General features: G+C 45.7%; 1 protein-coding gene across 1 annotated transcript; it reads left to right on the top strand.

Moving 5' to 3' along the window:
* Window positions 1-61,183: 61,183 nt before the first annotated feature.
* Window positions 61,184-131,232, top strand: LOC139268723 (regulator of G-protein signaling 5-like). Its single transcript, XM_070887348.1, has 5 exons — window positions 61,184-61,315; window positions 90,025-90,135; window positions 114,277-114,338; window positions 126,489-126,655; window positions 127,369-131,232. The coding sequence occupies exons 1-5, from the start codon at window positions 61,272-61,274 to the stop codon at window positions 127,528-127,530; spliced, it is 546 nt and encodes a 181-aa protein (XP_070743449.1). The 5' UTR covers window positions 61,184-61,271; the 3' UTR covers window positions 127,531-131,232.
* Window positions 131,233-144,179: the final 12,947 nt, after the last annotated feature.

The following is a 144,179-nucleotide window of genomic DNA, read 5'->3' as shown; positions in this document are numbered from 1 at the left end:
AGAGGGCCTGCAGTATGATCGGAAAAGAAACGTTAGTGTGTGTTTACGGGGTAAAGAGAATGCTTCAATATTTGTTCGGGCTCAAATTTAAATTGGAAACCGACCATAAGCCACTTATATCCCTTTTTTCTGAAAGCAAGGGATACATTCGAATGCATCGGCCCGCATCCAGAGATGGGCGCTCACATTGTCCGCATACAACTACGCCATCCGCTACAGGCCAGGCACAGAAAACTGTGCCGATGCTCTTCGTAGGCTGCCATTGCCCAACACAGGGGTGGAGATGGCACAGCCAGCAGATTTAGTTATGGTATTGAAAGCTTTCGAGAGTGAGCAATCACCTGTTACTGCCCGACAGATTAGAACCTGGACAAGCCAGGACCCCTTACTGTCCTTAGTAAAACACTTTGTGCTCCACGGGAGTTGGTCTAGTGTCCCGTTAGAGATGTAGGAAGAAATAAAGCCGTATCAGTGGCGCAAAGATGAAATGTCTATACAGGCAGACTGCCTCCTTTGGTGCCAAAAAAGGGCAGGGACACCTTCATTAGTGATCTCCACGGCACCCACCCAGGCATCGTAATGATGAAAGCGATAGCCAGATCCCACGTGTGGATGCAGACTTGGAGTCTGCGTGCACAAATGTAATACATGTTCACAATTAAGCAATGCACCCAGGGAGGCGCCACTAGGTTTATGGTCCTGGCGCTCCAAACCATGGTCCAGAGTCCGTGTCGGCTATGCAGGCCCATTCCTGGGAAAAATGTTCTTAATGGTTGTAGATGTCGGCAAGCACGTCCGCTGCCACCATTGAAAGCCTACGGGTCATGTTTGCCACGCACGGCCTGCCTGATGCCCTTGTAAGTGACAATGGGCCATGCTTTACCAGTGCCAAGTTCAAGGAGTTTAGGACCTGCAATGGGATCAAACATGTCACATCTGCCCCGTTTAAACCAGTGTCCAATGGTCAGGCAGAACAAGCAGTTCAAACTATCAAGCAGAGCTTGAAAAGGGTAACTGAAGGCTCACTGCAGACTCACTTATCCCGAGTCCTGCTTAGTTACCGCACAAGACCCCACTCGCTCACTGCGGTTCCTCCCGCTGAACTGCTCATGAGAAGGGCATTTAAAACAAGGCTCTCGTTAGTCCACCCTGATCTACACGAACAGGTAGAGTGCAGGCGGCTTCAACGGAATACATATCATGATCGCGCAAATGTGTGACGCGAAATTGAGATAAATGTATTTGTGTTGAACTATGAACAAGGTCCCAAGTGGCTTCCTGGCACTGTTTTGGCCAAAGAGGGGAGTAGGGTGTTTGTGGTCAAATTCTCAAATGGACTCACCTGCAGGAAACACTTGACCCAAACCAAACTCAGTTTTACGGACTATCCAGAACAACCCACAATAGACTCTACCTTTTTCGACCCTGCAACACACACGCAAGTGGCAACCGACCCAGCAGTTGACCACAAAGCAGAACCCATCAACCACAGCAGCCCAGCAGGACTCACCACCCCCAGCAATCCAGCAAGGCCAGCTGCACAGCAGCCCAGTGAGGGCCCAACAAATGACTCACCAAAACCAGCATTTGCACTGAGACGATCAACCAGGGAAAGGAAGACCCCAGATCGACTCATATTGTAAATAGTTACACTATTGACTTTGGGGGGGGTGGGGGAGGGGGGAGTGTTGCTATGTATGTAAACCTGTAAATACCATGTCTAACTACCAGAGGGCTTATCCCCTGGAGTCCCAAGGGATCCCACAATCCCTTGTGAGCACCTGTATATAAGGAGGCCTCACAGGCTGGAAAGGCACTCTGAGATCTGTAATAAAGGACTACGGTCACACCTTACTTTGAGCTTGCAGTATCTAGTCTGACTCTTTATTCAAGACATATCAGATATAAGCTAGGACTTTTTAAAAAAGATTTATTTCATTTGTTTCTGGGATGAGGGCATTGTTGGCAAGGCCAACATTTCTTGCCCATCTGTAATTGCCCTTGAGAAGGTGGTGGTGAGCCGCCCTCGTGAACTGCTGTAGTCTCTACCACAGTGCTGCTAGGGAGGAAGTTCCAGGATTTTGACCCAGCGACGATAAAGGAATGGCAATATATTTCCAATTCAGGATGATGTGTGACTTGGAGGAGAACTTGGAGGTGATGGTGTTCCCATGCGCCTGCTGCCCTTGTCCTTCTAGGAGGTAGAGATCGCGGGTTTGGGAGGTGCTGCCGAAGAAGCCTTGGCGAGTTGCTACAGTGCATCTTGTAGATGGTAACACTGCAGCCACGTTGTGCTGATGGTGGATGGAGTGAATGTTTAATGTGGAGGATGGGGTGCCAATCAACCAGGCTGCTATGTCCTTGATAGTATCGAGCTTTTTGAGTGCTGTTGAAGCTGCACTCAACAAGTGGAGTGTATTCCAGCAGTGCTTTGTAGATAGTGGAAAGGCTTTGGGGAGTCAGGAGGTGAGACACCCACTACAAAATACCCAGCCTCTGACCTGTTGTCCAAGTATTTATGTGGCTGGTCTAGTTAAGTTTCTGGCCAAAGATTGCCCCCAAGATGTTGATGGTGGGGGAGTTGGCGATGGTAATGCCGTTGAAGGGGCCAAGGTAGCTGATCTCCGGGATCGTGTGGATAAACTGATGAAAGGTGAGTGTCAAGATACTGAAGTAGGTTTACATATTGGAACTAATGATATTATGGATAGAAGATCATTTGTTTTGCAGGATTCTTACAAAAGCTTCATTGATGCCCTTCAGCAAAGGAGTGCAAGGGTAGTAGTCTCCGGGCTATTACCAGTCATGTCCAGATTGATGAAGAGGAACAGCTGAAATGTGGGATTCAATATCTGGCTTCGGGACCTCTGCAAAATGAAGCTTCACTTCATCGATAATTGGGAGGTGTTCACTGGACAAGCTAAGTTGTTTAGGAGGGACGGCCTCCATCTTAACTTCGTGGAAGCAAAAGGCTGGCAGAGGGTGTTGAGCATGCTTTCAGAAAGCATTTAAACTAATTCAGAACGGGGATAGTGTAGATAAGTTCAATGTAAGGCTTACTGCACGTGGTAACTACATAGATGCTGAGCAGGAAGATGTACCAGGTAGGAAGCAAATAAGAATAACTTTAAGAAATTAGATGGGAGACCTTTAAATTGCTTTTTTGTAAATGCAAGGCGTGTTAGAAGCAAATTGTTAGAATTGCAATCCTATGCTATGTTGGAGAATTTAGACATATTGGAGCCAAATTTCACCCCCGCCCGAAACGGGTCACACCTACTAATCCTAGTATTTTCTCTGCCGGGTCGGATGATCGTGCCTTTTTCATGAAATTCAAGTCTTTGTCGTTTTTTTTGAAGCAGACCAGAAGTGGGGCGGTAAGCAGCAGATTGCCAACAAGAGGGGTGGAAATGGAGGCGGGACGGAGTCACCGCCACTGTCATTCATCAGCAGAGCGATGATGACGTCATGATGCATGTGCGTCACCACGTCTCTCCCCTTCAATTAAAGGGGAGAGCCGCTGCGAACACTGCGAACATTTTAGTTAGGTCCACTGGGCCACCAGGCACCCAAGAAGGGGTCTGGCCGAACCCGGGGGCATACTTGGCTGGCCAATCTGGAAGTCGGCCGGCAAAAAAAATAATATGGCGGCCGCGGCAGTGGGCCCTCGCCTTTAATGGCCGCCGCGCAGCCCAGTCCTACACACAGACAACAAGATGCGCGAACAGAAAAAGCTGTCAGGGGCACCGCTCGGCGGATGGTTGATTTTTGAAGCTGAATTTGGCTGGAGGTGCGGGAGATTGGTGGTGTGCCCTTTGATGGCTCACTTAGGACCGGTCAGCAGCAGCGGGGCAGAAGTGGGAACAGCCGGAAAATCCACTGTGAGTTTCGCTAGCAGCGGCCATTTGCCCGGAAATCGGCAGCCCCTGGAGTCCCCTGCTTGGCTGTCGTTTTCTGGCGGTAAGAGACCTTTTTGGGAGACTGAATTTCGGCCCCATATTGTATTTCTGAGACATGGCTAGATGACAATGATGGCACAGAAATTCACCGAAAGGGCTACAAGAGTTTCAGAAAGGATAGGGGAGGTGGGGGTGCTATTTTTATCAGTGAGAATCTAATAGCTAGAGAGAGACTTGATATTGCCTCATCAGGCTCAGCTGAAGCTATCTGGGTTCAAGTGGACCAAGCTCATGGGCAGGGATTAATTATCGGTAACTCCTATAGGCCCCCAGGTCAGACATTTGAACGTGATGAGTTATTATGGAACCAGATCACTGATGCTTTTAATATAAAATGCCACCTTTGTTTGGTGGAGGATTTTAATTTTCCTGGCATTCAGTGGCACGATGTTTTACCTGCTGTAGTGGTGGGAAGTGCAGCTGAAACATTTATTGAAAATACAAGACTGCTTCCTGACTCAACATGTTAATTATGTAACTAGGGAAAATCATCTATTGGATTTGGTGTTTAGTAGTGAACCTGACCTCGTATCAGGCATCCATGTGGGGGAACATCTGGGCAACAGGGATCACAACATTATACATTTCCAATCGGCTAGTTAAAATAAAAGTACTGAGAACGTGCACCTTATACCGGATTTCAAAAGAGCAAACTTCTCCAAAATGGCAAATGATTTGGAACAGGTAAATTGGCTAAACCTCCTCGGTGATAATGTGACCGATGTTGAATATAAATGGAAAGTTTTTAAGAATAAGATTAAAAATGTGGAAAACAAACATATACCCAAAATCAAAAGCAGCAATATGGTAGGAAAAAGCCAAGGTGGCTGACTTGGTATGTACAAAGACAAATAAGATGTAAACAGAAAAGTTTCTATAAATTAAAGAAATGTAACACTCAAATAAATAGATTGAATACAAAGAACAATTAAAGAAAGTGTAGTATATGTAAGCACTCTAATAATGACTCCACGAGGTAAGGGTATAGTACTTGAACTGTAGCGAACTTAGTACTTTATTGCAGCTCCTAGAGTGAGGACACCAAGAGGTGAGCTCCCTTTTATACTTGGTTACCTGCAGTGTATAGGTGATCCTTAGGTCTCCAGCAGCAGCACCCTCTGGTGGTACAGATATGGTGTATACAGGGTGAAGGTACATTCAGTGGTCTAGTGTTACAGTACATACATTAACATGCATACACGGCAGAAAGCTGAGGCTGCTTTTAGATCAGCAAAAAGGATAATAGAAACATAGAAACATAGAAAATAGGTGCAGGAGCAGGCCATTCAGCCCTTCTAGCCTGCACCGCCATTCAATGAGTTCATGGCTGAACATGAAACTTCAGTACCCACTTCCTGCTTTCACGCCATACCCCTTGATCCCCCGAGTAGTAAGGACTTCATCTAACTCCCTTTTGAATATATTTAGTGAATTGGCCTCAACTACTTCCTGTGGTAGAGAATTCCACAGGTTCACCACTCTCTGGGTGAAGAAGTTTCTCCTTATCTCGGTCCTAAATGGCTTACCCCTTATCCTTAGACTGTGACCCCTGGTTCTGGACTTTCCCAACATTGGGAACATTCTTCCTGCATCCAACCTGTCCAAACCCGTCAGAATTTTAAACGTTTCTATGAGGTCCCCTCTCACTCTTCTGAACTCCAGTGAATACAAGCCCAGTTGATCCAGTCTTTCTTGATAGGTCAGTCCCACCATCCCGGGAATCAGTCTGGTGAATCTTCGCTGCACTCCCTCAATAGCAAGAATGTCCTTCCTCAAGTTAGGAGACCAAAACTGTACACAATACTCCAGGTGTGGCCTCACCAAGGCCCTGTACAACTGTAGCAACACCTCCCTGCCCCTGTACTCAAATCCCCTCGCTATGAAGGCCAACATGCCATTTGCTTTCTTAACCGCCTGCTGTACCTGCATGCCAACCTTCAATGACTGATGTACCATGACACCCAGGTCTCGTTGCACCTTCCCTTTTCCTAATCTGTCACCATTCAGATAATAGTCTGTCTCTCTGTTTTTACCACCAAAGTGGATAACCTCACATTTATCCACATTATACTTCATCTGCCACGCATTTGCCCACTCACCTAACCTATCCAAGTCATTCTGTAGCCTCATAGCATCCTCCTCGCAGCTCACACTGCCACCCAACTTAGTGTCATCTGCAAATTTGGAGATACTACATTTAATCCCCTCGTCTAAATCATTAATGTACAATGTAAACAGCTGGGGCCCCAGCACAGAACCCTGCGGTACCCCACTAGTCACTGCCTGCCATTCTGAAAAGTACCCATTTACTCCTACTCTTTGCTTCCTGTCTGACAACCAGTTCTCAATCCACGTCAGCACACTACCCCCAATCCATTGTGCTTTAACTTTGCACATTAATCTCCTGTGTGGGACCTTGTCGAAAGCCTTCTGAAAGTCCAAATATACCACATCAACTGGTACTCCTTTTCCACTTTATTGGAAACATCCTCAAAAAATTCCAGAAGATTTGTCAAGCATGATCTCCCTTTCACAAATCCATGCTGACTTGGACCTATCATGTCACCATTTTCCAAATGCGCTGCTATGACATCCTTAATAATTGATTCCATCATTTTACCCACTACTGAGGTCAGGCTGACCGGTCTATAATTCCCTGTTTTCTCTCTCCCTCCTTTTTTAAAAAGTGGGCTTACATTGGCTACCCTCCACTCGATAGGAACTGATCCAGAGTCAATAGAATGTTGGAAAATGACTGTCAATGCATCCGTTATTTCCAAGGCCACCTCCTTAAGTACTCTGGGATGCAGTCCATCAGGCCCTGGGGATTTATCGGCCTTCAATCCCATCAATTTCCCCAACACAATTTCCCGACTAATAAAGATTTCCCTCAGTTCCTCCTCCTTAATAGACCCTCTGACCACTTTTATATCCGGAAGGTTGTTTGTGTCCTCCTTAGTGAATACTGAACCTAAGTACTTGTTCAATTGGTCTGCCATTTCTTTGTTCCCCGTTATGACTTCCCCTGATTCTGACTGCAGGGGACCTACGTTTGTCTTTACTAACCTTTTTCTCTTTACATACCTATAGAAACTTTTGCAATCCGCCTTAATGTTCCCTGCAAGCTTCTTCTCGTACTCCATTTTCCCTGCCCTAATCAAACCCTTTGTCCTCCTCTGCTGAGTTCTAAATTTCTCCCAGTCCCCAGGTTCGCTGCTATTTCTGGCCAATTTGTATGCCATTTCCTTGGCTTTAATACTATCCCTGATTTCCCTAGATAGCCACGGTTGAGCCACCTTCCCTTTTTTATTTTTACGCCAGACAGGAATGTACATTTGTTGTAATTCATCCATGCGGTCTCTAAATGTCTGCCATTGCCCATCCACAGTCAACCCCTTAAGTATCATTAGCCAATCTATCTTAGCCAATTCATGCCTCATACCTTCAAAGTTACCCTTCTTTAAGTTCTGGACCATGGTCTCTGAATTAACTGTTTCATTCTCCATCCTAATGCAGAATTCCACCATATTATGGTCACTCTTCCCCAAGGGGCCTCGCACAATGAGATTGCTAATTAATCCTCTCTCATTACACAACACCCAGTCTAAGATGGCCTCCCCCCTAGTTGTTCCTCGACATATTGGTCTAGAAAACCATCCCTTATGCATTCCAGGAAATCCTCCTCCACCGTATTGCTTCCAGTTTGGCTAGCCCAATCTATGTGCATATTAAAGTCACCCATTATAACTGCTGCACCTTTATTGCATGCACTCCTAATTTCCTGTTTGATGCCCTCCCCAACATCACTACTACTGTTTGGAGGTCTGTACACAACTCCCACTAACGATTTTTACCCTTTAGTGTTCTGCAGCTCTACCCATATAGATTCCACATCATCCAAGCTAATGTCTTTCCTAACTATTGCATTAATCTCCTCTTTAACCAGCAATGCAACCCCACCTCCTTTTCCTTTTATTCTATCCTTCCTGAATGTTTAATACCCCTGGATGTTGAGTTCCCAGCCCTGATCATCCTGGAGCCACGTCTCCGTAATCCCAATCACATCATATTTGTTAACATCTATTTGCACAGTTAATTCATCCACCTTATTGCGGATACTCCTTGCATTAAGACACAAAGCCTTCAGGCTTGCTTTTTTAACACCCTTTGTCCTTCTAGAATTTTGCTGTACAGTGGCCCTTTTTGTTCTTTGCCTTGGGTTTCTCTGCCCTCCACTTTTCCTCATCTCCTTTCTGTGTTTGCTTTTGCCTCATTTTTGTCTCCCTCTGTCTCCCTGCATAGGTTCCCATCCCCCTGCAATATTAGTTTAACTCCTCCCCAACAGCACTAGCAAACACTCCCCCTAGGACATTGGTTCCGGATCTGCCCAGGTGCAGACTGTCCGGTTTGTACTGGTCCCACCTCCCCCAGAACCGGTTCCAATGCCCCAAGAATTTGAATCCCTCCCTGCTGCACCACTGCTCAAGCCATGTATTCATCTGCGCTATCCTGCGATTCCTACTCTGACTAGCACGTGGCACTGGTAGCAATCCCGAGATTACTACTTTTGAGGTCCTACTTTTTAATTTAGCTCCTAGCTCCTTAAATTCTTTTCGTAGGACCTCATCCCTTTTTTTACCTATGTCATTGGTACCAATGTGCACCACGACAACTGGCTGTTCTCCCTCCCATTTCAGAATGTCCTGCACCCGCTCCGAGACATCCTTGACCCTTGCACCAGGGAGGCAACATACCATCCTGGAGTCTCGGTTGCGTCCGCAGAAACGCCTATCTATTCCCCTCACCATCGAATCCCCTATCACTATCGCACTCCCACTCTTTTTCCTGCCCTCCTTTGCAGCAGAGCCACCTACGGTGCCATGAACTTGGCTGCTGCTGCCCTCCCCTGATGAGTCATCCTCCCCAACAGTACTCAAAGCAGTGTATCTGTTTTGCAGGGGGATGACCACAGGGGACCCCTGCACTATCTTTCTTGCACTGCTCTTCCTGCTGGTCTTCCATTCCCTATCTGGCTGTGGACCCTTCTCCTGCGGTAAGACCAACTCACTACACGTGATACTCACGTCATTCTCAGCATCGTGGATGCTCCAGAGTGAATCCACCCTCAGCTCCAATTCCGCAACGCGAACCGTCAAGAGCTCGAAGCGGATACACTTCTCACACACGTAGCGCCCAGGGACACCGGAAGTGTCCCCGAGTTCCCACATGGTACAGGAGGAGCATATCACATGGCCGAGCTCTCTTGCCATGTCTTAACCTTAGATACCCTTAAATTGGCAATAACAATGTTGCAGTTCACTTACTGATATAAAAAAGAAAGGAAAAGCTACTCACCAATCACCAGCCAATCACTTACCACATTGGCTGTGACGTCACTTTTTGATTACTTTCTACTTCTATTTTGCTTTCTCTCCCGCTGTAGCTGCACCGGTAAGCCTTTTATAGGCCGCTCCCCTCTCACCAACTGCCGCTGGCTCTCGATCTCCCGCTGGGCTTTTGATAGGTCGCTCCCCTCTCACCAACTGCCGCTGGCTCTCGATCTCCCGCTGGGCCTTTTATAGGTCGCTCCCCTCTCACCAACTGCCGCTGGCTCTCGATCTCCCGCTGGGCCTTTTATAGGTCGCTCCCCTCTCACCAACTGCCGCTGGCTCTCGATCTCCCGCTGGGCCTTTTATAGGTCGCTCCCCTCTCACCAACTGCCGCTGGCTCTCGATCTCCCGCTGGGCTTTTGATAGGTCGCTCCCCTCTCACCAACTGCCGCTGGCTCTCGATCTCCCGCTGGGCCTTTTATAGGTCGCTCCCCTCTCACCAACTGCCGCTGGCTCTCGATCTCCCGCTGGGCCTTTTATAGGTCGCTCCCCTCTCACCAACTGCCGCTGGCTCTCGATCTCCCGCTGGGCCTTTTATAGGTCGCTCCCCTCTCACCAACTGCCGCTGGCTCTCGATCTCCCGCTGGGCTTTTGACAGGTCGCTCCCCTCTCACCAACTTTATGTGTTTCTGTTCCTCAGCCTCCGGCCACGCTCCCTTCGCTTGCTTTCCGCCATTTTGATTTTTCCTTCACCTAATGGTACAAAGGATCATAGACAACTGTGGCAGTAATGGGAAGAGCTTTTTTATTTATGTGAAGAGTCAGAGAACTATCAAAGACTGTATTGGGCCACTGAAGGGTGTTCAAGGACAGGTTACAAATGACTCACTGAGTATGGCGGAAATAGTAAATGAATACTTTACATCAGTATTCACCCTTGAAGATAATGCACAAATATTAGAATTTAATAATACTAGTTTTATCAGTAACATTAACATAGATAAGCATATTGTTTCAGTAAGAATTAAGAAATAGATAGAGCAGCAGGGCCGGGTGATATCCACCCGAAGGTCCTCCGGGAGATGGGACGTGGGCTATGCGAGCCCCTGGCCTGTATTTCTAATAGCTCACTGCACTCTGGAATGGTTCCTACAGATCAGAATGAGGCTAATGTAGTCCCCATTTTTAAAAAAGGTGACAAGGCAGACCCGGGTAACTATAGGCCCATCAGTTTAACATCAGTAATAGGTAAGATGCTTGAAAGAATCATAAGGGATGCAATATATGAATACTTGGATAGGAGGGACATATTAGAGACCCAACATGGCTCCATAAAAAAAGAGGTCATGTCTCACAAATCTAATTGTATTTTTTGAAGAAGTTGCAAAGTTGGTGGACGAGGGAAGCCCAGTAGACATTGATTTCCCAAAAGTTTTTGACAAGGTACCGCACAAGAAGCTTCTCTATAAGATCGGAGCCTCTGGTATTAGTGGAAATATAGATAGCTGAATACAGAACTGGCTGGCAGGACGCAAACAAAGAGTAGTTATAGATGGATTTAGATCTGTTTGGAGACCGGTCACCAGTGGTGTTCCGTAGGGATCAGTATTGGGACCGTTGTTTTTTACTATTTTTATTAATGATCTGGATTCAGGGGTTGGTGGCACAACTTGCAAATTTGCAGATGATACGATGATCTGTGCGAGTGCTGGAACTGTAGAAGAGGTTCAAGACTGGAAAATGATGTATAACCTAGATAAGTGTAGTGTTATGCATGTGGGCAGGGCAAATGCTCAACATTCATACACCCTCCAGGGAAAGGCATTAAAGATAGTGGAGATAGAAAGAGATTTGGGCATTCTAGTGCATACATCCTTAAAGGTACACAAGCAATGTCGTGCAGTGATAGCTGGAGCAAATAGGGTGTTGGGATGTATCCATAGGACAATGGAGTATAAGACAAGGCGTACTGTTTTGTTCTTGTTCAAGACTTTAGTCAGGCTGCACTTGGAATACTGTGTCTAGTTTTGGTCTCCTCACATGGTGGGTGATATTGAGGCTCTGGAGAGGGTGCAGAAAAAGACCAGTCGACTAATTCCAAGTCTAAAGCATCTTATTTATCAAGATAGGTTAAAAGAGTTGTGACTCTTTACCTTAGAGCAGTGTAGACTTAGGGGGGATATGATTGAGGTTTTTAAGATAATGAAGGGAATAGACAGTGTTCCAGCTGACCATTTATTTAAATTAAATAGGTTAGGCAGGACCCGGAGGCATAATAGGCTAGATCTAGGTTAGATGTCAGGAGCTGGTTCTTTTCATCGAGAATAGTAGACCTCTGGAACAAGCTGCCCTTTCATGTGGTGGATGCAGACTCACTGAATTCCTTCAAGCAAAAGCTGGATTTGTTTCTGGCTGCGGTGGAGATGAACTCTTACTAGGTAGGTACTGCAGGGAATTTAATGGCCAGAGTGATCTCCTGGACTAGTTAGATTGCCTAGATGGGTCAGAGAGAATTTTCCCAGATTTTTTTCCCCCAAATTGGCCTGGGATTTTATCTGTTTTTTGCCTCCCCCAGGAGATCACATGGTTTCGGGTGGGGTGGAGTGTATACGTTGTGATACACAAGGTATCGCATTGTGTGGGACAGGTTCAATGGATCAGATGGTCCTTACCTGTCTGTCATTCTTCGTATGTTCATATATTCGTAAGTCAATAGGCAGGGGTTAGACTCTTTCTTGTTGGAAATAGTCATTGCCTAACACTTGTGTGGCGCGAATGTTACTTGCCACTTATCAGTCCAAGCCTGAATGTCGTTCAGGTCTTGATGGTGTTGAGCTGCTTGAGTGTTGTTGGAGCTGCACACATCCCGGTAAGTGAAGAGTATTCCATCACACTCTTGACTTGTGCCTTGTAGATGGTGGAAAGACTTTGGGGACTCAGGAGGTGAATCACCCGCTGAAGAATACCCAGCCTCTGACCTGCTCTTGTATTTATGTGGCAGGTCCAGTTAAGTATCTGGTCAATGTTGACCCCCAGGATAGTGGGGGTTTCGGCGATGGTATTGACGTTGAATATCAAGGGGAGGTAGCAGTGATCACCGCACAGTCATTATGGAGACGAAGTCCTGTCTTCACACTGAGGACACTCTTCATCGTGTTGTGTGGCACTATCACTGTGCTAAATGGGATAGATTCAGAACAGATCTATCAGCTCAAAACTGGACATCCATGAGGCGCTGTGAACCATCAGCAGTAGAATTGTATTCCACCACAATTTGTAACATCATGGCGTGGCATATCCCTCATTCTGCCATTATCAACCAAGGGCCTAACCCTGCTTTTCTGAGTAGTGCAGAAGAGCATGTCAGGAGCAGCACCAGTCCTACATAAAAATGAGGTGCCAACCTGGGGAAGCTGCAACACAGGACTACATGCATGTTAAACAGCAGAAGCAGCATGCTACAGACATAGCTAAGCGTTCCCACAATCAACAGACCTGATCAAAGCTCTGCAATCCAGCCGCATCCAATCGTGAATGGGTGGTGGACAATTAAACAACTAAGAGGAGTAGAAGGCTCCATGAATATTCTCATCCTTAGGGATGGCGAAGCCCAGCACGCAAGCGCAAAATACAAGGCTGAAGCAATTGCATCCGTCGTCTGCTAGAAGTGCCGAGTGGATGATTCATATCGGCTTCCTCTGAGGTCCCCATCATCGCAGAAGTCAATCTTCAGCCAATTCGGTTCACTCCACGTGATATCAAGAAATAGCTGAGCGCACTGGATACAGCAAAGGCTATAGGCCCCGACAACATTCCGGCTATCGTGCTGACGACTTGTGCTCCAGCACTACCTGCGCCTCTCGCCAAGCTGTTCCAGTACATCTACAACACTGGCAACTACCTGACAATGTGGAAAACTGCCCAGGAATGTCCTGTCCATAAAAACCAAGAAAAATCCAATCTGGCCAATTACTGCCACATCAGTATACTCTCAATCACCAGCAAAGTGATGGAAGGTGTCATCAACAGTGTTATCAAGCAACACCAATAACCTGCTCACCGATGCTCAGTTTGGGTTCCGCCAGGACCCCTCGGCTCCAGACCTCAGTACAGCCTCGGTCCAAACATGAAATTGCAGAGGTGAGGTGAGAGTGTCTGCCCTTGACATCAAGGCGGCATTTGACTGAATGTGGCATCAAGGAGCCCTAGTAAAATTGAAGGCAATGGGAATCAGGGGGAAAACGTTCCACTGGGTGAAGTCATATTTAGCACAAAGGAAGAAAGGTTGTGGTTGTTGGAGGTCAATTATCTCAGCCCCAGAACATTGCTGCAGGACATCCTCAGGGCAGTATCCTAGGCTCAACCATCTTCACCTGCTTCATCAATGACCCTCCCTCCATCATGTCAGAAGTGGGGATGTTCGCTGATGATTGCGCAGTGTTCAGTTTCATTCGCAACTCCTCAGATAATGAACCAGTCCATGCCCGCATGCAGCAAGACCTGGACTACATTCAGACTTGTGCTGATAAGTGGCAAGTAACAAGAAAGATGCATCTATGACAGGTAGATTGGTGAGGACGAGGTCAAGTAGGTTTTTCCCTCATGTTGGTTCTCTCACCACCTGCCGCAGGTCCAGTCTGGCAGCTATGTCCTTCAGGACTTGACCTGTTCGGTCAGTAGTGATGCTACCGAGCCACTCTTGGTGATGAACATTGAAGTCTCACACCCAGAGTACATTCTGTGTCCTTGCTTCTCTTATTGCTTCTTCCAAGTGGTGTTCAACATGGAGGAATACTGATTCATTAGCTGAGGGAGGGCAGTAGGTGGTAATCAGTTGGAGGTTTCCTTGCTCATGCTTGACCTGAAGCCATGAGGCTTCATGGGTTCCAGAGACAATGTTGAGGACTCCCAGGGCCATTCCCTCATGACTGTATACCACTGTGCCACCACCTCGGGTGGGTCTGTCCTGCTGGTGGGACAGGACATACCCAGGGATGGTGATGGAAGAGTTTGGGACATTGGCTGAAGGGTATGATTCTGTGAGTAGGACTATGTCAGGCTGTTGCTTGACTAGTCTGTGGGACAACTCTCCCAATTTTGGCACAAGTCCCCAGATGTTAGTGAGGAGGACTTTGCAGGGTTGACTGGGCTGGGTGTGCTGCTGTCGTGTCTCAAGCCGGCGCCGAGATCGATGCAGGTGGTCCATCCGCTTTTATTCTTATTATAGGTTGGACCTCCCTTATCCGGTACCACCCCTCGTCCGGCATGATTCCAGCGGCCGGGAGCACATGCGCAGAACGCGGTCGACCTCCATCCCGACTTTGGGGCCCGCCGACACTCGGCCCGCTGGGGCTCGTAGACACTCGGCCTGCTGAGGCCGCTCCGACACTCGGCCCGCTGGGCCCACTGCAACACTCAGCCTGCTGGGGCCGCTCCGACATTCGGCCCGCTGGGGCTCGTGGACACTCGGCCTGCTGAGGCCGCTCCGACACTCGGCCTGCTGAGGCCGCTCCGACACTCAGCCCGCTGGGGCCGCTCCGACACTCGGCCCGCTGGGCCCACTGCAACACTCAGCCTGTTGGGGCCGCTCCGACACTCGGCCCGCTGGGGCTCGTGGACACTCGGCCCGCTGTGGCCGCTCCGACACTCGGCCCGCTGGGGCTCGTGGACACTCGGCCTGCTGAGGCCGCTCCGACACTCGGCTTGCTGAGGCCGCTCCGACACTCAGCCCGCTGGGGCCACTCCGACACTCGGCCCGCTGGGGCTCGTGGACACTCGGCCTGCTGAGGCCGCTCCGACACTCGGCCCGCTGGGGCTCGTGGACACTCGGCCCGCTGGGGCCGCTCCGACACTCAGCCCGCTGGGGCCACTCCGACACTCGGCCCGCTGGGGCTCGTAGACACTCGGCTTGCTGAGGCCGCTCCGACACTCAGCCCGCTGGGGCCACTCCGACACTCGGCCCGCTGGGGCTCGTAGACACTCGGCCCGCTGGGCCCACTGCAACACTCAGCCTGCTGGGGCCGCTCCAACATTCAGCCCGCTGGGGCTCGTAGACACTTGGCCCGATGGGGCCGCTCCGACACTCGGCCCGCTGGGGCCGCTCCGACACTCGGCCCGCTGGGGCCACGCCGACACTCAGCCCGCTGGGGCCACGCCGACACTCAGCCCGCTGGGGCCACGCCGACACTCAGCCCGCTGGGGCCACGCCGACACTCAGCCCGCTGGGGCCGCCGACACTCAGCCCGCTGGGGCCGCCGACACTCAGCCCGCTGGGGCCACGCCGACACTCAGCCCGCTGGGGCCGCCGACACTCAGCCCGCTGGGGCCACGCCGACACTCAGCCCGCTGGGGCCGCCGACACTCAGCCCGCTGGGGCCACGCCGACACTCAGCCCGCTGGGGCCGCCGACACTCAGCCCGCTGGGGCCACGCCGACACTCAGCCCGCTGGGGCCACGCCGACACTCAGCCCGCTGGGGCCACGCCGACACTCAGCCCGCTGGGGCCACGCCGACACTCAGCCCGCTGGGGCCGCTGACACTCAGCCCGCTGGGGCCACACCGACACTCAGCCCGCTGGGGCCGCCGACACTCGGCCCGCTGGGGCCACTCGGTCCGCTGGGGCCGCTCCGACACTCGGTCCGCTGGGGCCGCCGACACTCGGCCCGCTGGGGCCGCTCCGACACTCGGTCCGCTGGGGCCGCCGACACTCGGCCCGCTGGGGCCGCTCCAACACTCGGCCCGCTGAGGGCCCGCCGACACTTCGGGCCTGCCCAGGGCGCCGACCTACTCCCCTTCACTCCCTGACCTTGGGCCGCTGACCTCCCCTCATCCAGCAAAATCCCTTATTCGGCACAGGCCAGGTCCCAAGGGAGCCGGATAAGGGAGGTTCAACCTGTGTTCTGTCTCGCAGTGGTTTTTTACAATTGAGTGGCTTCTAGGCCATTTCAGAGGGCAGTTAAGAGTCAACCACATTGCTGTGGGACTGGAATCACATTTAGGCCAGACAGGGTAAGGACGGCAGATTTCCTTCCCCAAAGAACATCAGTGAACCAGATGGGTTTTTACGACAATCTGATAGTTTCATTGGGCCCAAGTTTCAAGCCGCGCCTAGAACGGCGCAGTCCCGACCTGGACGCCCGTTTTTCGCGCCACAAAGTGCACCTAAAAAAACCCTCCAGATTCTCCACCTCCCTGCAGGTCCTCTGGCCCTCGGCGCAGCGCAGCAGGAGCTGTAGGGGGCGAAGCCAGGTCTCTGCGCTGAAAACAGTGCAGGGACCTCTGCACATGCGCGCGACAGTGGGCGCGCAAGTGCAGTAGCTCCAGGCGCCTGAAACTGTGTGGGAGGGGCCCGAAGCACGCAGCACCTAGCCCTGGCCGAATGGCCTCACTGGGGCTGCGTGAATAAGGCTCCTCCCACGGCCAGCTCCTGCTTCCTCCCGACCCGACTCGACTCCCGCTCCCCGCCTCCGGACCGGACCCGACACCCGCTCCCTCCTCCCCCCCCCGCCCCCAGACCGGACCTGACACCTGCTCCCCCCCCCCCTCCCCGCCTCCAGTCCCGACACCCACTCCCCTCCCCCCCCCCACCCCCGGACCGGACCCGACACCCACTCCCCCAACCCCCCCGCCCCCGGACCGGACCCGACACCCGCTCCCCCCCCCGCCCCCGGACCGGACCCGACACCTGCTCGCCCCCCCCCCTTGCCCCCGGACCGGACCCGACCTGACCTCCCTCCCCCTGACCTGACCTCCCTCTCTCTCCCTCCCCCCGACCCGAACCGAACCGATCTCCCTCCCACCACCCCCCCGACCCGACCCAACGCCACCTACCTGTAAATTTGGTGCTGGGGACGGGCCCTGCCCGAAGTCTCGGGCCCGGCCCGTTCAGCCTCCCTCCCCCTTCTCCTTCCCCCCCACCCCCCCCCAATCTCCTTCCCCCCCACCCCCCCAATCTCCTTCCCCCCCAATCTCCTTCCCCTCCCCAATCTCCTTCCCCCCAATCTCCTTCTCCCCCCATCTCCTTTCCCCCCCATCTCCTTTCTCCCCCTTCTCCCCTTTATCTCCTTCTCCCCCCTCCCCCCTTCTCACCCCCTCCCCCTTCTCCCCATCCCTCCCCCTTCTCCTCATCCCTCCCCCTTCTCCCCCTCCCCCTTCTCCCCCATCCCTTCCCCTTCCCTCCCCTTCCCTCCCTCTGCTCCCCCCCCTCTCTCCCTCTACCTCCCTCCTCCCCCTCCCCTCGCTGTCAGAAACACAGACACTGACAGACAGAGAATGAGAGACACACAGACAGACAGAGAGATAGAGACACTGACAGAGACACACTGAGGAGGGCATCCCAGCACGCTGTTGGAGGGCTCCCGGTGCTGCAGTCGGTAAGTTGAAAATGTTTTATTTATTGATGTTTTTTTTAAATTATTTCTTATTAATTTTTTTTGATTGATTTATTGGTTGATTTATTGATGTATTTATCATTTATTATTGATGATGGCTCTTTATTTGTAAAACTGAAGTGTTTAATGTTTGTAAACTTCCCTTTAAACACGCCCCCTCCCCACCATTCCCTACGCCTGATTTGTAACCTACGCCTGATTTTCTAAAGTGTAGACAAGGTTTTTTCGAGCGTACAAAAATCTTCACTTACTCCATTCTAAGTTAGTTTGGAGTAAGTTTTCACTGACAAAACTTTGAAAACAGGTGTAAGTGGCCGGACACGCCCCCTTTTGAAAAAAAATTCTGTTCCAAAGTGAAACTGTTCTAACTGACTAGAACTGGAGCAAACTAAATTCCGATTTCTAAGATACTCCGTTCTACACCAGTTGCTCCTAAAAATCAGGAGCAAATCATGTGGAAACTTGGGGCCATTGCCACCATTACTGACACTACCTGTTTAATTCCAGATTAATTTAACTGTTAAATCCCACTCTTGCCATGGTGGGATTGTGAACTCATGTCTCTAAATAATTAATCCAGGCTTCCGGATTACTCATCCAGTAACATAACCACTAAACTACCATTCCTGCACAAATATAAATGGGAGCGACAATTGGAAGAGCGATAGAAGAAAGGGAAGTCTGGACAAGCAGAAGTTTATAAAATGTATTATCTTAAACTCAAATGTTGTTGCGCGTGTTTATTTTTTGTATGTTTTAGTTAATATTATAATAATAAAGCCAGTTACAATAATAAAGCAAGTCCAAAGAATTAGTAGTTTATTTTTATGGTACAAGGATTTGTTCCAGCACCACACAGTGACCTGAACTTATCTGAAGAAACATTGTCTGGCCCCAGTCTCGGTGCTAATTTCCCTCGAGACATTCAGGTCCTGATTTTATCGCAGAGCAGGATTGATCCGTGCGTGGGCCTGAGGCGAGCTCGAAGCTCGCATGTTGAGGCCTAGAGAAATTTTAACCCCTGGGCCTCATTTTAATTTTTCTGGTGTAAATTACTGCATGGCCAACGGGTGGGCCTGGGAATTCGGTAGGCTGGATGCTGCCGTCAGGGACCTGCAGGAATGGTCCCTGGTAGTCAGGTAAGTGATAATCAGTGGGTGGGGGCAAGTGTGGGACAAAGGAGGCTCAAGGTTTCCTTCTGGGGTCTGGATTAGCACTCCTGCTACTGAAGAAACTAAAAGATGACTTACTTTGCTGGGCCTTTTCTGGATCCAGTTCTTGGCAGGTGTTACCTGACTGGGAAGCCACCACAGCTTCCTCACTCTTCTCTGGTTAAAACAGCAATTCGGGCCTGATGACCATCATATTTAAAGAGCCCCTACTAAGGTTGGTGTCCTTGCCATCTGCAATTTTAAATTGCAGTTAAACAGATGAGGATTTAATTATTTAATCATTGTAATTATGAATTGATGATCCAACCAAAGTGTTTAAAATGTTAAAAGGATTTGCTAGGGCAGACACAGATAAACTATTTCCTCTGTATGGTGGAATCATGGATGAGGGGACTGTAGTGTATATGATAACTGTTAGACTGAGTACTGTTTAACTCCAAGAGGTATAACCTTGGCTCTGCTTTATTAAGGCCTGATTCTTTATCAGACCATAAATTTTTGGACCGCAAACCGTGAGGAACACCGCCCGGCGCAGATCTGCGTCGCCGAAATCCTCCATTTTGTTGGCCACGAAGAATGGCTCAAACGGCTCACAAAGTCTGCCTAATCTTCTTCCACGAATCGCTCCAACAATCCAATTGTGCTCATTTTTGCATGCAAAGGTTCTTGTTGCCTCTTGCCAAATGTAGTGTATGCGATAACTGTTGGACTGAATACTGTTTAACTCCAAGAGGTATAACCTTGGCTCTGCTTTATTAAGGCCCAAAGTGACTAATATACAAAATAGCTGACCTTTTATACTTGGGCTGCACATACGTGCGGCAGCCCAATGACCTCCAACAGTGACGCCATCTACTTGTGGCTAGTGATCCCAAAAGTACATACATGATAGGGACATAATCTTAAAATTGGAGCTCGGCCATTTAGGAGGGAAATCCCCCAAAGGGCTGTAGATGCTGGAACAATTGGAGGTTTCAAGACTGAGATAGATAGATTTTAATTAAGTAAGGGTATCGAGGGATATGGACCTAAGGTGGGTAAATGGAGGTGAGATACAGACCAGCCATGTCAAAGTGAATGGCAGAGCAGACTCGCGGAGTGTGAGGTCTTCCTGCACTGGATGGTGGACCATGGCACCACAGTTCTCATCATTACATGGTTGGCTATCTCCTGACACATGGTACGGGAGGTGTACGGTAAGGGTGTTCCTGTCACTTTGGGGGTAGTAGGATTTCCAGCCTGGAAATTATGGTACAATCCCGAAGAGACTGTGTCGATCCAGGCGTGATTGTGCGCACTATGGCCGATGTCGCAGAGGAAGCTCAGACTGCTCTCATGCAGTTTCTGCTTGGTGCCATCAAAACTCAGACTGCTCTCATGCAGTCTCAGCTTCAAGCTCTGACTGCTGCCATTGTGGTTGGGTTCGCAAGTGTCGATCAGAGTTTGCAGGGTGTCGCAGTATCCCAGCAACCTGTGCTCCCACATATTGCTCGGGATGCTGAGGCACTGCCCCGGGGAGTGGCAGTGGGTCAGTGGAGCAGAAACTGCTGTCCTCTTTCAAGATGAGAGCATTCCTGCTCCCACCACTGCCACTCTGCCATTGCCCTTGCCACTGCCTGTCAACCAGCCCAAACTGCATGCTGCCCAGGCCGAAATGGTGCAGTCTACAGCCGGGCCTTCCAGGCCCAGAGCTGCTCGAGATCGTCCTGCAAGGCCAGCTGAAGTCTTCCGCACGGAAATTCAGCAACATTCCATCATCCCTGCTGCAGCCACTGAGGGCACTTCACAGAAGCACTAGAGTAAGAAAAGGCCCATGAACGACAGGCATTAAGGGGTTTCACATGGGAGAATAGTTAATTTTTTGCTGTAAATATATGTGCACACATTTTTGATGAATTTATTAATGTTGGTTGGAATCTTTTGTGGTGTCTCTCATTTCAACTTTGTGTCCAGGAGGATGCTGTGATATTCCATGACACAGGGATGGTATGACGGAGATGTAATGAGCAAGGAGAATCTGGGATTTCATTCATGGAAAACGGAGTCTGAAGAGCCATTCACAGACAGCCTGATGGAACGGAGATTTGCTGCCTGCCTCCTCCCTCCCTCCTCTTTCTCTTCCTCTTGCTCCTCGTCCTCCTCCTCCTCTCCCTCTTGGTCCTCCTGAGTTGGCAAGGGCTGCGCCCCCATGATGGCCAAGTTGTAGAGCATGCAGCAGACCACCCTCTCAGCCGAGTACTGGAGGGCTCCTCCCGAGCGGTCAAAGCAGTGGAACTGTTGCTTTAGTAGCCCGATAGTCTGCTCAATGATATTCCTGGTGGAAGCATGCTCTCATTATAGTAATGCTGGGCACAAGTGGATAGCTCATAGCCTTTGTTTCCGAGCAGCCACCCTCGAGTTTGCTGTGGTGTCTGAAAGATTGCTGGCACACCGAACTGATGCAGGATGAAGGCATCGTGGCTTCTGCCAGGACAGCGGGCATTGACATTGAGGAATCCCTGGGCGTTGTCGTACATCAACTGCTTATTAAATGAGTGGTAGCCTTTGCGGTTATGGAAGATCTCAGGATTGTTATGCAGTGCCCGCAAAGCCACGTATGTGCAGTCAATGACATGGGGAAGCCCACTATCCTGGCCAAGACACATGCACGCTCATCCTGCTTCTCTCTGCTCAGAGAGAAGACAACGTAGTCCTAGTGTAGAGAGCCTCAGTGACCTACCGGCTGCAGTGATGGATGGCGAACTGTGACATGTCAGCTATGTTTCCTGTTGCAGTCTGGAATCCGCTGACAAAGAAATTGAGGGCCGCAGTGACCTTGACTGCCACTGGGAGAGCCGTGGTCACTCTCAGGCTGCAAGTTTGGTTGCAGGAGGTGGCAGAGTTCTGCGACAATCTTCTTGGTGAAGTGTAGTCATCTAATACACAGCTCCTTGTTTAATTGGATAAGAGAAGTGCTCTCGGAAGACCCGAGGTGGGTAAGGCTTCCTGTTGAGGGCAATCCTGGCCCTCCTCCTCCTCCCACTGTGCGGATCTTCTTGGCTTCTTTGTTGCCTCTGCTCTATCCGCCGAAGATCCCAGAGCATGAGAGTGACTGCCAGTACAGCCCGCATGACTGTGAGCAAGTGTTGTGAGCAGAAGCCTTAAAAAAATAATGAAGATATTCTACACTCGCAACAACACTCCCTGTTATCTTAGAACCTTGAAAGAAGTTGATAAAGCTGCTGGAGTTGCAGAATGTAGCACAGAACCAGTCAAACTGCATAAACAGGTGTACGTGATTGCTGACAATCCCTTTAAATACCGCTGCTGGAGTCTCCTCCCTGCTTCTCAATGCTTGCTCAGCTTGTCGTTGTTAAGGCATGCCGATAAGTGCAGCGGCAAAATCCAACGTAGCAGATTGGGTGTCAAGTGAGCATTGCACACTCACTGGTGTTATGATCTGCTTAATTTCAATCTTTTCAGAGAACGCTTCTATCGGCAGCGCTGCTAGGCTGGCCACACCAAAATGGTGGCCGCCGTGGGACCCGCCGCCAACTGACGAAAGAGCGGCAGCCGCCATTTTTTCACACAATTATGGCAGAAATGGGTGGTGTTAAACACCCCAATTTCTAGGCCCATATTCCTAATTACACTTTATAGTAGTCATACTAGTGGGTCAGCTGTGGCTCAGTGGGTAGCACACTTGCCTCTGAGTTAGAAAGTTGTCAGTTCAATCCCAATCCAGAAACTTAAGTACATAAATCTAGGATGACACTCCAGTGCAGTGCTGAGGGAGTGCTGCACTGACGGAGGTGCCATCTTTCAGATGAGATGTTAAATTAAGACCCTATCTGCCCTCTCAGGTGGATGTAAAAGATCCCATAGGACTATTTCGAAGAAGAGCGAGGTGTTATCCCTGGTGTCCTGGCCAATATTTATCCCCTCAATCAACATAACATGTTTCCCATATTACAACAGTGATTACACTCCAAAAGTATTTCATTGGCTGTAAAGCGCTTTGAGATATCCGATGGTTGTGAAAGGCGCTATATGAATGCAAGTCTTTCTTTTCCTGTAAACCAAGGCCATTGATTGTCATATTTTGTAAAGACTAACTGCCACAGAGAAAGTGCTGGCAGTTTGTGTTTCTCATTGAGTTTCCCTAGCATCATTATTCATTTCAAAAATGTGTCTGGTGAACCAAAACCTCAACATGCTCTTGAACGGAAAACATCAACATTGTGGAATGCATCTTATCTGGCGATTATGGTGTGTGGTTAAAAATAAACTAACTTAATGTGATGTGTGTGGAGAAATATCTTTACCTAATTAAGTATCACTATTACAAGCAGCACTGAAACTTTATGTGAAACCAAGAAATAGCTGAAAAATAGATGCTTGAAGTATTATCAATAAGTATAAACAGGAGCTGTAGTGCACAGAATGATTGGCAAAGTTGGCACTTACATGATTTCACCTTACTTTATGGAAGGAATTTGTGGGTCAATTTACAAAAACAACAGGCCAGGCAGATTAGATGTGTACCATTAATGTTTGAGTATATATATGTGTGTTGTGCATGTATAGACTCATGTGAGGGCAGAGAGAGAGATGTGTACAGGAAGAATCACTATCTGCCTTATTTTCACTATTGTCAGGGCTGTCTTCAATACAAGAAAGAAAGAAAGACTTACATTTATATAGCATCATTCATGACCGGATATCCCAAAGTGCTTTACAGACAATAAAGTGCTTTTTGAAGTATAATCACAGTTGTAATATGGTAAATGCAGCAAGGTTGGCACAGCAAGCTCCCACAAACAGATAATCCGTTTTAGTGATGTTAATTGAGGTATAAATATTGGCCAGAACACTGAGGATAATTCATGTGCTTTTACATCTATCTGAGAGCAGGGACTTTGGTTTTAACATCTCATCCAAATGACTGCACTGCACCTCTGACAGAGCAGTACTCCCTCAATACTGCACTGGAGTGTCAGCCTAGATTTTTATATTCAACTATGGGGAGTGGGACTTGAACCCGCAATCTTCTAACCCAGAAGCAAGAGTGCTACCACTGAGCCACAGCTAATACGATACAGACTGCTTGAACTGTATAACCACTGTATGCAAAATTGGTACCACAGCACATAAAAATCATTCAACCACAAAATAAGCAGAGAGCCAATTAGTGAGGTTCCAAGAAATACAAGGTTGCTGTGCACACTCATAGGAAATAGTGACATAAATAGAAAAGAAAGGAACATTGTACTGCCAATCTGGCAATGCTATATGCACCACTAGCAAGAAAAAAATCAATAAAACTAATAAAATACAAGGCGCATATTCCTAACCCTTAAAAAGAGACTACTACTGCAAGTTCAAGCTATTGGGCCAGATGTTGCTGAAATGGGCTTCACGCAGCCTGTCCCGTTAGGTAGACTTGTTCATGCACGTTTAGGTTTTAAAATGTTTTGCCTACAAAGTTGCTGAAAGTGCAAGTTGATAACGGCTCAGCAAGGGAAACAGGGTATCTGGGACCTTGGTCAACAATGAGACAAACCGTGTATCTCCTTAACCAATGAGATTATAGGATTGCGATATAAGCAGAGGAAGGACTGCGAAGGAGGGTGAATTAGAGTGAGTGAATTCAATGTCAAATCAGGTACAGAAAGATAAATAAAGAGATGGAAAGAAATATTAGATTAAGAGAGACGGAAAAAAGACAGAAATGAAAAGTAAGAGTTTCTTTTTAAACTTGCCATTTTTTAAATCTCCTAAAACAATTCACTACCTGAAGGAATGAGACTCCACACTTATAATTGTTCACTTTCTGGGCAAGCGAGTTTGATTGATTGGCTATATTCAACATTTATCATATCATTAAAAGGGTACTTACGCCACTAATTACTAGATTTAACTTCTGTGGTGAGTTTAATGGGCAATTAATGTGCAAATGGAGCAACTTGCTGAAAATCCCAGGGAGGTTGAGGGGGATGCTGTTTGGCGATTTGTAATTCATGGGGTATCTCTCCCTCACTACAAATTGCTGGCCAATTTGTGCATTAATAATGAATACTGTGCCTTTCAGATGCCATTTGATTGTTTTTAGCAAAGTCTGGCCCATTGTAACTAATGAGGGATATATGCAAACAATAAATATTGCTGAGCAGATTAGTCTTCACAGTTGCAATGAGCTGGTTTCTTCTGAATCCCTTGCGTAAGGAAACAAAGGCCGGAATTTTCATCACCTCGTGGGTCAGGTGCGGGTGGTCGTTGTGGTGGGTCAAAACCGCATTCTTCTTATCAAGGCACTCCTCTGAGCGACTTTCCGTTAATGGCGCCTATTAAGGTAGGCCTGCATGTTTCCCGACCCTATTAGATGGTGCGGGTATGATGACATCATCGATGACTCATTTCCAAGAGGATATTTATAACAGCCTTGGCCACATTGCATTTAAAGATTCATCTAGGAGTGTGCAGGGAGGATATATCACCATCTGGTTATTGCTCAGCCTTGCAGAGATGGCTTCATAAAGACAGAGGGCTGCACCCAGGTTTTCAGCTGACTCCCTACATATTCTTGTGGAGGGAGTCAGAGCACACAGCGAGGTCCTCTTCCCTGTTGATGGGCGCAAGAGACCGACCCAGGAGACAAAAAGAGCCTGGCTCCAAATTGCAGAGGACGTCAACAGCAGGTATGTGGTCAGGAGGACCTGGATACAGTACCGGAGGCGCTTCAATGATCTCATGAGATCAGGAAAGGTGACACTCAACTTCATCCTGCTGTACCTCTCATCACATCCCCATCACTCTGCCTTTCCAAGCCTACTCCTGCACATCATTACTCACACCAACATACACTGCACACCCATCCATCCCTCTCTCTGTATCTACATACTCACATCCTCCTCTGACTAACCACCCCTTACACTTACCCCTCATCCTAATTCAATTATACCAAGTAACACCATACAAGGAGGCCATTTGGCATTGGCACAGCATTTCCTCATCGTCACCATCTCCAGAGCTAACCCACACATTCTTTATACTCGTCATCACTCTCACTCAAACTTCTCTTCTTTCCCTCCTAGCAGGAGAAACGAGCACATAAACGAGAGAACCGGAGGTGGCCCTCCATCCTTCACCACTTTAACTGCAGCAGAGGAGGTAGCCCTGCAGGTGTCAGGAGTCGTAGAGCTGCTGGCGGTGGGAGACGGAGAGAGGAGCAGCTCCCAGCAACCTGGTGACAGAATTACATCTCATACAGCCACATAGCAGACGGCAGTCACTCATATGTGGACTGGTGTGAGCAGCCAGTGAATGTTCATCATGTGCATAATGGTATTCTTAATATAACATTTCAAAATCATCTCTTTACTCTCTCACAGGTCCATCAATAGCACGCCCACCCCCACCTCCACTGTCCAGGGGAGAAAGATGACTCCTCAGAGCAGCCTTCAGCCTCTGAGGGAGCACCATCACCAGATTTATGTGCACCCAACACCAGTGCAAATAGGCATGCCTAGGTGAATCGTGTCTCACAAGTGAGCAAGAGGAGTGTAAAGTCCTGACCCTGCAGTACAGACTTACACGAGGCACATGCTGAAGTCAAGGTTACTCAGGACCTGCACCTTTATTTCACAGCTCTCGAGTGCCACACTTGCCTGAGACATGCCTTTATATACCTGTGTGGAACAGGTATGCAGTGTCTGCTGCAAGTGCACCCCTGGTGGTAAAGTATGCTTGTGGTTACAGGTCATATCTAGTTACAGTCATGTATAGCATGGTAAGATACAGTTATATACAGTAGTGTGAGTTACATGACATCACCCTTCCCCAAGGTCTTATTGTCTTTATAGATTCAGTCCCTCAGGTGGTCTATGCTCTCGCATGGAGCGTCTTAGTTGTGGTTCAGTTGTTTGCCTTGGTGCCTGTTTTTCTTTCAGTGTGATTGCTGGTATCGCTCCTGGGCAGTCTGTTGAAACTGCCCTTTCCTCAGGTTGTTCCCTCTGTCTGTCCACCAGGTGTGTTGTGAGTTCCACATTGTAATCTGCCTCTGGTTCCGCAGTGTTGTTGGTGAATCTACTTTTTACTTGGTCTACATGCCTCTGGAAGGTTTGGCCATTGTCCATTTGTACAACCAGTAGCCTGTTTCCTTCCTTGCCTGTTACTGTCCCTGCAAGCCATTTGGGACCCTGCCATAGTTTAGCACAAACACTTTATCCCCTATCTCATTCCACCTCCCCCTTGAATTTCGGTCATGGTACTCAGTTAGCTTCCGGCGCTTTGCCTCAACAATTTCATGCATGTCTGGGAGGATTAATGAGAGCCTAGTCTATAAGGTCCGTTTCATCAATAGTTGCGCAGGGGGAACCCCAGTCAACGAATGCGGACGAGATCGGTATGCCAGCAGCAGTCGCGACAGGCGGCTCTGCAGCGTGGGACCTTGGATTTTAAGCATGCCTTGTTTAACTATTTGCACTGCTCACACCACCTGGCCATTGGAGGTCAGCTTGAACAGTGCCATCTTAACATGATTTATGCCGTGGTCAGCTATAAAATCTTGAAATTCTGTGCTGGTGAAGCACGGACCATTATCATTGACCAATATGTCAGGAATTCCGTGTGTTGCAAACATGGTTCTAAGGCTCTCCATAGTGGTGGAGGTGGTGCTCGAATTTAAAATGATGCACTCGATCCACTTTGAAAATGCATCGACGACTACGAGGAACATTTTTCCCATGAATGGGCCCGCATAGTCTACATGCACCCGCGACCACAGTTTGGTGGGCCAGGAGCTTAGGGGGGCCTCCCTGGGGGCATTACTGAGTTGGGCACAATGGTGCAACGCCGGACGCAGAGCTCCAAGTCAGCGTCAATGCCAGGCCACCAGACGTGGGATCTGGCTATGGTCTTCATAAGGACGATCCCCGGGTGCTCGCGGTGGAGCTCCCGGACAAACGCCTCTCTGCCTCGCAAGGGCGTAACTACTCGGCTGCCCCACATCAGGCAGTCTGCCTGTAGTGATAGTTCATGCATGCGTCTATGGAAAGGTTTGACCTCCTCGGGGCAGGCATCACGAGCCTCTGCCCAATCATCGGTTAGGACACATCTTTTTACTAAGGATAATGTGGGGTCGCGGGTCGTCCAGGCTCTGATTTGGCGAGCCGTCATGGGCGAACCTGTAGATTCAAAGGCAATGATTGCTATGACCATCTCACAGTCCTGTTCGTCGGACCCTTCCATGGTCGCCAGGGGTAGCCTGCTAAGCGCGTCGGCACAGTTGTCTGTGCCTGGTCTGTGCCTTATTGTGTGGTTGTAAGACTACACGCTGAGGTGTTGGTGTTTATTGCCTTGCACCCAGAAAGCAGGGACGTGAGGGGTTTGTGGTCGGTTTCTAATGCGAACTTGGCCCCGAAAAGGTATTGGTACATCTTTTTGACACCGTACACGCTCCGCCCGCGAAAGTGACCTGGAGGCATAAGCAATGGGTTGTAATTTACTCGCATCATTGACATGCTGTAAAACGCACCCAACCCCGTACAATGACGCATCACATGTAAGAACTAACTTTTTACCTGGGTCAAAAAAGGCTAAAACACTGTTGGAACATAGAAGGTTGCGTGCCTTATTGAAGGCGCGTTCTTGGGCGTCCCCCCAAAACCAATCGCACCCCTTTCTGAGTAGCACGTGGAGAGGCTCCAGCAGCGTGCTCAAGTTCTGCATAAAGTTCCCAAAGTAATTGAGTAGCCCGAAAAGGCGCGCAGTTCCAAGACATTCCGGGGCCTGGGTGCCAGATGAATTGCTTCAGTTTTGGATTCTGTTGGGCGGATTCCATCAGTGGCAATCCTTCTGCCCAAAAATTCAACCTCGGGCGCGAGAAACAGACACTTGGATTTCTTAACTCTTAGGCCTACCCAATCCAATCAACTTTGTACTTCCTCCAAATTGCGGAGATGGGAGTCGGTGTCCCTGCCCGTGATGAGTATTTCATCTTGAAACACAACTGTCCCCGGGATGAACTTGAGCAGACTCTTCATGTTGCGCTGGAATATAGCATCGATTGTACATAAAAAAGCCTCGATGTGTGTTGATGGTGGTGTGTAGTTTAGACTCTTCGTTCAGTTCTTGCGTCATATACGCAGATGTGAGATCTAGTTTCGAGAAAAGTTTTCCTCCAGCCAACGTGACAAATAGGTCCTCCACTCTGGGCAGCGGGTATTGGTCCTGTCGGGAGACTCTGTTTATGGTAGACTTGTAATCCCCACAGATTCGTACGGATCCATCAGGTTTCATGACGGGGACGATGGGACTTGCCCAGTCGCTAAATTCCATGGGTGAGATAATGCCTTCCCACAGAAGCCGGTCCAGTTCGTGTTCAATCTTGTGATGGACCAGTCTGGCATCCTGTGTGACGTAGATTTTAACTTTAGCCCCTTTGAAGGTGTCCACACCTGGCTGAAAGAGATGTTCAAAACGACTTAGAACTGTTGAGCAGGAGGTCTGTTCCTCTGACGACATGGCGTGAACATCATCCCATTTCCAATTTAGTTTTGCCAGCTAGCTTCTCCCCAAGAGTGCTGGGAGATCTCCGGTGACAATCCACAGGGGAAGTCTGTTCACCGTCCCTTTGTGTGTGACTGAGAGAATGGCGCTGCCAAGGACTGGGACGATTTCTTTGGTATAGGTCCTTAGTTTAGTGTCGATCCTTGTGAGTTTTGGTCTGTTGCTTTTGTGCGGCCACAGCTGTTCAAATTGTTGGACGCTCATCAGAGATTGACTAGCTCCTGTGTCCAGTTCCATGTTGACGGGTATCCCGTTGAGTAGGATCCTCATCATTATTGAAGGCGTCTTGTTGTAATAACAGTGGACATTGATCGTGTTGACCCGCTGTACCCCGGCGTCCCGGGCACTGTCCCCACCGTCTTCTGGTCCGCTTTCCGACCCTTCCGATTCGTATGCCAGCCGAGCTGCTGTTTTTCTGCACATGCGAGCCAGATGCCCTGTATAGTTGCAGTTTCTGCAAACAGCATGCTGAAATCGACACCTACTTGTTGAGTGCCGTCCCCCACATCTCCAGCACAGACCGCTTCCATTGTTTCCAAAGGATGAGCTGCGTCTGGCTGATCTCTCTTGAGCTTCTCTCAGTTTGTAGTTGATTGCTCGCATTGTGGGTTGATGAGGTGTGAACGGCCATACCCGCAGTATAGATCAACCTAATTTCTTCTTCTCCTGCCAAGAATGTCTGTGCGACCAATGCTGCTGCCTCTAGGGTCAAGTTCTTGGTCTCTATAAGCTTTCAGAATATGCCTGTGTGGCCTATTCCTTCAATAAAAAAGTCTCTCAGTACTTCTCTCCTTAGTTCATCGGAGAACTCACATAAACTAACCAGCCTCCGAAGTTCCGCCACAAAGTCGGGTATGCTCTGGCCCACACAGCGTCTGTAGTTGTAGAACCTGTGTCTGGCCATGTGTAGACTGCTCGCTGGCTTCAGGTGGTCTGTCACCAGTGTGCTCAACTCATCAAACGACTTGCTTGCTGGTTTCTTGGGTGCCAACAGGTCCTTCATTAAGGCGTATGTTTTCGAGCCACAGCTGGTCAAGAGATGGGCTCTTCTCTTGTCTGCCTTATCGTCGCCCAACCAGTCTTTGGTTGCAAAGCTTTGCTGGAGCCTTTCTATAAAGTCCTCCCAATTGTCTCCAGCATTGTATTTCTCATCTGAGCTGTTGGTAGCCGTTCTGTGGATTATGTGATCCCGTAACTCGTTGCCACTGTAAAGTCCTGACCCTGCAGTACAGACTTAAACAAGGCACATGCTGAAGTCAAGGTCACTCAGGACCTGCACCTTTATTTCACAGCTCTCGAGTGCCACACTTGCCTGAGACCTGCCTTTATATACCTGTGTGGAACAGTTATGCAGTGTCTCCTGCAAGTGCACCCGTGGTGGTAAAGTATGCTTGTGGTTACAGGTTATATCTAGTTACAGTCATGTATAGCATGGTAAGATACAGTTATATACAGTAGTGTGACAAGGAGATGGTGGAGTGGTGGAAACAGGGCCAGCAGTGTAGACTCCTCGCCAGAGGGCGCAGGATGCTCCCTGCTCTGCTCAGCTGCATGCAGACACTGAGCCTCGGGGGCCATCCAAAAAGAGGGTGATCCTGGAGGTGCAGGAAGAAGTGTAGGGGGCTCTGACAGGTTTTGCGAGCGTGATGCCTGCAAATGTGCAGGGAGTGGAGGAGTCCATTTCCAACATGAGCAGCATCATGTCGCAGGCGATGGTGACTATAGATTCTTCCATGGAAAGGATGGTCACCTGCAGGTGGGGTCATCAGAGGCTCCAAAACACAGAGGACGTCAGCCAAACATGTTTATGCAGGAAAGTGAGCAGCCTGCCTCTAACATGCTGTTATTGTAGAATAGATGGCTATCTATGGAAGATAGATGACTATCTATAGAGGATAGATGGCTATCTATGGAGCATAGATGGCAGAGGCTCATAGACGTCCTGCCTAGGGGGGGATATCAGTGTAGATGTGGGTCTTCATGGCTCCACTGCTGTGCAGCAAGCAGCTCTCCAGCTCCTTGCTAGCAGGGAAGTGCAGGTGGTCCATGAGAGGGATGATGATGAGAGGGGAAATGAAAGGGGGGGCTCCTCTCAAAGCGCTCACACTTGTTCCCCGTTGCCACCCCCTCAGTCAGAGCGCCAGATGCCTCCGTGGATTGCGATGGCCGAGTCTGCTCCTGCACAGTCACAGGACGAGCAGACTTTGGCAGGGCCATCAGTGGCTCCAAAATGCAGAGGATGTGTTTATGCAGTCGCAGCAGGGAAGTGAGCAGCCTGCCTCTACCATTGGTGAAGCCACAGGGGTTGCACCTCGTAGAAGCACGCATAAAAAAAAAATGACACAGAAGTAGATGCACAAGGGTAAGCACGTGGGTGTTTTAAAAAGTGCTTTTGTTGAGGTTATCTGCAGCAATGGAAGTCAGTGTGAAAGGAATGGATTAGTCATTGTAAGTATACTTTATGGTGGTGTTTGTGTGTGTGGGGGGAGGGGTGGGGGGCGTGGGGTTGGTTGTGCGGTGCCTGGCATAGCATGCGGCAGACATATGGGTTTCATGCAGGGGGTTAAGTAAATCTGGGCATGATGAGGCCATCCCTGGCCTCCCGGGCAGCAATGTGCTCCAGTGCTGGTGCGGTGCCATCTCCACCTCAGCTTTCCCCTTCTCTGAAGATGCTGTGGGCCTAAAGCCTTGCTCCTCAAGCTGCGCTAATCCATGTTACTGTGCTATGTTGTGCAGGGTGCAGCAGACCACGATGATTCTGGAGACCCTGGCTGGTGCGTACTGAAGGGCTCCTCCAGATCTGTCAAGGCATCTGAGGCGCATTTTCAGCATACATATTGTTTGCTCGATAACACATCTGGTGGACATGTGGCTTTCATTATATTTCTCCTTGGCCTCAGTACTTGGTCTCCTTAAGGGTATCATAAGCTATGTCTTCAGTAGATAGCCCTTGTCTCCAAGCAGTCAGCCAGAAAGTCTGTTTGGAGGAGCAAAGAGCTGAGGGAAGGTGGACTGACGCGGGATGTAAGTGTCATTTCAGCTGCCTGGGAATTTGACGCACACATGCATGGTGATCTTCCCGTAGTTGCCGACCAGCTGCAGATTGAGAGAGTGGCAGCCTTTGTGGTTCACAAACACTCCTGGGTGATGTGGGGGTGCCTTAATGGCCACATGACATCCAGCACCCGTGGGAAGCCAGCCAGTGCGGCAAATCCAAGCGCCCGCTCAGTAGCTCTGGCTTCTTTAGTAGCAAAGTTGATAGAATTGGCTGACTTGTGAAACATGGCATTGATGACCTGTGTGATGCATCCATGGACAACTGTCTACGAGATGCTGCAAATGTCTGTTGCAGATCCTTGAAAGGAGCCTGAGGCAAAGATGTTGAGGGCCGGTGACTTTGACTGGTAAGACGCATCCATCAGGTCCTCCAGGCAGCAGGTCTTGTTCCAAGAAGCTGAAAATGTCTGCAACAACCTAGCGCAATAGCGTGAGTCTCCTGAAGGACCACTGCTCAGTCATGTTGAGGAAGCTCATCCTCTGCCTGCATACCCTGCACTGATGCCTTCTGTCCTATGGAACATCAGGTCATTGAGGAGAAGGTTGTTGGTGTTGTTGCTGCTGGTGTGCCTGTGCTGCTGGTGTTGGGCCTCAGCCTTGTCCGATTCTCGGGACCAACATGAGACAGTATAAAAGGCACCAATGCTGATATAATAGATGGCAGGTCAAGTAGAGATCAGAGTAGCAATCTGTCAGTGGTGCGATAGTTAGTAGCAATGAGGTGAGAATGGCTTCCGAAGTTGCAGAGAAGACTTTCAAATTCTAGACTCCTAAATCTGTGCTCATAATGCACTCAACAAGAGCCTTTCCCTTAGACAAGTAAGCAGGTGTTATGTGGGGGTACTTATTGTGCTTTCCATGCTCTCCATGAATTACCTTGCTCAATGGCCACTGAGCTTCCAGCTCAGGTTCACAGACGTGGTTCCCGAGCTGCGTGATTCCCGTGGTCATCCAGTGAAATTCAAAAGGTCTGGTTAAAATTCTTGTTGCAGGTCTGACAACAAGGTATTAATGAGCTAAATTAAAGCATCTGCCTCTGCCGTTCGGGTCCATGCTGTCATGTATCTTACATTATTATATATAACTGTATCCTAACATGCTATACCTGACTGTAATAAGATATGACCTGTAACCACCAGCATATCTTACCACCAGGGGTGCACTTGCAAGAGACAGGTATATAAGGACAGGTCTCAGGCAAGTGCAGCATTCGAGAGCTGTGAAATAAAGGTGCATGTCCAGAGTGACCTTGACTTCACTACATGCCTCGTGTGAATCTGTACTGAGGGGACAGGACGTTACAGTGGCGACGAGTTACGGGATTACAGAATCCACAGAATGACGAACAATGGATCAGATGAAAAGTACAATGCGGGAGACAATTGGGAGGGCTTTATAGAAAGGCTCCAGCAAAGTTTTGTAACCAAAGACTGGTTAGGCGACAATAAGGCAGACAAGAGAAGAGCCCATCTCTTGACCAGCTGTGGCTCGAAAACATACGCTTTAATGAAGGATCTGTTGGTACCTGAGAAACCAGCAAGCAAGTCATTTGAAGAATTGAGCACACTGGTAAGAGACCACCTGAAGCCAGCGAGCAGCCTACACATGGCCAGACATAGGTTCTACAACTACAGACGCTGTGTGGGCCAGAGCATACCCGACTTCGTGGCGGAACTTCGGAGGTTGGCTAGTTTATATGAGTTCTCCGATGAAATGAGGAGAGAAATGCTGAGAGACTTTTTCATTGAAGGAATAGGCCACACAGGCATATTCCGAAAGCTCATAGAGACCAAGAACCTGACCTTAGAGGCAGCATCACTGGTTGCACAGACATTCTTGGGAGGGGAAGAAGAAACGAGGTTGATTTACAATGCAGGTACGACAACTAACGAAATATCAGAACAAGAAGTTAACAGCACTAAACAAGCTGCTACCCCCACACACAGACAAAACCGGGAGAACAGGTTCTCGACAGCAGGCAGAAGTCATCAGGGGCCACAGGAACGGCCGTTCACACCTCATCAACCACAATGTGAGCAATCAACTACAAACTGAGAGAAGCTCAAGAGAGATCAGCCAGACGCAGCTCATTCTTTGGGAACACTTAAAAGAATAGAACAGGTCTGTGCTGGAGGTGTGGGGGTGGGCACTCATCAAGGGGATGTCGATTTCAGCAGGCTGTTTGCAGAAATTGTGAATATACAGGGCATTTGGCCCGCATGTGCAAAAAAACGGCAGCTTGGCTGGTAAAAGAATCGCATGGGTCGGAAAGCGGACCAGAAGATGGTGGGGACAGTACCCGGGACACCATAATTTGGAGGAAGTACTAAAGCGGTTGGATCGGGTAGGCCCACGAGTCAAGTGCCTGTTTCTCGCACCCAAGGTTGAATTTTTGGGCAGAAGGATTTCCGCTGATGGAATCCGCCCAACAGAGTCCAAAACAGAAGCAATTCGCCTGGCACCCAGGCCCCGGAATGTCTCAGAACTGCGCACCTTTCTTGGGCTACTCAATTACTTTGGGAACTTTATGCAGAACTCAAGCACGCTGCTGGAGCCTCTCCATGTGCTACTCAGGAAGGGGTGTGATTGGTTTTGGGGGGACGCCCAGGAACGCGCCTTCAATAAGGCACGCAACCTTCTGTGTTCCAACAGTGTTTTGACTTTCTTTGATCCAGGTAAAAAGCTAGTTCTCACATGCGATGTGTCAGCATATGGGGTCGGGTGCGTTTTGTAACATGTCAATAGTGCGGGCAAATTACAACCCATAGCTTATGCCTCCAGGTCACTTTCGCGGGCGGAGTGCGGGTACGGAATGGTAGAGAAGGAGGCGCTCACGTGCGTGTATGGTGCCAAAAAGATGCACCAATACCTTTTCGGGGCCAAGTTCGCGTTAGAAACTGACCACAAGCCCCTCACATCCCTCCTATCCAAGAGCAAGGCAATAAACTCCAAAGCCGCGGTGCGAATTCAACGGTGTGCGCTCATGCTGGCGTCCTACGACTATACCATAAGGCACAGACCAGGCACAGACAACTGTGCCGATGCGCTCAGCAGGCTACCTCTGGCAACCACGGAAGGGTCTGACGAACAGGACTGTGAGATAGTCATGGCAATCAATGCCTTTGAGTCCACAGGTTCGCCCATGGCGGCTCGCCAAATCAGAGCCTGGACGGCCAGCGACCCCACGTTATCCTTAGTAAAAAGATGTGTCCTAACCGGTGACTGGGCAGAGGCTCGCGATGCCTGCCCCGAGGAATTAAAACCCTTTCACAGGCACATGCATGAGCTATCACCACAAGCTGACTGCCTGATGTGGGGCAGCCGAGTAGTCATGCCTCTGCGAGGCAGAGAGGCATTTGTCCGGGAGCTCCACCGTGAGCATCCGGTGATCGTTCTCATGAAGGCCATAGCCAGATCCCACGTCTGGTGGCCTGGTATTGATGCGGACTTGGAGCTCTGCATCCGAAGGTGCACCATTTGTGCCCAAATCAGCAATGCCCCCAGGGAGGCTCCACTGAGCCCCTGGCCCTAGCCTACCAAAGCGTGGTCGCGAGTGCACGTAGACTATGCGGGCCCATTCATGGGCAAAATATTCCTCGTAGTTGTAGATGCATTTTCAAAGTGGATCGAATGCACCATTTTAAACTTGAGCACAACCTCCGCCACTGTGGAGTGCCTCGCAACCATGTTTGAAACGCACGGAATCCCTGACATATTGGTCAGTGACAATGGTCCGTGCTTCACCAGCGCAGAATTCCAAGTCTTCATAATTGACCACGGCATAAATCACGTCAAGACGGCACCGTTCAAGCTGGCCTCCAATGGCCAGGCGGAGAGAGCAGTACAAATCATTAAACAAGGCATGCTTAAAATCCAAGGTCCCATGCTGCAGGGTCGCCTGTCGCGACTGCTGCTGGCATACAGATCTCGTCCGCACTCACTGACTGGGATTCCCCCCGCGCAACTGTTGATGAAAAGGACTTTAAAAACAAGGCTCTCATTAATCCTCCCATACATGCATGAAATCGTTGAGGCAAAGCGCCGTAAGCTGACTGAGTACCATGATAGAAATTCGAGGGGGAGATGGAATGAGATAGGGGACAAAGTGTTTGTACTAAACTGTGGCAGGGGTCCCAAATGGCTTGCAGGGACAGTAACGGGCAAGGAAGGAAACAGACCACTGGTAGTACAAATGGACAATGGCAAAACCTGCCGGAGGCATGTAGACCAAGTCAAAAGCAGATTTACCAACAACACTGCGGAACCAGAGGCAGACTACAATGTGGAACTCGCACCACACCTGGTGGACAGACAGAGGGAACAACCTGAGGAAAGGGCAATCCCAACAGACAGCCCAGGCGAGTCAACAACAATCACACCAATCGAAACAGACAGCCCAGGTGAGATACCAGCAACCACACCCAAAGAAAAACAGACACCAAGGCAAACAACTGAAGCACAACGAGAGCGTAGACCATCTGAGAGACTGAACCTATAAAGACAATAAGACCTTGGGGGAGCGTGATGTCATGTATCTTACATTATTATATATAACTGTATCCTAACATGCTATACATGACTGTAATAAGATATGACCTGTAACCACCAGCATACTCTACCACCAGGGGTGCAATTGCAAGAGACAGGTATATAAGGACAGGTCTCAGGCAAGTGCAACATTCCAGAGCTGTGAAATAAAGGTGCAGGTCCAGAGTGACCTTGACTTCACTACATACCTCGTGTGAATCTGTACTGAGGGGACGCTGGCAAACGCACCCGAGTTAAAGGCGCGAGGAGGTGGGATGATGGCGTGTTTCCGATGCGCTCCCATTTTTTGCGACTTTTACTCCTAACCCGCTTCCAATCCAGCACGCACGGCAGTGGGAAAATTCCGGCCTCAGTCTCTTTAGTCAGAGAATGTTATGTACAACATATAGATCAAATACATTAGCAGCAAAATCATCCTTAGTATCAGTAAAACCATAAAATCATGGGGGATATTTTTACCTGCCGGCCCGTTGGGAGCAAGGGAGTACGATAGCATGTGGGAAGCTCGGAAGTTAGTGCAGGGCATCTGTCGGACATCTGGACATCAGCAGAGTCTCGGCGTGCTTGGCCATCGGAGATGGGCAGATGGGCCCCCCAGCTACATGGTGACAGAATTAAATATCACACTGCCACATGGCATAAAACACTCACTCATGTTGTCTTGATGACAGCAGCAAGTGAAATATGATCATGTGTCTAATGATCACTTAAAATGTTCTTTATTATCTTTAATTTCCACCTGGCCTTTAAGCGTCCCACAGGAGGTGGTCCAGGTGGACGGTGATGACTCCTCAGAGGAAGTCACTCATTCTGAGAGTGCACCATCACAGGTCTTCCGCGGACCATGCACCAGCTTCGCTGAGACTGATAAGGAAGTTAGTTGGGTTTTCACCCGGTGACTTACTCATCACAAATGAGCAAAGGCCGATGGTATAAGCAAGGACAGCAGTGGAGAGTCTGTGTCAGAGGCCACAGGATGCTCCAGGCTCTGCTCAGCCGGAAGCAGATGCTGAGCCTCGGGGGCCATCGATGAAGAAGATACTGCTAGACCAGCAGCAGAGAATGTGCGATGTACTGGCAGCCGTTCCAGCCAAACTGTGCACGCCTGCAGCGAGATTGGAGGCATCTGTCTCAAGCATCAGTGGCATATTGTCGCAGGCCTTTTCTATAATGTCTTCGTCCATGGAAAGAATGGCCACCTGCATAGAGCATCAAATACGGCAATCACATGAGTGCATGCAGGCCTTCTTGGCTTGCACACTATGAATGCCACCTTAAATAGGATAGATGATAGCCTAACCTTGGCCGTTCAGCACCCCACTAATCTGCAGGAAAATGTTCTCCAGCACATTGCCAGCAGGGAGGTGCTGCTGGACCATGAGAGGGATGATGGTGAAAGGGGACACGGAAGTTGGGGCTCTGCTCAAAACGCTTCTACTTCTCACCCATTGCTCCCCCTCCCCTCCCTCAGTCAGAGCCCACATGCTGCCACGTGCTCCAATGGCCGAGTCTGCCCCTGCACAGGTGCAGGTGAAGCAGTCTTTGTTGGAGCCCTTCAGACGCCAAAACCCAGACGAGAGCATCTCCGCAGTCAGAGCAGGGTCCTGAGCAGCCTGCCTCTACCTCTGCTGGGACCACAGGGGTTGCACCACTTTAAAGCGCTAGGAAGAGGAAGAGGAAAATTTTTTCGTTGCACAAGGGTATGCACATGGGTATTAAACCTCTATTTAATTTTTGAGCCACATAAATATTATTTGTTTACACCACTTTCCCGTGTTGCCCATTTTTGGCTGCTGCCTGGAAAGTGGCCTTTGTGATGAATGGTAAGACAAGAATTAACACCAATCAGTGGGGACATTGGAAGGGATGGCTAACTGTTTTCAGGACTGTTTAACGTTGAGGGAGGTGGGGGGGAAGTGGCTTTTTCATGTGGCTCCCAGACGGGTGCACTGGTGGAACCTAATTGAACCTTGCCATTATGAGACATGCCGGGCATCCTGGGCAGCAATGTGTGCTACTGCTGGATCATTGGCTGCATCATGTTCCTCCTGATGTGGCTCGGTGTCAAATTTTGTAGTACAGGTATCGTGGTTATATTACTGGACTAGTAATCCAGAGACCTGGACTAATGATCCAGAGACGTAAGTTCAAATCCATTTAATTAAATAAATCTGGAATAAAAAGCTAGTGCCAGTAATGGTGACCGTGGAACTGGATGGCGACGGGATTGTTATTAAAACCCATCTGGTTCACTAATGTCCGTTAGAAAATGAAATCTGCCATCCTTACATGGTCTGGTTTATATGTGACTCCAGACCCACAGCAACGTGCTTCAATCTTAATGCCCTCTGAAATGGCAGACCACCATCATCTTCTCAAGAGCAATTAGAGATGGGCAATAAATGCTGGCCTGGTCAGCGACACCCACATCTCAGGAACGAATAAAAAAATGTTTTTTATGCTTTAGTTCTGGGAATAAGCATTAGTGCATTAATTTGTCTTGTAGAATCCACCATTATGATAGCATTGTAAATAACCTGCTTAAGTTCTTCTCTTCATCTGCGATTCATGTAAATTGAAGTACCATGAAAACATTTACTTGATGATCTGGACTAAAAATATTGGCTCGTTCGAAAAGCTTAAAAGGTTCTGACCACATATAAGAAAGACTTGGATTTATATAGCAACTTGCGTGACCTCAGGACATCCCAAAGCGCTTTACAATGCCATTTCATATCTCCCACCTGCATTCCTGTGTGTTTAGTTTGTGGGTGTGTACAGGTTGCACTGCTGCTGTTTCAGATAGTTTTACATGTTTACATAGAAGCCTCTTGTTGCAGCTTGGGCTTTTTGTCTGGTTGGAACTTCTCATGCCTGCCACATTACTAGAAGCTAGAAAAGATGTGAACTGGATGACACAAGTTACACACCAATACATTGACTGCTATGACAGCACACAGGACATGCTGCCACTTCAAACTAGCTGCAAATATCCCTGATTATGAGGTACCTTTTTTTTGTCTCAGACTATGACAGATCGCTGTTTAACTAGATACTATACAAATACTTTGGTTCTGTCTTCACTAAGGAAGACAGGAAATTGTGTTCAGGAAATTGATGGGATTGAAGGTCAATAAATCCCTAGGGCCTGAGAGTCTGCATCCCAGAGTACTTAAGGAAGTGGCCCTAGAAATAGTGGATGTATTGGTGGTCATTTTCCAACATTATATAGACTCTGGATCAGTTCCTATGGACTGGAGGGTAGCTAAAGTAAACACAATTTTTAAAAAAGGAGGGAGAGAGAAAATAGGGAATTATAGACCGGTTAGCCTGACATCGGTAGTGGGGAAAATGTTGGAATCAATTATTAAAGATGTAATAGCAGCGCAATTGGAAAGCAGTGACAGGATCGGTCCAAGTCAACATGGATTTATGAAAGGGAAATCATGCTTGACAAATCTTCTAGAATTTTTTGAGGATGTAACTAGTAGAGTGGACAAGGGAGAACTAGTAGAGTGGACAAGGGAGAACCAGTTGATGTGGTGTATTTGGACTTTCAAAAGGCTTTTGACAAGGTCCCACACAAGAGATCAGTGTGCAAAATTAAAGCACATGGTATTGGGGGTAATGTATTGACGTGGATAGAGAAGTGGTTGGCAGACAGGAAGCAAAGAGTAGGAATAAACGGGTCCTTTTCAGAATGGCAGGCAGTGACTAGTGGGGTACCACAAGGTTCAGTGCTGGGACCTCAGCTATTTACAATATACATTAATGATTTAGACGAAGGAATTGAATGTAATATCTCCAAGTTTGCAGATGACACTAAGCTGGGTGGCAGTGTGAGCTGTGAGGAGGACGCTAAGAGGCTGAAGGGTGACTTGCAGGTTAGGTGAGTGGGCAAATGCATGGCAGATGCAGGATAATGTAGTTAAACAGGAAGGCAGAATATTATCTGAATGGTGACAGATTAGGAAAAGGGGAGGTGCAACGAAACCTGGGTGTCATGGTACCATCAGTCATTGAAAGTTGGCATGCAGGTACAGCAGGCGGTGAAGAAGGCAAATGGTATGTTGGCCTTCATAGCGAGAGGTTTTGAGTATAGGAGCAGGGAGGTCTTACTGCAGTTGTACAGGGCCTTGGTGAGGCCACACCTTGAATATTGTGTACATTTTTGGTCTCCTAATCTGAGGAAGGACATTCTTGCTATTGAGGGAGTGCAGCGAAGGTTCACCAGACTGATTTCCGGGATGGCAGGACTGAAATATGAAGAAAGACTGGAACGACTAGGCTTATATTCACTGGAATTTAGAAGAATGAGAGGGGATCTCATAGAAACATATAACATTCTGATGGGATTGGACAGGTTAGATGCAGGAAGAATGTTCCCGATGTTGGGGAAGTCCAAAACCAGGGGTCATAGTCTAAGGATAAGGGGTAAGCCATTTAGGACCGAGATGAGGAGAAACTTCTTCACTCAGAAAATTGTAAACCTGTGGAATTCTCTACCACAGAAAGTTGTTGAGGCCAGTTCGTTATATATATTCAAAAGGGAGTTAGATGTGGCCCTTATGGCTAAAGGGATCAAGAAGTATAGAGAGAAAGCAGGAATGGGATACTGAAGTTGCATGATCAGCCATGATCATATTGAATGGTGGTGCAGGCTCGAAGGGCTGAATGGTCTCCTCCTGCACCTATTTTCTATGTTCCTATGTTTCTACACTCCTGCCTTGGTCAATCGAAAGGCTGCCTGAATTAATTTTCACTTTGTAAAAGCGGCATAAAAATAGCTCAAATGCCTTTGCAAATTGCATGCATAATGCACGTTATCAAGATAAGGAAAAATTCCATGGTCGTAATTAAATTATAAATTATTCAGGAACAGGAAACATCAAAGAACGAAGTACTGTACATCAAGCAGGCCTCCAGTCAGCCTAATGTTCTAACTTGTTCAGCTGGAAGTAAAATGTTTTTATTTAAACACTTATTATTTTGATTTTTAAAATTTGTTTCACTGCTGTCCCTTGTTTTATATAATAAGCTTGAATTTAGATACCAAGATGAACGAGAACAGGAAAGTTACAGGGAAAGATGCAAATGGACAGGATTATACTCAGCTTCTTGGCCTGAATTGGCAATCAACTTGTAAGTTTCTGCCTGATGTTATCTCATACTCGGCAACTGAGAAAATCAACAACAACTGACCAACTTCAGAAAAGCTGACGCGGCAACAAGAAAGCTGGTGATTCAAAAACAACCCTGAATGTGAAAACAAGCAAGTACACTGAAAGTGCAATGGGACACGGCTTGTAACTAAAGCTGTATGCATGCCCAACATTCATTCACTCATATCGGGGAAAATAAATTATAAAAATGAAAGCTTGTGGGTGTCGCTGGCAAGGCCAGCATTTATTGCTCCTCTCTGATTGCCCTGGGACAGTGCTGGTGGTCTACCTTCTTGAACCACTGCATTCATTTGAGGCCATTTCAGCAGGCAATTAAGAATCAACCACATTGGTGTGGGACTGCAGATTTCCTTCCCTCAAGGATATTGATTAAACAGTTGGATTTTTACAATAATCTGCCCCCTTTGTGGACATTCTTTTACTGATCCTGGGTTTTTTTACTTCCAAATTTGTGTTAACTTCATTCAAATTTTAACACTACGATGGTGGAATTAGAACTCACATTCTCTGAATCACTAGTCCAGTAGCATAAGCACTATGCTACTGTACCCTGGCAAACCAAGGGAATCCCATTACTGGTCCTCAGAACCTCTCACTCTGGCTGGGATCAAAAATATCCCAGCGGTCTCAAAGTCCCTCAGGCTGTCAGAGGTAACCCAGTGCTGTCTCAAAGAAAGCCAAAAAGGACACTCAAAAGGCTCATTACCAGCTTAATGCGTTCTTCACTCCCACCAATTTCAGCTGCTACTGACAACTGTTTATCTTGCTCTAAGTTTCCCCTGGTGCATTGCGGGCGTATCTTCTGGGAGCACAACATTGCCACTGCTCTTCATTTAAGTAAATTTAAATGAGCTTGATGGGGACTCAGTCAGTGGATTGTGAGCAGACTAAGACAAGCAGCACAAACTAGCGCACATCGGTTTTGGGGCAGAAACTCCAATTCAAACACCTGACGATTCCAAGATTATGCCAAAAACGTCAAGTAAATTCAGAGCCTGAATGTTTACATTTATTAATAAAAACATAAGAAATGGGAACAGGAGTAGGCCATATGGCCCCTCGAGCCTGCTCTGCCATTCAATACGATCATGGCTGATCTAATCATGGATTCAGCTCCACTTCCCTGCCCGCTCCCCTTAACCTAATATCCCCTTTTCGTTTAAGAAACTCTATTTCTGTTTTAAGTTTATTCCACAGCTTTCTGAGGTAGCGAATTCCACAGATTTACAACCCTGTGAGAGAAGAAATTTTAAATGGGCGGCCCCTTATTCTAAAATCATGCCCTCTAGTTCTAGTCTCCCCCATCAGCGGAAACATCCTTTCTGCATCCACTTTGTCAAGCCCCCTCATAATCTTATATGTTTTGATAAGATCACCTCTCATTCTTCTGAATTCCAATGAGTAGCGGCCCAACCTACTCAACCTTTCCTCATAATTCAACCCACTCATCTTTGGAATCAACCTAGTGAACCTTCTCTGAACTACCTCCAAAGCAAGTATATCCCGTTGTAAATATTGAAACCAAAACTGCACGCAGTTGTCCAGGTATGGCCTCACAAATACCCTGTACAACTGTAGCAAGACTTCCCTGCTTTTATACTCAATCCCCTTTACAATAAAGGCCAAGATTCCATTGGTCTTCCTGACCACATGCCGTACCTGCATACTATCCTTTTGTGTTTAATGCGCAAGTACCCCAGGTCCCGCTGTCTTGAAGCTTTGCAATCTTTCTCCATTTAAATAATAACTTGCTCTTTGATTTTTTTCTACCAAAGTGCATGACCTCACACTTTCCAACATTATACTCCATCTGCCAAATTTTTACCCACTCACTTAGCCTGCCTATGTCCTTTTGGAGATTTTGTGTGTCCTCCTCACACATTATTTTTCCTCCCATCTTTGTATCGTCAACAAACTTGGCTACGTTACACTCAGTCCCGTCTTCCAAGTCGTTAATATAGGTTGTAAATGTTTTGTATATAACTATATAATATTTGCCAGCAGAATGCGCAACTGTTGGAGTCCTAAAGGTCACCTGTACACACGTGCAGGGCCAGTATAAAAGGGTGGCTGCCATGTTGTTTAGGCACTCTGGAGTTGTAATAAAGAAGACTAAGGTCACACTAAGTTTAATTCACAGTACTCAGCTTTGTGGAGTTCTTCTATACACAACTGGTGACGAGTAACAGAATACGATCCTTCACGCAATCATGGCTACCATTGGAATATTAGATTCATAGAGGGTGATGATTGGGAAGCCTTCGTCGAGCGTCTTGACCAGTACTTTGCGGCCAACGAGCTGGAAGGAGACACTAACGCAACCAAGCACAGGACAGTTCTCCTCACCTTCTGTGGGCCTAAAATATACGGCCTCATCAAGAATCTGCTCGCAGTGACAAAACCAACAGAGAAGGAATATATAGAGTTGTGCACGCTGGTTTGGGACCACCTCAAGCCGAAGGATAGTATCCTCATGGCCCGATATCGTTTTTACACGCACCATCGCTCCAGGGGCCAGGACATGGCGGATTATGTCACCGACCTGAGACGCCTCGCGGGACCTTGCAATTTTGGAGCTGTGTTGGGGCAAATGCTGTGGGACTTTTTCATGCTGGGCATCAGCCACAAAGTCATTCTTCGGAAGCCGCTGGCTGCTGAAACCCTAGACCTGAGCAGGGCCGCCGCGATCGCCCAGGCATGCATGGCCACGGACGAGAACACCAACAGATATCTTCTCAATATCGAAGCTCACCGGCAAGTACTGTGCATAAAATGACGTCGCTAGCAGGCCGAACTGCATATGGCAGGGCCTATACATCTGTGGCTGCAAGATCTGTGATGACTCAGAATCCGCTATCGTGTTGGCGCTGTGGGGGTAATCATCGGGCCCATCAATGTTGATTCAAGCACTACGTGTGCAAAGGCTGCGCAACAATGGGGCACATCCAGTGAATGTGCAAATGTGCTGCGACACACCATGTGGCTGAGGATGATCGATCCGGCGCGGATCACGCAGCACAGGCAACTCAACCCAAGGAAGAAGTGTATGGGGTACATACCTTCACCACCAAGAGCCCTCCCATAATGCTGAAAGTCAAATTAAATGGAGTTCCAGTATCCATGGAGTTGGACACATGTGCAAGTCAGTCAATAATGACCAGAAGGCTTTCGAGAAACTGTGGGGCAATAAGGCACAAAGGCCCAAACTGAGCCCGATTAATGCAAAGCTGCGCACCTACACCAAAGAGCTCATACCAGTAGTTGGAAGTGAGGCAGTGAATGTATCGTATGACGGAGTTGTGCATGATCTATCATTGTGGATTGTTCCAGGCAATGGCCCAACGCTGTTTGGCAGAAGCTGGCTAGAAAAGATTAGATGGAATTGGAATGACATCAAAGCATTATCTTCAGTGGATGACACTTCGTGTGCTCAAGGGCTGAGCAAGTTTCCCTCGCTACTCGAACCAGGCATCGGCAACTTCACAGGCGCCAAGGTACAGATCCATCTACGCCCCGATGCACGGCCCATCCATCACAAGGCTCGGGTGGTTCCGTACATGATGAGGAAGAAAGTCGAGATCAAACTGGACAGACTCCAATGAAAAGGAATCATATCGTCAGTCGAGTTCAACTAGTGGGCCAGTCCAATTGTTCCAGTGTTGAAAAGCGATGGCACGGTCAGAATCTGCGGCGACTACAAGGTAACGATTAACCAAGTCTCACTACAGGACCAGTACCCACTGCCCAAGGCGGATGACCTGTTCGCAACGTTAGCGGGGGGAAATTCGTTCACCAAGTTGGACCTAACCTCTGCCTACATGACACAGGAGCTGGTTGAATCTTCGAAAAGACTGATGTGCATCAACACACAAAAAGGGCTGTTTATATACCACAGGTGCCCTTTCGGGATTCGCTCGGCTGCAGCCATTTTCCAGAGAAACATGGAGAGTTTGCTGACATCTGTTCCGCGCACCATTGTGTTTCAAGACAACATCCTGATCACTGGTCGTGACACCATCGAACGTCTACACAACCTGGAAGAGGTTCTAAGTCGCCTAGTCAGAGTGGGACTCAGGCTGAAACGCTCCAGCCTGACTGTGTTTTCCTGGCGCCAGAAGTTGAATTTTTTGGGAGAAAGATTGCAGCAGGCGGCATCAGGCCCATGGACTCAAAGACCGAGGCCATCAAGAATGCACCCAGACCACAGAATATGACAGAGCTGGGTCCAACTTGGTGAACGACTTCTCTCTTGCGAACAGGTCATCTGCCTTGGGCACCAGGTACTGGTCCTGTAATGAGACTCGGTTAATCGTTACCTTGTAGTCTCCGCAGATTCTGACCGCGCCATCGCTTTTCAACACTGGAACAATTGGACTGGCCCACTCGTTGAACTCGACTGGCGATATGATTCCTTCACGTTGGAGTCTGTCCAGTTCGATCTCGACTTTCTCCCTCATCATGTACGTTCCTGGGACTCCTCAACTATTTTGTTAACTTTCTACCCGGGTTGACCACGTTATTAGAGCCTTTGCATATGTTGCTACATAAGGGTGACAACTGGGTTTGGGGCAAATCTCAAGACACAGCCTTTGAGAAGGCCAGGAATCTGCTATGTTCAAATAAGTTACTTGTACACTATGACCCATGTAAACATTTAGTGCTAGCTTGTGACGCCTCATCGTATGGGGTTGGCTGTGTGTTACAGCAAGCCAATGTATCGGGCAACCTCCAACCAGTTGCATACGCATCTAGAGGTCTGTCTAAGGCTGAGAAAGCCAATAGTATTGTCGAGAAAGAGGCGTTAGCATGTGTATATGGGGTTAAGAAAATGCACCAATACCCATTTGGACTTTGGTTTGAGCTTGAAACTGACCACATGCCGTTCATTTCACTGTTTTCAGAGAGCAAAGGTATAAATAACAATGCTTCGTCCTGCATCCAAAGATGGGCACTAACATTATCCGCTTATGACTATGTTATCCACCACAGACCAGGCACTGAGAACTGTGCTGATGCTCTCAGCCGGCTACCATTACCCACCACTGGGGTTGAAATGGCGCAGCCCGCAGACTTGCTATTGGTTATGGATGCTTTTGAGAGCAAGGGGTCACCCGGCACAACTTGCCAGATCAGGACCTGGACCAGCCAGGATCCTGTGCTATCAATAGTAAAGAGTTATGTCCTAAATGGGAAGTGGTCGGCCGTTCCCGGGGAATTGCAAAATGAAAATAAGCCGTTTCACCGACACAAAGATGAAATGTCCATCCAGTCGGATTGTCTCTTATGGGGTAATCGCATGGTTTTGCCAAAAAAAGGCAGGGAAACGTTTATACGCGACCTACATAGTACCCACCCAGGCATTGTCTTGATGAAGGCAATTGCCAGGTCACATGTTTGGTGGCGCAGCATTGACTCGGACTTAGAGTCATGTGTGCATCAGTGCAACACTTGCTCGCAACTGCACAATGCACCAAGGGGAGCTCCACTGAGTCTGTGGTCATGGCCCTCCAAACCGTGGTCCAGGATCCACGTAGATTTTGCTGGCCCCTTTCTAGGAAAGATGTTTTTAGTTGTAGTGGACGCTTATTCCAAATGGATTGAATGCATAATCATGTCATCCAGCATGTCCACAGCCACCATTGAAAGCCTCCGGGCGATGTTCGCCACCCATGACTTGCCCGACGTCCTTGTCAGTGACAATGGACCGTGTTTCACTAGCTCGGAATTCAATGAGTTTATGACCCACGTGTCAGGTCTGCTCCGTTTAAGCCCGCGTCTAATGGTCAAGCGGAACGGGCAGTCCAAACAATCAAGCAGAGCATGAAACGCGTGACGGACGGCTCGCTGCAGACCCGCTTGTCTCGCATTCTGCTCAGTTACCGGACGTGATCCCACTCGCTCACCGGGGTTCCCCTGGCAGAATTGTTAATGAAGAGAGCCCTCAAAACCAGGCTCTCCCAAGCCACCCGCATCTTAATGATCATGTGGCAACCCGGCGACACCAACAGAACATGTACCATGATCGCATGGCTGTTTCACGTGACATTGATGTTAACGACCTTGTGTTTGCCCTGATCGTCCCAAGTGGGTTGCTAACACTGTTTTGGCCAAGGAAGGGAATAGGGTGTTTATAATCAAACTGTTAAATGGCCAAATGTGCAGAAAGCATTTAGATCAGACCAAATTGCGATTTACTGACAACCAGGAACGACTTGAAGAGGACATCACCATCAACGGTCCACCAACACACACCCAACCAGCAATCAACCTCGCTATCAATCACGAGGATAAACCCACCATTCCTGACAGTCTGGTCAGACCAGCCGCAGTGCAGTGCAGCAATGGACTGACCAACTCACACACGCCAGGGTTTGAACTTAGACAATCAACCAGGGAGCGAAGGGCTCCGGATTGCCTCAACTTATAAATAACTTGTACTGAAGACTTTGAGCGAGGAGTGATGTTATGTATGTAACTATGTAATACTTGCCACCAACTTGCCATGTTGTGCCTAAACAACATGGCAGCCAACTTTTTATACTGCAGGGCTAGTACAAAAGGTTGGCTGCCATGTTGTTTAGGCACTCTGGAGTTGTAATAAAGAAGACTAAGGTCACACTAAGTTTAGCTCACAGTACTCAGCCTCGTAGAGTTCTTCTATACACAACAGTAAATAGTTGGGGTCCCAGCACTGATTCCTGCGGCACCCCGCTAGTTACTGATTGCCAACCAGAGAATGAACCATTTATCCCGAATCTCTGTTTTCTGTTTTTCAGCCAATCCTCTATCCATGTTAATATATTACCTGCAACCCTGTGAGCTTTTATCTTGTGCAGTAACCTTTTGTGTGGCACGTTGTCAAATGCCTTCTGAAAGTCCAAATACATCACATCCATTGGTTCCCCTTTATCCACTCTGTTCATTACATCCTCAAAGAATTCCAGCAAATTTGTCAAACATGACTTCCCCTTCATAAATACATGCTGACTCTGCCTGACCGAATTTTGCTTTTCCAAATGTCCTGCTACTGCTTCTTTAATAATGGACTCCAACATTTTCCCAACCACAGATGTTAGGCTAACTGGTCTATAGATTCCTGCTTTTTGTCTGCCTTCTTTTTTAAATTGGGGTGTTACATTTGCAGTTTTCCAATCTGCTGGGACCTCCCCAGAATCCAGGGAACTTTGGTAAATTACAACCAATGCATCCACAATCTCTGCCACTACTTCTCTTTAGATCCTAAGATGCAGGAGGAATATCTAAATCTAACAATACAAGGTGGTTAGAATCCCATAAAGAGCTGAAAAGATAACGCAACTGTTATTTCAGTTTCCTCACACTTGGGTTGCCAACCCACCAGGATTGTCCTGGAGCCTCCAGGAATTAAAGATTAATGGCCTGCACATTGCTCCGAGCAAACCAAGGAGAAAAATCATAAAGGCATTAAAAAAACATTCTGTGTTTTTCATTTTCTTTTAACATTTTAATTTCTTTATTATAAAATTAATTGGAGATCGGAAATAGGCTATTTCACCAGGTCGGAGGCGGAAGGTCATGTGATGAAACCTCCAGGAATATGTCCAATCAGAGTTGGCAACCCAACCTCACATTGTTGAGCTCCGTAATGCCTTCAAGTTAATTGCTCCAATGTGGAGAAGAATTCCTCTCTACCCATATGCAGAATTGTAAACATGCTTGGCATTTGTGGTTTTGCCACACATTGCACATGGAGACATTCTTCCCTCTTAGTATCATCAACGCAGTTTAAAATTTAAACTGGCAGAAAACAAAGGTTCATAATATTTCTATGTCATGATTTGATTTTTTAAAGTGAAGATAGTGAGATTCCATGCCAAAAGAGGATAAGTATACTCAGCTAGCTTAGCTACAAAAGAACCATAAAACTTCATATTTCACTGAGCCAGACTGTTCGCAGCCTTGGCGTCATATTTGACCCTGAAATGAGCTTTCGACCACATATCTGCAGCATAACTAAGACCGCCTAGTTCCACCTCCGTAACATCGCCCATCTCCACCCTGGCCTCAGCCCATTTGCTTCTGAAGCCCTCATCCATGCCTTTGTTACCTCTAGACTTGACTAGTCCAATGCACTCCTGGCTGGCCTCGCACATTCCACCGTACGTAAACTAGAGGTGACCCAAACCTTGGCTGCCCGTGTCCTAACTTGCACCAAGTCCCGTTCACCCATCACTCCTGTGCTTGCTGACCTACATTTGCTTCTGTTTAAGCAATGCCTCGATTTCAAAATTCTCATCCTTATTTTCAAATCCCTCCATGGCCTCGCCCCTCCCTATCTTTGTAATCTCTCCAGCCCCACAACGCCCCCCACCGCCCACCCCGAGATATCTGCGCTCCTCTAATTCCGCCCTCTTGAGCATCCCTGATTATAATCGCTCAACCATTGGTGGCCGTGCCTTCTGTTGCTTCGGCCCCAAGTTCTAGAAGTTCCTGCCTAAACCTCTCTACCTCTCTTTCCTCCTTCAAGACGCTCCTTAAAGCATACCTTTTTGACCAACTTTTGATCACCTGCGCTAATTTCTACTTATGCGGTTCAATGTCAATTTTTTTAAATTTCATAATACTCCTGTGAAGCGCCTTGGGACTTTTCACTTCGTCAAAGGCGCTATATAAATACAAGTTGTTGTTGTTATTGTACAAACCCCACTGGAATTTAAAATGTTGTGGCACGCAGCATAGTAAACACTTCCTGCAAGCAACATCAGAGGGATAATTATACATCTGAGAATAACAGGCAGAAGTACATCACGTAGCACATGTAAACATTCAAAATCACTTTCTCACATTGAGTCATTAAAACTGCAAATTGTAAATACCATTTGAAAGTTAACTACATGAAGCACTGTTGCTCTAACTGTTAAGCTTTTCAGCAATAACCGTTACAACAACTAGGATGAGTTGAAATTTCATTAACTCCCACTCTTTACTCCTTCAGCCGTGGCTCAGTGGGCAGCACGCTCACCTCTGAGTCAGAAGGTTATGGGTTCAAGTCTCACTCAATGACTACACTCTAAAAGTACTTCATTGGCTGTAAAGTGCTTTGAAACATGTGAAAGTCGCTATCCAAATCTTTCTTTTTTTTTTATGGACTTGAAAACTGCTGTGTGATTCCTTTTTCTGCTATTTTAGAGAAGGCATTAACTTATTATTTTAAACAGGTAAACATTTACCCGAAAATGGTGCAAAGAGCAGTTTCAAAAGATCACATTAACACAAATATTACCAATATTGAATAACAACAACAACTTGCATTATATAGTGCCTTTAACGTAGTAAAACATCCCAAGGCACTTCACAGGAGCATTTTCAAACAAAATTTGACACCCCCCAGATAAGGAGATATTAGGACAGATGACCAAATGCTTGGTCAAGCAATCTTAAAAAAGGAGAGGCAGAAAAGTAGAGAGGTTTGGGAGGGAATTTCAGTTTAGGGTCGAGGTAGCTGAAGGCAATGGTGGGGTGAAGAAAATCATATATAGTAATAAAGAGCTATAGATTCTTGCAAAGGTTCCTGGGATTTTCTAAATGAATCTTTCTTTCCCCCCAACACATTTTACATTTTCCAATTACTTTCTTCTGCGATTAAAGGAATTAGAAGGAAATAAGCCTGGAGAAACAGAATGACAGCAATGCATTTGGTTCCATCAATCAGTTATTTTAAAAGTAATTATTTTCACTCGAAGTCTCTTGGTATGTAATCAGTATTATTTCCACCCTCTCTGAGCCCAGTAAAACCTATATTTATCCAACACATAACAACTTGCATTTATATAGTGCATTTAATGCAGTAAAATGTCGCAAGGCGCTTAACAAGGGTGATATCAATAAAATCATTTTTGACACCGAACCACAGAAAGGAGATATTAGGACAGGTGACCAAAAGCTTGGTCAAGGAGGAAGGTTTTAAAGAGCATCTTAAAGGAAGAGAGTTATAGAGGCGGAGAGGTTTAGGGATGGAATTCCAGAGCTTGGGGCCAAGGCAGCTGAAGGCACGGTCACCACTGGTAGATCGAGTCATTCTGCAGACTGAAACGATTGCTTAAGTGAGGCAGTTATTGAATAAAAGGCGGGATGCACAGTACACTGGTGCTCACTAATATGATCTTGTTTATAAGGGAATCCCAACAGGCGTGCCACTTTAAAACTATATAAGCAGCGTGTTGACTAACAACAGCTATCAATCTCCATCAATAACAGGCCCAGACATGACTCAAGGAACATCCCAGTAGTAGGATGCCTTGGGAACCAAACGTCGAAAATCACCTGTTCCTCCCAAGTGCTCCACACTTACCACATGTCATGTCTCAAATTACTCATGCACGGTATCTCAAAATATTATTTTTTGAGAGAAATCTATCCAATTTGCATTTGAATGAATCAATAATATCATCTTTCGCCGTCTCCCTAGGGAGCCTGTTCAACAGATTGACCACTCACTCACTGAAATAATGGGCCAGAACAGGTAGGCAGAATAATGGTGATATAAAGGTGCATGCTATTATGAGTGCATAAAAAACATCCAGCAATTTGTGGTGAGGAAGAGATAAGCCGTGAGTTGCGAATCACCAAGAATTGCTGGACGGTTTGCGTCCCACACCGGTAGCCATGCAAGAACAGCGGCACGCGCTCAACCTCACCGTGTGTATCAAGAAATTGTTGCATTTGTGCCGTAAAGACAAATTAAACTCACCACAGAAAGTTAGGGCTAGCTTTTAATGATGTAAGGACCCATTTAATGGTGAGATTTATGTTCCTGCAATGCCACTCAACCTTGGAATGGTTCAACTGGAACAACTGAAACTATGGAGTCCCTCTTTCTGTATCTGATTTGACTCCAATTCACTCTATACCTTTCTCCGTCATTTCTTTCTCTATTTTTAATTTCATTGGTTAAGAGCTAGACTGTTGACCCTGTCATTCACCAAGGTCCCAGATGTCCCATTGACCCTGTTGTCAATTTGCACATCCAGCAATTTGCAGTGCAAACTGAAAGGTGAGGGAAAAAAATCCAACTCGTGGGACACGCTCCAGCAACTTCTGGGCCAATGTTTACAGCCCTTCAAGCGTGGGCCATGTCTCCATTATCTAGTCCCGTTTGAGTCCTAAAAACAGTAGTTATATCACTTCTCAACCTTCTCTTTTCCAGTGAGAATATGGTCAATTTACATAATCGCTTCTCATAACCCAGACCCTCCGTCCCCTCAATCATTCTGGTTGCTCTCTCCTTTCAATAGCTGCAATATTCTGTTTGTCCTATGGCGACCAGAGCTGCAGCCAGTATTCTAAGGATAGGCACACCAATGATCGATGAAGTGATCGGATTACCTCACTATATCGGCTCAATATTTTAATACGTCCCAGCACCTGATTTGCTTTACTCACTGTCACTGAGCAATAGCTTCAATTTATTGTAAATCAGCACCCCCAGATCCCGTTGAATTTTAATGCACATTATTTTCTTTCTGATACGTCCTTACTGTACAATATAAATGCACACGAGGCCCATGCTTGAGAGAAGGTCAGTCTGTGACCTGTCCTTTATTTCTTAGCACTCAAGTGATGAAGGTGGGTGGAGGGGGTGTCTCCCACCTAGTGGTCATTGTTCTCACAGTGTACAACTTAGGTCAGATTATACATGGGTTACAATGCTGATTGAATACATGACACTTTCCATTTAAGGTAATAGATTCTTCCTGGATTTTTTGTCCCCATGTGAAGCATTTTGCATTTCTCTACATCAGATTTCATCTATCATCTGTCTGCCCAATTCCCAGGTACCTTCAAATCCTCCTGTAGCTTACCCAGTTCAGCTTTGGAGTCTACCACCTTCATTAGCTTCGTATCATCTGCCACTCTACTGTTGACTCCTAGCTCCAGGTCATTTATAAAGATATTAAACAAGAGAGGTCCCAAAACAGACCCTTGTGCAACCCCACTGGTAGCATTCTCTCAGACTGATGACAATCCATGTACCACACCACTGTCTAGGTTCTATCTGTCAATCAATTACATACCCATTGTAAAATATTTCCACTGATTCCTGCTTTCTTTATTTTCAGTACCATGTGCTCCTCAGTAACTGCATCAAAGGCCTTACTGAACTCCAAGTGCACTACATCCACTATCTTACCCCTATCAAGCTCCTTTGTCACACTCTCAAAGAAAACATATGTGAGCATGTTACACCAAGGTACAGGGGGTTATAAAAGGGCTTTTGATGAACCAAAACTTGACTTGATAAAGTTTGAAGTCAATGTCATTAAGAAAGAAAGACTTTCATTTATAAAGTGCTTTTCATGATGTCAGGATCTCCCAAAGTACTTTACATCCAATGAAGTATATTTGAAGTATCATCGTTGTTGTAATGTAGAAAATGCAGCAGACCATGTGTGCACAGCAAGATCCCACAAACAGCAATGTTATATTGATCAGATAATGTTTTTAGTTTTGTTGATGGAGGCATAAATATTGGCTAGGACATCAGCGGAAACTCCCCTGCTCTTCTTAAAAATAGTGCCATGGGATTTTTCACGTCGACCCAATAAGGCAGACAGGACCTTGGTTTAACGCCACATGTGAAAGTACTGCTTTGAGTATTAGCCTATATCTTATGGAGTGGGACGTGAACCTACAACTGTCTGTCTCAGAACCCCCTTTACCTTGCTGTAACATGTTCACATATGTTTTCTTTGAGAGTGTGCTACCTACTAAGCTATGGCTAACACCAAGACAATAGAACAAGAAGGACAATTATGGCTATCCAAGACTACCGACAACTTCATGAAAATGTATCATTAGACAGTGAGAGAATATAAATACAATTTTTTTTCCATCCCTTATTAATTAAGGCATAGTACCGTGACAGATGGTGCTAGGTTTGAGTCACAGAACAACAACAACCTGTATTTATATAGCACCTTTAACATCGTGAAACATCCCAAGGCGCTTCACAGGAGTATTATGAGATTTAAAAATTGACATCAAGCCGCACAAGAAGAAATCAGAGCAGGTGAAGAGCGTCTTGAAGGTTTTAAGGAGTGTCTTGAAGGAGAAAAGAAAGGTAGAAAGGCGGAGAGGTTTAGGGAGGGAATTCCAGAGCTTAGGGCTTAGGCAACAGAAGGCACGGCCACCAATGGTTAAGCGATTATAATCAGGGATACTCAAGAGGGCAGAATTAGAGGAGCGCAGACATCTCGTGGGGGGTTGTGGGGCTGGAGGAGATTACAGAGATAGGGAGGGGTGAGGCCATGGAGGGATTTGAAAACAAGGATGAGAATTTTGAAATTGAGGCGTTGCTTAACCAGAAGCAAATGTAGGTCAGCGAGCACAGAGAAGATGGATGAGCGGGACTTGGTGTTAGTTAGGACAAGGGCAGCCAAGTTTAGGATCATCTCCAGTTTACATAGGGTAGAATGTGTGAGGCCAGCCAGGAGCGCATTAGAATAGTCAAGTCTAGAGGTAACGAAGGCATGGATGAGGGCTGCAGCAACAGATGAGCTGAGGCAAAGGCAGAGACAGGCGATGTTACGGAGGTGGAAATAGGCGGTCTTAATTATGCTGCGGATATGTGGTTGAAAGCTCATAAGGTTGCGAACAGTGTGGTTCAGCCTCAGACAGAAGGGTTCACTTCCATCCTTACAAGGAATATAAAATGACTACCCTGTCTTAGCATTGGGGAAAAGGGAGGAGACAGTCCAATACTGAACAATGCTTGAAAAACAATTACAGTAGGTCCTGCCTATTGGGGAATGAAAACAGAGCTCAGCAGCATGTCCAACAGGCATCCATGGGTAATAGAAATAAGTTACATTTATACAGCATTTCATATTCTCAAGGCATTCCAAAGCATTTTGTAGCCAATGAATTGCTTTTGAGGTGTAGGCCCTGTTCCCTGTTATGTTGCACGCAAATGCAGCAGCTAATTTGTGCAAAGCAAGATCCCACAGACAGCTATGAGATAAATGATCAGTTGATCTATTTTTGGAGGTGCTGATTGAGGGATAAATATTGACGGGGGCTTCAGCAGTGCATGAGCTGAGGCAAGGGCGGTGGTCTTAGTTATGCTGCGGATATGCGGTTCACTTGTTAAGACCCAATACTCTTGTAACAGTGGGGGAACTCTTTGAATAGATTACATAGAATTGTATAGAATATACTGCACAGAAACAAGCCATTTGGCCCAACTAGTCTGTGCTGGTGTTTATTCTTCACATGAGTCTCCTTCCAATCCATCTGCCTCATCTGCCTTTCAGCATATCTTTCTATTCCCTGTTCTCTTGTGTATTCATCTAGTTTCCTTTTGATAGCATCTAAGCAATTTGCCTCAACCACTTCCTGTGGTAGTGAGTTCCACATTCTAACCACTCTCTGAGTAAAGAAACTTCTCCTCGTTTCCCTACGTCCACCTGAACAGGCAGATAAGGCCTCATTTATGTCTCATCTGAAAAAAGGCGCCTTGGACAATGCAGCAGTATCTCAGTACTGCATTGAAGTGTCAGCCTAGCTTATGTGATTATGTCCCTGAGGCATCACTCCGAAGTGAATGTGCTGCCGCTGGGCTAAGCTGACACTTGGGGAACTGAGACCAACCTTCATGAGTAGAATGAATATTGAAACAACACTTCCCAATTAGATCACCATGATTCGTGGACATAATGGCGCCAATATTTACGGGGAAAAGGGGAGTCAGCGGGGGGCAGGGGCCCGTGTTTATGGGGGCAAAAGCTAGAAATGCCGGGAATGCCGAGTTCCTGCCAAAACTAACGGCAGCACCTCATTACCATTTTTATGCTTCGTTTGCCACCCTGTCGGGCTGGAAAGCCAGTGGTAGAAGGCCCATGGCAACTGGGGAACATCGCGATCGGGGTGTGGGGGAGAGACAGACTGGCAATCAGGAGGGAGGGATGACCATTAAAAATCACAGGGTTAATGGAGGGGGAATCAGCCGATCATGGCAAAGATTTGCTTGAGGGGCCAGGGGGAGCACTCTTGTTCTTCCTGGTCCACAAGCGGTGCTTAGCAGCACTTTGCTGCTGGATCCGGCCGCTCCCGCCTCCCTCCCTTCAGCTGCCAGGTTTCCCAAGTCCTCGGCCAGCGTTAAATTCAAACGGCTGCCAAAGTCTGAGCAATGGCGATTCCTTTACATATTATGGTCACGGCAGCCAATGCCAACATGAAGAGATCAACCTAAGGCCCGAAGAACATTGGGCCTCGGTCTGTATTTATAGTAAAGAGGCGAGCTGCGTTCAGGCGGTTAATGAACGTAATACTTTTAACATATGTGCTGTTAAGCTGTTACGACCCAACACTCTAGTAACAGCAAAATCCTTTGAGAAGAACTTCCGGTTTCAGGGACCGTTTTCTTCTTGGAAAAACAGAATGTTCCTGCAACAGGGTGTCGCTGCATTTAAACATTCAAAATCTCATCCCCAGCTCAATTACATTTCTAATACAGATCATAACCGTTGGGTGGCCTGGCAATTTGTGTGGTAGACAGCTGGACGCCCAACTGGGAGGTCACGAGTTTAAGCCCAGGCCTCAGCTCACACTGCCTGCTCTGAATCATCGGGACAGTCGAGACTATTTTCAACATCTATCGTGCTCTTTCTAGTTACACAAGAGGGTTCCATAAAAAGTGTTTCATCTCCAGATTGAAGCTACATTGTGGCTTTTCTTTCAAATCATAACTACTCAATCTGGTGCTTTTACCCAAAAAACCCAAATGAGAATTACATTTACTACATATCTTCTGCTTTAAGTATAAAATATAGCTGCACTACATAACTGCAATGACACCTTGGTGGATTTAAAATAAGACTCATTCAATAGTCATTCCACAGTTTTTGGACGGGTTGAACCTCCCTTATCCAGAACCCTCAGGACCTGGCCTGTTCTGGATAAAGGATTTTTCTGGACAAGGTTGTGGTCATGTTAAGTTGGATGGTACAGGTACTGAGCAAGGCGATATCGGGGCTGGCTGGCCTGGGGCTGGGAGTGTGGCAGAGAGATCATGGAGGGTGGTGGGGTAGGTGAGCAGTGAACCGCGGGGTCAGGCCAGCGATTGCGGGAGTTATCAGTGAGGAAGGACTTCAGTTTGATCATGTCCGAGTTCTGCACATGCGCCACCTGTGGCCGGGAATGGTTCCAGACGAGGGGTGGTTCCAGATAAGGGAGTTCTGGATAAGGGATGTTCAACCTGTACTCACAGTTTAAAAGGTAACATTAAGCTTTGTTATAATTGATCGCTGTTAACCACAGAATAAGGGTGATCAACACATTATTCTGTAAACATACAGCAGCATTGCTAAACAAAAAAAAATACAGAAATGATCACTTGTTAAGAGACTGGAGTTGTGTGAACGGAAGGTTATTCTATGGTTCTATATTGCTCCCATATTTCACTTTATTATCTGAATGGCGACAGATTAGGAAAAGGGGAGATGCAACGAGACCTGGGTGTCATGGTTCATAAGTCATTGAAAGTTGGCATGCAGGTACAACAGGCAGTGAAGAAGGCAAATGGCATGTTGGCCTTCATAGCTAAGGGATTTGAGTATAGGAGCATGGAGGTCTTACTGCAATTGTACAGGGCCTTAGTGAGGCCTCACCTGGAATATTGTGTTCAGTTTTGGTCTCCTAATCTGAGGAAGGATGTTTTTGCTATTGAGGGAGTGCAGCGAAGGTTCACCAGACTGGTGCCAGGGATGGCTGGACTGACATATGAGGAGAGACTGGATCAACTGGGCCTTTATACACTGGAGTTTAGAAGAATGAGAGGGGATTCATAGAAACATATAAGATTCTGACGGGACAGCTTAGATGCGGGAAGAATGTTCTCGATGTTGGGGAAGTCCAGAACCAGGGGACACAGTCTTAGGATAAGGGGTAGGCCATTTAGGACTGAGATGAGGAGAAACTTCTTCACTCAGAGAGTTGTTAACCTGTGGAATTCCCTGCTGCAGCGAGTCGCTGATGCCAGTTCATTGGATATATTCAAAAGGGAGTTCGATATGGCCCTTACGGCTAAAGGGATCAAGGGGTATGGAGAGAAAGCAGGAAAGGGGTACTGAGGTGAATGATCAGCCATGATCATATTGAATGGTGGTGCAGGCTCGAAGGGCCGAATGGCTACTCCTGCACCTATTTTCTATGTTTCTATGTTTCTATGTTAAACGTTATTTGGTCCAACTAAGATTCCGAAAGCCAAACTGGAACATGTTTTTGGTACTTTTTAAGTGCTGGAACACAAGTAGAGATACTCATACAACAAAAAAGAATCACAGCAAAATATATAATGCTGTTCAGGGTAAAATATAAAAATTAAACAATCTCTCTGGAAAATAATGTCATGAACCAAAGAGGGAGAAATTGGTCTGGTTTGTGCCTGTGGGGTCCTAAGGGGTTACCGACCGGGCACTGCGAAATCACCAATGCCCGCGACCTTCCCTGGCGGTTTTGCGCTGGCGCTAAGACTTACCACCTTGACTCTTGCGCCCCATAGATCGTGACGTCAAACAATGTGCAGCGCCCCATTACCGCCCCAGAATTAATATTCATTTACGCTCCCTGCAGCATCGGCAGCTGTAGGCAGTGCTGTCACCTCGACTGGCCGCTTGGAGAGTGATATTTAAAGGCAGTGGTAGCAGGTCGGGCAAAATCTGTTATGTCCTCATTCTGGTGCCTCCTGCTTTCTTTTGCCACTGCGATTGCTCAGCCCTGCACTCTCTTAGAGTGCTTGGGGCAGCTATACGTGTTACGCAGGCACCATTGTCCAACAGACACAGCCTGAAGATTCATTCAACGCAGCATTGGCCCTTCCCTTTAAGCGAGGGAAGGAGCCTGTAAAGACCGCTGTGCTGCCCCAAACATTGCTTAGTGCTCTGCCGATACCGCCCCTCTCACTCCCTTTAGTGCTCTAAGGTAAGTGGTAGCGCTTGATTTAGTACTCATTTCCCTCTTGGAGCGCTAAAGCGGAAGTTCCCGGCAGAATCAAATATTTACCGCTCGGCGATATTTGTGCGCCCCCTGAAAAGTTAGCACCCCAAACGGAGCGCTACGCAATTTCTAGCCCAAAGGGTGTAAAGCAGTAATTTTACACTGATGCATAAATCTCTGCAACACGGAGTCTAAAATAATCCTAGTCCATGGCCCCTAATTCCACCCTGTCAAAAAAAATAATGAAAAGAACCACAAACATTCTATCACCCATACTATTTAACCACTTGAAAAACTGTGGAAAAAAATCCCTGTTTTATTTTGCTATACTCTTCCAAACTCCACATGTTACTGGATGACTGTTATATAGTTCTGATCAAGGGCTGCACTTAAAACTTTGACTTTTCCTTGTATGTTAGAAATGCTGAACAACCTGCTATGTATGTTTCCATTCTGCATCTTATCATGTTACTTATCTCTACTGGCCAGGTCTCTCACCAACAGCCTGTTCTGAGGGGAGCATTGTTTGGGAACATTCACAAATGATTTTCAAGTTACAATTTCCTTTGGCATCAGTGAGTTTTGTCTACCCACTCACAATTTGTCTGTTTTCGCGTGCCTTTTATGTGTTTGTAAATTCCGGTGCCAATTTTCTTTCACTGGCATGCACGAACTCATTGTTTAATACTATTATAAATGAAAAACTACTAAGTACGCAGATCATTAAATACAGTGGATTCCTGCTGAAGATGTGTTCGGATAAGGCAAAATCTATATTTTAGAAGAATGGAACTTCACTTTACGTGATCTTACAGACATCTGCGAATGTTGTTTTTAAAAGAGAAGACATGATTTTTTTTTGCAACACTGATTGACCTTTCCATTGGTACTGCTGTAGGCTGTAGTCTGCAGATCCCTCTTCAGAGAGAGGCATTCATGTGCTCCCTGGACTATAATCACTTTTGAAAGATGTAATTGGTTGACCGGCCGGCGTCACTCGAGGAGAGAGAGCGTGTATATAATCGACTCGGCTCGGCAGCGAGCAGCAAAAGAAGTTCAAGTTTTGAGAGTTTACTTTGATGAAAGACGATAAATCAGAGTATCTGGCAAAATGTGCAGAGGGTTAGCTGCATTACCAGCGACATGCCTCGAAAGGTGAGCAAATGCACTTCAGTGTTAAGTTAATGACCAAGTAATAAATTAGTATATGTTCATGTGCTTTATATTTTTGAATCAATATCAATGATACGCTGTTATTGTTAAGGCCCCCCTTTTTTCAGTAATTGACGCAGATTTCCATCAAATAAAATCTAGACGTGTTACACAGAACAGTATACGAAACGTAAACCTGTCACTGTGGAATTTAAATACCTGTAACTAGGGCAAGTGATTTATTGCAACAAGTAACTCATTACCTCTCAGATTCTGACACTTTCACTGCCTCGGGACATTTAATGCAAAAGTCCAGGGACTCTGGCAACGATTCATGGTTAAGTGTATGAATTCAAGGAATTTGTTGCGAGATTTGTTGCACTATGTCCAATCACTTGCCCTACCTGCAGCACAGCTGATCGATCGATCAGGGGAAAGTTTGTTTTAAGTTTATGTGATGGAAATTATTGACTGTGGGTCCAACTGTGTAAAGCATGTAACTAGTCGATATTGATCTTCAGTAGACACAAATATTTTTCTTTTATCAAAAAGATCAATTGACAACAAGTAGAATTTAGCAGAACTGGATCTGAAAAAGAGTGTTGTGCTTTGCGCTCCAGAAACCAGTGGACGTCTAATGAACGAAATACTCTATATTATGCATGACATCTTTGATTTATAGTGCTGCAATTGTTCATATGACCTATATTGTATGTAGATTTTCAACTACTTTTTCTTCAGAAAACTTGTTGATTAGATTGCAATCTGATCTAATCAAAGCTTTTAAAAAAATCTATTTCACTTCAAACTCCAATATAACTGCAGTTTATGCCGCACTGCAATAATTCATGTCGCTGCTTTGATTTGTGCTGTACATTTTGTTTAAGCTCGCCATCAGGGACTTTGAAAGAGAAAAAGGAAACTCAAGAAACAGCGTTCAAGTTGAGGCAGCAGAAAATATAGTTCATATTAAATAAATATTTAGACAAAATAGTATCTCATTTCGGCAGTCTCACTCTGTAATTCAGGACAGCAGGCTAGTTAATCAGACACCACATGTATTCAGATAATTAGGGGTCATTTAAATTGTGGGTGATAGTACACGATACCGGATTTTCAATGGAAATGAGAACTGGGAGAGATGTATAACGGGCGTCTGATCTTACATCACCCGTTTTAAGCAATCTCCCAAAGTTAAAATTACCCTCATAGAAGCCACAATCTGGTGGCTTTTCACAAATGCATAAAATCCTGTTATTTCTTCCAATTTTATTGCCATAACCAGCACACTGTCGGTATCCCTCCAGTTAATTATAACAGTGATTTGGCTGACTTTTAATGTATAACATTGGCATGGGTCTGCCAAATATATAATTGATACTAACACTACAATGTCCATGTAAGATACAGCTAAAACATTATTATGTTAAGCAGTTCTGAAAAGTCAATCATGCCCAGCTATCTTAACGTCTAAATATCACTTAGTCTTTTTTCAGTACACTTTATGATATACAATTAATTATGTTATTGATTTTAATCAAGGCATTAATTGCTCAATTAAAATTAATCAGAAAATTAATGACGAATTCAGTCGTGTTTCTCCAGTGTCCAAAGTAACATAAGAGTCAAATGTGACTGAGTTGAGCAGATTTTTAATTGAAACATTTCTTTTGACTTTAATAGAAAATATCTTTTTTAATTAATATTTTTAATTATTTTTTCTGAAGACATTTGCAATGTAACTCAAAGGACAACAGAAAAACAGACAATTTAATTCAATTCCCTAGATATAGGGGTAAACTAATGAGCCATTATCTTTCCTAAAGAGACTGAGATAAGGAAAGATTGCCCTGAAATCCCCTGGCACTCCTGATAGCAGATCTAAAACTTGCCCTGTAAAGTTGAGCACGCAATGGGAAAACAAAATAATAATAACAATCAAATAAACAATGAGTGACTTAATCGTGATGTAGATGACTCCAGCATTTAAATGTCGAATGATTATAACTCTCATTGTAACAGTCGCCAGTTTACTTTACATATTGACATTCCAGCCTAAGATGGCCTGTTTACTTGTGCAGGATTATTTTAATTATTCTGCCCTTGTGTTCAGTGATGAAATGCCAATGTCAAAAATTTATACAAGTTACTAATGTATTTTACTTATAGTACACAAACTGACACCATCCTAGTACGATTGTTTTGAAAACAAAGTCAGTTATTAAAAAGAACATACGTTTCTTCATTTAAAATATGTACAATCATATCTATAGATAGGTGCATTACAAGACTACTGATACAAGTCCCTGGCAATGTGCTGAGCTGTAAAAATTGGTCATTTACTGTCTATTTCTGTCAATCGCTTTTCATTATAAAAATAAAGAAAACAGTTGCCACCATCTTCTGATCCTTAAGGAACTGATGATTTTATGGACCCTAAACAAGTCCCAGTTTTGTTCCTGAGCTGTCAGTCATGGTACGTGACCATTTGTTTTATGTTCACATTTGCCCTACAGGCGGAGTTTGATCACTAAAATGATGGTTGTTGCTGTATAACAAGAAACTGCTCCAATGAATCTCCCTGTTTTGTATTAGATGTACTCTTGTCATGCTGCAGGAACATTAGAAAATGTAGTTGTCTGACATAAAAGAGAAACGAAACAGCCAGATCATCAGGGTGACTCATTTACCAGAGATCAGCATTAAAAAAATCTAATTGGAATCGGGCATTTTATGTTCATTCATGACACCTGAATTTGACCTGATGGTGGCCACTGCATGATTAGGATAAGTCGGTTCTTTAAGAAAATAACAAATACTAAAATTGCACATGTTTTTTTTCCAATTCCCTGCTCAAAGTAGTTAATAAAACATGTAGGGTCCTGGGCTTTAAAAATAGAGGCATAGAATACAAAAGCCAGGAGGTTATGCGAAACATATATAAAACACTAGTTCAGCCCCAGCTGCAGTAGCGTGTCCAATTCTGTGCACCACACTTTAGGAAGGATGTGAAGGCTTTGCCGAAGGTACAGAAAAGATTTACAAGAATGGTTCCAGGTATAAGGGATTACAGTTACGTGGATAGACTGGAGAAGCTGGGGTTGTTCTCCTTGGAGCAGAGAAGGCTAAGAGGAGATTTGATAGAGGTATTTAAAATCATGAAGAGTTTATGATAGAGTAAATAAAGAGAAACAGTTTCCAATGGCTGAAGGGTTGATAACCAGAGGGCACAAATGTAAAGTGGTTGGCAAAAGAACCAGAGGAGACATGAGGGAAAACTTTTTCACGCAATGAGTGGTTAGGATTTGGAATGCACTGACAGATTCAATAGTAGCTTTCAAAAATCAATTGGATAAATACTTGAAGGAAAAACAAATTGCTGGGATATGGCGAAAGAGCGGGGGGAGTGAAACTAACGGGATTGCTCTTCGAAAGAGCTGGCACAGGCCCAATGAACCAAATGGCCTCTTTCTGTGCTGTACAGTTCTATGATTCCATGTCCAGCATGCATAGGCAATGTCATTTTCCTAATCCCATCACTAATTCACTGGGTAATACAGCAATTGGTGGCAAAGTATCTTTGGCAACACCCAGAATAAGAAGATCCCCCATTTTTGTTTCCTCTGTAGGACTAGATGGTTTAGGTGTTCACAGAGATATCACGGGATCAGGTGGATCGTGGAGGCTACGCATTCCCATTTTCCCACCCCACTCCATTTTCCTCTCTGTTGACTGAATGTCCACGAGGTGGCCGAACTGCTACTGCCTGATTTCTCGTCCTTCAGTGTCTGTATGTGGATTTAGTGCAGTTGGCTGGGGCGGTGGGCAAATAGTTGAGCAGATACGGCGATTATTTTCACCTTTACCGAACTGGGGAGCAGATCGCCCGCCCACTATAGAACCCCAATCAGCAGGTGATCCGCTCTGCCAATGTACCACCCAAGTGGTGAAGGTGAAAATTACCTGGTATGTTTTCAGGTGATGGGGTAAGTGGTGAGGGGGAAGAGGGGTGGCGGGGGGGGAAGCAGAGGAGTGGTGGTGGTGGTACGGATTGGGAGGTGAGTGTTGGGGAGGGGGTGGTTGAGGAGATGTATCCACCAGCGAGGCTCACAGACCAGGTTTAATAAAAGAAAGAAAGACTTTGATTTATATAGCGCTTTTCATGACCACCGGACATCTCAAAGTGCTTTACAGCCAATGAAGTACTTTTGGAGTGTAGTCACTGTTGTAATGTAGGAAACGTGGCAGCCAATTTGGGCACAAGCAAACTCCAACAAACAGCAATGTGATAATGACCAGATAATCCATTTTTTTTGTTATACTCATTGAGGGATAAATATTGGCCAGGGTACCGGGGATAACTCCCTTGCTCAACTTCGAAATAGTGCCATGGGATCTTTTGCCTCCACTTCAGAGAGCAGACTGGGCCTCGGTTTAACGTCTCATCCAAAAGATGGCTCCTCTAACAGTGCAGGCTCCCTCAGAGGCACTGGAGTGTCAGCCTCAATTTGTTTTGTGCTCAAGCTCCTGGAGTGGGACTTGAACCCACAACCTTCTGACTCAGAGGCGAGAGCCACAGCTGACACTCCAATGAATGAAACCATTCTTCAGTTTTTGCTTCCACGACCTCAGAAATTTCGGACCCCAGAAGCTGAAACGCCAAACAAAAGCCAGCATCTATTGGGGATCATTCTGACTTTGTGCGACAGTATAAAATGGGTGAGAGTGAATCGGCAGCTCGGTTTACATCTCTCCCCATTTTTATTTCCGTTGACTTCGATGGAGAGAGCTGTAAAACAGGCTGCCGACTCACTATCACCCATTTTACACTGTCGCACAAAAACAGAATGACTCCCATTAGCTTTATTAGTTATTTTGTAATTGCAGAATAGAATAGTACTTGGCAAAATACTTTCATTTCATCCATTGGTAATTCTGTTGTTTGTATAGCCATTCAGTTTATGTTAGGAAAAACTTGACAAATATTTATGTATCAAATACAATAAGAAGCTGCCTTTGCTAGCACATTTCAAGCAGCAATCAGGGATTAACTCTCAAATGTTAACATAGGATGCCTGCTCGCCAACCAGACCTAGGCAGAGTGCATCACTCGGTGCCATCCTGGTGCTTGTCCATTCACACAGGGGCTGAATCAATACTCAATTGTAACGAAGGAGAGGCTCTTAGATTTAGTTGAGGGAATACAAAAACAATCCACTCCCTTCCGAAGATGACAGTTGCATTCAGTTCACCAGCAGAAGCAAAACTGTCTGTAAATAGGCAGGTCACATGCCCTGCACATAAGAAACCGACTTCACAGACTGTGTATTTGCATCTTTATTTGTTACATAAACCCATCAAGTAACACAACATTAAATGCACATCATTTAAACATAGAAACATAGAAAATAGGTGCAGGAGTAGGCCATTTGGCCCTTAATGAACAAACTGATTGGCATTTAGACAAGCTTGGAATGTGGAATAATCTTGAATAGAGACAGTGGAAAAAAAGAAAGACTTGCATTTAAATAGCGCCTTTCATGACCTCACAACGTCCCAAAGCCCTTTTTCAGCCAATTATGTACTTTTGAAGTCACTGTTGTAATGTAGGAAACGTGGCAGCTAATTTGCGCACAGCAAGCTCACACAAACAGCAATGTGATAATCTGTTTTTGTTATTTTGATTGAGCGATAAATATTGGCCAAGACACCGGGGATAACTCCCCTGCTCCCACAGCTGACACAGAAAGGGTTATTGGAATAATTTTGATATTTAATAATACTTAAGCCCCGATTTTAACTCGGGGTACAGGGTAGGCAAGGATTCCCCCCACGGAGATTTGAGCGTGAGGTCACGGCCATTTAAACTCCCGGGCCTCATTTAAATGTGCCTGCACTTTCTCCTGTTTGAAACCATCGGGAATGATGTCAGAACTGGAGGGTGGAAGTGGGAAATCGGGTGGGAGGGAGGCTGACACCACCGGGGATCCAAGGGAATGGTCCGCGGCAGAATGTTAGCGCTGGGGTCTCCAAATAGTTGTGGGAGGGAGAACAAAGTCTGTGGCAGCCCTAGACTTCCTTGCAGGGCATGGCAAGCATTCCTGCTCCCACTGGCTCACAGGGAATTCTTACAAAAATTTTAATAAACTTGCTTACCATGGCCTATTCTGGTCAACTCTGTGGCCTCCCGCTGGCTTTGGCTGGTAGGTTCGGGGCCGTTAGGGCCTCCTCCTGCAGTTTGAAGTAATAAAGGTGTTGTGGACCAAATGACATTATCAGGCCGCGACTTGAGCATATCAAGTCGGCTCTGCTTGCCTGGCACAGGCTGCTCTCCCGTGCCTGAAATATACCTGGTTAAAATAGTGACCGGAAGGAACGTGGCAGGAAACCCACTGACCGCCATCCCGTCCGCCCCATTAATGCCGGGTGGGTAGTTAAAATCGGGGCTTCAACAATCTCAACATTGAAATAGTTCAAAGTCAATAGGTGCATTACTTAATACCAGATACCAAGGTATTTTCAAGAGAGTGAATAACTCATAAGCCACAGGCGCAAGCTGCACAAGACCCTCTGAAACAGCTCAACAAGCAACATTCTATTAATTATATGGTATTGTCAAATATGCTTTGGAAAATGTGGTCAAGTGATAGAACAGCAAAATCTCCAATATCCCTTGTGGTTAGGTTAGCTTGTTCCTATATCATGACTTTCGGCATATATCCGCCCATTTACTGCCCAGTTAGAGCCCATATAACTGCCGAGGTTCTGCTTACCACCCATATTTGATTATAAATGGAAACTAACGCCCGATTATTGCCCATTTATTGCCGGCGGAGCTTTCGGCATACAATTACCACCGGGAATAAGTTGAACCGCCCGCCCATATTTTTTTAAATAAAATCTGACATCATCACTCATGCACCGCCCAGAAGACTGTTTATAGTGGAAACTAATGCCTAAATATCGCTCAGATTATTGCCGAGCGCTACTTTTGGCATCTCGCCTCGCCCTATACCGCCCAAATGATCGCTCGCCCAAAAAGATGCTCAAGAAAAACTGCACTCACCTGACCTTAACCCAGCGGTATGGACGCCATTTTGTAAATCAGAGCAAGTTTAATAAAAAGCTGCTTCAATTTGATGGGAGCATTGAAGTAACTCGTGAGTCACATTGTGGTGAATTTTGAGTTTATATTGTGTTTAATAATTTTGAAGACAGATTAGAGCATTTATAATGATTTATAGTGATGGGGCCTGTAATTTCTCAACCAGTATTGATCACTAATCACATGCTGCAGAATAGAGACGGGAAAAGGTTCATTGAAGAGCATTATGTGCCCAATCAAAGAGGTGGCAGACTGCTGAGGAGGAGGAGACCTTACACCCAACGCATTTACAGGGATAAGTGATCATATCTGGACTTGTCCGATAACACATACGTTAGAAGGCTGCGATCCCGAAAGGAGGTCATCAGTGAGTTATGTCAGCTAATTAAGGGAGATCTGCAACCTACCAACACCATCAGCACCGCACTGCCCATTGAGGTTAAGATTGCTGTGGCACTTTTCTTCAATGCATCAGGCAAATAATCATGGCAGTAAATGCAAATTTTCCAGGTAACATTCATGATGAGCAACATCTTGCGTGAGAGCACTGTCCCTGACCTGTTTAAAAGTCAGCCACATGGTCACGGTTGGATTCTGGGGGATAAAGGATATGGCCTTGCCAACTCGCTCATGACACCCCTGCAAAAGACTTAGACAGAAGCCGAGAAGCGCTGCAACGAAAGCTATATAGCCACACGCAATATCGTCGAAAAGACAATTGGAGTGCTGAGCAGCGCTTCAGATGCCTGGTGTCATGTTTGTAACCTTCACACAATTGTAACCTTTATGTAACAATACTATACACTGTATACACCTGAGTAATGCACACCTTAACCACAGGGGGTGAACTTGTGGGAGACACTCCTCACCTGGTCATCCAGGTATATAAAGGGAGGTCCCACGCAGGGTCATCACGTCTTGATCCTGGGAATAAAGGTTCGGGTCACACTGTGACCTTGTCTGCAGTACATGCCTCGTGTGATTCTATAGCAGGGTGTAAGGACACCACATTTGGCGACGAGAAACAGGAATCAACGACCCACGAGGATGGCCACCGGTAGCACAGAGGAACGGTACTGTGTCAGTGAGGACTGGGACGACTTCGTTGAGAGGCTCCAGTAGAGTTTTGTCACAAAGGACTGGCTGGGAGAGGAAGCAGCTGGCAAGTGGCGGGCGCATCTACTGACCAGCTGTGGATCCAAGACGTATGCGCTGATGAAAGACCTGCTCGCACCCAAGAAGCCAGCGGACAAGTCCTTTGAAGAGCTCAGCACTCTGATCAGTAAGCACCTCAAACCGGCCAAACTTAGAGGGTGGCCAAATGCCGAAGGTCCGCAACGAAGTCCGATATGCTTTGCCCCTCCCAACACCGGTGTGTATAGAACCGGTGCCGGGCTATGTGTATACTGTGTCCGTGAGGACTGGGACGACTTCGTTGAGAGGCTCCAGCACAGCTGGTCAGTAGATGCGCCCGCCGCTTGCCAGCCGCTTCCTCTCCCAGCCAGTTCTTTGTGACAAAGCTCTGCTGGAGCCTCTCAACGAAGTCATCCCAGTCCTCACTGACACAGTATACACATGGCCCGGCACCGATTCTATACACACCGGACTTCGTTGCGGACCTTCGGCGTTTGGCCACCCTCTGTAAGTTCACAGATGCCTGCAGGGGGGAGATGTTAAGGGATTTCTTCATTGAGGACATTGGTCATGCGGGATTTTCAGGAAGCTTATTGAGACCAAGGATTTGACTTTGGAAAGGGCAACGTTGATAGCCCAGACCTTCATGACAGGGGAAGAGGAGACCAAGATAATTTAAGCATGCAGCCCTGGTTCCAACGTGGCAATGGACCAGGGAATTAACATTGTTAACAAGACTCAAAACCCCGCAGGCAGGCAAGGGCAATTCGACACCGCCCAGGCAGCAACAAGCTCTAGGGTGGGCCAGCAACAGAAACAATGGCAGAGGGATCGGCAATTCATGCCATCACAAGGGACAATGCGTCCTGGGATGGGACCATTGACACTCAGCAACAGAGTGCTCAGGAGTAATCAAAGAGACAATCAGAGAGGAATGCCTGCTAACAGTTCCTTTGTTCACAACAATCTCAGCTCATGCTGGAGGTGCGGTGGCAGACACACTACGAAAACCTGTAGGTTTCAATAATTTATCTGTAGAAACTGTAACTTCAATGGACACCTGACCAGAATGTGCAGAAAGCCCATAGTGAGGCTAGTTTACGAGGCAGAGGAACCAGACGAGGGGTCTGAAAGGCAGCGTGATGCTTGGGGCCAAGCTATCGATGCTGAAGTCCAGAGGGTTCACTTGGCAGACGTCCACAGCTTGTATACCAAAACGCCACCTATGATGATGAAAGTTCATGGAGCTGGACACAGGAGCCAGCCAGTCACTTATGAGTGCCCAACAATTTGAAAAACTATGGCCACACAAAGCTAACAGGCCCAAATTGGAACGCATTGACACGCAGCTACGGACGTACACCAGAGAGATCATCCCAGTACTAGGCAGTGCAAACTTGGTGGTCACACACAATGGATCGGAGAACCAGCTGCCACTCTGGATTGGCCCGAGGAATGGTCCCGCACTCTTGGGGAGGAGCTGGTTAACAGAGATGAACTGGAAATGGGGGGATGTGCACGCCATTTCATCTGTGGAGTGAAGTTCATGCTCACAGGTCCTACAGAAATTCGAGCCATTTTTTCAACCAGGTGTCGAGACTTTTAAGGGCACCAAAGTAGTGATATGCATCACCCCGGACGCCAGACCAGTGCACCACAAAGCCAGAGCCGTGCCGTATGTGATGCATGAGAGAATTGAGAGTGAGTTGGACAGGCTGCTAAGAGAGAGCATGATTTCGCCTGTTGAATTCAGTGACTGGGCAAGCCCCATCGCTCCTGTCCTTAAAGCGGATGGCTCGGTCAGGATTTGTGGCGACTACAAGGCCACCATCAACCGAGTGTCACTACAGGACCAATACCCGCTTCCGAGAGCGGAGGACCTTTTTGCCACGCTGGAAGGTGGCAAGCTGTTCACCAAGTTGGACCTCACCTCAGCCTACATGACTCAGGAACTGGCTGATGAATCCAAGCTTCCGACCACCATTACTACGCGCAAGGGGCTATTTGTTTACAACAGGTGTCCGTTTGGCATTCGTTCAGCGGCTGCTATCTTTGAGAGGTACATGGAAAGCTTGCTTAAATCCATCCCTGGAACAATCGTATTCCAAGATGACATCCTAATCACGGGTTGAAACACTGAGGAACACCTCCGCAACCTGGAGGAGGTGCTACGCCGACTAGACCGGGTAGGCTTGCGACTCAAGAAGTCCAAGTGGGTGTTTTTGGCCCAAGAGGTCGAGTTTTTGGGCAGGAGGGTTGCTACAGATGGGATCTAGCCTACCGAATCAAAAACGGAGGCGATCCGTCGCGCGCCCAGGCCTGGCAACACATCAGAGTTGCGTTCATTTCTGGGATTATTGAACGATTTCGGGAACTTTCTGCCAAACTTAAGTACATTGCTGGAGCCACTACACGTGCTCCTACGTAAAGGTTGCGATTGGTTTTGGGGGGACTGTCAGGAACGGGCTTTCAATCGGGCGCGGAACCTGCTTTGTTCTAATAAGTTATTGACCCTGTACAACCCCTGTAAGAAATTGGTTTTGACATGCGATGCATCATCCTATGGGGTTGGGTACATGTTGCAGCAGAGCAATGGTGAGGGCCAACTCCAACCTGTGGCTTATGCCTCCAGGTCGCTCTCCCAAGCAGAAAGGGGGTAGTGGATGGTTGAAAAGGAAGCACTCGCATGTGTCAACGGGGTGAAAAAGATGCACCAGTACCTTTTTGGCAGAAGGTTCGAGTTAGAAATGGACCACAAGCCATTAACATCCCTTTTGTCTGACAGCAAGGCTGTCAATGCCAGTGTGTCAGCTCACATACAGCGATGGGCTCTCATGCTGGCTGCGTATGATTACACCAGGCATCGAAAATTGCGCTGACGTGCTCAGCAGGTTCCCACTGGCGACCACCGAGGGGGTGTCGAAGAAAAGCGTGGGGATGGTCATGGTCATTAAGGCTTTCGACACCGCAGGCTCCCATATCACAGCCCGCCAGATCAAAATCTGGACCAACAGAGACCCTCTCCTATCCCTGATAAAGAAATGTGTCCTGACTGGGGATTGGGCGCCCGCATACGAAGCGTGCCCCAAGGAGGTCAGACCGTTTCACAGACGGATGGACGAGCTCTCCATCCAAGCCGACTGCCTGCTATGGGGCAGCCGGGTAGTCATGCCCCAGAAGGGCAGGGAGGCATTCATCAGGGAACTCCACAGCGAGCACCCAGGCATTGTGCGAATGAATGCAATGGCCTGGTCACATGTATGGTGACCGGGAATTGACTCCGACCTGGAACACTGTGTTCGCAGGTGCACGACGTGTGCTCAGCAGGGTAATGCCCCCAGGGAGGCCCCACTCAGCCCGTGGCCTTGGCCCACCAGGCCATGGTCATGTATTCACGTAGACTACGTGGGCCCGTTCATGGGGAAAATGTTCCTGATTGTTGTCGATGCATACTCGAAATGGATCAAGTGCATTATATTGAATTCGTGCACGACATCCACCACTGTGGAGAGTCTGCGTACGATCTTTGCGACCCACGGCTTGCCGGACATCCTGGTTAGCGATAACGGCCCGTATTTCACTAGCTATGAATTCCAGGAGTTTATGTCTGGTAATGGTATCAAACATGTCAGGACAGCACCGTTCAAGCCGGCTTCCAATGGCCAGACAGAACGTGCGGTTCAAATCATAAAACAGGGCATGCTCCGGATTCAAGGACCCTACCTTCAGTACCGCCTATCGGCCTCCTGCTGGCCTATAGGTCCTGACCGCATTCGCTCACGGGAGTCCCGCACGCGGAACTATTCATGAAACGCACGCTTAAAATGCGGCTGTCCCTCATTCATCCAGCCCTGTCAGACATTGTTGAGGGCAAGCACCAGTCCCAAACCGAGTACCATGATTGCAACTCAGTGGGGAGATGCATAGAAATTGATGACCCTGTATTTGTTCTCAATCATGCTTTGGGACCCAAGTGGCTTGAGGGTACTGTAATTGGCAAAGAGGGGAATAGGGTCATAGTGGTCAGACTTAACAATGGGCAGATATGCCGCAAACATCTGAACCAAGTAAAGAAAAGGTTCAGCATGGACACTGAGGAACCTGAGGAAGATCATGAGATGCTATCCACACCACTGCCAGTGAACGAGCAACAAGGACATTCACCAGCATGCACAATCCCTGCAGCCAGCCCGGACAGGCCGGAATCACCTCAGGCGACAGAGACGCATGCCAAGGCCCAACCGCCAGAGCCCCAACTGCGGCGCTCCACGAGAGAGCGTCGACCGCCTGAAAGACTCAATCTTTGACCCAAAGACGTTGGGGGGAGGTGATGTCATGTTTGTAACCTTCACACAATTGTAACCTTTATGGAACAACACTGTACACTGTATACACCTGAGTAATGCACACCTTGACCACAGGGGGTGAACTTATGGGAGACACTCCTCACCTGGTCATCCAGGTATATAAAGGGAGGTCCCACGAAGGGTCATCCCTTCTTGGTCCTGGGAATAAAGGTTCAGGTCACACAGTGACCTTGTCTGCAGTACATGCCTCGTGTGATTCTATAGTAAGGTGTAAGGACACCGCACCTGGGCCACTCAGCAGGCAACTTGCAGTACCACCCTGAGCAGGTCGCTGAGTCCATTGTGGTGTGCTGCATGTTACGTAACTTAGTTATCAGGAGGGAACAAGAATTGCCAGATGGGACCGCCGGTCCACCTCAGGAGAGAGGGGAGGCAGGAGAGGAGCAGAAGGAGGACGAGGACCTCGGGGAGGACAATCAGCCTGGCGATGAACCCATGCCCTCACCCCACCCTACACCGCAGGAAAAGCCCCGTGGTATTTATGCAGCTACAAGTCTGTTGCGTCAGCAGCTCATAAATGAACGCTTAGTGTGAAGTTACGTTGGTGACAGTTATAGTTGCGTTACGTTACATTTCATCCTTGCCTGGCCTGGCCTCGCCATTGTTTTCAACCCTTGTATTGATGTTTAACCTTTCTGTTATTGGAAGACACGTCACTTCAATTGTAAGTTAAATAAAAATCTTTAATAATTTAAAACATTTTTAAAAAAATGGTAAACAAACTATAAAAGTGAAAAAACAAACATATACATTAAATAAATAATTGAATATAAACATCTAACTCCCCTCCACCCCCAACAGTCAACACATTTTTAATAACAATATTTTTTTAATAACAATTGAAATGAAGCAGAACACAAACACCCACCCATCCTCCCAACAGTCAACAATGTTTTAATAATAATAACTCCAACAACCCGCCAACAGTCAACTATTTAATAACAAAAACAAGAATAAGCCCCCCCACCCCCCAACCTGGGGGCCTTGCTTCCCTCTGCCTCTAAACCCTTGGTCTTAACCGCCCCCCCCCCCAACCTTATCCACTTACACTCCCTCTTCTGCCCACATTGACACCAAGCTGTCTTGCAGCAGGGCACCTCGAGCGCTGCTGCTGTGGAGGGGTTGGGGGGGGGTGGGGCGGCAGGGTGACGGTGGCAGAGTCAAATCTTGAGAAGCTCGAGAAGAAGTTAACGAAGAAACATCTTCTGAGTCAGAAGCAACTGCTTCCTCCTGACTCGCATCTGTTCGCATAGGTGGTACGGCACCTTGGGGTGCAGTGCCGTATCCCGAGACCACCGTCTGCCGCATAGCATCGACGGGATCGGCCATTCTCCGCATTGCCGCAACCATCTGAGCCATGTCCTCCGAAATACGCACTGAGACTTCGGCAATGTTATCGGTCAATCGACCTATTGCCTGGAGGAGCTCTTGACCAATGTCGACGCTTGCCCTCGACAGTGAGACCATGTCCAGGTTGACATCCACCTGTCATTGCGCATGCCTACCTCGCCGAACCAACCTCCGCGGGGTCGGTGTAGGCGCTGGACCACTCGGGTGCCATGCTGCAAGACTCTTGGCCCCGCTACTTCCTCAGTTGATGAGGATGTGGTCGCAGGAACATGAGACCCTTGAGTTGAGCAACCCGGGTGAAACTCTCCATCCTCCATAGTTGTCTCTTCTGTGGTCAGACACTCCAGGGGCCTCCAGGTTCCTGCTTTGCTCCAGGGGAGCCTAGGGACCTAGAAAACACAATTGAGGTTAATAGAAGAGAAGGGGAGGCCAGGGTGACATGAGAATGCTTACCCCACGCAGGCATATATACAAGGAGCGACATGACTGCAATAAATATCACTGACAGACGTCACATATAATTAACATGAGAGTACAGAAGCTGCATGACATTACAATAAGATTTCATAATCTCAGCATTAATTATATAACATTACATCATTCATATAGTATACTCAAATGGCATTAAATTACTTTACATTACCAATGGTTTATACATTACTCACATGGCACAACAACAGGATCAGCACCACCACGGGTGGCCAAATGATTATGCGGCCCGACAAGGGCTGAGGTCCGCTCCTCCAAGTCGGTGAGAAGGTACAAATCAGCAGGCCCTCCTCCGGTCCACCTGCGCTCAGCGCCATTCTTATATATCTTCTGCAAAGGTGACAAGAGCATGGCAGAAACTAGATGCCGAGGTACTATTACAGAAACACACAGATATTGTAATCCACAATTAATCAACGCCTATTCTTTTCATCGTTAACATTATATGCTAATAAGGTTTGTATGCAATTGATGCATGGTTATAACATCTACCTTCAGAGAGGAAATTTAAGAAGTTTGTGGTTAGGAACTAATGCGTGACACCAAGATTACCCATCTTAATTACAATCCGACAGACTTGCATTTTAATTAATGAGTTAGTGCATGATTAAAATTATAAAGGTAATAATTTAGTACTTACTCTTGCACACCCAACCAGGTCATTCCAGCACTTGCGACACTGGCTTAGCTCTCTAACATCGTGGGCCAGTGATGAAACAACTTCGGTGATCTCTGCCCAAATTCTTTGATATACACGGGGTGGGGATTTCCCACGACCACCCCGGGTCAATTGGCCCCACCGAGTCTCCACCTCGTGGACCAGGGCCCCATTTGCCTCATCGGAGAGGCGTTTCACCCTCCTTCTCCCTCCAACCTCCACCAAATCCTCACCCACCTCCTCATTGACTGGATTCCTCATATTCCATTTCCATTTTGCAAACTAGTTGTTATTAGATCGATTAGATTTTAATACAGCCTCGAGTGAGACAACCTTCACAAGCAGGCTCAAAGACAAAATGCGGTCTCTCTCTCCCTTCCTTTGTCTTCTGAACATGAGCAGATGACCTCTGACCTCCCGAATCGCAGAAAAAGTTCATTGCATGAAAAAAAAAACGCGTATGCGCAAAACGGCCATTGTTATGGACACCGGCCTTGCACGACTGAAATCATCGCGTTTGCCCATTTCACATCGCTAAGGCTATCGCCCAAATTAAAAAGGCGAAACTAGCGGTTTTTAAAATGCGTGATATTCCAGCGATCCTGAAAAATAAAACAACCACTAATGCCGGAAATATTGCCCATTTTTGGGTAAAACGATAATAATGGAAAGTCTAGCCCAATGTATTTTCAAGCTGCTGATTTAGATAGCATCTCCAAGGTATGTTAACATACTGACTAGCATTAGGAGCTGAAGTGCAAACATGTCTGAATTATGTTGGGGGATACTTTGGGCCCATATTCTGAATGGTCCTATATTAATGTTGCACATGTGTCACAACCTTAGCTGCATTTAATAATGCAGATCTGTAATGGTCCAGGGACTTATGACATTGACATCCATCAGGAGATCTCTGATGGACCCGTGGATCTCCAGAGAGTGCAGTCATCCTGTGAAAAGCCACAGGCAGCTTTGTGACTTCAAGATGACTTATGATGAGTTGCAACTACACAAAGGGAATTGTCACAAATACAAGAGCGATGTGAGAAATACATTGGATTGTAGGAGACATAGGAACAGGAGTGGGCCATTCAGCCACTTGAGCCTGTTTCACCATTCAATTAGATCATGGCTGATCTGTATCTTTGCTCCATCTACTCACCTTGGACCCTTAATACAAATTCCAGCCTTTTATTTATATCAAACTGCCCTTCGTAAAGTTTGATAATCACAATTTACCAAAAAGAGAGAGTTAATTGAAGTCATACTTCTGGTTGTCCCTCTATAAAGTTAAGCTAATTGCTGAATATGATCATTCAACAGTACAGTTCCTTGTTATCTTTCAAGGACAAGCAGGGTCACAATACTGGACTGCCAAAATAAATCTAAGTTTATTGAGTTCAATTTTAGTTGGCCGCAAATGAAGCTTTGGATTGGAATGGTGTGGCTAAGTTTCAGCTTCTTTAAAAAAAAAATAACAGCTATTTCCTTTTTCTTTTTTGGGAATTAGAAATGTAGAACTGATCCTATGCTTCGTATTGCTGTGGATTAGAAGGAAATGGAATTTATTGGGTTCAGCTATCGCTGTGTTTGGGGAGTCGGTGGTTACCATGCTGGATCCAAAAACATCCCAATTGATTAGCAAAGCCAACTTTAAGGAAATAAAGTTTCTCATTTATATACTGTCCCATGTATGTAGTAGTCTGTTTGAAATGGTAACATAAAGCAAGCAATTCAGGGGAAAAAATGTTCTTATCCCTTAGATTTCTCTGTGGAGACTACACTGATGGATTTACAGTGTGTGTCTGTCTATGAAGCTTTAGAAACCTCTAAGGTTCATTTCTTCTGTAAATATTTGGACAGCTGATATTCTTTTAAACCTTTCACATTATTAAATCAATACTTGTGACTAAATCAGTATAAAACATGTTTGAATTTTGATTGTTGCTGACAGTTTTTTTTGTTATTGAATCTAAAAACTGATCTTTTCCGTTTAATGAGGGACCTTTATTCCCTCAAAAGATATTTCCTTGGATAGGAAGTTGTTTGTTCCAAGTTAGGAGTGTGTATATTGCATATCATTGGAACAGAAAAAAACAGGAACAATAAATAGACATTTCTCCATCTAGCTAACTCCACCCATGTTCTGGTCATCCTCGACACAAGGGACTGCCTAATACTATACTCTATACTATACCCACGTTCTGGACTTGAACGCATCGTACGATTTCTCTCTTACCTCAGTGCTCAGTCTGTGACTTTCTAATCTCCAATCAATAATGAACCAGTCCATTTCCTTTTTTTAATGCATCACTGCACTCACTAGCAATTTGTTCCATAAAACTGAGTCAAAATATTTCAGTTGAGCTGGTGAGACCGTCAACGGAAAGGAAACTCGAGTGGGCTGTAAAACAAGCTTCTAATTTGCTGTTGCCCATTTTTCACTATTGCGCAAGACAAATTTCACTTCCAGACCATTTATAGTGATTGAGGGGTCTGGAACAATGGGTCACAGATATAAGATTAAATGTAAGAGATTTAGGACAGAAACCAGGAAAAACTTCTTTACATGGATTTGGTGATTGAAGCAAAAACCATGTCAACATTTAAGAATAGGTTAGATTCATTCATGGGATGTGGGCGTCACTGGCAAGGCCAGCATTTATCGGCCATCCATAACTGCCCTTGAAAAAGTGGTGGTGAACCGCCTTCTTGAACTGCTGCAGTCTTTGTGATGAAAGTACTCCCATAGTGCTGTTAGGGCGGGAATTCTAGGATTTTGATCCGGCGATGATGAAGGAACTGCAATTCCTAAGGGAATCAAGGGATTATGGGAATAGTGCAGGAAAGTGGAGTTGAGGTAGATCAGCTGTGATCTTATTGAATGGCAGAGCAAGCTCAAGGGGTTGAATGGCTTACTCCTGCTCCTAATTCTTATGTTCTTATATTCTTATATTCTTATTTCAAAGTCAGGATGGTGTGTGACTTGGAGGGGAACTTGGAGGTGGTGGTGTTCCCATTCACCTGCTGTCCTTGTATGGGATAAACGCCAGCACAGGCTGGTTGAGCCAAAAAGTCTGTTTCCGTATTGCAATTTCTATGTAATTAGCTTGAGGTAGGGATATTTTAAGATCGTCATTTTTTACAAGCAGTTGACAGAAATCATGAGGCGAGCATAAAACATCTTGGCAAGCTTGTTAAACACTTATCAGGTTCTAGCTGCACACATATGTTGCTGCTTTCTCTTTACATTTGTCATGCTCCATACTTCAGAGAATGCCTCATGCAGTCAGTAAATCAAGTCTCTACATTATACTTGACAGTCAGGAAGTGTGAACCAGAATCTGTGCTTTCACAATCCCGAGTAAATGTGGTAAGAAACAGGTAAAAGTACCACGGGACACGCATTTTTTCCTGTAGTGAAAACTTTTATTATACCTTGCAATTTGTCAAAAGTGTCAATAAGCAAGCATTGAGAATACCATTGCAGTTTCCCTAAGTGTCGCGTTCCAGATGAACCATTGACTCTGGAAAAAATAAATCCCATTTTACTCCTATTCCCACAACAATCGAGAGGTGATTTTGATTATTTAGCTTGTTAAAAAGGCTTGAGCAGTTGCCTCACTGTTCATGTGGTGGGAGAGGTGGCACAGGAGAAGGCATACAGACTGACATCAGTGACATCTAAAAGAAAAGAAAACAAGTCATACACACTATGTAAAGCTTTGCATGTAGTCCATACTTGCTGTAAATATTGCACTTATTCCTGGCACAATTTCCCAGCACGTTTTGTTGATCGCACGCCTATTGTTGTTAGAAAGAAAAGGAAGAGCTTGCATTTATATAGCGCCTTTCACGACTGCAGGACATCCCAAAGCACCTTATAGCCAAGGGAAGTGTCGTCACTGTTGTAATGTAGGAAATGTGACAGCCAATTTGCACACAGCAAAGTCCCACAACAATAGAGTAAAGGGCGAGACCATCTGTTTTAGGTTTTGATTGCGGGATAGATTTTGGCCAGGACACTGGGGAAATTTCCCTGGCTCTTCTTCAAAGTAGTGCCAGGGAATCGTTTACATCCACCTAAGAGGGCAGGCGTGCCCTCAGTTTAACATCTTTTCCAAAAGATGGCATTTCTGGCAGTGCAGCACTTCTTCAGGAGTGCATTGGAGTGTCAGCCGAGATTTTGAGCTCAAATCGTGGAATGGGATTTGAACCCACAACCTTTTGATTCATAGGCAATAGTGCTACCAACTGAGCCACGGCTGGTGCCAAAAATGTATAACAACAACAACTACTTGTATTTATATAGTGTCTTTAACATAGTGAAACATCCCAAGGAGCTTCACAGGAGTATTATGAGACAAAATCTGACACCGAGATGCATAAGGAGAAATTAGGGCAGGTGACTAAATGCTTAGTCTTTAAATGCGAGGTAGGTTCTAAGGAGCGTCTTGAAGGAGGAAAGAGAGGGAGAGAGCTGGAGAGGTTTAGGCAGGGAATTCCAGAGTTTGGGGCCTAGGCAACAGAAGGCACGGTCACCAGTCATTGAGCGATTATAATCAGGGATGCTCAGGAGAGCAGAATTAGAGAAGCATAGACATAGAAACATAAAAACATAGAAACATAGAAAATAGGTGCAGGAATAGGCCATTCGGCCCTTCTAGCCTGCACCGCCATTCAATGAGTTCATGGCTGAACATGCAACTTCAGTACCCCATTCCTGCTTTCTCACCATACTCCTTGATCCCCTTAGTAGTAAGGACTACATCTAACTCCTTTTTGAATATATTTAGTGAATTGGCCTCAACAACTTTCTGTGGTAGAGAATTCCACAGGTTCACCACTCTCTGGGTGAAGAAGTTCCTCCTCATCTCGGTCCTAAATGGCTTACCCCTTATCCTTAGACTGTGACCCCTGGTTCTGGACTTCTCCAACATTGGGAACATTCTTCCTGCATCTAACCTGTCTAAACCCATCAGAATTTTAAATGTTTCTATGAGGTCCCCTCTCATTCTTCTGAACTCCAGTGAATACAAGCCCAGTTGATCCAGTCTTTCTTGATAGGTCAGTCCCGCCATCCCGGGAATCAGTCTGGTGAACCTTCGCTGCACTCCCTCAATAGCAAGAATGTCCTTCCTCAGGTTAGGAGAACAAAACTGTACACAATACTCCAGGTGTGGCCTCACCAATGCCCTGTACAACTGTAGCAACACCTCCCTGCCCCTGTACTCAAATCCCCTCGCTATGAAGGCCAACATGCCATTTGCTTTCTTAACCGCCTGCTGTATCTGCATGCCAACCTTCAATGACCGATGTACCATGACACCCAGGTCTCGTTGCACCTTCCCTTTTCCTAATCTGTCACCATTCAGATAATAGTCTGTCTCTCTGTTTTTACCACAAAAGTGGATAACCTCACATTTATCCACATTATATTTTATCTGCCATGCATTTGCCCACTCACCTAACCTATCCAAGTCGCTCTGCAGCCTCATAGCATCCTCCTCGCAGCTCACACTGCCACCTAACTTAGTGTCATCCGCAAATTTGGAGATACTACATTTAATCCCCTCGTCTAAATCATTAATGTACAGTGTAAACAGCTGGGACCCCAGCACAGAATCTTGCGGTACCTCACTAGTCACCGCCTGCCATTCTGAAAAGTACCCATTTACTCCTACTCTTTGCTTCCTGTCTGACAACCAGTTCTCAATCCACGTCAGCACACTACCCCCAATCCCATGTGCTTTAACTTTGCACATTGTGTGGGACCTTGTCGAAAGCCTTCTGAAAGTCCAAATATACCACATCAACTGGTTCTCCCTTGTCCACTCGACTGGAAACATCCTCAAAAAATTCTAGAAGATTTGTCAAGCATGATTTCCCTTTCACAAATCCATGCTGACTTGGACCTATCATGTCACCTCTTTCCAAATGCACTACTATGACATCCTTAATAATTGATTCCATCATTTTACCCACTACCGATGTCAGGCTGACCGGTCTATAATTCCCTGTTTTCTCTCTCCCTCCTTTTTAAAAAAGTGGGGTTACATTGGCTACCCTCCACTCGATAGGAACTGATCCAGAGTCAATGGAATGTTGGAAAATGACTGTCAATGCATCCGCTATTTCCAAGGCCACCTCCTTAAGTACTCTGGGATGCAGTCCATTAGGCCCTGGGGATTTATCGGCCTTGAATCCCATTAATTTCCCCAACACAATTTCCCGACTAATAAGGATTTCCCTCAGTTCCTCCTCCTTACTAGACCCTCCGACCCCTTTTATATCCGGAAGGTTGTTTGTGTCCTCCTCAGTGAATACCGAACCAAAGTACTTGTTCAATTGGTCCGCCATTTCTTTGTTCCCCATTATGACTTCCCCTGATTCTGACTGCAGGGGACCTACGTTTGTTTTTACTAATCTTTTTCTCTTTACATATCTATAGAAACTTTTGCAATCCATCTTAATGTTCCCTGCAAGCTTCTTCTCGTACTCCATTTTCCCTGCCCTAATCAAAACCTTTGTCCTCCTCTGCTGAGTTCTAAATTTCTCCCAGTCTCCGGGTTCACTGCTATTTCTGGCCAATTTGCATGCCACTTCCTTGGCTTTAATGCTATCACTGATTTCCCTTGATACGGTTGAGCCACCTTCCCTTTTTTATTTTTACACCAGACAGGAATGCACAATTGTTGTAGTTCATCCATGCGGTCTCTAAATGTCTGCCATTGCCCATCCACAGTCAACCCCTTAAGTATCATTCGCCAATCTATCCAAGCCAATTCACGCCTCATACCTTCAAAGTTACCCTTCTTTAAGTTCTGGACCTTGGTCTCTGAATTAACTGTTTCATTCTCCATCCTAATGCAGAATTCCACCATGTTATGGTCACTCTTCCCCAAGGGGCCTCGCATAACGGGATTGCTAATTAATGCTCTCTCATTACACAACACCCAGTCTAAGATGACCTCCCCCCTAGTTGGTTCCTCGACATATTAGTCTAGAAAACCATCCCTTATGCACTCCAGGAAAAACTCCTCCACCGTATCGCTTCCAGTTTGGTTAGCCCAATCTATATGCATATTAAAGTCACCCATGATAACTGCTGCACCTTTATTGCATGGACCCCTAATTTCCTGTTTGATGCCCTCGCCAACATCACTACTACTGTTTGGAGGTGTTTACACAACTCCCACTAACGTTTTTTGCTCTTTGGTGTTCTGCAGCTGTACCCATATAGATTCCACATCATCCAAGCTAATGTCCATTCTAACTATTGCATTAATCTCCTCTTTAACCAGCAATGCTACCCCACCTCCTTTTCCTTTTATTCTATCCTTCCTGAATGTTGAATACCCCTGAATGTTAAGTTCCCAGCCCTGATCATCCTTGAGCCACGTCTCCGTAATCCCAATCACATCATATTTGTTAACATCTATTTGCACAGTTAATTCATCCACCTTATTACGGATACTCCTTGCATTAAGACACAAAGCCTTCAGGCTTGTTTTTTTAACACCCTTTGTCCTTTTAGAATTTTGCTGTACAGTGGCCCTTTTTGTTTCTTGTCTTGGGTTTCTTTGCCCTCTACTTTTCCTCATCTCCTTTCTGTCTTTTATTTTTGTCTCCTTTTTGTTTCCCTCTGTCTCCCTGCATTGGTTCCCATCCCCCTGCCATATTAGTTTAACTCCTCCCCAACAGCACTAGCGAACACTCCCCCTAGGACATTGGTTCCGGTCCTGCCCAGGTGCAGACCGTCCAGTTTGTACTGGTCCCACCTCCCCCAGAACCAGTTCCAATGCCCCAGGAATTTGAATCCCTCCCTGCTGCACCACTGTTCAAGCCACGTATTCATCTGCGCTATCCTGCGATTCTTACTCTGATTAGCACGTGGCACTGGTAGCAATCCTGAGATTACTACTTTTGAGTTCCTACTTTTTAATTTAGCTCCTAGCTCCTTAAATTCGTTTCGTAGGACCTCATCCCTTTGTTTACCTATGTCGTTGGTACCAATGTGCACCACGACAACTGGCTGTTCTCCTTCCCTTTTTAGAATGTCCTGCACCCGCTCCGAGACATCCTTGACCCTTGCACCAGGGAGGCAACATACCATCCTGGAGTCTCGGTTGCGGCCGCAGAAACGCCTATCTATTCCCCTTACAATTGAATCCCCTATCACTATCGCTCTCCCACTCTTTTTCCCGCCCTCCTGTGCAACAGAGCGAGCCACGGTGCCATGAACCTGGCCGCTGCTGCCCTCCCCCGATGAGTCATCCCCCCCAACAGCACTCAAAGCAGTGTATCTGTTTTGCAGGGGGATGACCACAGGGGACCCCTGCACCACTCCACTTGCACTACTCTTCCTGCTGGTCTTCCATTCCCTATCTGGCTGTGGACCCTCGGGGGTTGTGGGGCTGGGGGAGATTATAGATATAGGAAGAGAGTAGGCCATGGAGGAATTTGAAAATAAAGATGAGAATTTTGAAATCGAGGCAGTGCTTAACCAGAAACCAATGTAGAAGCATAGGGGTGATCGGGACTTGATGTGGGTTAGGACGCGGGCAGCTTGTTTTGGATCACCTCTAGTTTACATGGGGTAGAATATGAGAAGCATTTTTTCTGATGAAAGTTCATCGACCTGAAACGTTAACTCTGTTTCTCTCCCCACAAATGCTGCCTGACATACTGAGTGTTTCCAGCATTCTTTGTTTAGTTTTTCAGATTTTCAGCATCTGCAGTATTTTCCTTTTGTTTTGGTATTAGAAAGCTGCTGCTTACGTATTGTTTAACAGAGGCTGATAAACAGCACTTAGTGTCTGTGTGTTTGGGTACGCGTGACCACGACTCAGTCTCTGCTGGTCAGTAAAGATGCGAATGGGTTGTGTAACCACAGCTTTACATTAGCACAACTGTTAAAAGGCTGTACTGGGTAGCGTAGTATAATTGGAGCATGAGCTGTTTACTGATCACCCAGCACAGGGAAACCTGTTAGAGAGGCTGCGGCTCCTCCAAGTCTTTGTAATATTCAATTAATTCTTTCGCCCTGTTCTGGAAGCATTTGTCGTTGGTCCATTAGCATCTTATATAGTATTACATAGTATTTACAGCACAGAAACAGGCCTTTCGGCCCAACAGGTCCATGCCAGTGTTTATGCTCCACCTGAGCCTCCTCCCCGACCTTCTTCATCTAACTCCATCAACATATCCTTCTAGTCCTTTCTCCCTCATGTGTTTATCTAGCTTCCCCTTAAAGAGGTTGGATCATATATGCTACACCTGGAGTTTGTGGTACATTTGTCATTAGTTCAGTTGGCTTCACATTGTTTACTTGTGAAGAATATTCAACAACAACAACAACTTGTATTTATATAGCACCTTTAACCAAGGCACTTCACAGGAGTATTTTGAGATTAAAAACTTGTCACCGAGCTGCATAAGTAGAAATTAGCGCAGGTGACCAAAAGCTTGGTCAAAGAGGTAGGTTTTAAGGAGCATCTTGAAGGAGAAAAGAGGTACAGAGGCAGGGAGTTCCAGAGCTTGGGGCCGAGGCAACTGAAGGCACGGCCACCAATGGTTGAGCGATTATAATCAGGAATGCGCAAGAGGGCAGAATTAGAGGAGCTCAGGCATCTCTGGGCAGGGGAACGGGGTCATGGTGGGGGGGAGGGGGTCGGGGGAGGGATGGGGGTTGTGGGGCTGGAGGAAATTAAAGAAGATAGGGAGGGGTGAGGTCATAGAGGGATTTGAAAATAAGGATAAGAATTTTGAAATCGAGGCATTACTTAACTGGAAGCCAATGTAGGTCAGCGAGCAGGATTTGGTGCGAGTTAGAACACGGGCAACCGAGTTTTGGATCACCTCTAGTTTACATAGGATAGAATGTGGGAGGTCAGCCAGGAGTGCATTGGAATAGTCAAGTCTAGAGGTAACAAAGGCATGGATGAGGCCTTCAGCAGTGGATGAGGTGAGGCAAGGGTGGAGACAAGCGATGTTACGAAGGTGGAATAGGTGGTCTTAGTAATTGTGATGTTAAAGGTATTCACAAGTAATAGTGTGCTTTCACATGAGTGCAAATAGACTTACATCTATTATCATCAGTGAGTATTAGTGTTGACTCTCCAATGGGTGTAAGAGTGAAAACACAACTTTTTCACGGCATAGGAGAAGTATAAAATTACACATTCATTTACTCACTGAAACAGATTCTTCCTGAGCTGAGGAAGGACACAGCTTTTAATCAGCGTGGGCCTGGACTGTACCACCCACCATGTTGTTTTCCACTGCTGCCACTGTGCAAACAAAAGGCTCAGATAACCATCTGACCGTGCACAGGTCTAATAATCTGTGGGGAGTTATTGTTTTGTTAAATGGCCATGATTTGTCAAGAGGGCCTTTCCCTAGCTCAAGATGTTCAAACAAAAAAAATGGTCACAAGTCGGGTTGTGGTCAGCTGCAAGCGTGGGATCTATTGATCCTTTCAGTCTTAAAATAGTTTTAAAATTAATTCCAGAATCAAAGCAGAAAATGGCCCTCACGTGTGTGTAAGTATTACGATTCTTTCTGCCAAGGAAAATATTATCCATCATCAGCAGGATATGGCTCCAAGTGGATAAAAGATGAAAATAGTAATATTGCCATTATTCATTATTATGCCCTGCGAGGTTTGGAAACCGTATAGAATTTTTTTCTTCATGTCTGTGATAATGAACATAAATATATGTGTTTTTAATATCTGATTTCAATCGAATGTGTCATCTTGGATAACAGAATGATATGATCAATATCTCTCTTCTTGTGAAAGTGATCACAATCACCTTCTCAAAGAAGATGTTCAACGGATTTCGTTCCAGCCCAAACAAAAATGTTCATGTCAACTTACACTGCATCCTTTATTTTCTGTTGGATTCTCTACATAAACAAGGAGTACAGTAAATGACAGGCGTGTCCACCAATTACACACCTCAAAGCTCATCATCATTATGGAAAGGAGTCTTGCATCCCATGTGGACCTAGCTCCCAAAATAATTTGAACCACTAATATCCACTATTCGCATTGTCCATGTTCTTTATCAATTGTAGACATCCTAAATACAGGGAGATGCTGAGTGGGGTCCTCTGAATAGCTGCAGTTTCATAGCCCACTCTATACATGGGATTAATACATTAGCATTTGACGGAAAATCACTTTTGTAAATGTTACCTATACTGTTTTCAAGGCAAGAAAGCAACTCGGTACTCAGAGGCCTGAGTTTGGTTCTACCTTTAGACATGTTTACCACCAGAACTATTTCAAATAGATTTTACATGGAATTAAATAGAATGTAGGGCACAGAAACAGGCCATTCGGCCCAACTGGTCAATGTTGGTGTTTATGATCCACATGAGCCTCCTCCCACCCTACTTCATCTAATACTAAAGACTCTTGGGCCGGAATTTTCCCGTTGGCAAGCATACGGGTTTTAGGGCAGGTCGGCAGCAAAAATCGGCAAAATGGCCAGCACGTCGAGAACCCATCGTCATCCCGCCGAATTCCGTATTTAGCTCAGGCCCGTTTCGAGGCACACCACGGACCCAAGCGGGAGAGGCAGGCGACCTCATTGAAGTACTTATATGCTTGTTGCGAAACCCTTAAGAGACTTTTTAACAGCAGCTATTGGCTTTAACTTCAGGAGCACGGGTATCACGCACCTCGGGAACCTCGCCTGTGAAGGAAGGCGGAAGCTTAGTAATCATTGTGCGAGTGCATTAACTGAGAGCTGGAAAAACACAAATACTCCCACATTACACCTGATTACTTGGCTAATGGAAAGGCTGTTGCTGAGTCCATTTTGTGCAGACATTTAGCTATTTGCGGATCATTTCTGCAACCTCGGAAGCCAATTTCACGACATTACTACTCAGTATGAGAACATTGAGGGATTGGGTCGCTGATCTCCACTTCACCTGCCTATTACATCAGCATGGGTGCTACTTATGCTGTCTCTCCTTGGACCTCAGAATCAGACCAAGATGAGCCCCAGCACCAACAACACCAGCAGCAGCAACTGCAGCCTTCTCCTTAATGACCTGATGCTCCACAGGAGAGAGGGATCAGCACAGGGCTGCACCATGCCGGAGGTACCCCCAATACAGGGTATACAGGCAGAGGATGAGCTTCCTGGACATGACTGAGCAACAGTGCTTCATGAGGCTTCAGGCTATCGTGCCAGATCATGGCAGACATTTGTAGCTTGCCGGAACAAGACCTGGTGCCCAGAGGACCTGGTGGGCACACCTTACCAGTGGCTATCAAAGTCACCACTGCCCTCAACCTCTTCACCCCAGGCTCATTCCACGGATCTGCAGCAGACATTTGCAGGATCTCGCAGTCGGCTTCCCACAAATCATTCAGGTGGCTGATGCCATGTTTAACAAGCTAGCCAATTATATCATACATAATATATAATATATCAACTTTGCCACTGATGAAGCCAGTGTTACTGAGCAGGCGCTCAGCTTTGCGGCTCTAGTTGGCTTCCCACGGGTGCAGGGCATCATCGACTGCACACAAGTGACCATCAGGCCACCCCATCATCACCCAGGAGTAGTTGTGAACCGCAAGGGCTTCTACTCTCTCAATGTGCAGCTCGTCTGCACCCATAAAAAGATCATCGTGCATGTGTGCGCCAAATTCCCAGGCAATTAATCATGACTCTTTCGTGCTGTACCAGTCCACCCTCCAGCAGTTCTTCACCCCTCAAAACAGACTTACCGGCTGGCTGCTTGGAGACAAGGGCTCATCACTGAAAACATGGCTCATGACACTCTTAAGGAGGCCAAGTACTGTGGCTGAGGATCATTATAATGGTAGCCACATAACCACCAGCTGCATCATAGAGCAAGCAATAGGTATACTAAAGATGTGCTTCAGATCTGGAGGAGCCCTTCAGTACACACCAACTAGGGTCTCCAGAATCATCGTTGTATGCTGTGCTCTGCACAACATAGCGCAGCAGTGAGGATTGGAGCTGCAGGAGGAGCAGGCCACAGAGCGTACAGGCTCTTCGGAAGAGGAGGAGCAGGTACAAGATGAGGAGGAACCTGAGGTGGAGATGGCACCAGCAGCGGTGCACATTACTGCCCGATAGGCCAGGGACAACCTCATCATGGCCAGATTTACTTAACTTGCTCCAATACACCCATATGGCTGCCACATGCTGTACTAAGTTCCCCTGCCACCCCTGCCAACAACACCATAAAGCATCCCTATAATGACCAAGTCATTCCTCTCACCCAAACCAATTGTGTAAATGGTGAACAGCAGTGGTCTCAGCAATGATCCTTGTGGAACCTTGTTGATAATCTAAGTAACTACCTCTAACTCGTGTTCTCTCTTTTGTAGCCACAATTTAAGTTTGTGGGTAAACAAAAGTAAACATTTAAATTGATTTATGATGATTCAATTTGTTTATTGTACAAAGGACGCAATTTTCATGGTTGTTTAAAAGTCAGATAAACATCAAAGCTGTCTCAGGTCAGACATGCCAGGAGGCAGCCATCCAAAACTTAAATCTGCAAACTATTTAACTTGTTACAAACTGTTAACCTTTCCACATTATCTTCGCAGGGCCAAAGGAATAAAGACTAAATTGGGCAGCCTGCTGCAGAAGCCAGAACTCTTCGCTGACTACATCATCCCCTACTCCGATAAAACTGAGAAAGCAGCCAAGCCCCACAGGTAATGGATGATAATTCAGAGGATTTGTTAAAATGAGAGAAGTAGACACACTGACATCCATCAAACACGGGAGTGCAATTGTTCTTGTTTGATAAATCTATCAGCGTCATCTTGTATTAAACCTCTTTGGATGTTATGGAACAGAACACCCCCCCCCACCCCAACCCCCTCGCCCCATGTGATAGTGATATAAGTTTCTTAGGATGTTATGTGGAAAAAGAACAGTTAGTTAAAAACTACATTCGATAAACTCTCTACTCGGAACGTAAATGCCTCTATCATATCTGATATTAAACCAACTACTCTACAATGAACTGGTCTGGTCAGCCCCTCACTTATTACCAATCAGTTCATATACAGCAACAGCTTTGCTCACAATACCAAAAAATGTGTTGCTTTGAGTCAAACATCTCAAAGTCTAAATAATCAGAAACTACCGTCTACATTGCTTCATGACATGGAGACATTCGGACTATTCCAATAACACCATTGACAGTGTTAAATTTTATTTCAGAGTACTAGTTGAAGAAGCTTAAATATATAATCAGTGGGTTTTTTTCTCCCACAAGATACCCTGGATAGTCTTGGACTGTTGAATGAGGAGAGTGGTGTAAAACTACATCAACAAGAGCTACTTTGCAAACATTATGGTCAAACTCTGGTGGCCCACTGCAACATTGACATATTGGCAGTTTTTGGAAAGAGTTAAGGATCTTGTTGAAATCACGGAAAATCTCTTTACCAGTCACAGGCTGACTATGACTGCAGACATTTGCCTAGGTCAAATACCAAACTCAGACTTCCCCAATTTCACAATGAAACGAGTGAGGCAATGAGGATCCGGCTCCCCACTCACATCACTGTCAAACTACAGTCTGTAAGAGGCATCAAAGTAACAGGCGAAATCGCCATTTACTGCGCATCAGGAAATAGTCTCCCTTCAAACTGCCACTCGCTAACAGCATTACTGGTCCACTTAACTCTTCGGATTTTCAGAAGCAGGAATCATTGGACAAAATGATTTTTGCATACAGTCAGCCTGTAACTGTTACTGAGACTTTTTTTTTGAGGATTTTAACAAGACTTTATCCAAAAACTGCAATGCGTCAATGGTGCAGTGGGCCACCAGAGTTGGCAAGTTCCCAGCGTTAACCACGCTGCTTATAGGCAGCTAACCATTGGGGAGGCGGGAAATCTAGCAGGGCAGGCAATCAGTGTGGGCCTGCAATGCTACCTTAAAAGGGAGGGTGGGAGCATTGGGAGTGAAATGGAGCAGCTGTTGTCAGCAGCAAGGACATAAGATAATGGAAGCCTTTAAGGCGCACAATGCCCGAGGGATTGCAGGAAACAAATAATGAGTGCACGTCCTGCTTCCAGATTTCCCTTTAAACACTGCTGGACCTGACCTGTACCACCCATAAGAACATAAGAACATAAGAACATAAGAACATAAGAACATAAGAACATAAGAAATAGGAGCAGGAGTAGGCCATTTCATCCCTCGAGCCTGCTTCGCCATTTAATAAGATCATGGCTGAACTGATCATGGACACAGCTCCACTGTGGAAGGACGTTCTTGCTATTGAGGGAGTGCAGCGAAGGTTCACCAGACCGATTCCCGGGATGGCTGGAGTGATATATGAGGAGAGACTAGATCAACTGGGCCTTTAAACACTGGAGTTTAGAAGGATGAGAGGGGATCTCATAGAAACATATAAGATCCTGACGGGACTGGACAAGTTAGATGCGGGAAGAATGTTCCCAATGTTGGGGAAGTCCAGAACCAGGGAACACAGTCTTAGGATAAGGAGTAGGCCATTTAGGACTGAGATGAGGAGAAACTTCTTCACTCATAAAGTTGTTAACCTGTGGGATTCCCTGCCACAGAAAGTTGTTGATGCCAGTTCATTGGATATATTCAAGAGGGAGTTAGATATGGCCCTTACAGCCAAGGGGTATGGAGAGAAAGCAGGAAAGGGGTACTGAGGGAATGATCAGCCATGATCTTATTAATGGTGGTGCAGGCTTGAAGGGCCGAATGGCCTACTCCTGCACCTATTTTCTATGTTTCTATGTTTCCCTGCCCACTCCCCATCACCCTTTACTCCCTTATTGCTCAAAAATCTGTCTATCTCCGCCTTAAATATATTCAATGACCCAGCCTCCACAGCTCTCTGGGCCAGAGAATTCCATAGATTTACAACCCTCTGAGAGAAGAAATTCCTTCTCATCTCAGTTTTAAAAAGGCGGCCACTTATTCTGAGACGATGTCCCCTAGTTTTAGTTTCCCCTATGAGTGGAAATATCCTCTCTGCATCCACCTTGTCGAGCCCCCTCATTATCTTTTATGTTTCGATAAGTTCACTTCTCATTCTTCTGAACTCCAATGTGTATAGGCCCAACCTATTCATCCTATCTTCATAAGTCAACCCCCTCATCGCTGGAATCAACCTACTGAACCTTCTATGAACACCCTCCAATGCAAGTATATCCTTCCTTAAATACGGAGACCAAAACTGGACACAGTACTCTAGGTGTGGCCTCAGCAATACACTGTACATTTGTAGCAGGACTTCTCTGCTTTTATACTCTATCCCCTTTAAAATAAAGGCCAACATTCCATTTGCCTTCCTGATTACTTGCTGTGCCTGCATACTAACTTTTTGTGTTTCATGCACAAGGACCCCCAGGTCCCTATGTATTGTAGCACTTTGCAATTTTTCTCTATTTAAATTATAATTTGCTTTTCTATTTTTTCTGCCAAAGTGGATAACCTCACATTTTCCCACATTGTACTCCATCAGCCAACTTTTTGCCCACTCACTTAGCCTGTCTATATCCCTTTACAGATTTTTTGTGTCTTCCTCACAATTTGCTTTCCCACCCATCTTTGTATCATCAGCAAATTTGGCTACACTACACTCGGTCCCTTCATCCAAGTCATTAATATAGATTGTAAAAAGTTGAGGCCCCAGCACCGATCCCTGTGGCACCCCACTAGTTACTGTTTGCCAACCGGAAAATGACCCGTTTATTTCGACTCTCTGTTCTCTTTTAGTTAGCCAATCCTCTATCCATGCTACTATATTACTCCCAATCCTGTGAACTTTTATCTTGTGCAGTAACCTTTTATGTGGCACTTTATCGAATGCCTTCTGGAAATCCAAATACACCACATCCACTGGTTCCCCCTTATCCACCCTGCTCATTACATCCTCAAAGAACTCCAGCAAATTTGTCAAACATGATTTCCCTTTCATAAAACCATGCTGACTCTGCTTGATTGAATTATGCTTTTACAAATGTCCTGCTACTCCTTCCTTAATAATGGACTCCAGCATTTTCCCAACTATAAATTACAACTCTACTTTCTCTGCAGCCACTTCTTTAAGACTCTAGATGCAAGCCATCAGGTCCAGGGGACTTGTCCACCTTTAGTCCCATTATTTTACCAAGTACTATTTATTTCGTGATAGTGATTGTATTAAGTTCTTCCCTCCCTATAGCCCCTTGATTATCCACGATTGGGATGTCTGTACATGTCTATATGCCAGTTGAGGAGCTAACAATAGCAACACGAGTTGAGACAAAAATGGCATTGGGGGTCCTGATGTTATTAGATCATTATGTGGAAACATTAATGAGGCCCCTGTTTGTTTCTGGTGGAAACACTGGCAACATAACTCGAAGCCCAGCTGAAAATTAGAACGAGCGGACCGCCAACGGTAAGTGGGCGGGATTTCTTTTTCTCTCTAATTGTGGTCCCACTACTGCCTGGATTTTAGGTGTAAACGGAGCAGTAACGAGATGTAAAGCAGCCCCATTGTGTTTAGCTCAACTTGTGTCATCCCGGCCTGGTAGATGGTTGGTGGATACAATCTGTGCTGACTCTCCAATTCTCCCTCCCTCTACTCTGTTCAGTACCTCAGACTGGCAGAGTATCATGAGATCAAGCTTTGCCCTGTGGGAACAACAGATATAAACCAATGACCTAACAAATTCCTTGAAGTTCCAACATGCTGTACCATGTGTCCCATGAGACTAACTTATAGAATCATAGAATCGTTAAAGCACAGTAGGTGCTAGTTCCACTCCCCCCACCCTTTCCTGTAATCCTTCAATTTTTTTCCTTCAGGCTCTTATCAAATTCCCTTTTGAAAGCCACGATTGAATCTGCCTCCACCACCCTTTCAGGCAGTGCATTCCAGATCATAACCACTCGCTGCGTAAAAAAGCTTTTCCTCATTTCACCTTTGGTTCTTCAATCTGTGTCCTCTGGTTCTCGACCCTTCTGTCTATCTACTCTGTCTAGACCCTTCTATCAAATCTCCTCTCGACCTTCTCGGGTCCAAGGAGAACAACCCCAACTTCTCCAGTTAATCTATGTAACTGATGTCCCTCATCCCTGGAACCATCCTTGCAAATCTTTTCTGCACCCTCTCTAAAGCTTTCACATCCTTCCTAGAGTGCGGTGCCCAGAATTGGACACAACACTCCAGTTGTGGCTGAACCAGCGTTTTATAAAGGTTCATCATAACTCTTTACTTTTGTACTCTATGCCAGTATTTATAAAGCCCAGGATCCCGTATGCTTTATTAACTGTTTTCTCAACCTGCCCTGCCACCTTCTATGATTTGTACATGCATACCCCCCGGTCTCTGTTCCTGCACCTCCTTTAGAATTGTACCCTTTGGTTTATATTGCATCTCTTTGTTCTTCCGACCAAAATGTATCACTTCGCACTTTTCTGCATTAAACTTCATCTGCCACGTGTTCGCCCATTCCACCAGCCTGTCTATGTCCTCTTGAAGTCTATCCATATCCTCCTCACTGTTCACTATACTTCCAAGTTTTGTGTCATGTGTAAATTTTGAAATAGTCGTTAATATACATGTAAAAAAGCAGTAGTCCTAGTACCGACCCGTGGGGAACACCACTGTATACCTTCCTCTAGTCCGAAAAACAACTGTTCACCACTACTATCTGTTTCCTGTCACTTAGCCAATTTAATATCCATGCTGCCACTGTCCTTTTTATTCCATGGGCTTCAACTTTGCTGGTAAGTCTATTATGTGGCACTTTATCAAACACCTTTCCAAGTCCATGTACACCACATCAAACAGCATTGCCCTCATCAACTCTCTCTGTTACCTCATCAAAACATTTAGTCAAGTTAGTTAAACACGATTTGCCTTTAACAAATCCACGCTGCCTTCCCTTAATTGATACACATTTGTCCAAGTGACTGTTAATTTTGTCCCGGATTATCGTTTCTAAAAGCTTCCTCACCACTGAGGTTATACTGACTGTTATTGCTGGGTTTATCCTTGCAAGCTTTTTTGAACAAGGGTGTAGCATTTGCAATCAGTCCTCTGATATCACCACCCCCCCCGTATCCAAGGAGGATTGGAAGATTATGGCTAGTACTGTTGCAATTTCCATCTTTACTTCCCTCAGCATCCTCAGATTCTTACGGTGACTAAAGATCACATTGCAAAGAATACACCAGTGTTTACAATTAGGATGATAAATTTCAGATTTGAGACTTTGTGGGCTGCTTTGTCCTGATTATATCTGACTTTGGCAATAGGCACAGACAGGAAGTGAAAGATCATTCCTCTACCTTTCCATCTTAGACTCTCGCCAGAAACTAATTATGGTGAAAATTGCTGAAAATTGGAAATGTCAGCACAGGCCAATCTGGATACCTTCCTGGAGATGTTATTCTGCAAATATTTCAGCTATTTCGTACAACCTATTTAAATTCTTAGTGGATTTAACCCCCAACTGGTCTTTTCAATTTAGAGAATTAATAACTGAACTTCATTAACTTTAACAATTTGGATTATTCAGATTTCAGTAAGTAAGGCGAGAATGACATGGCTTAGTCAGATCACTCTTCAGAGCTTAGGTCGTTTTCCAAGGACTTTAGTTTCCTCTTGCGTAATACCCAGAATGTAGCAATTTTGTGGATAATTAGAAAGACAGAAATCAGAAATGAGGAAATTAAACTCAGCCCAAAGGGCCCAAGTTTCCACAGGATAAAAAACGGGCGCCCTCCGAGCTGGGCGCCCGTTTTTCACGCCTAAAACGGCGCCAACAAAAAAAAACGCGCTATTCTTGAGCGCTCTGCAGCTCCTGGTCTGTTTGGCGCAGCGCCCAGGGGGGCGGAGCCTACACTCGCGCCGATTTTGTAAGTGGGAGGGGGCGGGTACTATTTAAATTAGTTTTTTTCCTGCCGGCAACGCTGCGCGTGCGCGTTGGAGTGTTCGCGCATGCTCAGTGTGAAAAAAAACATTGGCACTCGGCCATTTTTGTAGTTCTTTGTAGCTGTTTAATTTTTGAACATTTTTTAATAAAACCACATTGCCATCAGCAAATCAGCACTGAGGCTTCCCTTCTCACTGTCTCATTCCCCTCCCTCACCTCCGCGGCAACAAGCCGCTATCTCCTTCCCCTCCCTCCCCTGCGTGGCAACAAGCCGCTGTCTCCTTCCCCTCCCTCCCCTCCCTCCACGGCAACAAGCCGCTGTCTCCTTCCCCTCCCTCCCCTGCGCAGCAATAAGCCGCTGTCTCCTTCCCCTCCCTCCCCTCCCTCCACGGCAACAAGCCGCTGTCTCCTTCCCCTCCCTCCCCTACGCAGCAACAAGCCGCTGTCTCCTTCCCCTCCGTCCCCTGCGCAGCAACAAGCCGCTGTCTCCTTCCCCTCCCTCCCCTGCGCGGCAACAAGCCGCTGTCTCCTTCCCCTCCGTCCCCTGCGCGGCAACAAGCCGCTGTCTCCTTCCCCTCCCTCCCTCCCCTGCGCAGCAACAAGCCGCTGTCTCCTTCCCCTCCCTCCCCTCTCTCCACGGCAACAAGCCACTGTCTCCTTCCCCTCCCTCCACTGCGCGGCAACAAACGGCGGTTTCCTTCGAACGATGGCTGAAGCACTTTCACACAGGTAGGAAGATGGTTTATTTAATCTTTTCTTTGCTTATAAATGTTTATTCAGGTTGGATTTATTTGTATAATATTTGTAGAAGTATAAATAAGGATTGATTGTAGAATTTAATGAGTTCCCTTCCCCCCCCTCCCCCCCCCCCTCGTTCTGGACGCTTAATTTGTAACCTGCGCCTGATTTTTTAATGTGTAGAACAGGTTTTTTCAGTTCTACAAAAATCTTCACTTGCTCCATTCTACTTTAGTTTGGAGTACGTTTTCACTGTGGAAACTTTGAAATCAGGCGTCAGTGGCCGGACACGCCCCACTTTGAAGAAAAAATTCTGTTCTAAAGTAGAACTGTTCTACCTGACTAGAACTGCAGAAAAAAAAATGTGGAGAATTGCGATTTCTAAGATAGTCTGTTCTCCACCAGTTGCTCCTAAAAATCAGGCGCAAATCATGTGGAAACTTGGGCCCATTATGTTGCAAATTCAAATTCCATCCTTGTTCTGACTACTGGTCAAACGCAATTTGTCCTCATCATGTGTGTTTTTCTCATTGGAAACAGTTATGCCCAAATAAAGACTGAAATTGGTATGGTAATAACTAGCTGCTTTTATTTCAAGACCATATTCTGAAAGACTGTACAAGAGACGACCCTGGAGTGTAGTTGCTACGATGAGCTGGATTTTAGGCTTTTCTGTTTTCGGGATGGAAATGGAGGCAGGTGGGAAAGTTACAGACCAGGAATAATTTGCGCTTTAGTATGTAAGTTTGGGCATCTGGGCCCTGCATCAGGAGGCGCAGCGCTAAGGGAGGCGTTGTACACCTCTCGTGGCGCAAGGATGGGAAACCCGCAAGCTAAAGAACCGTGACTGGAGTGTTCCGAGAGATGCCTGCGGAGGGTGGGGGGGTGCGAGTGGGGAGGGGGGAACCTAAAAAAAAACACCAAAACATTCCTAAAACATTGCAACACAAATTACACAAAAATTTAAAACAAAAAACACTCGCGCTTAGTTTTACAGTAATTGACCTTCCTCAGCGCCGCTGGGATCGCTGGACCGCTTTGATTTCCCAGGTGGTCATTGCGGGTACACTTCCGGACGGACGGATCGGGCAAGAGTCAAAACTCTTGTGGTGTCACAACGAGCGGCGTTGCACACCCGGTGCAGCTCTTCCACAAAACCCGACCGGAGGATCGCAGCGGGGCACAGAACACCTCACCACCGCCTTTCACGCCGCTCTGGGGTGAAACCTGGAGCGCAAAGGACCAGAAAATCTAGCCCAAGGTATTTACTCCCATCAGGGTGTCATCTCGTGTTCAGTGAACAATACGCAAGGACAATCCATATCAGAAAGCAAATGGCAGGGCTGCTTGGTAGCAGAATGTTCCAATACATAGGAGAAGCAAAACAAACCAGCTTTTGCCAGAGCTAGCTACAAGGAAGTTCTCTGATTTTCTTCGCTTCCTCACCACAACTCTGAGCCACAGCGTTGTAGCCTTAATAAGATCAAGAACTCAACTTGTGGAGAATTATGTGCATGAGCCTGTTTAGTTCCCCTTTCTGTAAACACTTACATAGGAACCTAAACCTAATAAGAAACATTTAGAAAGAAACAAACAAATTTGTTTCAGCAATTTGAAGGAAGATTTTGCATTTATATAGTCTTTCATGTCCACAGCTAACGAATTAATTTTTGAAGTGCTGTTTGCAGCCAAATATGGCAGCCAATTAGCGCACAGCAAGGTCCCACAAAGGACAGTGAAGTAAATGACTAGCTAATATATAAACAGAAAATGCTGGAAATACTCAGCAGGTCAGGCAGCATCTGTGGAGAGAGAAATCGAGTTAACGTTTCTGGTCGATGACCTTTCGTCAGAACTGGAAAATGTTACTGATGTAGCAGGTTTTAAGCATGTGCAGAAGCAGGAGAGGAAAGGAAAGAACAAAAGGGAAGGTCTGTGCTAGAGTGGAAGGCAGGAGAGATTAAATGACAAAAGGGAAGATGGTGTGAGCCAAAAGGGGTGGTAATGGGACAAGTAAAGAAACAAAAGATGGTTCTAGAGAAACTGAAACTGACAACAGCAGAATCATTACCAGCAGCTGCTATCTGGAAAAATAGGAGCAGTGATTATGATCTGAAATTGTTGAACTCGATGTTGAATCTGGACTAGCTGTTTAAGGAATAAATGCTGACCAAGACATCAAGACAACTCTTTTGCTCTTCAAATAGTACCATGGGATCTCTTACATACACCTAAAAAGGCAGACAACATCTTGATTTAACACCTGATCTGAAAGATGTCGCCCTGCTCCCACCACCCTCGATGAGTCTGCACACCCCCCAGTACCACACTGAAGCATCAGCCTAGATTATGTGCTCAAATCTTAGGAATGGGGCTTGAACGCATGACTTTCTGACTGAGAGGTGAGAGTGCTATTGACTGAGCCAAGCTGACAGTTGTAAATGTAAGGATTGAAATGCAGCGAAACAGATTCAGCTAATGTTTTCTGTTACTTAGTACAAATGCTGTTGCCTAAAGGGAAAACCTTGTGTATTAAAAGATTACAGCAAATAAAACCAAATTCATTTCACAACAATCCCCTGAAGCAACTTGCGTAAATGAATTACTGCAGAGCTGCCTCTCCTGTTTTCCTAAGTGGTTATGCATCACTGTTATGGACTATTCTGCGGACAAAATAATGGAAGACCAAATTACATTGAGATAACGCTGCAAATTACAGAGAATATCACAGATGTGCCTCTGAGGTCATCATGTGCAGCTTACATAAGCCCATGTGCTTTTCTAGTAAACTACAAGTGAGCATGATGATAGTCATCCAAATAAACAGAGTTGTAATAATATAATCCATAAGAACATAGTGGATTTGAATAAGAATCTAAATGTTGTGTTCGCCATCTGTCCATTTCCATGTCGCATAATATATAAAATAAAGCTGACTTATTTGCAGGGACTATCCTTGTGCCATTTAGCAATCATTGCAACTTCTTAAAAAATTGTCTTTGACTTAAAAGTATTGAAATATAGAAAAATGAAAATAGGTATACACATCGGACAGAAGATGTTAACCTACTCCAAGTATTTGGGGAGTCGTCAGGGGATATCACAAACCTCAAAGGCAAAATGTAACTCGCTTCTAACTCTTTGAGTCAACTCTGACTGCAACTTCCTGATATTTAAACTTTCAAGGGTTAAAAAAAATGATGTCACACTGTTATGTGCCTAGTGTATGTAGCATGGATGAGACCTTTAGCTATCATTAATGCAAAAGGATATTAATGTTTATTGTAGTTTTTGAACTAAAGGTATAGAATAGAGATGGATCCAGTTTGGGATGTTTGTTTACCAGTTAATGCACTATTTTGTAGACGTTGTTACATACAACAATGTCATTGTCACAAATTGAGACCCAGACTTATTCACTAGACTGCTTTTAATCTACCACTGACCTGACCTACCATTGACCTCATCCACAACTGACCTGACCAACCACCAACCTGATCTACCACCGACCTGATCTAACACCGACCTGATCTATCATTGACCTGATCTATCACTGACCTGATCTACCGCCGACCTGATCTACCATTGACCTGATCTATCATTGACCTGATCTATCATTGACCTGATCTATCATTGACCTGATCTACCGCCGACCTGATCTATCATTGACCTGATCTATCACTGACCTGATCTATCATTGACCTGATCTACCACCGACCTGACCTATCACTGACCTGACCTATCACTGACCTGATCTATCATTGACCTGATCTATCATTGACCTGATCTACCACCGACCTGATCTATCATTGACCTGATCTATCATTGACCTGATCTACTACCGACCTGATCTATCATTGATCTGATCTATCATTGACCCGATCTACCACTGACCTGATCTATCATTGACCTGATCTACCACCGACCTGATCTATCATTGACCTGATCTATCATTGACCTGATCTACCACCGACCTGATCTATCATTGACCTGATCTATCATTGACCTGATCTACCACTGACCTGATCTATCATTGACCTGATCTATCATTGACCTGATCTATCATTGACCTGATCTATCATTGACCTGATCTACTACCGACCTGATCTATCGTTGACCTGATCTATCATTGACCTGATCTACCACCGACCTGATCTATCATTGACCTGATCTATCATTGACCTGATCTACCACCGACCTGATCTATCATTGACCTGATCTATCATTGACCTGATCTACCACCGATCAGATCAATCATTGACCTGATCTATCATTGACCTTATCTATCATTGACCTTATCTATCATTGACCTGATCTATCATCGACCTGATCTACCATTGACCTGATCTACCACCGACCTGATCTATCATTGACCTGATCTATCATTGACCTGATCTACCACCGACCTGATCTATCATTGACCTGATCGATCACTGACCTGATCTATCACTGACCTGATCTATCATTGACCTGATCTATCCTTGACCTGATCTACCGCCGACCTGATCTACCACCGACCTGATCTATCATTGACCTGATCTATCATTGACCTGATCTATTACTGACCTGATCTACCACCGACCTGACCTATCACTGACCTGACCTATCACTGACCTGATCTATCATTGACCTGATCTATCATTGACCTGATCTACCACCGACGTGATCTATCATTGACCTGATCTACTACCGACCTGATCTATCATTGATCTGACCTATCATTGACCCGATCTACCACCGACCTGATCTACCACTGACATGATCTATCATTGACCTGATCTATCATTGACCTGATCTATCATTGACCTGATCTACCACCGACCTGATCTACCGCCGACCTGATCTACCGCCGACCTGATCTACCACCGACCTGATCTAACATTGAACCGATCTATCATTGACCCGATCTACCACCAACCTGATCTATCACTGACTTGATCTACCACCGACCTGATCTATCACTGACCTGATCTACCACCGACCTGATCTATCATTGACCTGATCTATCATTGACCTGATCTACCACCGACCTGATCTATCATTGACCTGATCTACCACCGACCTGATCTATCATTGACCTGATCTATCATTGACCTGATCTACCACCGACCTGACCTATCATTGACCTGATCTACCACCGACCTGATCTATCACTGACCTGATCTTCCACTGACCTGATCTATCATTGACCTGATCTATCATTGACCTGATCTACCACCGACCTGATCTATCATTGACCTGATCTACCACCGACCTGATCTATCATTGATCTGATCTATCATTGACCCGATCTACCGCCGACCTGATCTACCGCCGACCTGATCTACCGCCGACCTGATCTACCGCCGACCTGATCTAACATTGACCTGATCTATCATTGACCTGATCTACCACCGACCTGACCTATCATTGACCTGATCTACCACCGACCTGATCTATCACTGACCTGATCTTCCACTGACCTGATCTATCATTGACTTGATCTATCATTGACCTGATCTACCACCGACCTGATCTATCATAGACCTGATCTACCACTGACCTGATCTATCATTGATCTGATCTATCATTGACCCGATCTACCACCGACCTGATCTACCACTGACCTGATCTACCACTGACCTGATCTACCACTGACCTGATCTATCACCGACCTGATCTATCATTGACCTGACCTACCACTGACCTGATCTACCACCGACCTGATCTATCATTGATCTGATCTATCATTGACCTGATCTACCACCGACCTGATCTATCATTGACCTGATCTATCATTGACCTGATCTAACATTGACCTGATCTATCATTGACCTGATCGACCACCGACCTGATCGATCATTGACCTGATCTACCATTGACCTGATCTATCATTGACCTGATCTAGCATTGACCTGATCTACCACTGACCTGATCTACCACTGACCTGATCTACCACTGACCTGATCTACCACCGACCTGATCTATCATTGACCTGATCTATCATTGACCTGATCTATCATTGACCTGATCTACCACCGACCTGACCTATCATTGACCTGATCTACCACCGACCTGATCTATCACTGACCTCATCTTCCACTGACCTGATCTATGATTGACCTGATCTATCATTGACCCGATCTACCGCCGACCTGATCTATCACCGACCTAATCTACCACCGACCTGATCTATCACCGACCTGATCTATCACTGACCTGATCTACCACCGACATGATCTATCATTGACCTGATCTATCATTGACCTGATCTACCGCCGACCTGATCTATCACCGACCTGATCTACCACCGACCTGATCTACCATTGACCTGATCTACCATTGACCTGATCTATCATTGACCCGATCGACCACCGACCTGATCTATCACTGACCTGATCTACCACCGACCTGATCTATCACTGACCTGATCTATCATGGAACTGATCTACCACCGACCTGATCTATCATTGACCTGATCTATCACCGACCTGATCTATCACCGACCTGATCTATCATTGACCAGATCTACCACCGACCTGATCTATCATTGACCTGATCTACCACCGACGTTATCTAGCACTGACCTTATCTAACACTGACCTGATCTATCATTGACCTGATCTATCATTGACCTGATCTACCACCGACATGATCTATCACTGACCTGATCTACCACCGACCTGATCTATCATTGACCTGATCTATCATTGACCTGATCTATCACTGATCTGATCTATCATTGACCTGACCTACCACTGACCTGATCTATCATTGACCTGATCTATCATTGACCTGATCTATCACTGACCTGATCTACCACCGACCTGATCTATCATTGACCTGATCTATCATTGACCTGATCTACCACCGACCTGATCTACCACCGACCTGATCTATCACCGACCTGATCTATCATTGGCCTGATCTATCATTGACCTGATCTACCACCGACCTGATCTATTATTGACCTGATCTAACACTGACCTGATCTATCATTGACCTGATCTATCATTGACCTGATCTATCACTGACCTGATCTACCACCGACCTGATCTATCATTGACCTGATCTATCATTGACCTGACCTACCACTGACCTGATCTATCATTGACCTGATCTATCATTGACCTGATCTACCACCGACCTGATCTATCATTGACCTGATCTATCATTGACCTGATCTACCACCGACCTGATCTATCACTGACCTGATCTATCATTGACCTGATCTACCACCGACCTGATCTATCATTGACCTTATCTAACACTGACCTGATCTATCATTGACCTGATCTATCATTGACCTGATCTACCACCGACCTGATCTATTATTGACCTGATCTAACACTGACCTGATCTATCATTGACCTGATCTATCACTGACCTGATCTACCACCGACCTGATCTATCATTGACCTGATCTATCACTGACCTGATCTATCATTGACCTGATCTATCATTGACCTGATCTACCACCGACCTGATCTATCATTGACCTGATCTATCATTGACCCGATCTACCACCGACCTGATCTATCATTGACCTGATCTATCATGGACCTGATCTATCACCGACCTGATCTACCATTGACGTGATCTATCATTGACCTGATCTATCATTGACCTGATCTATCACTGACCTGATCTACCACCGACCTGATCTATCACTGACCTGATCTACCACTGACCTGATCTATCATTGACCTGATCTATCATTGACCTGATCTACCACTGACCTGATCTACCACCGACCTGATCTATCACTGACCTGATCTATCACTGACCTGATCTACCACTGACCTGATCTACCACCGACCTGATCTATCACTGACCTTTATCTATCACTGACCTGATCTACCACTGACCTGATCTATCATTGACCCGATCTATCACTGACCTGATCTACCACTGACCTCATCTACCACTGACCTGATCTACCACCGACCTGATCTACCACCGACCTGATCTATCATTGACCTGATCTACCATTGATCTGATCTACAACCGATCTGATCTATCACTGACCTGATCTATCACTGACCTGATCTACCACTGACCTGATCTATCATTGACCTGATCTATCATTGACCTGATCTACCACTGACCTGATCTACCACCGACCTGATCTATCATTGACCTGATCTATCATTGACCTGATCTATCACTGACCTGATCTACCACCGACCTGATCTATCATTGACCTGATCTACCATTGATCTGATCTACCACCGATCTGATCTACCACTGACCTGATCTACCACCGACCTGATCTATCACTGACCTGATCTACCACTGACCTGATCTATCATTGACCTGATCTATCATTGACCTGATCTACCACCGACCTGATCTACCACCGACCTGATCTACCATTGACCTGACCAACCACTAACCTGATCTATCACTGACCTGATCTACCATTGACCTGATCTATCATTGACCTGATCTACCATTGATCTGATCTACCACCGATCTGATCTACCACTGACCTGATCTACCACCGACCTGATCTATCACTGACCTGATCTACCACTGACCTGATCTATCATTGACCTGATCTATCATTGACCTGATCTACCACCGACCTGATCTACCACCGACCTCATCTACCATTGACCTGACCAACCACTAACCTGATCTATCACTGACCTGATCTACCATTGACCTGATATATCACTGACCTGATGACTGGTTCTCAATTCCAAAAATGTTGTAAACTGCTTCTATCACTCTTATCCACCATGACTGTGACAGGAGCCATTTTCTAATGATAGCCTAGCAGGTTTTTCAGAAATGCTCAACTTCTACCTTAGCATTGAAAGGAAATTTGTTTTGGCTTCAAAGAAATGCTTTGATTTCCTTTTATTCCACGAACAAAAAGCCCATCTGCCTGTCAACCACACAACCGGTAACTGAGACCAGCTGGAGGCAAATCAATTTGGTTTTGGAAATTAAACTCTAATTGCTATACACTGATGGAAGATTGGATTTTAATGACATTGATCAATTTATTGAAAGTATAAATCACCTCATGGACATGGCTTAGGCAATATTGAGGATGATCGAGACAGTACCATCTACCCCACTTTTGAAATGGATTTCCCCTATTCAGCAACTGTTCTCCAAGTTTGTAAATGCAAGGCTGCAGTTTTCCATATTTGTTATTTCTGCTACCTTTTTATTGATTCTGTTCAGTCAGCTTTCATGTGGAAATAATCTTTTTTTTTTTAATTTATAAAAAGTGATTATAATCTTCAAGAATTTCCGATTGTCAAATGGCAAGAGAAAACATAGTTAAGAATCTTTCCAAAGAACCATGTTTCGGTACCTGCCTCTTTTACGAAACAGCTGCTCTGTTGCTCAATATAATAGGGAGCAGGTTGCACCGATGATGCACACAGCCAAATGGGTGGTGCGTATTGTTGAACCTCAGCAACAGTCATCCATATCACTACAATAAACGAACAGTTAACATGGAGCGAACAAGTAGAGGACCAGAGTGACTAGAAAGCAGAAATAGGAGACCGGCAGCAAAATGGACAACGTTAAAGATAAAAATTAACATCATTTTATTTATCTTTTTAAAAAAAAACAGGGTGAATAAGAAAAGGTATTATTGATGATGTTCTTACTTGGTCCAATTTGAACTTGGCCTCGAACATCATTTCTTGTAAAAAGAAAAATCACATAGTTAAACTGCAATTATGCTACACGGAAAACCTCTCAAGCACGTCAACTTTCCGTGCTTTTGCCAGATTTGCTTACATACCTGGAATTCATGAGTTATGTGGTGCAGCTGGTTCTAGTCCATTAGAGGTGTTCTGTTTTTTTATATCTGCTCTCTTCCATCCCACCTACCCCACTTCAAAGGTTTTGAAGACATACAGATAGATAAGGGCATCTTGGAGGAGCCAGCAAAATGTACACTTAATCTGTACAGACTTACTCAGGATATCGTGACAATGTTCCATATTTCTGCAGGGTGAAAATATCGTGACAACATTGCAAAGACTTTGTAATTCTGGGCAAAAATTAAACTCGTGTTAATATCATGGCAGCTGGCAACAGCTGTTAGCATTTTAGAAAAAAACAGAAGGCAGATTTTTCAGTCAACAAGAACTTCATTAACGTGGTTTGTTTTACTCATTTCCAGATTTTGTAGAATCCCATGTCAGCTTGTTCTAATTACAATGTCGAACTCCAGAAAGGCAAATGGACATGAACATTTACTCAATTTAAATCCAAAATGGCGACTGTGGCATTGCTACTTTGTCAATGAATGGGCTTTTAGTCACTACCATCTAAGGCTTAAGCTGAGCAATTCTCCCATCTCTATAGGCACACCCATGTTCTAAGGGAACCTTGAAACAAATACAGATATAATTAGGAGTTCCCACCAAAGTTCATGTCTGCAAGAGTTTTTGGCTTTCAGATTTCCAAAAGAATGCTTCAGAGTTTAGAGAGAACTACGCAATGGCATTTTTGATATTGAGAAGTCGACAAAATCTTCTTGTAGTGCTTTAGTAATCATGTCAGTGTAGCATGCGGTGCATTACCTCAGTGGCCACTGGAACTGGGCACAGGCTTTGGGAGCGAGAGCATGAGAAAAATAAGTAAACAGAAAAGAAAGAAAAATTGAAGATGAATGGATAGGAAGTGAGAGAGAGAGAGAGAGAAAAGGGCAGAGAGAAAAACTAGAGAGAAGCAGAGAAACACAAGAAAAACAGTGAGTTAGTAAAGAAAATCAAAAGAAACATAAAGATAACACCAAGGAGAGACAAAATAGCAACCTAACAAAAGGTGCAAAAAAAAAGAGAAGCAAAGAGAAAAGCAACAGAACAGCGCGAAAGACAGAAGTTTAAAAAAACTGGATGAGAACTTGTCCTTTGGCTTTTCTTACAGTAGTAACTTGAGGTGGACTGAATCTGCTTATATTCATCTCCGATTGTCCGTGTACATCTTTACAAGGGGGTCAGCTCTAGAATAAAGCTAAATCATCTTTGAGATAGTTTTTAAGTCAGGATTCAGAGACAGTGCTGTTTGAGAACTTGACACATTTTTTAGGAGGTAGAGAAAGAGGGGGTGGGAGGAGGAGGAGAGCATTTCCTTTGCCTTCTCTCATTTCAGACCCTTAACGGCCGACGGTGATAGAAGAATTTCTCCTCATCTCCTCAGAGTTGCATTCAAAACCAGGTCCCATAGGAACAAGCACATTATTCAAATCCACCATGATACCCACTCTCCCACTGTGTGATAGTTGCATCTTTTTTTTCAAAGCAAATTTCATATGGTAAGGATCATCCAATGCTTATATGAGAAACTCTATACTCTCAGCTGCAACCTGTGAATCCAATAATATTTTCACAACTGAATATTTCCAGCTTTCAAAATAGTAATTTTCTACTCTGTTTCTGATGTGTGATGAAGCACAGAAGTTTTAGCCCAAAGAATGAGGCAACTCAAGTCAAATCAATCTATTTCATGCACAGTTACAGCCTGCATCACTGGCAAACATACTGCTCATTGCATCAGCACATACGACACATCACTGAACCTGACATCAACAGATGTTTTCTGGTATTAAAGCACTCACATTACCTTCATATGATTGAGCATTTCATAACAGGTCAAAAGATATTCATTAAACGTTGATGATGACTGGGTAGATAATGGGCTAAATCTTGCTGTCAAAATAATGGCAAGACCAATAGCGCTCACTATTATTTATGCACAAATACCACAACAACTTCAGGCAAGGGCAGATGTGCGTTTGAAAGCAAAAATCCAAAGGTTGCTGTCAGAGATGCTGTTAGCTTTGCGAAAACAGTATCCCACTGTCTGCCTCACCATTGAAATGTATTGAGCGGCATGAGGTTCCTGTACTTGCACAGTAGATACAAAATAAACCCATCCCAGAATGTTAGGGATTGTCCATTTCAGTTTAAGTGCCCTTTTAACCATCTGATAAGTGTTAATTACAGTCAACCCCTCTGCCACTGAAAATTAGCTATTACAAGTGTGGAGTCTCATTCCTTCAGGTTTTAATTGTTGTTGGAGATTTTTTTTAATTATATTTTTCTTACTTTTTCTTTTTTTCTCTCTCTTAATCCAATCTTTCTTTCCCCCTCTTTCTTTCTCTTTCTGTACCTGATTTGAATTTGAATTCACCATTCAAACTTACACTTCCTTGTTCAGTCCTTGCGCTGTCAATTTCGCAACCCTTCAATCTGATTGGTTAAGAAGATATACAGCTGCTTGCCCTGTTCATTCAGATTCCAGATGCCCTGTAGAGTGCATTTCCATCTCCCACTTCCAACAACTTGCAGGGCAAAATATCGTCGACATTAAACGAACAAGGTCAAGTCGAACTAACAGTGAGTGCCATTCATTGGCCCGCTACAGGACATTTTGGGCCACTAACATTGTTTGGCTAATGGATATTCCTGATTAACAATCTAAAAGTCACCACTGGGGCTGAGTGAGATTGCGATGTTTCAAGGACAAAAATTTGGATTGTGAGGCATAGCTTTTCGGAAACCACTCTGAACTTGATATTGAAGTGGCCGGTTGTCCTTTGCATTAATTAGGTGGCAGTATCCTGGTAAACTAACCTGAATGTCACTTAACCTGGCCAGTCAGGACAGACGATAATCATGTAAAATTGATGCCAGTTAAAACACATTCACAATCCAAACAAAATCCGAGGAAAAAAAATGTTTCAAACCACTTCCTATTTACTCATATTTAGATATCCTGAGCCATACATAGTAGTTACAAATACAATCCTCATCCAAGTATAAAAAGCCACTCAGTACTTCTGATTTAGTGCTTTGTGCAATCTGCTGACAGATCCCATGTAAATAAAAATGTTTCATTTCTTTCTGTTGCATTATTTTCCCTGGGGAATAATCGCTTTATGAAAATAGCCAAATAGCCATATGTTATCTTTGAAATTAATTTCCATCTGTTTGTAAAGGAATTGCCAATAATTTTGAAATGTGTAACAGGATGTTATACAGCATTGTATTGAATTTGTGCAATGCAAGATCCAACAGACAGCAAATTGATGACTAGCTAGTCTATTTTCAGTGGTGCTAAGGGAAGAACGTTGGCTATTAATTTCCTGCTCATCTTCAAATAGCAGATGGGACTTTCTACATCCACCTGACCAGGTAGACAGGGCATCAATCTAATATTTTATCTAAATTACAGCACCTGCAACAATGCAGCAATCCCTCAGCACCGTCAGCCTAGATTATGTGCTCAGAATCCAAGTATGGGATTTCAACCCACAACCTTCTAACTCCAAGGTGAGTGTGCGACCACTGGGCCAAGCTGAACCATAAATGTATTCACTCGGTGGTGAAAGCCATCCCTTTAGTCTCGATGGTGGTAATATTTGTGACGTGACCAGATGAATACCAGGGAAATAGGAGGTGTTGGGAATCAAGTGCAAAGATTAAGGCTGCAATCCCAGAGATTCCCAAATCATACTTGCGAGAATCTATGTTTCTTTTCTGGTGTGAATTTTGCTGGGGAAAATGCGGTTATAATTGACAACTTTCTTGACTCCGCCTCTATTGAAAACAATCGGGATGTATGGATAAAAGAAAATATCAAAGTACCGAGCAAAGCTTTGGTGTAACTTGCCAATTGACGGGCTTTGTATTAATGATACAGCTCTGTCATCTGCTGGGTAAAGTCATGTGTTAATAGAACTTCTACAACTGAGTGACACAGTATCCAAACTGGGAAAAGGATTACATTAAAACATATAAACTCATCTGCTTACACCCACCTACAAACTCCAGTGACATGAAACATAATTTAGAGGTCAAATGGCTTTTGGGCAAGATGCAGCTTTCTTTCATGACTTCTATTACTTTAATTGAGATTGAATTGCCAACTCAATCATTAAACAAAATGTGGTACATTACATGGTACGTCTATTTTTAGTTTCTGACTGTGGAATTCCTGATCCATGAGTTTAATATAACTATAATTTGGAAACTTTGAGATGTTTAAACAATTTGAAAATAGTAGTAATATAGGCAGTCCTTCGGGACAGAGGATGACGCTTTTCACACCAAAAAAAGATGGGTTCACGAGTGTTACGATGAGTTACATCTTAAAGGGTGGAAGATGCCTGTGCGTGGATTTTTTTAACATGTGGTGACTTTTGCGCACCAGCCACCACACGGGCTTGACACAGCTCGGTCTTGTCCAGTGGCAAGGATTGACCAAGACGACTGGAGGCCAAGCTCTGTTGTGCCTCCCCTGGGCCACGGCCCCGCCGCTGTTAAATGCTGCTCTGCTCCTGGGCCACGACCCCTCTGATGTCACATGCTGCACCACTCCTGGGCTACGACCCCTCTAATGTCACATGCTGCACCACTCCTGGGCCACGACCCCTCTAATGTCACATGCTGCACCACTCCTGGGCCACGACCCCTCTAATGTCACATGCTGCGCCGCTCCTGTACCACAGCTCCTCTAATGTCACATGCTGCACCACTCCTGGGCCACAACCCCTCTAATGTCACGTGCTGCACCACTCCTGGGCCATGACCCCTCTAATGTCACATGCTGCACCACTCCTGGGCCACAAGCCCTCTAATGTCACATGCTGCACCATTCCTGGGCCACAACTCCTCGAATGTCACGTGCTGCACCACTCCTGGGTTACGACCCCTCTAATGTCACATGCTTCACCACTCCTGGGCCACAACCCCTCTAATGTCACGTGCTGCACCACTCCTGGGCCACGACCCCTCTAATGTCACATGCTGCGCCGCTCCTGTACCACAACTCCTCTAATGTCACATGCTGCACCACTCCTGGGCCACAACCCCTCGAATGTCACGTGCTGCACCACTCCTGGGCCACGACCCCTCGAATGTCACGTGCTGCACCACTCCTGGGCCACGACCCCTCGAATGTCACGTGCTGCACCACTCCTGGGCCACAACCCCTCTAATGTCACGTGCTACACCACTCCTGGGCCACAACCCCTCGAATGTCACGTGCTACACCACTCCTGGGCCACAACCCCTCTAATGTCACGTGCTACACCACTCCTGGGCCACAACTCCTCGAATGTCACGTGCTGCACCACTCCTGGGCCACAACCCCTCGAATGTCACGTGCTACACCACTCCTGGGCCACGACTCCTCTAATGTCACGTGCTGCACCACTCCTGGGCCACGACTCCTCTAATGTCACGTGCTGCACCACTCCTGGGCCACGACCCCTCTGATGTCACATGCTGCACCACTCCTAGGCCACAACTCCTCGAATGTCACATGCTGCACCACTCCTGGGCCACGACCCCTCGAATGTCACGTGCTGCACCACTCCTGGGCCACAACCCCTCGAATGTCACGTGCTACACCACTCCTGGGCCACGACCCCTCTAATGTCACGTGCTGCACCACTCCTGGGCTACGACCCCTCTGATGTCACATGCTGCACCACTCCTAGGCCACAACTCCTCGAATGTCACATGCTGCACCACTCCTGGGCCACGACCCCTCTAATGTCACGTGCTGCACCACTCCTGGGCCACGACCCCTCTAATGTCACGTGCTACACCACTCCTGGGCCACAACTCCTCGAATGTCACATGCTGCACCACTCCTGGGCCACAACCCATCGAATGTCACGTGCTGCACCACTCCTGAGCCACGACTCCACCGATATTAAATGCTGCGCCACCCCTCGCTGGGCTCAAATGCCGCCTCCCACTGGGCTCGACCTCCGCTCCCACTGGGCTCGACCTCCGCTCCTGCTGGGCTCGAACACTGGCCCCCCCCGCTGGGCTCAGATGCTGCTCCAATCGGCTGCCTGGACTCCAGTGACGTCAGTCCAGTTGCCCTTCTAGAAGTGGTTGCACTCCTGGGTCAGCTCGCGTCACTCCCTGCAGTGGCTAGCTCTGATACTTATACCCCCGCCTGCCGATAATGTCTCCTCACAGGTCATGGGATGGGGCGGGGGAGGGGCACCGCACTGGGTCCTGGGACTGCTCTGATACTTATACCCCCGTCTGCCGATGCTGTCTCCTCACAGGTCAGGGGACAACAGTGGAACTTATTAAAAAGAGTATCAAAGTTTCATAAGGTGCTGCCATGTTCGAAATAGCAGATAAAAAGTAGGTATCTTTGATGGTTAAACCGATTCTAAAAATGAGCAAATGAAAACAATGTTTAGAAGCCCTCTGCATATGAACCACTTCTATAAAAACTCACTTTACAAGCACAAAGCTGCAATTAAACTAAACCAAGACATGTTAAATGTAGTGTGACTGTTTCGAGAAGCCAAGACATGCAACTTCAGGAACATCTGTTGCAAAACCCAAAGCAAGGTAAACCAGAGAAAAGTGCCCTCCTAGTATCCCCTTCTTTGGCTCAGCGTCCATTTTTTCATTATGCCTCTGTAAAGCACTTTGGAACTCTTTTCTACGTTTAAGGCGCTATATGGATGGAAGCTGTTGTTGTAAAGAAGATACTTCTCCACAGTTCTAGAATGTGTAATATGAAGAAATAAAAGAAAAAGAAAGATGTGCATTTATATAATGTTTTTCACGACCTCAGGACATCGCAAAACACTTTACAGCCAATGAATTACTTTTGGAGTGCGGTCACTGTTGTAATATGGGAAATATAGCAGGCAATTTGCACACACCAAGCTCCCACAAACAGCAATGTGATACTGACCAGATCACCTTTTTTTAATGATATTGATTGAGGGATAAGTATTGGCCATGACACCTGGGAGAACTCCCCTGCTCTTCTTCAAAATAATGCAATGGGATCTTTGACGTCCACCTGAGAGAGCAGACAGGGTCTCAGTTTAATGCCTCTTCTGAAACACAGTATCTCTGATAGTGTAGCATTCCCTCAATACTGCACTGGAGTGTCAGCCTGGATTTTTGTACTCAACTCTCTGTAGTGGGACCTGAATTCCACTCTGAGTTGAGAATGCTATCACCTGAGCCATGGCTGACACTCATGAGGGAATAAAGTGCATCTCCTGTAGATACTCCGACAACTTCATGGGGTCAGATGTAACAGTCACCACAAGTCATTTTCTGAAATCGTGTGATTGGTGCCTGAAGCTGCCTAATCACACTGTACGTGCATTCAATGTGATTTGCTAGCTGGTTCATTCACATAGAAGTACCTAATTTTTTTAATGTGCTGTTTCTTTTGCAGGCCTTCCCACCTTGAAGTGTTGCAGTGGTGTGAATCTCTGGAGAAGCTTTTGATGAACAACTGTAAGTGACCCAATCGGCAATCTGATTCTGGTTTTATAAATCACAAAGATTTCAGTCAATTTAAATGTTTTTCAAATCATAGATAAATTATTACAATGGTATCATACAACAACAGCAACAACAACTTGCCTTTATATAGCACTGTTGACAAAGTAAAACGTACCAAGGTGCTTCACAGGAATGTAATCGGAAGTACAAATTCAAAATTTGCAGATGATACTAAATTGGGGGTTATAGTTAATGCTGGGTAAGACTGTGGGAAAATACAAAAAGATATTAATAAACTTGCAGAATGGACGTGTAAATGGAAAATGAATTTCAATACAGGTAAGTATGGTGTGGTGCATTTTTGGTAGGAGGAATAAAGAGGCCACATACTCCTTGTAAAGTAAGAGTCTAAATGAGGTAGAGGAGCAAAGGGATCTCGGGGTCCACATTCACAAATCATTAAATGTAGGAACAGCAAAAAAAATGCAAACTAAGCTCTGGGGTTCATTTCTAGAGGAATAGAATTTAAAAGCAGAGAAGTTATGTCAAACTTCGAAAGAACTTTAGTTAGACCACATTTTGATTTGTTAACAGTTCTGGTCTCCACATTACAAAAACGATATCGAGACACTGGAGAAGGGCAAAAAAGATTCACAAAAATGATATCAGAACTGAGAGGTTATAACTATCAGGAAAGACTGAACAGGCTGGGGCTCTCTTCTCTCGAAAAGAGAAGGCTGAGAGGTGACTTAATAGAGATCTTTAAAATGATGCAGGGGTTTGATAGGTAGACATAGAGAAGATGCTTCCACTTGTGAGGAGTTCAAAACTAGCAGTTATAAATGTAAGATAGTCATTAATAAGTCCAATAGGCAATTCAGGAGAAACTTCTTTACTCAGAGAGCTGTTAGCATGTAGCACTTGCTATCACAAGGAGTAGTTGAGGCGAATAGCATAGATTCATTTAAGACACATGTGGAACATAAACATCGGTATAGATGTGTTGGGCCAAATGGCCTGTTTCTGTACTGTAAATTCCATGTAATCCTTTGAAAAGCTTAGCAAGAGGTACCCCTTATTCTTCACAGTTAGAAAATGGCAGAGTCTTTCTTTAAATTATATCATTGGGACCCGACTGCTATTTTAACCAGTGGTCTGAGTGGAGAAGCCATTGTGGCTTTCCTGCCAGGTGATACCAGCAGAAGAGGATTGGGGATCAGAAGAGGTCCAAAGAGGTCAATTTTAGGAGCATGAAAAGGCATCTCCTGGCTCAGACTCCCCCTCCTCGATCGCGAGGCCTTTCCCAAACCCCCTCCCCGCGCCTTGCCTGAGTGCCGGGGACCGTTCCTTTGGTTCTCCTCGGCAGCCTCCTGCCGCTGACATTTTACTCCAGTCTGCCAGCCAGGAGCTGCTTTAGACACCGGTTTCGGGTGAGCAACTGACTGGGGCCGTGTAAGTGAGGCTCGGGCATTAAAGTCACCTTGGTCTCACATTGCTAAGCTCAGAGGGGTTTGGCACTCCCCTAGGCCCCTGCCTGCTCCATTCCCACCCCAGGTTAAAACCAGACCTTATTTATCTTTTAAATGGATAGATTATCCAGCACCAGCAGCTCATAATCAGCCTGCCACATCAAAGGGGAAGAAATAACTGGAGCAAAGCAACAAAGAAGAAAGAATAGGATAACTTTTGATTGCAGTCACTGTTGTTAAAGGAACACAACAGCCATTCTGAATGTGCACAGCATGGTGCCAACAGCAATTGAATGAATGGCTAGATAATCTATTTGTGCCAATGTTGGTCGAGAGAGCAATATTGGTCAGGACAACTTTATCCTTCAGTGAAAAGTACTAGTAAAGAGTGAATTCTGTCTCACCTGTGCACTGCACCTGGGAGCAAGTGAGGGACAATTTGTCCAGTTTCATAAAGTGGCTAAGGTAAATGTGCTCACATTTTTCTCAATTTTACAATGTTACCTTACATTGATACCATACATTGCAATCCATCTGTCACAGTGAACACCCCATTCTGTGAGATGTAAATGTGTCTGGTTTGCAGCAAATCACATTATCCGGCTCAAAGTGAACTCTGACACTGACCTTCACCTCAAGTGTCGGTCAATTACTTCACCTGTGTTCTTCTCATCCTTTGCCTTCAAATCGGTCCCTGGCAAGTACTTTTTTGAACCTCAAATTTATTTCATTCTCAGGATAAACCAACAGCCTAGAAATAGATTATAGGCAACACTTCATCCCAGAGGAGCATGCATTTGGAATTGAAAGCTTTTTCAGTTCAGCGCTCAGAGACAGCTCTTGTATATTCTTATGCTGACAAGTGGCTTAAAAAAACCATATTTCCCAGCAGTCAACCTTTCTTCATCCAGGACTTGTTCCTGTGTTGTTGAACTTGCTTCTTAGATTGTCAGTAACTGTATACTGCTGGAAAAGTGGCCTCAGCAGACTAGAATGTGATAAAAAGCCATTTGCAGAGAACTCTGTTAGGCTTTACACAAAGGCAGAGTTTCCCTTCAATTTTTAGTTCCAAAAAAGATTTCCAATGCTAAAAAGACTCTACAATTCAATATCCTTGTAGCCAATGTTACCAGCATCAGGAATGGCCACCGGGTAGGAATTATGGAAACACAGGATCTGGACAGAAGAGGAGAACTGCCATAGACTTTGTAAAGCTAAACACTCCTTAGACATATGCATTTTTAGTGCTACAGTTTGGACATTTTAATGGTTTTGTTCACTCGACATTGGTATAATATCAATACAATGTCAATACAAAGGAATTCACAAACTATAACATCTATAAAACTTTTAACATTCAAAGAAAAGGATTTGCCAAAGTTACTCTTGACCTTTTTTCTAAATGTATACTTTGGGACCAAACTCTGTCCCAAAGAGCAGACATGTCCAAACATTGGTACTTGATGCAAGATCTATGCTAGCATAAGAACATAAAAATTAGGAGCAGGAGTAGGCCATTCAGCCCCTGAGCCTGCTGCACTATTCCAATGAGATCATGGCTGAACTTCTGCCTTAACTCCACTTTCCTGCACTATCCCCATATCCCTTGATTCCCTTAATATCCAAAAATGTATCAATTTCTATCTTGAATATACTCAAAGACTGAGCCTCCACAACCCTCTGGAGTAGAGAATTCCACCCTCTGAGTGAAGCGGTCTCACCAGGACTCTATATAATTGCAGTAAGATGTTGTAATGTCTGTAAGCTTGCAATGTTTGTAGCTCCACACTGTGGATGTGGACGTATTGTGCAGGGTTAATAATAATCAGAACCAGGCAGATTTCCGGAGGTTTCCGAGAGAGCTGCCTGCCATGTTAGGAACTGTGTGTGCTGTGCTCTGTGAATGTATCAGTAGCAGTGATGTTGGGAAGGGCATCAAACAGGAAATTAGGGGTGCATGCAATAAAGATGCAGCAGTTATCATGGGTGACTTTAATATGCATATAGATTGGGCTAACCAAACTGGAAGCAATACGGTGGAGGAGGATATCCTGGAGTGCATAAGGGATGGTTTTCCAGACCAATATGTCGAGGAACCAACTAGAGGGGAGGCCATCTTAGACAGGGTACTGTGTAATGAGAGAGGATTAATTAGCAGTCTCGTTGTGCGAGACCTCTTGGGGAAGAGTGACATAATATGGTGGAATTCTACATTAGGATGGAGAAGGAAACAGTTAATTCAGAGACCATGGTCCAGAACTTAAAGAAGGGTAACTTTGAAGGTATGAGGCATGAATTGGCTAGAATACATTGGCGAATGATACTTAAAGGGTTGACTGTGGATGGGCAATGGCAGACATTTAGAGACCGCATGGATGAACTACAACAATTGTACATCCCTGTCTGGCGTAAAAATAAAAAAGGAAAGGTGGCTCAACTGCGGCTATCAAGGGAAATCAGGGATAGTATTAAAGCCAAGGAAGTGGCATATAAATTGGCCAGAAATAGCAGCGAACCCGGGGACTGGGAGAAATTTAGAACTCAGCAGAGGAGGACAAAGGGTTTGATTAGGGCAGGGAAAATAGAGTACGAGAGGAAGCTTGCAGGGAACATTAAAACGGACTGCAAAAGCTTCTATAGATATGTAAAGAGAAAAAGGTTAGCAAAGACAAACGTAGGTCCCCTGCAGTCAGAATCAGGGGAAGTCATAACTGGGAACAAAGAAATGGCAGACCAATTGAACAAGTACTTTGGTTCGGTATTCACTAAGGAGGACACAAACAACCTTCCGGATATAAAAGGGGTCAGAGGGTCTAGTAAGAAGGAGGAACTGAGGGAAATTGTGTTGGGGAAATTGATGGGATTGAAGGCTGATAAATCCCCAGGGCCTGATGGACGGCATCCCAGAGTACTTAAGGAGGTGGCCTTGGAAATAGTGGATGCATTGACAGTCATTTTCCAACATTCCATTGACTCTGGATCAGTTCCTATGGAGTGGAGGGTAGCCAATGTAACCCCACTTTTTAAAAAAGGAGGGAGAGACAAAACAGGAAATTATAGACTGGCCAGCCTGACATCGATAGTGGTTAAAATGATGGAATCAATTATTAAGGCTGTCATAGCAGCATATTTGGAAAGAGGTGACATGATAGGTCCAAGTCAGCATGGATTTATGAAAGGGAAATCATGCTTGACAAATCTTCTGGAATTTTTTGAGGATGTTTCCAGTTGAGTGGACAAGGGAGAACCAGTTGATGTAGTGTATTTGGACTTTCAGAAGGCTTTCGACAAGGTCCCACACAAGAGATTAATGTGCAAAGTTAAAGCACATGGGATTGGGGGTAGTGTGCTGACATGGATTGAGAACTGGTTGTCAGACAGGAAGCAAAGAGTAGGAGTAAATGGGTACTTTTCAGAATGGCCGACAGTGACCAGTGGGGTACCGCAAGGTTCTGTGCTGGGGCCCGAGCTGTTTACATTGTACATTAATGATTTAGACGAGGGGATTAAATGTAGTATCTCCAAATTTGCGGATGACACTATGTTGGGTCGCAGTGTGAGCTGCGAGAAGGATGCTATTAGGCTGCAGAGTGACTTGGATAGGTTAGGTGAGTGGGCAAATGCATGGCAGATGAAGTATAATGTGGATAAATGTGAGGTTATCCACTTTGGTGGTAAAAACAGAGAGACAGACTATTATCTGAATGGTGACAGATTCGGAAAAGGGGAGGTGCAACGAGACCTGGGTGTCATGGTACATCAGTCATTGAAGGTTGACATGCAGGTACAGCAGGCGGTTAAGAAAGCAAATGGCATGTTAGCATTCATAGCAAGGGCATTCGAGTACAGGGGCAGGGAGGTGTTGCTACAGTTGTACAGGGCCTTGGTGAGGCCACACCTGGAGTATTGTGTACAATTTTGGTCTCTTAACATGAGGAAGGACATTCTTGCTATTGAGGGAGTGCAGCGAAGGTTCACCAGACTGATTCCCGGGATGGCGGGATTGACATATCAAGAAAGACTGGATCAACTGGGCTTGTATTTACTGGAGTTCAGAAGAATGAGAGGGGATCTCGTAGAAACGTTTAAAATTCTGACGGGTTTAGACAGGTTAGATGCAGGAAGAATGTTCCCAATGTTGGGGAAAACATAGAAACATAGAAACATAGAAAATAGGTGCAGGAGTAGGCCATTCGGCCCTTCTAGCCTGCACCGCCATTCAATGAGTTCATGGCTGAACATGCAACTTCAGTACCCCATTCCTGCTTTCTCACCATACCCCTTGATTCCCCTAGTAGTAAGGACTTCATCTAACTCCTTTTTGAATATATTTAGTGAATTGGCCTCAACAACTTTCTGTGGTAGAGAATTCCACAGGTTCACCACTCTCTGGGTGAAGAAATTCCTCCTCATCTCGGTCCTAAATGGCTTCCCCCTTATCCTTAGACTGTGTCCCCTGGTTCTGGACTTCCCCAACATTGGGAACATTCTTCCTGCATCTAACCTGTCTAACCCCGTCAGAATTTTAAACGTTTCTATGAGGTCCCCTCTCATTCTTCTGAACTCCAGTGAATACAAGCCCAGTTGATCCAGTCTTTCTTGATAGGTCAGTCCCGCCATCCCGGGAATCAGTCTGGTGAACCTTCGCTGCACTCCCTCAATAGCAAGAATGTCCTTCCTCAGGTTAGGAGACCAAAACTGTACACAATACTCCAGGTGTGGCCTCACCAAGGCCCTGTACAATTGTAGCAACAGCTCCCTGCCCTTGTACTCAAATCCCCTCGCTATGAAGGCCAACATGCCATTTGCTTTCTTAACCGCCTGCTGTATCTGCATGCCAACCTTCAATGACTGATGTACCATGACACCCAGGTCTCTTTGCACCTCCCCTTTTCCTAATCTGTCACCATTCAGATAATAGTCTGTCTCTCTGTTTTTACCACCAAAGTGGATAACCTCACATTTATCCACATTATACTTCATCTGCCATGCATTTGCCCACTCACCTAACCTATCCAAGTCGCTCTGCAGCCTCATAGAATCCTCCTTGCAGCTCACACTGCCACCCAACTTAGTGTCATCCGCAAATTTGGAGATACTACATTTAATCCCCTCGTCTAAATCATTAATGTACAGTGTAAACAGCTGGGGCCCCAGCACAGAACCTTGCGGTACCCCACTAGTCACTGCCTGCCATTCTGAAAAGTCCCCATTTACTCCTACTCTTTGCTTCCTGTCTGACAACCAGTTCTCAATCCACGTCAGCACACTACCCCCAATCCCATGTGCTTTAACTTTGCACATTAATCTCTTGTGTGGGACCTTGTCGAAAGCCTTCTGAAAGTCCAAATATACCACATCAACTGGTTCTCCCTTGTCCACTCTACTGGAAACATCCTCAAAAAATTCCAGAAGATTTGTCAAGCATGATTTCCTTTTCACAAATCCATGCTGACTTGGACCTATCATATTACCTCTTTCCAAATGCACTGCTATGACATCCTTAATAATTGATTCCATCATTTTACCCACTACCGATGTCAGGCTGACCGGTCTGTAATTCCCTGTTTTCTCTCTCCCTCCTTTTTTAAAAAGTGGGGTTACATTGGCTACCCTCCACTCCATAGGAACTGATCCAGAGTCAAGGGAATGTTGGAAAATGACTGTCAATGCATCCACTATTTCCAAGGCCACCTCCTTAAGTACTCTGGGATGCAGTCCATCAGGCCCTGGGGATTTATCAGCCTTCAATCCCATCAATTTCCCCAACACAATTTCCCGACTAATAAGGATTTCCCTCAGTTCCTCCTCCTTACTAGACCCTCCGACCCCTTTTATATCCGGAAGGTTGTTTGTGTCCTCCTCAGTGAATACCGAACCAAAGTACTTGTTCAATTGGTCCGCCATTTCTTTGTTCCCCGTTATGACTTCCCCTGATTCTGACTGCAGGGGACCTACGTTTGTCTTTTTCTCTTTACATATCTATAGAAACTTTTGCAATCCGTCTTAATGTTCCCTGCAAGTTTCTTCTCGTACTCCATTTTGCCTGCCCTAATCAAACCCTTTGTCCTCCTCTGCTGAGTTCTAAATTTCTCCCAGTCCCCGGGTTCGCTGCTATTCCTGGCCAATTTGTATGCCACTTCCTTGGCTTTAATGCTATCCCTGATTTCCCTTGATAGCCACGGTTGAGCCACCTTCCCTTTTTTATTTTTACGACAGACAGGAATGTACAATTGTTGTAGTTCATCCATGCGGTCTCTAAATGTCTGCCATTGCCCATCCACAGTCAACCCCTTCAGTATCATTCGCCAATCTATCCTAGCCAATTCACGCCTCATACCTTCAAAGTTACCCTTCTTTAAGTTCTGGACCATGGTCTCTGAATTAACTATTTCATTCTCCATCCTAATGCAGAATTCCACCATATTATGGTCACTCTTCCCCAAGGGGCCTCGCACAACGAGATTGCTAATTAATCCTCTCTCATTACACAACACCCAGTCTAAGATGGCCTCCCCCCTAGTTGGTTCCTCGACATATTGGTCTAGAAAACCATCCCTTATGCACTCCAGGAAATCCTCCTCTACCGTATTGCTTCCAGTTTGGTTAACCCAATCTATGTGCATATTAAAGTCACCCATTATAACTGCTGCACCATGTTTGATGCCCTCCCCAACATCACTACTACTGTTTGGAGGTCTGTACACAACTCCCACTAACGTTTTTTGTCCTTTGGTATTCTGCAGCTCTACCCATATAGATTCCACATCATCCAAGCTAATGTCCTTCCGAACTATTGCCTTAATTTGCTCCTTAACCAGCAATGCTACCCCACCTCCTTTTCCTTTTATTCTATCTTTCCTGAATGTTGAATACCCCTGGATGTTGAGTTCCCAGCCCTGATCATCCTGGAGCCACGTCTCCGTAATCCCAATCACATCATATTTGTTAACATCTATTTGCACAGTTAATTCATCCACTTTATTGCGGATACTCCTTGCATTAAGACACAAAGCCTTCAGGCTTGTTCTTTTAACACCCTTTGTCCTTTTAGAATTTTGCTGTACAGTGGCCCTTTTTGTTCTTTGCCTTGGGTTTCTCTGCCCTCCACTTTTCCTCATCTCCTTTCTGTCTTTTGCTTTTGCCTCCTTTTTGTTTCCCTCTGTCTCCCTGCATTGGTTCCCATCCCCCTGCCATATCATTTTAAATCCTCCCCAACAGCACTAGCAAACACTCCCCCTAGGACATTGGTTCCGGTCCTGCCCAGGTGCAGACCGTCCGGTTTGTACTGGTCCCACCTCCCCCAGAACCGGTTCCAATGCCCCAGGAATTTGAATCCCTCCCTGTTGCACCACTGCTCAAGCCACGTATTCATCTGCGCTATCCTGCGATTCCTACTCTGACTATCACGTGGCACTGGTAGCAATCCCGAGATTACTAATTTTGAGGTCCTACTTTTTAATTTAGCTCCTAGCTCCTTAAATTCGTTTCGTAGGACCTCATCCCTTTTTTTACCTATGTCGTTGGTACCAATGTGCACCAAGACAACTGGCTGTTCTCCCTCCCTTTTTAGAATGTCCTGCACCCGCTCCGAGACATCCTTGACCCTTGCACCAGGGAGGCAACATACCATCCTGGAGTCTCGGTTGCGGCCGCAGAAACGCCTATCTATTCCCCTCACCATTGAATCCCCAATCACTATTGCTCTCCCACTCTTTTTCCTGCCCTCCTGTGCAGCAGAGCCAGCCATGGTGCCATGAACTTGGCTGCTGCTGCCCTCCCCTGATGAGTCCAGAACCAGGGGTCACAGTCTAACGATAAGGGGTAAGCCATTTAGGACTGAGATGAGGAGAAACTTCTTCACCCAGAGAGTGGTGAACCTGTGGAATTCTCTACCACAGAAAGTTGTTGAGGCCAATTCACTAAATATATTCAAAAAGGAGTTAGCTGTAGTCCTTACTACTAGGGGGATCATGGGGTATGGCGAGAAAGCAGGAATGGGGTACTGAAGTTGCATGTTCAGCCATGAACTCATTGAATGGTGGTGCAGGCTCGAAGGGCCGAATGGCCGACTCCTGCACCTATTTTCTATGTATATGTTTCTATGCACCATTACAGCCATGGAAATGGCCTCCCAGGGTATGGCAAAGGCTACATATTGATTTTGCTGTATTGGAAGGACAACAGTTGTTCATTGTGATTGAGCCATTCGAAGTGGGTTGAGGTGTTTCCAATGTGGAAAATAACAACAAGTAAAACATTGGACATTTTACAAAAATTATTTTCTTCATTTGGCCTCCCTGAAGAAATTGTTTCGAATAATGGACCACAATTTCGTTCAGAAGAATTCGCACAATTCACGAGCAAAAATGGTGTGAAACATACCAAGGTTCCACCATACCATCCTGCTTCGAATGGTGCAGCAGAGCACACTGTACAAATTGTAAAACGTGCCCTCATAAAACAAATGTTAGATCCAAATCCAAGGAAACTACAGTTGTCATTGGATCACAAGTTGGCTAATTTTTTGATTACTTATCGAAATACTCCTCATACAACTACAGGTAGAACACCAGCAGAGTTGTTTCTCAAACGACAGCCAAATTTGGCACAGTCCGTAGAAGAAACACAATTAAGACAGAAATAGAATCATGATCGTCGAGTAAAAGAGAGAAGTGTGAAATTAAACCAGAAGGTGAGAGTGAAGAACCATCACCATAAATGGTTAAAGTGGTTATCAGGAAGAGTGATGAAGATATGTGGTCCTCACACATATTTGGTAAAGATGTTTGATAATGGACAGGTTAGGTTTGTTCATATTGATCATATTTTACCTACAGACATGGAAGGAGTTGAAGGTGGGAATGATTCAATTATTGCTGACTCATCAGATAGTTTTAATATACCAGTAGCAAATCCTAAATCCAATGTACTGGAAACAAATCCAGGAGAGAATCAGAATGAAAGTCTGAGTCCGAATCAGGAAAATAAAGAGCCTGAAGTTAGAGTGAGTTCAAATGAAAATCAAGGAAATTCCATGGAGGAAAACATTCCTCAGGATGAGCCTCGAATGAGTGTGAAATCGACACCATGTTTGGAAGGTTCTGTTTCGAGAGCAAAGGTATCCTCTTCAAAACAGAAAACAAGTGGTAAAGTTAAATTTGTAAATATGGAAAAAAAACAAGTTTATATCCTGTGTTGTGTATAAACATGAAAGTTATGTATGATGTTATGATGGCTTCTTCATTAAGGAGGGAGAAGTGTAATGTCTTTAAGCTTGTAATGTTTGTAGCTCCACACTGTGAATGTGGACGTATTGTGTGCTGCAAGTGCAGGGTTAATAATAAATAGAACCAGGCAGATTTCCGGAGTCTTCAGAGAGAGCTGCCTGCCATGTTAGGAACTGTGTGTGCTATGCTCTGTGAATATATCACAGATGTCTTAACTCTTATACTCAAATCCTCTTGTAATAACGGCCAACATTCCATTTGTTTTCTTAATTGCTTGCTGTACCTGCACGTTAACTTTCAGTGATTCGTGTACAAGGACACCCAGGTCCCTCTGAGCACCAACATTTCCCAATCTCTCAGCATTTAAAAAATACTCTGCTTTTCTATTTTTCCTACCAAAGTGAATAACTTCACATTTCTCCACATTATATTCCAATTGCCATGTTCTTGCCCACTCACTTAGTCTGTCTATAGCCCCTTGAAGTCTCTGCATCCTCCTCACAACTTACATTCCCACCTAGCTTTGTATCATCAGCAAACGTGGATAAATTAAAAAGTAAAATACTGCGGATGCTGGAATCTGAAATAAAAACAGAAAATGCTGGAAATCTCAGCAGGTCAGGCAGCATCTGGGGAGAGAAACAGAGTTAACATTTCGGGTCTGTGATCCTTCGCCAGACCTGCGAGATGTAACAGATTCTTAAGGATGTGCAATGGCAGTGAAAGGTGGAGTGAAGGAAAGAACAAAAGGGAAGGCCTGTGATAGGGTGGATATATTACATTTGGTCCCCTCATCCAAATCATTGATATAGATTGTGAATTACTCAGGCCTAAGCACCGATTCTTGTGGTACCCCACTAGTTACAGCCTGCCAATCTGAAAATGACCCGTTTATTCCTACTCTCTGTTTCCTGTCCGTTAACCAATCCTCAATCCATGCTAGTATATTACCCCCAATCTCATGAGCCCTAATTTTGTTCAATAATCTCTTGTGTGGCATTTCATGGTGTGCCTTATATAAGGACTTTAGAAACCAAAGGGCTATTTGTCATCATTTTTTTATTCTACTTTTGCTGGTACTCCTTTTACCCTGAAGTTGGCACTTTCTGGAATTACGTTGAGATCTGGCCCAGTCGTTAGGGTGTATTTGACCTGCAGAGTTGACCCTAAACGTGCTCTCTTCAGGAGATGTTTGACTGGTGGTCTCTTGAGTTGTTTGCCTTTTGCTGACATATGGACAGTTTGCTTCAATGGTGCATATCAAAACAGTTATCAAACGTTCTCATATTTGGTATCAAACACGCGTGGCCAGGAATGCCAAGCACCGTAGCCAGATTTACACTACAACAGAATCAAAGTGTTTGCGATTAATCAGGAAATATGCTTGTTTAATCTATTCCAGCTGATGGCTGTGGTGAAACATGATAAATTTAGAAAGATATTTTCCATTTGTTTATTTCCAGATGGCCAGGCTGCCTTCAAAGCGTTCCTCCAGTCAGAGCACAGTGAGGAGAACATCGAGTTCTGGATGGCTTGTGAGGACTATAAGACCACCAAGTCACCTCTTCAGCTGGCCTCCAAGGCAAAGAAGATCTATGAAGATTTCATGGAAAAGGAAGCTCCTAAAGAGGTTGGGCAGTGATCGGAAAAGCAGTTGTAAATGTGGCTTTGTTTAGACAGGGGGAAGTAACACCTTTTCTAACTGAACGGGTGGAATCTGCCATTATATCCCTTCACTTGCTCATTTGTGGTTTTCATTCCTCCATGCTCATTAACCCTTTAAGGGCGGCTGGGGCGTCCCAGCCACCTACAGCTTCTCACCCAGAGGAGCTATCGGTGGCATCGCTCCGCACCGGACTCGCGTCCCGTGGGGCAAAAGGGTCTGCGTGGAGCAATAAGTGGTCGGCGCGCAAGTGCGCTAATCGCACAGCCCACTTTTTGCCAGCGGAGCCCCGGGGAAAATTCCAGGGGGGGCGATCTGGCCGCCGCAGCCGGGCGAAAACCCTTTAGCGCCCTGTTATCATCTCCCGGCAGCGTTAATGGGCCTTTCTGAGAGGGGCAATTTCAGCCCCTTGGTCTCTTCACTGACAGCCACTGTGTTTCACAACACCATGAATGGGACATTTGCTGCCATATTGTATGTTTACATGGTTAAGTATTATGAGGCTATCCACTGTAACCTCTGCTCACAAAAAATATTCTATTTGCAAATTAAAGCAAGACACTTTTGCAAAACATTTCGAACAAGTGTTATAGAGGATAATATGTGATGATAATGATCTAGAAATGATGGTTTGCAATGTAATGAGAGCCCGTATTGAGTTTTTGCCTTCTCCTCTGCAGGTCAATGTTGACCACTACACCAAAGAGGTCACCATGAAGAACCTTGTTGAACCTTCAGCATCAACCTTTGAACTGGCACAGAAGAGAGTGCTGGTTTTGATGGAGAAGGATTCGTTCAGCAGGTTTCTGAAATCTGAACTCTATCTGGAGCTGATAAAGTAGAAATGTAGCTGGGCTGTGCAAAGTGTGGGTGGAGTGGGACCACTGGCCTGCTCACAGAGTCAGTAACTGAATATTCCCTCACTAAACAAAAACTATTATTCCACGTGTTGTTTTCTTTAAAGCTTTTGGCACTACACTGACATCACTTAAATCTAATACTTGTCCTTGCATAGCCCGAAAATAAACAGGCACCATCTTTGGCAAGGTGTTTGTACCTTTAACGTTGTACCTGTCTTTTATGTGTGTTTTTTTTTTGCTCTGCCTTATTTTTCCTATGAGATTATAGCCAGCGATAAATAAGCACATGGCTTCAATCAAATTCTTTGGCATATCAAATCATTCCTTTAGAATTCTTATCACCAACCTGACAAGAATGTGCAAAAATGTTTTGAAATCCTAGTCCTTCCACTGAGCAAGCACCTTCCATCCTTCCTATACTGAGAAAACAGGAACTCTGTGCAGTTGGTATAGCAAATACTGCAGAAAGTATTTTCTTGGAATCATCACAATGTTTCTATGTTTATTCGTGAAGTGTCCTCTAAACATATAACACTATATTACAGTAAGTGTGATAAATATATAACACTATACTACAGTGAGTGCGATAAATATATAACACTATACTACAGTGAGTGAGATAAACGTATAACACTATACTACAGTGAGTGAGATAAACGTATAACACTATACCAAAGTGAGTGAGATAAATATATAACACTATACTGCAGTGAGTGCGATAAACGTACAACTATACTACAGAGTGTGCTATAAATAAATAACACTATAGTACAGTATAAGGATATGCTCTTAAACAACATTGAATATTTTGATAGTTTGCTTTAATCTACAGTATCACTGACAACGTGCATAGTTAGCAATGCAAGTATCAGCAGATGCAGCTCTCGTGCTCGTATAGCTGTATATTTCTAAAATTCCTCAGTGATGTAAAGTACTTCAGTAGCGACACAGCAGTGTATCACTGATACTTCACTGGGGAGGGCTGCAGTATTGGAGATTAAACTCATCGTTTCAATTTGATTTTGTTGAAGGAAAAGCAAAAGCAAAAGAGAAAAACTTTGAGGCTCAACATGGACTATTAGAATCAATTATCACAATATGCCCACATGGCCCAATAAGCACTTCACACGCAAACAAAGTAACCAAATTTTTTTAAAGTGCTAGGATTCACGGTTAATGCATTGCTGTAAAATATCTATATACTATCTATACCAACATGTCCACATACAATCTATGCCAACATGTCCACGTACAATCTATACCAACATGTCCACATACATTTTATACATGCTGTTTATTTTGAATTTAAAAGGTTCAAAATATCATTTAAATTCATACAAAGGAATTATTTTTGTCATTTCTGAACATCAGCAGACAATAAACATGAAATAGAATAGTCTCAACACTATCATTGAAAAATGTTATAGCAGCAATTCTTCTCTTGTACCTTTATGCCTGGGAATATTTTGATCTCCTTTTATGATGCCAGCGTAGCTAAGATCAAACCAACTCTGTCATGGAATGGCTGGAATGTGTTGGATGACTTGAAGGAAAACAAGAGAGGATGGAGGTGAAGGGCGTAGAAAGTAGCACTTGTATTGTGCCTGGGATAAGTGGAGCATTTTAAGAAAGGAAATAGCCAGAGGAAGCCGAATAATCATATTAATGTCATTAGACTCTTACAATTCCTTTTGTCTCATATTCAGTAACAACTTAATATGGCAGCACATATCGTGAACCGTCTGAATGAATGATTTCATTTTGTACATCAAATCATCTGACTAATTAGCTTGAAGTTAAGAGAGAAGTTCCTGCACTGCCATGTTAAGGCGTAACACGGTCAAACTAATCTTAATAAAGAACTGCAACATTTCCTAACAATGATTTCCAAATTTTTTGCTGGAAATAAACATAGGCTAACATACTGCATTAGCAAAGTTCTATACTGTCCTCATGTTATCCTAATGAAGAAAAATTATTGTATTGTGTTCCATTAAAAATAAACCATAAACACTCACACTCACAAAAACACAAAAGAAAGTCTTGGAAAGGTTGCTCTCACCATCAGCAGTTGTACACTCAAGCAATGAACGGAATGATTTGTCTGCATTATATTCCTTGCCCATCTAATAAACGATGTCTACAATGTTAACCAAAATATTTAAAGTGAATGCTTAAGAATTGATTCCTGTACTCTGAATTGTGTAGCCAGTGCATGTTCATTATTAAATGTACTTCGTGTAATGCATGTGTGTTACTATTCTGGTGTTCACGGGCTTATCTTGAAGGACAATCTCATAGTAAGAGTTTCAGTAAATGCTTCATTAGTTCGATTATTACGGTGAGAGGTCAGTGAGAAACCTAGGTGAAGGGCCAAAGCCCATAGTGCAGGACACTACCAAGGTTGAAAAGAGCAGGGCCAAGGAAGAAACAATGATTTGGTGATGCCAAGCTAGAGGTGCGGCATTAGTATAAAACCTTAGAACAAACTATTGGTTTTTGCACAAAATGGGAATGTTTTTGCTATTACAAACACACACTGCCTGGGCAATAGTTCATGTTGAGCTCTACCGAATGTAACAGTATTAGCCAGTTTTCTTGCCAGGGGTAAAATAAGAAGATTACACCATTGACTCGACAGGGATGCCACCTTGTCAATGTTTGCTTTGACTGATAATTGTTTAGATTCAACACTTGCTGGCTGGTAGGCTTGATACTTAGTGGTGAGAATCCATTTGTGCTGCTCCACATCACATGGAGTTAAACAGCAATGCCTTAATGCCAGAAACTAATGCCAAAATTGGCACAATTATCTTGACAATCACCATCTAAAATGAGTGTTTTATGTTTTGATTAATAGAAATCAATTCTGAAGCCAAAATCATAAAACAATCATATCTGGGAGACAAGGTACTGAACCGTAAAATCAGGCTGTTACTAAAGTCCCATTTTCAGCTTAATATCTAAATGAAGCAAATACTGAAATTCTAAGTATTATTCATTATTAAAAGTTAACTTTCTCATTATTATTCTGCTTTGTATGCAACATGTATCAACTCCAATGGTTTGAACTCCTCATGATCCGACAGCCTCTATTGATTATATAATGCCATGAATGGTTTGCTGAAGGTGGGTTTGAGTATTGTCCAGATATGATTCACACTAAACTGATGTGCAGTTACGCTCTCCACTTCACACCCTGATGACCGTGTGCTTCTGAAAAATGGAGGAACCTTTAATCTGGGTACCTGACTGCACAAGAAATCATCCATGTTTTCATTTATTCATAAAACGAAAGAAAACTCAGCTTCCCATCACAAACGTGATGTTCAAGGCATTATATCATCATGGCAATGACTTTAAATATGCTCATTAAATGGTGATTATATACCCATGAACTGCATTAAAAAAAAGGCTTCACTTTGAGCATAATCCAACTCAGAAGCAAGCATTTGACTACCAATTATCAACATCTTCATGTTAATTTTATGAAGTGTTCTTTCGGGAGTTCAGTTCTATAACTGAAACAGTTGAATTGATATGGGCGTAATGATTATCCCTTGTTATCTGAACATTAATGTACTGTTAAAACTGATAAATGACTGCAGTGGCCTTTCGTGCATTCTGTCTTATCTTGGAAGAGTTACAAACCTAATGAAGTAAACATGTATCTCTTTACCAAAATACGCCTATTTTCTTCTACTTAATTAATAGATTTTCTTATGAACAGCTCCTGATGGGTTCAAAGAGTTACTGAATGAATGCATGCTCTTCATGAATCTGCAGTGAAGTCTCACTGTGCGGTTTTCACAGTCCATCGCAATGAAAATATTTGCAATATTCACAACACAGTGGAAAGCCCAATAAATAGCACTGTACCTGGTATTAACTGAACGGTGGGAATGAAAACCGATGAGGTTGTAATAACAACTTGGTTTACTGCTAAATTACCCGTTCAATTATCTTTTAAACCATTCATTAAAATTAAATACGATGAACATACCAGGAAGATTCTTGATCTGAGCTGAGTTAGTTCATTTGCCATATGAGCCAGTGGAGGTGCTGCAGTTAGACAGGAAAGGTAGAGGCTCCGAGCGATGGTGGTGAGGGGGTAGAATGGTGACAGGTGGTGGGGGGGGCAGAGGGGTGGCGGGGAGGGCAGGGGGTGGCGGGGGGGGCGGAGGGGTGGTGGCGGGTAGGGGGGGAGAGCGCGGCAGAGGGAGAAAAATCAGCCATGATTCCCATTGCTGATCACAATGCATTGTCCCATGCCGGAAAGGTCATAGGTGGATGGACTCAGGGAAGGTTGTGAAGGCCACAATGGTTGGAGGGCTGGCCAACACTCAGGTCTGAGTTCATTCAGGAAGTAAGGTTACGTGCGTCAGGTAGTGGAGAGCTGTGAGTATCCTGAAAAAGTTGCTGCTCTCTAAAATGGAAAAAGGAGAATGAAAAATCAGGAGTGGTCATGAGTTCCTCTCAATCATGGAACTAAAATCCATTGGTCCAATTTTAACTCTGGGCCTGTTTTCGGTGGGTGAGCAAAGGTATGAGTTAGAAACTAACCTCCTGCTCTAGAAATCAGGTCCAATGTATTGTAACCCCCAGACCTCACATAAATCTCACTGACTTCCCAGCTGTTCCAGTTGGGAAGCAGGGGAACACGTGTGGCCCGGAGGTCGCCCGCCAACCAGAGCCGGTTCGAGCATGGCACAGATCGGGTGCCGGGGCTGTCCTGCGCTTGTCTCGCGCGTAGGAAGGAGGAGGGGTGTATTACATGCAAGGCAGGCCCAAGCTGTCTTGGACCTGGTCCCACAAAGAAAGTAAGACAATGTACCTTTTTGTGACTCTTATAGCCATGATTTCTCTTCTATGTTCCTATGGGCAGGGAAGTGGAGTTGAGGCTAAGGTCAGATCAGCCATGATCTTACTGAATGGCGGAACAGGCTCGAGGAGCCAAATGACCTACTCCTGTTCCTATTATAAAAATTCTCTTTCTAGGTTCTCTTCCTATGTTCTCTTCTCCATTTACTTTCTGGGAAAGGCACAGCGACTTCTCGTGCAGACCAGTGATTTATCATTGCAGTCAGGTCCCAATGATGTCGTCAGAAACATAAAAAAGGACCCCATCAGCTTTGGGTGGCTGCCCTTGCCACCTGCTCAGTAGAAGTTGGCAACCATCAGCTCCAGAGCAGATAAGTAAACCTGGGTGTCTGCAACTGCTCACCTGTTTATGCAAGGGGCGGGGCATAAGGGTTAAAATCTCCTCCATACCCCACATCACCCCGTCTATATTCCACAGATCTCTTTGAAGTATCTTCTACATATTTTGAAGAATTTGGTATATTTCTAAGTAATTCACTCTCAAAATACTGATGATATAATAAAGAAAGACTTGGATTTATATAGCGCCTTTCACGACCACTGAAGATCTCAAAGCGCTTTACAGCCAATGGAGTACTTTTGGAGTGTAGTCACTGTTGTAATGTAGGAAACGCGGTAAGCAATTTGAGCACAAGCAAGCTCCCACAAACATCAATGTCATAATGACCAGATAATCTGTTTTTTTGTTATGTTGATTGAGAGATAAATATTGGCCAGGACACCAGGGATAACTCTACTGCTCTGTTTCAAAATAGTGCCATGGAATCTTTTGCATCAACTTGCGAGAGCAGACAGGGCCTCGGTTTAACATCTCAGCTGAATGACACCTCTCACCTCGCTCAGCACTGCAGTGTCAGCTTAGATTTTTTTGTGCTCAAGTCCCTGGAGTGGGATTGTGAACTTGCAACCTTCTGACACACAGGCAAGAGTGCTACCAACTGAGCCACAGCTGACAATGCAAAAAATGATGCAAAATAAGACATATGTGGCATTACTTGATGTTCCCGATGTTATCAGCACCTTTAACCCCTTGGAGTAAAGTCACCAATCCCACACACTTGGTGAGGAGCCGTGTCTGAAAGGAGATCAAGACTGGTGAATTTACCCCATCACCTCCAATGTGCCCGGCAAACCCAGCAAATTACAATTAAATAATTTAAAAAACTACTGTAATTTTCAGCCGTAAAGCTTAGGTTTATGGTGCAACCTCTGAGCACAAGTTTCATCTTTTTGGTTAATGCTCCAGTTACAGTTGAATGGAAAATAAACAGTTGACGTCAGCGAATAGGAAGAATACGATGTTAAATGTAAAGCAGAGCATAACCTTTAAAGGACATTTTCTTTTGTCTTGACTCACAATCATCTGCCTGGCAGGCATTCTACCTCATGATAAAGAACAGGCATGGAAATGTAATCCGATAGGAATCAGATTTAAAGAGTTAAAAGAACATTTGGCCTTGAAAATGTAAAATATTTATGTAATTATTTGGCTTCTGCTGTATTATTCAAGTAATAATATGCACATCTACATCCTATTGGACGGAACCTAGGGAAGGCTCGTAGATTGAAGGACGAAGCTGAAGGGTAAAGTTGTCAATCATGCCACATCACATGGAAGAAAATGTTTATTCAAACATACCTTAATGTCTATTAAATATATTGTTAACACGCTCATATCCACCTAGTGAAGGAAGAGGAAAATTCAGGAGTGGTTACACAGGACTGTTTCTGTGCAGCTCCTAGTAGCCAATTCAAGGATGGCACAAAGGACAACAGGTTGTCGACTTGTGCTCATGGCTGCACTTGGTCTGTGGGAACACGACAAAGGGGAGAAGGAGAAATGACTGGAAATGAAATATAGGCTGCGATTTCGCCATCAGTGGTGAGTTGGGTGCGGCCAGCATCGGTGGCATGTGGGGAACCGGCTCACGGTTCCATTCCGCCCGCCTGAAACAATCTTCCGTTGATTGGACTTGTTAAGCCCAACCTGAAGGTTCCCGGCCAATTAACAGGAAGCGGGTCTGATGACGTCATTTGATGACGTGTCATCAGCTGGTTCCCTTAAAGGGACATGCCCACATTTATTTTGACCGTTGTTCTGTCAGTGTTCTACAGCATTGAGCTGCTTCAAACACTGACAATGACTGGATAGAAATGCACGGCTGCACCCAGGCTCTCCCAATACTTCCTCCAGATGCTTATGGAGGGAGTCACAGCATACAGGGAGGTCCTTTTCCCTTCCAATGGGCGGAAGAGACCTCCCCAGGACACCAATGCAGCCTGGGTGCACATTGTACAGAAGGGCACAAGCAGGGATGTCATCAGGAGGACCTGGCTGCAGTGGCACAAACCTTTCAATGACCTCAGTAGATCACAAAATGTTATTGCAAAGCCCAAACTCAGCCTCACATTCTGCTGTGCCACTCATCACATGCCCATCACTCTGTCTGCCCTACCCTACTCCTGCACATCCTTACTCACACCAACTTACCTTGCATCTCCACCCATCCCTCTCTTTCCATCTACATTATCAGATCCCCATCTCACTAGCCACCCCTCACAATCACACTCATCCTTGTCCAATCATACCAACTAACAACACACAAGGGTAGATACTTAGGTCCTTTAACCAATGTTCATGTAAAGTTTATATTGGTGTGTTGTCAAACATTGTAATCTTTATTTTGAACACTTTGTGTCCTTGGACAAATTTGCGTGCACCTTCGGAAGTGGCTTAGTGAGTTGTAGTCAATAGTGAGACATAAGGGTACCCCGCACAATGGTGATGAGTGTAAAAGGAATGGGTTGGACATTGTAGGGGTGCTTTATAGTGCTGGTGTGGTGTGGTGCCAACCTGGCACATCATGTGCCAGTACGGGTGTACAGTGAAGTAAATGTGGCCATGGTGAGGCCATCCCTGGTGTCCCAGGCAGCAATGTGGTCAGGTGCTGATGCCCTGTGTCCTGTGCAGCATCAGATGTTTGCGGAGAAGGTTGGTGTTGTTGTAGGTGATGCTGGTGTGTTTACTGATGTTGGTGTTGGGGCTGATCGTGGTGAGATTCTGAGGATCAAGGTGAGATTTTTGCAAGGGCACTGATGCTGCTAGAATAGATGGCACCTGAAGTTGAGATGACAGACGCGATCTGTCAATGGCAAGAGAGGTTGCTCCAAGGAGGTGACAGTGGATAGAGAGTTCATTGCAAACACTTCCAAACTGCATACAGCTCAAAATTGTCCTCCAAATCCTGAAGGGTGTAGCTTTTGATATTGGAAAGTGAACAGCTGTGAAATGGTAGCTTTTATACCACTTCAACTAGTCAAAGCAATCATAGAAACATAGAAACATAGAAAATAGGTGCAGGAGTAAGACATTCGGCCCTTCGAGCCTGCACCACCATTCAATAAGATCATGGCCAATCATTCCTTCAGTACCCCTTTCCTGTTTTCTCTCCACACCCCTTGATCCCTTTAACTGTAAGGGCCATATCTAACTCCCTCTTGAATATATCCAATGAACTGGCATCAACAACTTTCTGCGGCAGAGGATTCAACAGATTAACAACTTCCACAGGTTAATTGAGAAGTTTCTCCTCATCTCAGTCCTAAACAGCCTGCCCCTTATCCTAAGACTGTGTCCCCTGGTTCTGGACTTCCCCAACATCGGGAACATTCTTCCCACATCTAGCCTGCCCAGTCCAGTCAGAATCTTATATGTTTCTATGAGATCCCCTCTCATCCTTCTAAACTCCAGTGAATAAAGGCCCAGTTGATCCAGTCTCTCCTCATATGTCAGTCCAGCCATCCCTGGAATCAGTCTGGTGAACCTTCGCTGCACTCCCTCAATAGCAAGAACGTCCTTCCTCAGATTAGGAGACCAAAACTGAACACAATATTCCAGATGAGGCCTCACCAAGGCCCTATACAACTGCAGCAAGACTTCACTGCTCCTATACTCAACTCCCCTTGCTATGAAGGCCAACATACCATTTGCCTTCTTCACCGCCTGCTGAACCTGCATGCCAACTTTCAATCGAGAGTCATTAGGAACCCGACACACTTACCTGGCGTGTTCCCCGAGGGACAGCAAACTCATCAAAAACTTGGTAAAATGTTAAGTACCTGGATAAAATCCTTTTAAATACCTTTAAAATTGACTGGCCCGCCGCTTGCTGTCAGGTCTGCAATCCATACGCAGACCCGACACTTGAGAAACTGACACGAGTTGGATTCAAAGCCATCTTCCGCCCCGCTGTCAATCAGGGCCATTTTGACAGCAAGCCCGCCTCCAAACCCACACTTGCAGGGCTGGTAAGATTCTGGCCATAGAGTAGTACATTCTGTCAAAGGTATTGAGTAAGGTGGATCTATGCAGCAAGTGGTTCCTGTAAAATGCAAGGATAGGAGTATAGGATTAGAAGCTAAAGAAGCAAAGGGATTGTAAATAAATAATTTATTTTACACTTTGAGTCAGAATAGACAGCACCTTGTGGAATAACTTCATATTCAATCAAAGCATGACAGTGAAGATTTTGGATTAATTAAGGAGTACAGGCAGAGCCACAGTGATGTAAGAAGAGTTGGGAGGAACATAAGAGGCAGTTTATAAAAAATGTGTTTATGGGATGTGCACGTCACTGGCAAGTTCTGGGATTCGGAGCAGGAGGAGAAGAGAGCCATAGCCCAAAACCCCCAAAAACTCAAGGGGGAGGGGAACACTTCGCTCCCTCACATCGCCAGTGCTTGCCCTAATGGTAGAAGCATGTATTAAAAAATGAAAAATAGTCACAAATATAAGTACAAAAGAGAGGACCCTCTTTATTCCTTAGATATCAATGATCCCCGAACATCGCACCGAGTTGCTTTTGAATTATTCCAGAATTTTTACCTTACCCAGAAGACCATCCCAGATACCAATTGCTGTGTGTGGAAAAAGTGCTTCCTTACATTAGTCCTGTACCATTACCATTCACCAGTTTGTATGCTTTTGACTATAGTTATGCTTTGACTTGGGACAGAGCTCAGGGTTAACCTTTTCACTTAGTACCTTATATACCGCTCAAAGATCACCTCTCATTCACCTCCTTTCAAGACTGACTCCTTTATAAAGAAGTCAAGAACAGTCTCGGTCACATCAGGAGATCATTTTAACTTTGTGCGATAGTGTAAAACAGGTGATAGCGAGTCGGCAGTTGGCTTTACATCTTTCCTCATTTTTGTTGGAAGTCAGTTGAAACAAATATCAGGAGAGATGTAAAACGATAGTTCTACACTCTTGCACAAAGTCAAGATCTACCCAAAGATGGTCGGGATAATTGGCAAGTGAGATCGGCTGCCTGGCCTTTTCTCATTCCTGTGTTGTTAAAGGCCAGTTACTCAACTATTAAACTTATCACTTACTAGACCATTCCCACCTTCTGCCGCGGGTGCTCTGGCAGAACACAAGGCTAAGCTAAGCTTGTTCTCTCCTCTGCACACTTAAGGCAGCTCTTGACGATTTGTTCCAGCTGCTATCTCAAGCCTGGCCACCATATACTTCTCTTGGCCTGTCCTCTAGGTACTGTGCACCTATTCAGTCCAACCTTCTGAGGAACTTTGCTGTCGGTATCATCAACCCAGTGCCTATGAACAGCTATTGGCCTGCCGCAGCCTAATATAGCATCGACTGGCTAACTGTTTTTTGGCTACTCCTGCACACATTGTTCAAGCTGACAGATGCTGTCTTCTGTTTATCTTCTCTGGCTGATTTACTGCAGCTGGAATTTTTGTAAAATTCCATCCACAGAAGTCTCGGGCCTCGAACTTGGTGCACTTGCTGCCTGCTGCCGCCAACTGCTGCCGTGTTTTCTGAGCGATCTCCCCTTGGTGCCAGTTTCCTCTAGGCCTCCCACTGGCAGGAGGGGAGGACCGTTGGGAACCGCCCGCTGACATTCATGTCCACGCAAGGCGCGTAAGTGTCCTCCCACCCGCCGAGCTGCCAGTTTGCTCCCGGCAGGAGTCGGCGGCAGCAGGGGGAAGGACCGTCGCGTAAAGGCAGGTCTAACCCCAAGGGTAAGTATGAAGACCTGCAAAAAAAGGTTAGTAAACTTCTTTTAATGTTTTTTTACAGCGATTCAGGTGGATGGGGTCCCCTGAAGGTTTTCCAGTGGGTTTTTTGTATAAATTTTTATTTTTATGTGTTCCTCCCTTCCTGGGCCCGACTCAATCCTTGGCGACACTTTGCCGAGGATTGCATTTGCCGCCGAGATTGGGAGCTTCCACCGCTGCCGCCGTATGTTGTTTTTTTGCCGCTGGGCGGTCTTTGCAGATCTTTTTGAGGAATCTCCCTGCCAATGTATCACCAGGTCTCTCGGCAGGCCTTTGGGCAGCACCTGGGTGGGCCTTAGCTTTGACCAAGCTCGGGCCGTTAGTCTCTGCCTGGAAGCTTGTGTCTCCTCTTTTTATTGTATCTGTCAGTGATATCAGTCCAAGAGCCTGTGTAGCTGGATGTCCTAATGATACACCTCTAAGCTCTCATACATATATTCCTCACTACAACTCTTTTATTCTCAGAGGATATTAGTTCTTGGAACAGCCCTTGTACATCTACAGTATTACGCTCTGGACCTCATAGAATTCTATTTGGGTCTGTGAAGATCCCATTTTCTTTTTGGTTATATTGGGAATCAGCTATTATTCCTCTGTATTCATTTTGGAGAGCGGGGGAGGGGAGAGCGAGTGGTTGGAGGGCTGAAGGAGGGTACAGAAATAGGCAGGGGTGAGGTCATGAGAGGATTTAAACAAAGGGATGAGAATATTAAATCTGAAGCATTGGAAGACTGGGAGACAATGCAGATCAGCAAGTACAGGAGTGATGGGTGAGCGGGACTTGATGCGGGATACAGACGGCAGAGATTTGGATGGGCTGAGGTTTGTATTATGTGAAGGATGAGGGGTCGGCCAGGAGACCACTGGAACAATCAAGTTTGGGGGTGACAAAGGCGTTGTTGAGGTTTTCAGCAGAAGGGCTGAGGCTGGGGCAGGCGAAGCTGTTGATGCGGAAGTAGGCACAAAAGAAGACCATTCGACCCATCGTGTCTGTGTCGGCTAAAAGAGAGCTATCCAACCTAATCCCACTTTCCAACTCTTGAAGGTAGAAATTCAGGTCTGCCCGAAATGGGACGCATTTACCATTATTTAGTCGCTGTTACTGCCGCAAGTATCGAAATGGCGGCCAGCGGTATTGTCCGGCGGGTATCGACAGTTTGCAGTGGTGTGAGCAAGGAGTCGCCTTCAGATGGGGAAATTCACCTTCTGGTGATTTGAGGGTGTTACTCAGGGAAGGCCTTTGAGTTAAGGCCATGGCTGCTGCACCTGTAACAAGGAGGGCAAACCGTTTCTCAGATGCCGAGCTCGAGACACTGATGCAGGCTGCGGAGGGAAGGAGGCAAGTCCTGTACCCCAGTGCAGGCAGACCGACTCGGGAAGTGTTTACAAATGCATGGAGAGTGATAGCTGTGGTGGTCTCAGGGACCTCCATTCATGATCAGACCGCCACCCAATGCCGAAAAAGGATGAACGACATCATTCGTCTGATGAAGGTGAGAATCTGTTCCACCAACTGCTGACCTTCCATCTGTGAGCCTCTCCTTCATCCTTCTCTCATTTCCCACCTTCACTATATAGTCACTGAAGCAGCATTTCACTGTTGAGGCCTATATACATATGTGTGTGTTCTCACAATGGAGGCTCCCTTTCATGTCACAGTTACAGCTACATGTCAGGGATACACACTTGTACACTCATTTCTGAGGCCACATGACACTGCCACTCAGCAACAATTCTTTGTTTTGCAGGACCGAATGGAGCAAAGGAGGACTGGTGGTGACGAGGCTGAGCTTCAGATTCTTACACCTTTGAGGATCCAGGCGCTAGTGGGCAGACTGCTGCCTTCCCTGTGGCCTCCGGTACTGGCGATGCCGATGTGGACAGCATGGGTAAGTGAAGGCCCTCCTTTAATGCTATCTCTCCCTGAAAGCGCCTACCATGCCTTTCCTTCTGAAAGTGTGCAAGTTGCAGCCACCAGGTGTCAATCCCCTTGTGCCATTTATGCTTGCAGAGGAGAGGCCAAGTGAGAGCCAAGGCGAGGGTCCTAGCACTGGTGTGAGTTGGAGGGCAATGCAGGACAACAGCCTTGAAGGCAGTGGTAGCCAAGACCAGGGAGAGGATGAACTAGAGACTGAGAGGTGAGGCCTGGAGGACAGCCAAGAGGGCAATGACAGCCATGGCAATCCTGACATCCAGGAGGACATTGGGGGCTGTAGCCTGGTGGGAGCCTGGAGCCCACTCCATCTGTTGGCACCATTTCAGATGAGGTAGAGGAAGAGGGGGACACTGCTGTCAGCATTGCTTCACTGCATCCTACAGTCACACGCTCCAGCTCAGATACTGGGAGTTCAAGGTCGGATCTATTAGACATAGCAGAGGGATCTGCACTGGGTGTTGCACTGGGGCCTAGCGGGCTGCAGCATGGTGACGGACAGAGGGAACCTCAGGTGCCATCTCTCTGGGTGGTGGGGGGTGCGGGGGGGTGCAATGAGTCCGCACCAGAGTTCTGCTGAGGAGGACTCAGACGAGCCCATTAATGTTGGGGCTTATGAAAGAAGGGTGGAGGCCATGCATTCCCAGATGTTGGGGGCAGTGGTAGGGGTGCCAGACAGGCTGTTGGAAGTGGTGAGCATGGAGGAGTCTGCCTCCCACATTGTCGATAGATCTGTGCACACCATGGAACCCATCATTGCCAGTGTGCAGGTGATGGTGGACTCCCAGAAAGACCGTGCGGATCCAGCTGTGATGCCGTGACTTGTTGGTGCTGTGGCAGCTACCATTACAGCACAGGCACAAGGGAACGAGCGTATCGGTGCTGGATTGGAGAGGATGGCCGCGGCCCTGGAAGCTCAGAATGCTCATATGCACTCTGGGCAACAGGCCACGGAGCGTCTTACTGCTGTCATCTTTGGTGGCTTTGGGACTCTGGCTGCTCTCATGCAGTATCAGCTGGATGCCACCTGACACCTCAGTGTTGCCTTCACGGCTGGGTCCACCACGGGCTACGGGGGACCTTCCGGTGTGGTGCCACAGCACCGACCTGAGCCGTCCCTGGGGAATGACACAGGGTCCTTAGACCAGGATCCACATCATTCCTGACCCCAGACCTGTCACTCCACCATTGCATCCAGTCATGGGCTCGCTCAAGCCAAGGCCGACTGAACCCTCCAAGGAGGGTGATGACCAGTCTTCAGCCAGCCCTTCCAAGGCCTGAGCTGGCCGAGGGTATCCTAGAAGGACACCTGTAGATTCCACACAGGAAACACAGCTGCCTTCCCAGACCCATGAGGCAGCCACAGGGGAGACACTGTGGCATAGTAGCAGGATAAGTTTGCATAAGAGGGGTTATAAGGAGATGCACAAGGGTGAGAAATTATTTTGTAAATGTTTTTGCACCTTTCTTTATTATGTAATAAATCTTTATTTGTGTTCCTATATCTGGGCAGGTGTATCATTTGATGGTGGGCAATAATGTATGAAAGGACTCATTGAGATGGCCATGGAAAAGCAAAGCTGAAGGGTGATATGGGCATTAACTCAGCGGAAATGAGCAACAATGGGACGGGTCTGCACTTCCCTTGCAGGTTTGGGATGGCAACGACGCCTCCTGCCCCACCTCCTCCTGAGGTGCTACTGCTGGATCGAGCTCCAGGAATCTCTGCTTGAGGATCCCGATGCAGTGCACAATTATGCACCTGGTGCCAGAATTAGCGTCATTGTAAGCATGTTCGCCAGCTGTCCTGGGGTTGCGAAGGGGAGTCAGCAACCAAGTTCACAGAGTATATCCCTTGTCCCCAAGCAGCCATCCATAATCCTGGTTTGGGCCCGAGAAGACGGCGGGCACACTGCTCTGGCGCAGGATGAAGGCATCGTGGCTGCTGCCTAGATACCGGGCATCAACTGCCATGATCTTGCGCTGGTAGAAACATAGAAACATAGAAAAATAGGTGCAGGAGCAGGCCATTCAGCCCTTCTAGCCTGCACCGCCATTCAATGAGTTCATGGCTGAACATGCAACTTCAGTACCCCCTTCCTGCTTTCTCGCCATACCCCTTGATCCCCCGAGTAGTAAGGACTTCATCTAACTCCCTTTTGAATACATTTAGTGAATTGGCCTCAACTACTTTCTGTGGTAGAGAATTCCACAGGTTCACCACTCTCTGGGTGAAGAAGTTTCTCCTCATCTCGGTCCTAAATGGCTTACCCCTTATCCTCAGACTGTGACCCCTGGTTCTGGACTTCCCCAACATTGGGAACATTCTTCCTGCATCTAACCTGTCTAAACCCGTCAGAATTTTAAACGTTTCTATGAGATCCCCTCTCATTCTTCTGAACTCCAGTGAATACAATCCCAGTTGATCCAGTCTTTCTTGATAGGTCAGTCCCACCATCCCGGGAATCAGTCTGGTGAATCTTCGCTGCACTCCCTCAATAGCAAGAATGTCCTTCCTCAGGTTAGGAGACCAAAATTGTACACAATACTCCAGGTGTGGCCTCACCAAGGCCCTGTACAACTGTAGCAACACCTCCCTGCCCCTGTACTCAAATCCCCTCGCTATGAAGGCCAACATGCCATTTGCTTTCTTAACCGCCTGCTGTATCTGCATGCCAACCTTCAATGACTGATGTACCATGACACCCAGGTCTCGTTGCACCTTCCCTTTTCCTAATCTATCACCATTCAGATAATAGTCTGTCTCTCTGTTTTTACCACATTATCTTTTTAACCTCACATTTATCCACATTATACTTCATCTGCCATTCATTTGCCCACTCACTTAACCTATCCAAGTCACTCTGCAGCCTCATAGCATCCTCCTCGCAGCTCACACTGCCACCTAACTTAGTGTCATCCGCAAATTTGGAGATACTACGTTTAATCCCCTCGTCTAAATCATTAATGTACAATGTAAACAGCTGGGGCCCCAGCACAGAACCTTGCGGTACCCCACTAGTCACTGCCTGCCATTCTGAAAAGTACCCATTTACTCCTACTCTTTGATTCCTGTCTGACAACCAGTTCTCAATCCACGTCAGCACACTACCCCCAATCCCATGTGCTTTAACTTTGCACATTAATCTCTTGTGTGGGACCTTATCGAAAGCCGTCTGAAAGTCCAAATATACCACATCAACTGGTTCTCCTTTGTCCACTCTACTGGAAACATCCTCAAAAAATTCCAGAAGATTTGTCAAGCATGATTTCGCTTTCACAAATCCATGCTGACTTGGACCTATCATGTCACCATTTTCCAAATGCGCTGCTATGACATCCTTAATAATTGATTCCATCATTTTAACCACTATCGATGTCAGGCTGACCGGTCTATAATTCCCTGTTTTCTCCCTCCCTCCTTTTTTAAAAAGTGGGGTTACATTGGCTACCCTCCACTCCATAGGAACTGATCCAGAGTCAATGGAATGTTGGAAAATGACTGTCAATGCATCCGCTATTTCCAAGGCCACCTCCTTAAGTACTCTGGGATGCAGTCCATCAGGCCCTGGGGATTTATCGGCCTTCAATCCCATCAATTTCCCCAACACAATTTCCTGACTAATAAGGATTTCCCTCAGTTTCTCCTCCTTACTAGACCCTCTGACCCCTTTTATATCCGGAAGGTTGTTTGTGTCCTCCTTAGTGAATACCGAACCAAAGTACTTGTTCA

The sequence above is a fragment of the Pristiophorus japonicus genome, chromosome 8, assembly GCF_044704955.1.
Source record: "Pristiophorus japonicus isolate sPriJap1 chromosome 8, sPriJap1.hap1, whole genome shotgun sequence".
NCBI lineage: Eukaryota > Metazoa > Chordata > Chondrichthyes > Pristiophoridae > Pristiophorus > Pristiophorus japonicus.
The sequence above is the reverse complement of the archived record's forward strand: the minus strand, read 5'-3'. Positions and strand labels throughout refer to the sequence as shown.

What these genes read in the sequence shown, in the direction of transcription:
- LOC139268723 (XM_070887348.1), top strand. Translation starts at nt 61,272, where the DNA reads ATGTGCAGAGGGTTAGCTGCATTACCAGCGACATGCCTCGAAAG. An exon ending in CCAGCGACATGCCTCGAAAG is followed by an intron (nt 61,316 to 90,024) that starts GTGAGCAAATGC and finishes TTATCTTCGCAG; the next exon opens with GGCCAAAGGAATAAAGACTA. An exon ending in AAAAGGAAGCTCCTAAAGAG is followed by an intron (nt 126,656 to 127,368) that starts GTTGGGCAGTGA and finishes TCTCCTCTGCAG; the next exon opens with GTCAATGTTGACCACTACAC.